This window comes from Staurois parvus, unplaced genomic scaffold (assembly GCF_062004578.1).
Source record: "Staurois parvus isolate SC_StPar_1 unplaced genomic scaffold, SC_StPar_1.0 ptg000648l, whole genome shotgun sequence".
NCBI classification, from domain to species: domain Eukaryota; kingdom Metazoa; phylum Chordata; class Amphibia; order Anura; family Ranidae; genus Staurois; species Staurois parvus.
In genome coordinates this window covers 2159145-2303323 of record NW_028318444.1, presented here as the reverse complement: position 1 = coordinate 2303323, position 144179 = coordinate 2159145, and the positions used below count along the sequence as shown (strand labels likewise).

General features: G+C 41.2%; 1 protein-coding gene and 1 pseudogene across 1 annotated transcript; both read right to left on the bottom strand.

Annotated features, from left to right (window-relative positions):
• Positions 1–22890: 22890 nt before the first annotated feature.
• On the bottom strand, positions 22891–23343 carry LOC149448913 (large ribosomal subunit protein eL28 pseudogene; annotated as a pseudogene).
• Positions 23344–44084: 20741 nt separating this feature from the next.
• Positions 44085–142036, bottom strand: LOC149448912 (organic cation/carnitine transporter 2-like). Its single transcript, XM_089694063.1, has 10 exons — positions 141444–142036; positions 85329–85432; positions 83263–83417; positions 80863–81034; positions 71316–71442; positions 61975–62075; positions 58224–58438; positions 53245–53427; positions 52390–52525; positions 44085–50204 (listed from the first exon to the last, which is right to left on the bottom strand). The coding sequence occupies exons 1-10, from the start codon at positions 141834–141836 to the stop codon at positions 50126–50128; spliced, it is 1665 nt and encodes a 554-aa protein (XP_089550189.1). The 5' UTR covers positions 141837–142036; the 3' UTR covers positions 44085–50125.
• Positions 142037–144179: the final 2143 nt, after the last annotated feature.

Below are 144179 nucleotides of genomic sequence, written 5' to 3'. Positions count from 1 at the left end.
AGTTTAAAACAGAAATGGCATAGCTACAGAACTGACCATGCTGTGCTCTCCTGCCTAGTCTTAATAGAAAAACCTGAGGGACTGGCAAGAACACCAGGGTTTTCACTGGAAAGAAGCAATACAAAGAGAACAGGATACTTTTTCATACAACTACATGGTACAGCATACTTATATAAGGAATATGAAATGTTAGGTTTACATATTCTTTAAAATGTTACTAAACCCACAACAGTAAAATCAGTCTGTATATGCAGTAAAGCATGCTTGTTATACTCACTGTGGAACCTAAGGGGTTAATCCTCTGCATTGTGTAAAAAGGCCATTTGATCCTGTTTTTTCTGCCCCTCCTCTTGTTGAAATGTCCACACCTTATCTCCTGATAAGACAGACTGGACCCGTAGCCATTCTGCACATGCTCAGTTTAGTGCAGGGGTCCTCAAACTTTTTAAACAGGGGGCCAGTTCACTGTCCCTCAGACCGTTGGAGGGCCGGACTATAGTTTAAAAAAAAACTATGAACAAATGCGGACACAGTACAGGAGATGATCAGAGACTGCGGACATAGTACAGGAGATGACCAGAGACTGCGGACACAGTACAGGAGATGACCAGACACTGCGGATGTAGTACAGGAGATGACCAGAGACTGCGGACACAGTACAGGAGATGACCAGAGACTGCGGACACAGTACAGGAGATGACCAGAGACTGCGGACGTAGTACAGGAGATGACCAGAGACTGCGGACACAGTACAGGAGATGACCAGAGACTGCGGACACAGTACAGGAGATGACCAGAGACTGCGGACACAGTACAGGAGATGACCAGAGACTGCGGACGTAGTACAGGAGATGACCAGAGACTGCGGACACAGTACAGGAGATGACCAGAGACTGCGGACACAGTACAGGAGATGACCAGAGACTGCGGACACAGTACAGGAGATGACCAGAGACTGCGGACACAGTACAGGAGATGACCAGAGACTGCGGACACAGTACAGGAGATGACCAGAGACTGCGGACACAGTACAGGAGATGACCAGAGACTGCGGACGTAGTAGAGGAGATGTCCAGAGACTGCGGACGTAGTACAGGAGATGACCAGAGACTGCGGACACAGTACAGGAGATGACCAGAGACTGCGGACACAGTACAGGAGATGACCAGAGACTGCGGACGTAGTACAGGAGATGACCAGAGACTGCGGACATAGTAGAGGAGATGTCCAGAGACTGCGGACATAGTAGAGGAGATGTCCAGAGACTGCGGACATAGTAGAGGAGATGTCCAGAGACTGCGGACATAGTAGAGGAGATGTCCAGAGACTGCGGACATAGTACAGGAGATGACCAGAGACTGCGGACATAGTACAGGAGATGACCAGAGACTGCGGACACAGTACAGGAGATGACCAGAGACTGCGGACATACAACGGCAGTGGGAAAACTGGGCCGGCCGCTCCATAAGACGCACAGACATTTCCCCCCAAGTGTGTCTTATGGAGCGAAATAGTGCCCCATCATTGGTGTCAGTGGGAGGCATTGTGCCCCATCATTGGTGTCAGTGGGAAGAATCGTGCCCCATCATTGGTGTCAGTGGGAGGAATAGTGCCCCATCATTGGTGTCAGTGGGAGGAATAGTGCCCCATCATTGGTGTCAGTGGGAAGAATCGTGCCCCATCATTGGTGTCAGTGGGAAGAATCGTGCCCCATCATTGGTGTCAGTGGGAGGAATAGTGCCCCATTATTGGTGTCAGTGGTATCAGTGTGGGGGGAAGGAATAGTGCCCCATCGTTGGTGTCAGTGTGGGGGGGGGAATAGTGCCCCGTCATTTGTGTCAGTGGGGGAAGGGGATAGTGTCCCAACATTGGTGTCAGTGGGAGGAATAGTGTCCCTTCATTGGTGTCAGTGGGAGGAATAGTGTCCCATCATTGATGTCAGTGGGAAGAATAGTGCCCCAACATTGATGTCAGTGGGTGGAATAGTGTTCCATCGTTGGTGTCAGTGGGGGAAGGAATAGTGTTCCATCATTGGTGTCAGTGGGGGGTGGAATAGTGCCCCGTTGTTGGTGTCAGTGGGGGGGGGGGAGGAATAGTGCCCCATCATTGGTGTCAGTGAGGGGGAGGAATAGTGCCCCATCATTGGTGTCAGTGGGGGGGAGGAATAGTGCCCCATCATTGGTGTCAGTGGGGGGGAGGAATAGTGCCCCATCATTTGTGTCAGTGGGGGGGGAGGAATAGTGCCCCATTGATGGTGTCAGTGGGGGGGGGAATAGTGCCCCGTCGTTGGTGTCAGTGGGGGGGGGGAATAGTGCCCCGTCGTTGGTGTCAGTGGAGGGGGGGAGGAATAGTGTCCTATCATTGGTATCAGTGGGAAGAATAGTGTCCTATCATTGGTGTCAGTGGGAGGAATAGTGCCCCATCATTGGTATCGTGGGAGGAAGAGTGCCCCATCATTAGTATCAGTGACACCAATGATGGGGCACTATTCCTCCCATTGACACCAATGACACGTAACTTGCTGACCTCTGTTCGAGCATGGTGCTGCTGCAGCCAGCATACCTGGTTGCAGCAGCACCATCAGCACGGCACACTTACCTGTCAGCTGTCCTTCTTCACTCCGGCCTCTCCCTCACTTGATGTTCGCGGGGCCGCTCGGCTCTGCCTCCTCGCAGGTGATTGGTCACCTGTGTGCCTTTCCTGAGCTACAGTTCTGGCGCCCAATCACCGGGGAGAAGGCGGAGCCGAGCGGCAGGAGTGAGGGAGTGGCCGGAGTGAATGAAGGAGCAGCGCTTCCTGGACTGGATCATCGTGGGACTGGGACCAGAGCCAGGTAAGGTACAGCAGCCCCCTGCCTACCCCTGTACTTAGTGTCCCTTCCTGTCCCGCCCCTGCCGACGGGCCAGATAAATGGCCTCAGCGGGCCGCATGTGGCCCGCGGGCCGTAGTTTGAGGACCCCTGGTTTAGTGTGTATTGCTAGAGAGGTTTTTCTTTTTCTTGGGAAAGTGCATGTGATCAGTACAGGGCCAATCAGCACTGTCCAGACAGAGATCAGGGGTTTTGCATCCTCCTAGAACAGAAAGAAAACTCCTTCTACAAGCTTAAACCAGCTGGACACTGATAGAAGTCACAAGACAGCTCTAACTACTGATGAGAAAAGGTATTTAGCAGTTTATCTTTACTAAAATAATTGCACTTCCATATTCTGGGAGACCAGATATAGTGAATGCAGGGTCCTGAGTACTGGGATTAGTAACAATTCAACAAATTACGCAATAGGCCAGGCAGGACTTTCATTGTTCTGGGTGGACATCGTATGACATTGTCCTGGAACAGGTCGATGACAGATCACTTTATTGGCCTGGTACTGCTGGTACCATGTGATAGCTGTGACCAATCACAGCAGATCACATGACAATTGTAACAATGAATAGCTTTGATTCATGTCATTCATTGTGTACAATTGTGTTGCTTGCTGTGATTTGGTCACAGTGAACACATGGTACAGACAGGGCCAATCACAGCCCCTCTGCACCATGTGATTAGCTGTGACCAATCACAACAATACATACTGAATGAATCTATTTCATTCAGTAAACATACTTGCTTATAGCAGTGAAATTCACTGCTATAAGCAATCATAATGTGTAAAAAAAAATCTTGATCACTTCCCCAGAGAAGTATAATGTTACTATGGTAACATTATATTGCTATGGTCACAATATATTAAATTGTAAAAATAAAACAATTTGTAAAATTTATATTTTTTCTTTGTGCTGTCACCAGTCAGTGACCAGGGGTCATGCAGCACTGTATCCCTGGTCACTGCTAAACCAGTTATAGGATGATGCTATACTGCACTGGCAAAGGTATGTAAAAAATGTCTGTATGTAAAAAAAAAAAAAAAAATTTTTAAAAATGTTTCCATGTTTCCAAAAATTATGACAAAAAATTACAACTTCAAAAAACTCAACATGCCTTTTTCTAAATACCTTGGACTGTCTACAATCCAAAAAGGGGTCATTTTGGGGGATATCTGTACTGTCCTGACATTTTTGGGCCTCAAGAAATGAGGCTGTCAGTACATCAGGATTGATCGATTTTCAGATATATACTATACCATAGTATGTGGACCAAAGAAAAGTAGCAGAATACATTTTGACCTAAATGTATGAAAAATAATTATTTATTTATAAGAAAAATGTATTTTTTTTTCATTTTCAGCATTTTTTCATTTATTTAACAAAAAATAAAACGCCCAGTGGTGATTAAATACCACTAAACAAAAGCTATATTTGTGTGAAAAAAAATTATAAAAATTTCGTTTGGGCACAGTGCTGCATGACTGCGCAATTGTCATTCAAAACACAACCGTGCTGACAGCTGAAAATTGGACTGGGCAGGAAAGGGGAAAAAGTGCCTGGTAATGAAGTGGTTAAGAGTAAAAGACAACGCAGAATATATATGCCAAAATACAAATCTCACTGCTCACATTTCTCTATCTGCCCATTTCTAACTGCAAAACTATTGTAGGGTGCCCACTGTTGCCTTGTAACACTTTCATGGAAAGGCTGATTTCCAGCGGAAAGAATAAACCTGCATCTCTCTCCATGCTGTCCTAGAAACACTGGCCTGCTGTCGTCCAGTTCACAGCATGGCACTCTCTAGCAATATGCCCCCCGTCTATGGCAACAAACACCTGATGTGACTGAATCTACCATTCTCAGCCACTTGCTTCCACCTCTTAAGCAAAGCTGGCATAGGAATCCCATATATTTCCTCTCTAGGGACCCCCACCTTAAGTAGATCAGTCCACATTTGCCTCCTAGAGACTGTCTTCCTTTTTGTCTGGCTTAACTCAGCCATCTTTATTTTAGTTTATCAGATTCCCAGCTTCCTGTTAATGGGTCGTAACAGTGGCACGTGTCCTACGTACAGGCTTTAAGCCTTTATCCTTTGTGATAGCATCATTCTGTCACTTGTTCATGAGGGTTGCACACCTCTCATTCAAATCTTAAGCTCTGCAAAGAAAAATATATTTGAAATATATTTTAAAAATATTCTTCCCAGATATATTGACATATATTTGAAATACTACAATTGTGGCCATATTCAATATATTTATATATATATATATATATATATATACACATATATATATATATACATACACACACACACTGTATGTTGAAATGTGTTTTTATTACAAAATATATGAAAAATTTTTAAAAATACATTTCAAATATACCGTATGTCTTTAACCACCTCCCGCCCACCATATAGTCCTCCAATTGTAACCGCGCATGTGCGGCTCCGGGGAGCGTGCAGTGCGGCGATCGGCGGTGCGCTGTGTCCCTCGGACAAAGAGGATCACCGATCAACGGAAAGAGCCAAAGATGTCGGCTTGGTCATGTGATCAGCTGTCTCCAATCACAGCTGATCGCATGTAAATAGGGAAATGCTGGTTATCGGCATTTCCCTCCTCACGAGCTGTCATGCTGACAGCTCGAGAGGAGAGGAGAGCCGGTAGTCGGTATCCCTCAGAGGGAACATGTACACTGATCATCAGGGCACTGATGATCAGTGTGCCTTGATGATCTGTGTAGCCCCAGCAGTGCCACCTGTCAGTGTCCATCAGTGCCAGCTGTCAGTGCTCATCCATGCCACCTGCCAGTGCCCATCAGTGCCACATCAAGGCCACATATCAGTGCCTACCAGTGCACATCAATGCCACATAGCTGCCTTTTAGTGTCACCCATCAGTGCCAGTCAGTGCCACCTATCAATGCCAGTCAGTGCCACCTATCAGTTTGCATCAGTGCCACCTATCAGTGCCTGTCAGTGCTGCCTATCATTGCCGCCTAACAGTCGCAGTCTAAGTCGCCTATCAGTGCCATATATAAGTGCTGCCTTTCAGTGCCACCTACCAGTGCCTCATCAGTGCCACCTATCAGTGTCCATCAGTGCAGCCTCATTAGCGCACATCAGTGAAGGAGAAAAATCACTTATTTACAAAATTTTATATCAAAAACGAAGAAAAAACTTTTTTTTTTTCAAAATTTTCAGTGGTTTTTGGTTTTAGAAAAAATAAAAAACACAGAGGTGATTAAACACCACCAAAATAAAGCTCTGTCACAAAAAAATGATAATTTCATATGGGTACAGTGTTGCATGACCGCGCAATTGTCATTCAAAGTGCAACAGCGCTGAAAGCTGGAAATTGGCCTGGGCAGAAAGGGGGTATAAGTGCCCTGTACGCTAGTGGTTAAAAATACAAATTCACGTTTTTGGAATGCATTTACAAATATATGTAAAAATATGTTAAAATGACTTTTTTATGTTAAAAAAATTTGAAGAATATATTTAACAAATATATATTTTAAAAAATATTTTTCATATATTTTGTAATATATAAAAAATGTATTTCAACATGCAGTATATATCAACACCCAGCAGTGCAGCCTCATCTGTCCCAGTATGTCTAAAAAATTATTTTCCTGTGAGGAGGCCTATCAAATCTTAACCATGACCGACGAGAGCAGCGGAGAGCTCTCAGAGTTGGATTCTGATTTGATTTACGAGCCCGTTTTAAGCAGTGGGTCTGCTACAAGAATTGGAGGAGGAGGAAAGTGTGCCCACCAAACGAAGGTGTTCTGGTAAGGAGCAGGCTACCACAAGTAGCACAGTGGCATCCACTGGTAGAGCAGTGGCTTCCACCAGAAATGGAGAACCTCAAGAAAGGCCAGGTACTAGTGGGGTGTCACCTCATCCCCAAAGGGTTAGGACCCATGCCGCTCTTCCATATGCCCTTCAAAACTCCCTATGGCTTTCCCCTAACTCTGGAGCAGCTACCATCCCCCTTTTTACTGCCCAGCCAGGAGTCCAGCTGAACACATAAATTTTGCCCCCATTGATTTCCATATTTAATTTTTACCAATGACTTGCTAAATTCAATTGTGGACCAGTACAACCTCTGTCCAACAATTCATAGCCAGCAACCCAGATTCAAGTTCTGCCTGTCCCTATGAATGGAAGCAGTTAACAGTGGAGGAATTTAGAACCTGTTTGGCCTCACATTTAATATGAGACTCACAAAAAAAAAAATCAAGTACACTACTACTGATCTATCTACCCAATCCATCACATGCCAATTTACTCATCAGTCATGCCTAGAACAAGATATCTAATGGTCATGCAGTTCCTCCATTACAACGATAACACCCAACGCCTTCCCCAAAATGACCCAGCATATGATAAATTGTATAAAATTCGGGCACTCCTTAATTTTTTTCTCTGATACAGTCGCCCAATTATTTGTTCCGGACAAAAATATCTGGGTGGATGATCGCTTATCCCCTTCACTGGCAGGCTGAGCTTCAAGCAGTTTATTCCCAGAAAAAGGGTCCGATATGGGGTTAAACACTATAAATTATGCGACAGAGCCACAGGGTACATGTACGCCTTCCTCGTGTACGAAGGAAAGGACACCCAACTGCATCCCCCTGAATGCCCAGATTACATTGGAGCAAGTGGAAAAGTCATTTGGCAGCTTGTATTTCCACTCCTTGAAAAGAGTTATCATCTATATGTTGATAATTTTTACACCAGCTTGCCTCTTTTCTGCAATCTTCAGCAAAGGAGAACACTAGCATGTGGCACCGTGAGAGCTAGTAGGAAGGGCTTCCTGCAAAGGCTGGTGAACACAAGACTACAGCGAGGGGAGTCAGTGAGTTTGTGGAACGAAGAGATATTGGCTATGAAGTGGAGGGACCAACGAGACACCTACATGCTCTCAGCAATTCATAATGCCCCCCACGTGCAAAATCACCAGAAGAAATGGCACAATCCGAAAACCAGAATGTGTCCATGATTATCATTTGTTCATGGGGCGATTTGACCTCAATGATCAGATGATCCAGCCCTACCTTGCTGTAAGAAGAACCCACCATTGGTACAAAAAAGTCTCCATTTATTTTTTCAATTTGGCCATTTATAATACATATGTGATCTACCAGAAATCCACTGAGACACCCATGTCCTTTCTTCGCTATCAGGAGGAAATTTTCACTGCGCTTTAGTACCCTCGAGGCCCACCAGAAAGTGTTTGCTCAGATGCGGTGAGTAGACTCCACGAACGCCATTTTCCTGAAAGTCTCTCCTGGAGAAAGAGGTCAGAGATGTAAAAAAAAAAAATGTTGGGTGTGCTCCAGAAGAGGAGTTAGATGAAACACCAGTTTTTATTGTCCTCAGTGTCCTTCCCAACCAGGCCTCTGCATAGATGACTGTTTCTGCCGTTACCATACTTCCCTACAATATTAGTGAAGTATGGTAAATGTAATTCTGCATTTCCTGCCATTTACTCCTCATGCCTCTGCCTGCTCCTGAAATTACCCTAGCCTGGTTTTTGAAAATGCCACTGCCTGCTGCCTAAACTGACCATACCGCTGCCTGTTCTGGAACTGACCCTTGCCTGTTTATTAACAATGCCTCTGCTTGCCGTCTGAAGTGTAAACCACGTTTCTGCCTGCCATCTAAATTGACCTCGGCTTGTTAATTGACCACGTTTTTTTGCCCGCCGCTTGGACTGATCTTCTGCCCTGCTACTGTAGTAGTAAGATTCCAAAAAACACAGGGGTCTCACATATATGAGGGGCTTCAGAATAGTTTTTCAGAGTGGAGAAAACTAAGTTTCTGGTTTTATAATTCTATTATTTGGCAAAAGGGACTGTTAGTCCAGAGGCTTCGAAGAGATGGGTGGGACGAAGCCTCTACCCCTGTGCCCAGGTGTTACCTGACCAAGGCCCTAAGCCTGATATTTATGCCTGCTGCTAACTTATTGCCAACATGCCTCTGCCTGCCGCATGAACTGACCACACCGCTGCCTGCTACCTTTACCATGGACCATGTTCCTGCCTACTACCCAGACTGATATTTTGGCTGTGATGACCATGTCTCTGCCTTGACAATTCCTTTGGCTGCTGCTGACCACATCTCTGCCTGCTGCCTGGACCAATGGTTTGGCTGTGATGATAATATCTCTGCCTGCTTCCTATACTGACTATGGACAATAATACTGTCTGCTGCCTGGACAATTGCTTCTGATGTTGCTGACCATGTCCCTGCCTGCTGCACATATTCCAAAAACTTGTGGGAAAAAAACGACATGTTTAAAAGACTCATTATGCCTCATAGAATATATGTTGGTGTGTTTGCTTCTCAAAATGGGGTCATTGTGTGGGTAATTTCATTGTCCTGGTGCTTCAGGGTCTTCAAAAGTGTAATAAGTAGTCAAGATATTAGATGTGTAATTTATGTCCCTAGAACACCTGATAGTGCTCCTTGCATGTTGGGCCTCTACAGTTGTGTTCAAAATAATAGCAGTCAGACATCACTAACCTGATCAATCACTGCTTTTGGTAGAAAGGATATTTCTACATGGCAAATAATATACTAGCAGGTGTAGTAGAGTAATAGAAATCCAACAGACCCAACAGTCATGACATGCATGCTGCTGATTCTGTGTAATTGAATCACTAATTGAAAGGGGCATGTTCAAAATAATAGCAGTGTGGAGTTCTATTAGTGAGGTCATTCATTCTTTGAAAAACAGGTGGCAATTATTGCCCTTATTTAAGGAAGGAAGGCAGCAAATGTTGTACATGCTGGTTACAGTGCATTTCTCTCTGAAATTCTGAGGAAAATGGGTAGTTCCAGACATTGTTAAGAAGAACAGTGTACCTTGATTAAAAAGTTGATTGGAGAGGGGAAAACATAAAGAAGTGCAGAAAATGAAAGGCTGCTCAGCTAAAATGATCGCAAATGCTTTAAAATGGCAACGAAAACCTGAAAGACGTGGAAGAAAGTGAAAAACTACCATTCGAATGGATAGAAGAATAGCCAAAATGGCAAGGACTCAGCTAACAATCAGCTCCAGGAAGATCAAAGAAGGTCTAAAGTTACCTGTGAGTACTGTTACAATTAGAAGACACCTATGTGAAGCCAAGCTATCTGCAAGAAGCCCCCGCAAAGTCCCACTGTTGAAAAAAAAGATGTGCTGAAGAGGTTACAATTTGCCAAAGAGCACATTGACTGGCCTAAAGAGAAATGGCGCAACATTTTGTGGACTGATGAAAGTAAGATTGTTCTTTTTGGGTCTAGTGGCCGGAGACAGTTTGTCAGACGACCCCCAAACACTGAATTCAAGCCACAGTACACTGTGAAGACAGTGAAGCATGGTTGCGCAAGCATCATGATATGGGGATGTTTCTCATACTACGGTGTTGGGCCTATTTATCGCATACCAGGGATCATGGATCAGTTTGAATACATCAGAATACTTGAAGAGGTCATGCTGCCTTATGCTGAAGAGGAAATGCCCTTGAAATGGGTGTTCCAACAAGACAACAACCCCAAACACACCAGTAAACGTGCAACATCTTGGTTCCAGACCAACAAGATTGACGTTATGGAGTGGCCAGCCCAATCCCCGGATCTTAATCCAATAGAAAACTTGTGGGGTGACATCAAAAATGCAGTTTCTGAGGCAAAACCAAGAAATAGAGAAGAACTGTGGAATGTAGTCCAATCATCCTGGGCTGGAATACCTGTTCACAGGTGCCAGAAGTTGGTTGATTCCATGCAACACAGATGTACAGCAGTTCTCAGAAACAGTGCTTATACAACTAAATATTCATTAAGTGATTCAAAGGAAAGCAAAATCTTCAAACATTTTTCAGTTTATATAGGGAATGTTTGAGTTTGTAAAGAAGAATACAAACACTGCTATTTTTTTTTTGAACAGTCTAATATTCACTTTTCTTCAATTTTTTTTTAGAGGAACAACACAAATTTGATATATTTTTCTTTATGTTTTGATTTGTAATAGAATGTGTAATGTTCCCAATGCATTTGTGTGTATGGAAATAAAAGCTATTAGAAGGATTTTGAGCTTTATTCCCTTTTTTCAACACACTGCTATTATTTTGAACACAACTGTATATGTGATCAGGCTGTGGAAAAGTCTCACACATGTGGTATATAACATACTCAGAAGGATTAGCAGAATGTATTTTGGGGTGTATTTTTTGGCATTTACATGTTATGTGTTAGAAATATCTTATAAACGGACAACTTTGTGTAAAAAAAAAATTAAGTTTTCATTTTGTTTCCATATTTTCTGAAAACGTGTGGAAAAAAAAGCCATGTTCAAAAGACTTATTTTGCGTCATAAAACTACATTGGAGTGTTTGCTTTCCAAAACTGGGTCATTTTGTGGGTGTTTCCTCTGTCCTGGTGCTCCAGTGCCTTCAAAAGTGTGATAGGCTGTCAAAAAATTAAATGTGCAATTTTGCCCCAAGAACGCCTAAAGGTGCTACTTGGATGTTGGGCCTCTGTATATGGCCAGGCTGTAGAAAAGTCTCACACATTTGGTATTGCCATACTCAGGAGAGGTAGCAGAATGTATTTTGGGGTGTATTTTGTGGTATTGACATGCTATGTGTTTGAAATATCTTATAAATGGACAACTTTGTGTAAAAAAAAAAAAAAAATTTTCATTTTCTTCCCGCATATTCCGAAAACTTTGGGAAATAATTGACATGTTCAAAAGACTCATCATGTCCCACGGAATATACCTTGGGGTGTTTGCTTCTCAAAATGGGGTCATTTTGTGGGTAATTCTATTGTCCTGGTGCATCAGGGCCTTCAAAAGTGTAATAGGTAGTCAAGATATTAATGTGTAATTTATGTCCTTAGAACACCTGATGGTGCTCCTTGCATGTTGGGACTCTCTATGTGGTCAGACTGTGGAAAAGTCTCACACATTTGTTATCATTACCTTCAGGAGGTGTAGCAGAAAGTATTTTCTGGTGTAGTTGCAAATATGACTGCGCTGTCTGTGACAATTTGTTGGGGGGAAAAAAAATAAAAATCTTATTTTTTCCAAACAATTGTAGGAATAAATTACAACTTCAAAAAACTCACCATGCCTCTAACAATACTTTGGAATATCTACTTTCCAAAGAGCGGTCATTTAGGGGGTATTTGTACTGTCCTGGCTTGGTAGGGCCTCAAAAAATGAGAGAGGACATCGGTACAGCAGGTGTGATCAGGTGTCATCAATTTTCAATGATTGGTACCATAGCTTGTAGACTTTATAGCTTTCACAAAGACCAAATAATATTTGTGTTATTTTTACCAAAGAAATGTAGCAGTATAAATTTTGTTCAACATTTATGAAGAAAAATGTCTTATTTGCAAAATGTTATAACAGAAACTTAAGAAAAACGCATTTTTTTCAAAATTTTCAGTCTTTTTTTGTTTATAGTGCACAAAATAAAAAACCCAGTGGTGATTTAATACCATCAAAAGAAAGCACTATTTGTGTGAAAAAAGGACAAAAATTTTATATGGGTACAGTGTTGCATTACTGAGTAATTGTCATTCAAAGTGTGAAAGCACTGAAAGCTGAAAATTGGCCTGGACAGGTAGGGGATATAAGTGCCCAGTAGGCAACTGGTTAAAGCATAAGCAGATTCCTCCCATATATCACAATGTGCTGTTTTCCTTCTACTTTGCTGAAAGAGTTAATATAATGTCTCCCTCTGCACAGCCTCCTCCTCACATGCCCTGTGATCTCTTATCTAGAACTGGGCACAAGATGAAAAGAGAACAGGACAAGTTGCAGCTGTTTGGAGGCCGAGAGTCCTTCTCCCTGTGCTAGTCCAGTCAGTGCTCAGTGTAGGGCAGCCGATTTCACATTATGGATACTACAGTCTTTGTATAATACAGGTGCAGAGCTAATAAGAAAAACACTAAGCGGAAGGTGCAAAAGAATAAATATGATAAATGCAAATAAAGGTGACTTAATAGTGAATATGCGACAACAAAAAAATGCATAAATTAATAATATAATGAATATAGTGTAGCACTGGAATGGCAGTTCAATAGTGGCAACACAATTGGTGACTGTAGTGAAATTAATCAACAGGGGTGATAAATGAAAACAAATGCAGAGTCCAATGTAAAACAATGAAAATCAGTCCAAATGAAGATCGTGACTTCCTGTGATAAGTGAATCAGTGAAAGTGACTTCTTTACAATGCACTCACCAGAAGCGCATGGAAAATGCGCATATACAGCAAAGGTAGCAACCTCCACACATACAGGTCAAGCTATGTTCCCGTTAGGCACAGACAAACTGAAGCTGAGATGGACCAGAAAAGCAGCTGCATCCAGCACAGCGATCACTCCACGATATGAATAATGGCAAAATCCTGAAGGAACCAGCTCACAAAAGAGCCCAGAAACAGAAACCACTAATAGTGTAGTATTTTATTGCAATATTAAAAGCATCCATGTGGAGCAAGTAAAGAAGGTAAAAATCACTCACAAAGATGGCCGCCGGACCATCATGCAGACGCGATGGTGTGACGTCAGTATGCAGGATGCTTTGACCTGTATGTGGTGGAGGTTGCTACCTTTGCATTTTAAAAAGTAGTGCATGCAGTACTTGTGGTGCGGTGTAATTTCTGTCCATCCAAAATGAATGGGCGCAGATGGCACTGCACAGAACTGCATGTGAATTGCACAGGAACTGCAGAGTATCACTGTGCATATCACATGCAGTTTCTGGTGTGAACCGATACTGAACTAATGGAGTGAGATTAAATGAAGATGAAAAAGTGGGGAGGAGAAAAGGAGAGAAAGAGATGGGGAGAGAGAAAGTAATGGAAAGAGAAAAACAGAGAGATAGGAAAGAGAAAGACGGAAAGAAAGAATGAGATAGAAGTAAAGTTTTAGAATTTAAGAGACAGAGACAGCAAGAGAGAAGGAGTAGAGAGCAAGAAGGAAAGTGAGAGAAGGAAAGAGAATAGGAGAGGAGAAGAGAGAGCGTTTAATGATTTCACTGGGGGGATGGAAATAAAAGGTTGTAATATATTCTTGCAAGTGTTTTTACATTCTACACTGGGGTCTGCGTACAAGTAATAAAAATAATTTGAGAGGTATACCTAAATGTGGACAGCTTCTCCAAAATCTTTTGAATTACCCTCTCAATATGTAAATAAAGATCTGAAATAAGTTTAAGTATGTTGGCATGCGGTGGAAGCGGTGGGCCCCCAAGTCAACTTTTGCATCGGGGCCCACAAGCTTCAAGTTGAGCCTCTGCCCTCATCTACTGACTGGGCAATGAAAGAGCAGCAGCAAACAAATTCTGCCATCACTTTGCTCACTCCCTCTCCTTTGCTATCCAACCAAACTTTTACAGCAATAAATGTAGATCTTTCATCTTCACGTTTGTTACAACACAGATAATCCTTGCTTTAATGAGGTCAAAAAAGGTGTAAGGCTTGTGAGACTGGTCCTTCACATCTTAAAGCTGGAAAAACAAAACAAGCAAGTGAAGAATTTAATGCAAGGCATTTTATGCAAATCTATACATAGTATTTCTAACTGGTGACCTGCATAAAAATGATGTAACAGAATGGCACAGTAGTTAAGAGAACTGTGGCCTTGTGCCTCTGTGATCAAAGGATTTGTGTGGGTTTCCTCAAACTGTTCAAAAAGACAGTGGCAGGTCAGTTTGCCTCTGCTTAAAGTGGAATGTGTAAAAGTTTGTGGCTGTGGAGACTGTGGAAGCAGCAATGTCAAATGTGCAGTATTCTCTGGGAGTTTTTCATCATATAAAGAATATAAAACTACTATGAATAAACAAAATGTACATAGCTAGAAAAAATGTGTAATGTCCAAAAGAACACAATTTCCATTTGTAGCATAACTATATAAAGCAGCTTCCCACATAAAGACAGCAAATTTCAGTTTCCTAACAGACAGAAAAAACAAAGTTAGCCTTCACAATCCCCATGGGGCTCCTAAATTACAATTTCCAGATGTGTCTCTGGCTGGCTTACTGCAATGTAGAAACATGGTATGGGACCACATTAAATGTCAACTGGCAAAGGATTCCTAGGCATTGAAAGAAGCGTGAAGCTTTGCTTACATATGCCCAGGAGCATGGAACAGTACCATATTTGTCAGGGTTTTGGAATAAAATGTATTTGTACAGCTATATGTCTCAATACAATCTATTATAAGAGTAAAATATACAATGCAAAGGGAAATAAAAAAAAAAAAAGACCATAGTAAGACATTTTTTAGATATACATTCTGTTACATGTTTTTAAAAAGTACACACTGACATGCAACACATATGTTTTGCAGTGTGCCTGTATTAAGATCGTTGGGGTTTACCGTGTATACCTCAGCATGCAATTCAAGGTATGCCACTAGTATTTACTGTATACACATTGGATACGTTCTATACAATTACCTGAGCTGCACAGGAAAATGAACCAAAGAGTAACAAGAAATTATTATTATTATACAGGATTTATATAGCGCCAACAGTTTGCTCAGTGCTTTACAATATAACGGGAGACAATACAGCAACTATACAGTTCAATACAAGAGGGATAGGAGGGCCCTGCTCCTTGGATCTTACAATCTAGGAGGTAAATTTAGTGTGTAATCACACAGACAAAAACTCATTTAGAACTACTGTATCACTATGCAGCCAGATAATTGAACACGATCTTCAAGAAGTCTGCATTCTGGGTATTCGTCTCTCCTTGGGTGTTTAGTTCCCTAAATGTTAGTACCACCCGGTGCATCCTCCTGCCATGTACAGCCACAGCAGCTTTCAGCCACTCAGAGGTTTACAGGCGGCTGGTTGATCCACCTGTGTGAGCTGCCCATTCAAAAACACCGAAATCACATGCACAGGGGCTAAACACCAAAATTCCCCTAAACACTGTGAGGTAAACCACAGCCTTCCTAAGCAAAAGATATTTTTATTACATCATCCATTTCATTACAGATATGATTTAGGCCTGGTTCACACTTGTGCAATTTCAGATGAGACTTGAGTCACACAAAATCGCTTGACAAGGTAAATCACGTTTCCCATGGTGTCCATTCACATCAATGTGACTAGGCCCAGAGTGATTTTGGAAAAGGTTCCTGTACTACTTTCGTGTTAATCACAGTACAGTTTTGGCCCCACAGAATATGAAAACCACATCCAAGAAGAGTCCAAGTAGCACTACATAATGGTACTGAAAGGTAGATCAAAATCAATTCTCAGCAGTATGAACCTAGCCTTAAATTGTGGGTTTTTTTTCATTTTGTATAGAATGTGGAAAGGTTAGAACCTCAGTCAGGTTTTTGTATCTGTCTGTGTTCCCAGTAGTTCATCCTCACTAGTTGTCCTACTGACCATTGTAAACTAGAATGGAGAGAGAAATTAAAGTATTAAGTTGATGCAAAACCAGGGACTCAGATGAAATCTTCCAAATGGGAAGATCTACCACTGGGGAGATCTCCCTTTATTTCCAATTTGGGGGCAGAGACAATAATAAAAACATATAAAAACACCAAAAATGCAGCGCTTGAGCATGTAGTGAGAAGAAATTAGCGTATGCACATCCGGATTAAAAGAAATACATTAAAGGTATAACATGCACCAACTTAAACGCACAAATTAATGCAAACAATGGACGGGTAAGTATTAATGATTCATCCGACCAAAACAAAGTGCATATAGTGATAGGGATGTTAGAGTCATTAGAAGTGCATCCGTGTATCAATCAAATTCGTGACTTCCGTGATAGGAGAATAGCTGCAAAACGCACTAACCAGATAGCGCAAGAAAAAGCGCATTGGAGTATAATGACCTACTCCCGGTCACAGCCCAAAGATCATCAGCGAAGGGACCTCAGGAACAACTTTGCATCAATCATGCCGTCTCCTACCACCAGGGGGGGGTACGCCTCCTTACAGTTACACGAATTTGCCTTATATCATCTTTCGCCAGGGGTGGTGTGCTTTCGTATCAGGAGATCACCTTAGGGACTCAGCAATAAGACCCAAAAGAGAGAAATCTTGATAGTGTAGTAATTTTTATTCAAAAGGTTGCTAAAGAACAAGTAGCACACTTACATAATGATATCCAGAAAAGCTGATTAACAGAATCCAAAAAGATGGCCGACCGTCAGATGCATGGACCATGTGGGTAACAAGTAGTATGAGAGGTATCCTTATCCCTAACGCGTTTCGTGGCAAGAGCACATTATCAAAGGGAATGTGCCTCTCATTCTGGTCCCTTATTTATAAGGAGGACCCCTAGTTAGTGAAGAGACGCATTACCGCGTCATTTTACCGCTACTGCGCATGCGCGAGGCCGGGACGCCCGCGCATGCGCAGTGTGAAGCTGCCGCGTCATCGCGGTTAACCCGCGCATGCGCAGATCGCATTCAGCGGCCATTTTGTTAAAGTCCAGATAAGAAGTGCAGAGAAACGATCCTCAGCACAGAAGAAGAGGGATTTGGATAGGAAAAACCCATCCATAAATAACAAATATGTTAAAACCATACCTGCACACCAGCATTCATTAAAGAACGGTAGTGTGACAATAGGCAAAAAAGGAAAAATAAATAAAAAACCACTTAAGGTACTCCGAGTTGCCAATATATATTGGTGTAGTGGAACTACATGTACCAGCCCCCTATGTCCATGCAAAACTGCCAGGGGCCATCAATACACGTTTAATAAGAACAATGGTCATGCTGCATAAACACAAATGAGACAATTAAGAAAACAATAGATGTCTGACACCAATGTAAAACATAAAGTATAAATGATCATAGAGATAAAATATCATGAAGAAATAACAATAAATCATAAAAGTATTTAACATAGAACATTAATCATTAATCATAAAGATATGGGTACTGTAAATGGTAGTCTTAAAAATGATTTAAAAAATGATTTAAAAAACCAAACTAGCAACACTACACATGTTAAATGTTAAAAAGTGCGAAATGAACGACTAATGTGGAGAAATAAATGAGTTGATGCTAAATCAACTGGAGCCTAAAAAAAGGAAAGAGGGGGGGGGGGGTAAAGAGGGGAAACCCCAAGGTAAGTACATAATGACCATAATCCCCCGAGAGAACCACTACTAATCCGTCAATGTGGATCCTCATTTAAAACCATTAATAGAGCATACCCACTGGGTGGTAACTAACTTGGGACAAAGAAAACACAAACAGATTTAACTGGTGTCTAGAAAACAATTAATGTCCACATCAATATTTAACCCATGAGGGGCGAGTGTTCTTAATAAAAAAATCCATTTTGTTTCAAGTTTCGAAACCGCTCTTAACTTGTGTATTCCTCTCCAGTGTCTGTGTATTGTGTCAATCCCTATAAACCTCAGACAATGTGGGTTCTTGTTATGCACTTGGCGAAAGTGCCAAGAGAGGGAATGCTCCTTGAACCCCTTTTTTATATTCTTCAGATGTTCCCGCAGTCTATCCCGAAGCCTCCTAATAGTCCTTCCCACGTATTGCTTTCCACATACGCACTCCAACAAGTATACAACATGGGTACTATTACACGTGATGGTGGACTGAATTTCATATGTTTTCCCAGTTGTGTTGGAACTAAAAGAGGTTACCGGGTACTTGTGGATTCCATTATTAGTGCATAGCATGCATCTATTACAGGGGAAAAAACCTTTGCGGTTGAAAAAGAAGGAAGGTTGTTTTGGTGGATTAACGATGTTAGGGGCCAAAGTGTTCCTCAAAGGTGGAGCCTTGCGATAAGTAATTTCAGGAACTTCCGGTAAGTGGCTCCCTAAAACAGGATCATTTTTTAGGATTTTCCAATTCTTCCTGATGATACTAGCTACGTCCCTGAATTGAGTGGAAAAGTCAGTGATAAAGGGACAGTATCTCTCAGTGGTGGTTTTATGTTTAGTAATGATAAGACTATCCCTATTGGAGTCACCCACCCTCTTCCTCTCTGCCTCAAGAGTATTAGCGTCATAGCCTTTTTCGATGAATCTCCGCTTAAGAATCTCAGATTGGAGTACATAATCATCTTTTTTGTCACAGTTTCTATAGATCCGGAGAAACTGTCCCCTAGGTATATTATTCAGCCACTTTGGATGGTGGCAGCTGTCTTTAGGGATAAAGCTATTGCGGTCTGAAGATTTGAAGTAACTCCTAGACAGTATTCTAGGGCCTTCAATATACAATGTCAAATCAAGAAAATTAATTTCCTGATTACTGTGCTGAAAGGTAAGTTTGATATTAATATCGTTGTAATTGAGTGTAGTGAAGAAGTTATTCAGGGTGAATTCATCACCTTCCCATAGGAGCAGGATATCGTCGATATATCGACGATAAAAGAGCAATTGTGGCCACTCTCTGGAGTAGATAAGATCCTCCTCCCATCTTGCCATAAATAAATTGGCAAGACTCGGAGCATACTTAGCGCCCATGGCAACCCCAGTGATTTGCAGGTAATACTTATTACTGAACCAAAAGTAATTGTGGTTCATGGTATATTCAAGGAGTTCCAATATGAATGCCTTTTTAGGCTCCAGTTGATTTAGCATCAACTCATTTATTTCTCCACATTAGTCGTTCATTTCGCACTTTTTAACATTTAACATGTGTAGTGTTGCTAGTTTGGTTTTTTAAATCATTTTTTAAATCATTTTTAAGACTACCATTTACAGTACCCATATCTTTATGATTAATGATTAATGTTCTATGTTAAATACTTTTATGATTTATTGTTATTTCTTCATGATATTTTATCTCTATGATCATTTATACTTTATGTTTTACATTGGTGTCAGACATCTATTGTTTTCTTAATTGTCTCATTTGTGTTTATGCAGCATGACCATTGTTCTTATTAAACGTGTATTGATGGCCCCTGGCAGTTTTGCATGGACATAGGGGGCTGGTACATGTAGTTCCACTACACCAATATATATTGGCAACTCGGAGTACCTTAAGTGGTTTTTTATTTATTTTTCCTTTTTTGCCTATTGTCACACTACCGTTCTTTAATGAATGCTGGTGTGCAGGTATGGTTTTAACATATTTGTTATTTATGGATGGGTTTTTCCTATCCAAATCCCTCTTCTTCTGTGCTGAGGATCGTTTCTCTGCACTTCTTATCTGGACTTTAACAAAATGGCCGCTGAATGCGATCTGCGCATGCGCGGGTTAACCGCGATGACGCGGCAGCTTCACACTGCGCATGCGCGGGCGTCCCGGCCTCGCGCATGCGCAGTAGCGGTAAAATGACGCGGTAATGCGTCTCTTCACTAACTAGGGGTCCTCCTTATAAATAAGGGACCAGAATGAGAGGCACATTCCCTTTGATAATGTGCTCTTGCCACGAAACGCGTTAGGGATAAGGATACCTCTCATACTACTTGTTACCCACATGGTCCATGCATCTGACGGTCGGCCATCTTTTTGGATTCTGTTAATCAGCTTTTCTGGATATCATTATGTAAGTGTGCTACTTGTTCTTTAGCAACCTTTTGAATAAAAATTACTACACTATCAAGATTTCTCTCTTTTGGGTCTTATTGCTGAGTCCCTAAGGTGATCTCCTGATACGAAAGCACACCACCCCTGGCGAAAGATGATATAAGGCAAATTCGTGTAACTGTAAGGAGGCGTACCCCCCCCTGGTGGTAGGAGACGGCATGATTGATGCAAAGTTGTTCCTGAGGTCCCTTCGCTGATGATCTTTGGGCTGTGACCGGGAGTAGGTCATTATACTCCAATGCGCTTTTTCTTGCGCTATCTGGTTAGTGCGTTTTGCAGCTATTCTCCTATCACGGAAGTCACGAATTTGATTGATACACGGATGCACTTCTAATGACTCTAACATCCCTATCACTATATGCACTTTGTTTTGGTCGGATGAATCATTAATACTTACCCGTCCATTGTTTGCATTAATTTGTGCGTTTAAGTTGGTGCATGTTATACCTTTAATGTATTTCTTTTAATCCGGATGTGCATACGCTAATTTCTTCTCACTACATGCTCAAGCGCTGCATTTTTGGTGTTTTTATTTGTCTATGAGGAGGTTATACGAGGTTTACCTTCATGCTAGCAGCTTGAATCTTTGAGACCAAGCGCTCGTCTTTTATCCCATTTTACAATAATAAAAACACATTTTTGTCTGTAAAAATAATGAAGATCTTCTGCACTACTATTACGTGATAAATTAGGTAAGTGGGAGCTGCTAGCACCTAACCATATACCATGTGGAAAAAACACTAACGAAACCAAAATGATGCAGTGCTAACCTAATAATAAAATGATACAATATGGCAAAAACAAGCAAAGTGACATAAATATATATATATGTGACAAAAAATCAGTGGATTGATCCTCTCTGGGGATCTCAGTATAAAGTGACAAAATATATATACGTGCCAATAAGTCAGTGGATTGATCCTCTCTGGGATCTCAAGTGAAAAAGTGATCACACCTGGTATAAAAAACCAGGAACCAATACCCCCACTATCCAAAATAGGATCATACACAAAATAAAATAAAACACAAATAAGCATGAATCCCTAAATAGGGATCAATAAATTCATGTAAATGATGGTGAAAATGAGAACGTGAACTCCTAACAGGGATCAACAAGATCATGCAGATCGTAACAAATAATGGCTAAATTAAGCCAAAAAGTAAATAGTGACATAAAATGGATCCCTAAATATAGGATCAATTAAATACAATAGTGCCAAAAAACACTGTGTATTTTTCTTTGTACTCCTCACATTTGCAACCCATGCAGTTTTGAAGACATCAGTTCCAAAAACATTTATCTTGGTCTCATCACTCCAGAGTGCAGATTCCCAGTAGTCTTCTTCTTTTTGAGCATGGGCCTAGGCAAATTCTAAGCAGGCTTTTTTGTGCACAGGCTTTAGGAGAGGCTTCCTTGGTGGAGGACCCCCATGCATGCCATTCCTCTGCAGTGTATTCCATATTGTGTTATGGAAAACAATTAGCTTTCTACTTCTTTAGCTAACTGCAGTGAAATTGTATGACTATTTTCTTCAACCCTTCTCATCAGAAGACGCTTCTGTCGAGGTGTTAACTTCCATGGACGGGCTGGACGTCTCTGTGACATGGTTGCAGTTCCATCTTTGTTAAATTTTTATATCACTTTTGCTAAAGTATTCTGACTGATAAGTAAAGTTTTGCTGATTTGAATAGATTAACTTGTAAGGAATATGTGATAACAGTATTGTTATGGGAAGAAGTATCTGAAAGCAGCAGGTTTTCACTGGCTGAAATATGTGTCTGGTTACACTCCAGAGCACAGTAACTTGAATCTCCACTCTTTGGCCCCCACCATCTGCAGCGACAGGTTAAACAAAAGTATATCCATCTTTGCCTAAAAGAGAGGATGATTTGTTTTCTCCTCAGACCTTCAAGGACAGACAGACCATCACAATCTCCCTTACCCTAGGTTCACATCTGTGCGGGTGGTGCTGCTGTGGATCCGCATGAAAATCTGTGCAGCTGCACCACCCACACAGAGAAATGCGGACCCGCGGGCAGGTGCCTTTAGTTCTAATGGCACGCCACCTGCACTGGAAAATGCAACCATACTGGGAACCGAGGTTCCCGTGCGGGCTGTGTTTTCGGAAGAAGTGCAGTGACTTCTTTCCCTGCGTGTCACGGACACGGGAGTCCATTCAAATGAATGGGCTCTCGTGCCCCTGCAAAACGCGGCCTGCACCGCCGCATAGATGTGAACCGGGGGTTAGTTCAGGCAGAAAAACACAGAGTCCTGATAGTACAGAAAGGGAGAAGGGAGGGGTAGAGAAAGGAGGAGAGGAGAGCCATACAAGACCGACAGTGTTCACAGCAGAACATGAAATTAATAATTGACAGAATTTTGGGATATGACAACAAAGGTATCTACAATATATGTTCTAGTTGATCCTGGAAGCCTGGCAGCCACTCATCTATGGCTGAAGAAAGACATTTACAGTTTTTTTTTTTTGGTTTGAAAATTTTATTTCTGATATTCCTAGAAAGTTAAGCAGTCTTGGCAGCCCAAGTGTGCTTCTTTTTCACCACAACTGGCTTCTGACTTCAGGATAGCACTGGCATGACGAAGAGCCGCCATATGAAGATCCCTCCTGTAGTTATCCTTGCGGATAATGTGGCGCAAGCTGCTGAGGGTGGCACAGGAGATTTTGTTAATTATGATCTTCTCATACGATGAAGCAGGTTTGCGAAGACCAGCACACTTTTCATGAGCAGCAGGCTCAACACCAACTGTTTTCTTGTGAATCAGACCATTGTAGCGAAATGAGTTCCTGGCCTTCAGATTGTTTGGCTCTGTCCTGTACACCTGCTTGTTTTATTTTTTTGATCAGGAAATTGGAGCAGTTCCTGTTGACCATCCACTGCAAATGAGCAGACATTTTCGGCACCTCACTCTGCTCAGCCTGGAAAAGGAAAAAGGATTCACAGAGGGCCATGGAATATACAGCCAGAAAACTCGCGTAGCTTTAGGGCAATCTGGCCAAGGTTAACTGTTTGTTGGCCAGAGTAAAACGTAACAGCAGTTGTGTCTCTACGTTAACTTGGACAGAATAAAAAAAACTTTGCTTAAATAGATCACAGTATAATGCTGTGTATCATGTGGAATGGAGGTAATCAATGAAGGCACATCTGGGACGATGGGTGCAATTGGAACAATGAGATTGTTAATGGCCCTGAGATCTTGCACTAAACGGTAAGTACCATCAATCTCCTTGTGACAAAGGATACTGCTTTTGATATACTGGACCAACTCCATGTTTGAGTCTGGCCTTGTAAGGTATACAGAGATATACCCTACATCTAACTTACTGTTGGCACAGACTTCAGACTTTACTTTGTCTAAATCTTTCATGCTCACAAAACAGTGAGGTAACTCCAGGTGCACCCCTCCCTTCTCACTTATTCTGACTGTGGCCTTGAATTTTCCCAACAGATTTCTGACTAGCAAATTCACAGGGCATCCTGATATGATTTTGAAAGAATGTTTCACTATGGAACCTTTCCCGTGAGAGTCTGAAATACTCAAAGGGGGGTGTTTCCCAGGTTTTGGCACATGTCCCAATGATACCATCTGAAGGTTCACATTCTACTCTTGTTACCTCTTTCTGTTGCTACCTCTTTCTCTAGGATTATAACTATGTTGTAACCCCTGAAAATGTGCTTTATTGGTAGATTTGGAGACCTCAAAACATCCAGCGGCGTCTTTTTCCATCACTTGTTTTTCAAACGTACCCGCATCCATCTCTGTCCAGTTTGAAATAAGCTGTCTTATTGACAGCAAAATCTCAGGTCTTTATCTTACCATCAAGGTTTTGATATATAGTGCACATTTCTGCACTAATCATATCCATCCCAGCTTCTTCCTTCCAAACTTTTCTAAGTCTTTTCACATACTCTGTCACTGTCTCTTTTGTTCCTTGCTTACAAACAACAGCAGTTGCTAATGAATCCTACTCTAGTCTAAGAAAACAAGGGAGAAATTACAAAACCGAAACTAACTGTTCACACGTCTAGAAATGGAGGCATTCTACAAAATGGATGCCAGTTAATGACATATTTCCTTACAATCTTCTTGTAGCCTTCACCTTTCTTTTGTAAATAATTTTTTTTTCTCAGGCCATGTGACATTTCTCTTCCATGTGGTGCCATTGTTGACAGCATAAAATAGGAAGGGGTTTTCTTTGTTAAGTAACGCCCTTTCATAATTAACTGTCTGCTGGATACCTGTTTAATGAATAATTAGACTCACCTGTAGTTGAATTCTTGTTAATTAGGTTTTTTTGGCTAAAATGTAGCTTTGCTCCTAAGACATTGATTGGGGTGTATTCAATTTGGCAACATGGTCTTGAACAAATTTTTTAGGAAAAATACTTTTTTTGTGTGTGCAAAATAACAAATCTTGTTTGCAATCAAAGGTCTGCATTTGTGGAAGTATATTGTAGTATAATCTCCCACAGAAAAATGTTGATTCTAAAAGGAAAGGAAAGATTTTCTGACAAATCTGTTGGGGTGTACTCATTTATGCTGAGCACTGTACATAGTTATACTGCTCCAAGCTGGACCAATGTAACTATATACAATATAGCCATGCCTGGAACTATTAATTGGATATTTAAAATCACACAGTTTGGCCCATTTGATTTGAACAGGTCTGCCTGACTTCTCCACTCTATTAAAAACTAAAAATTACACGTTTTTGCTGGAGGGCAAAGCAATTGGTTCACTTATCTACTCTGTCCTCCCAGCAGCTCTTACTCACCTTCCATATAACACACCTTTCCATTTGGCCCCTTGAAGACAAAGGTAAGCACTGGGTACTTCTAAGTATGGGGAATATGTGAGAGCACCATTTTATTGTTTTTAACCACACTTCATAGAAAACATTCTGCGCGTGCACACAGCGCCCTAGTCTGTGTTGACGGCAGATCATACACCCATCAGCGCAGCTTCATCGTTTAATACTACGCTGAATGCTCACAGCTTGTTTCAGCGAATCAAAGACTGTCACTGCTCTTCTTATCATCACAGCTGCCAGTGTAACAGCAACTGGTTGCATGAACACTTATTCTCCTGCAAAGGGCTGTCAACCTTACCCAGCTCCTTCCCAGATCACGCTTTGCGCATGCCTGCAAGGCCGCACTGTGGCGAGATCTGTCACCAGCTGTGTACCTCGGACACAACCTATGACAGATCTATGTACTGGCCCTGTTGCCAGTACCATGTGACCTGCTGTGACCAATCACAGCAGGTCACATGACAGTTGTAAACAATGGATGGCTTCCTTTCATGCCATCCATTGTATACAAGTGTGTCTAGCTGTGAATGGTCACAGTGATCACATGCACAGGCTGGGCCAATCACAGCCCACCTGTGTCATGTGATTAGCCGTGGCCAATCACAGCTAATCACAAAAAAAAAAAAAACCTGAATGCATCGATTTCATTCAGTTAAATGCTGGCTTATAGTAAAGAAATTCTTTGCTATAAGCAATCAAATTGTGTTAAAAAAAAATACTGATCGCTTCCCCAAAGTAGTTCAATGTTACTATAGTAACATTATACTTCTTTGGTCATAGTGTAATATGAAAAAAAAATCTTAAAAAAAAATAAAAAAACAGTAATAAAAAATAATTAAAAAATAAAAAAAATTATACATTTTTTTTTTCGTACGGTCACAAGTGTCCCTGATTACCGCCAAACCAGTTATATGATGACGCTGTACTGCACTGCATAATTTTTTTCAATTCTTCATTTTCCGATAAATTATGACAACAAAATTACAACTTCAAAAATCTCGCCATGCCTCTTATGAAATATGTCGGACTGTTTACTTGGCAAAAAGGGGTCATTTGGGGGAAATCTGTACTGTTCTGACATTTTTGGGCCTCAAGAAATTAGATTGGCTGTCAGTACTTCAGGATTGATCGATTGTCAAGGTCCTACCTTTCTTCAGAGCTTGTGCATCTCCATGAGCTGGCATCCATCTTGGTTTTCTGCAAAGCATGGTGGGAACCTTTATGCCTTCAGGCTTCTGCGACTCCTCCTCAGAAGGGTGTGGTTGAGCACATTTAAACCTGCTGTCTGCAAGTGTGCTCTGCATTTGTGTCCTGTATGTTCCCCTGTTGCAAGCTCTTATGTTGTTCCCATTGCTCTCCTGGTAACCGACTCGGCTTTGACAAGACTATTCTCTGTGTTAACCCTTTACCTGACCTCCCATTGCTGAACCCGGCCCGTGACCTGAGTATTCTTTGCCTACCGTCTAGTACTGTCTGCTCCGTTGTTATTGACCCGGCTTGTCTGACTACTCTACTCGTGTTCCCATCTAGCTCCCACCAGCTGTACGCCATTGGCGGCAGTCGTTATCGCAGCTGGGGTCACTCGGGGGCCGCGACCTGGTCTCAGGCTGCGTCAAGTCCATCCCCACCATCAGGGGCCCTGGTGAAGGGTAGCCTGGGGCTTAGACTCCGCGCCCTGAGGGACTCCGGTCTGTGGGTAGTGGCTATCGTCAGTCGCAGCGTGACCATACCATAGGCCTGCCTGCCCGTTCCAGCGTTCCTGCCCTGACATCAATTTTCAGATATATCCCATAGTTTGTGAACTCCATGATTTCCTACAGACTAAATAATAAATACTAATATGGGTTATTTTCACCAAAGACATGTAGCAGAATACATCTTGGTCTAAATTTATGAAGAACAATTATTTATTTGCAAACTTTTATAACAGAAACAAAGAAATGTGTTTTTTTTTTTTCAAAATTGATACATGTTCACGCAGCAAACGATTCATATCCTGTTATAGTAAATATGTAGTATATTTACTACAATGCCCTTGCCAGAAACAATATGTGGGCAGGACAACAAGACGTTTACGCGACCGGCTGCGTGAACATGTATCAAACATCAAAAAAGGATTTAGGGAACATTCGTTGTCCAACCACTATCGTGGAGTATACTCCACGACAGGAGTATACTATTCCATTAATTCCCTGGGGTCTGTGGCTGACTACCTTACAGCTACTAGGATGGGAAAGCGGAGGAATCTCCTAACCCTCTCTATACTATTTACAATATCGCGGATCCACGGCAAAATGGCGTTTCCGTTTACGCGCATGCGCACTGCGGGCTCTACGGGAAGATGGCTGCGGCTAATTGCGCATGCGCCGTCTTTCTCTATATAATGCATTGACATCAGTCACGCCTCTGTACAGCCTCCCCTCTGATGATGTGCCTGTAGCACCAAAGGCCTAAGAAGGAGCTGTGCAGAGCGTGATGTCATTTTCACCGCCGGAGCCACGAGGAGGCCCGGCGGCCATCTTTATTGGGGTCAGTACTGCTGTCTTTCACTTCTTAATCTATGTTGTGATGTGCATACTGCCCTGTTGTGCTGTTGACCAATAAAATTTATCAAAGAACATACTACACTATCTCTGGCAACTGTTTCTTGGGGCTCCTTTGTGGAGCTATTACCCCCACAGAAAAGGTGCCTATACCATCCAGAGGAGGGATCATTACTACCAGTGTGGATTACCTGACTAACCTTAAGGGGACCTCTGGACCTGTTTTGGAGTCTTTGATGACCCACCGGGAGAGGGATGCCCACCACTTGGTCTTCGATGGATCTGACATCTGGGATGATTATTCCTACATGCGCCTAATCCATGCGTTTCTGGTGAGTGCGCATTGCTATTATTTGAAGCAGTAAATATTCTGGAAGTTTTTCATCAAATCCAGACAACACCGTGGATATCGCATAGACTTTATACTGCCTTTAATTCATTTTGAGCGCTGCACTGTTATTATTTACATTTTTCTTCCTCCAAGCATGGCGAGTCAAGTTAATGCCAAAGAGCTAAATTTTGGTTTCATCTAACCACAGCACTTTCTCCCAGTCCTTCTCTGAATCATTTAGATGGTCATTGGCAAACTTCAGATGAGCCTGTACATGTGCCTTCTTGAGGAAGGGGACCTTGCGGGCGCTGCATGATTTCAATCCATGGTGGCGTATTGTGTTACCAATGGTTTGTTTGGTGACTGTCGTCCCAGCTGCCTGGAGATCATTCACAAGCTCCTCCTGTGTAGTTCTGGGGTGATCCCTCACTTTTCCCATGATCATCCTTACCTTATTAGGTGAAATCTAGCATGTAGCTCCAGACCAAGGGCAAAGGATGGTTATTTTGTATTTCTTCCATTTGCAAATAATTGCTCCAACAGTTGTCTCCTTCTCACCAAGCATCTTGCTGATCGTCTTGTCCCTGATATCCTTTGGCAGCACTTTGGTCTTGCCTTTGGTGGTGCCCAAGAAAGAGATTCCGTGGACAGGTGTCTTTTATACACATAACGAGTTGTTGTTAGGAGCAACATCTTAACCACTTGCCCTCCAGAAGAATTAACCCCTTCCTGACCAGGCCATTTGTTACTGTTCGGCACTGCGCTATTTCAGCTGGTAATTGTGCGGTTGTGCAATGCTGTACCCAAATGAAATATATGTCCTTTTTTTTCCACATAAATAGAGCTTTCTTTTGGTGGTATTTGATCACCTCTGCAGTTTTCAATTTTTGCACTATTAAAAAAAAAAAAAAAAAAAAAAAAAAAAATCGCAAATTTTGGAAAAAAAATATATTTTCCACTTTTGGTTATAAAAAATATCCAATAACCTCAAAGTTAGTCATAAATTTAGGCTAAAATGTATTCTGCTACACATCTTTGGTAAAATAAAATCTCAATGCATGTATATTAATTGGTTTGTGTGAAAGTTACAGTGTCTACAAACTATGGTGTATATATATAGGAATTTACGTAGCTTTTACTTTCTGACTGCCTATCGCATTTCTTGAGGTGATAAAGTGCAAGGGCAGTACAACACCCCCCCCCCCCTCAAATGACCCCTTTTTTGGAAGGTAGACATCCCAAGGATTTTTCAGAGAGGCATGTTGAGTCCATGAAACATTTTACTTTTTGCCAGAAAGTTTTTTAATATGGCAATTTTTTTTTTTACACAGTTGTCACTTTAATGATATATTGCTCATGCATGCCATGGGTATATGTGGAATAACACCCCAAAACACATTCTCCTACTTCTTCTGAGTATGGGGATATCACATATGAGAGGCTTTTTGGCAGTCTAGCTATATACAAGCCCCCAAATCCAATGACCACCTCCAGGCTTTCAAAGGGCATATTTCCTCATTTTACAGATATAATTTTTGTCACAAGGTTTTGAAAAAGAAAAAAAAATATTTTTGTTTTCTTTCTTCGTTTTTCAAAAACATGTGGCAACAAATGAGATATGCAAAACACTCACCATGCCTCTTAGCAAATACCTTGAAGTGTCTATTTTCCAAATAGGGGTCATTTGGAGGGGTTTCTTCTACTACCCTGGCATTTCAGGGACAAAATTAGAAGCTTATGCCACACATCACACACTCTTGAAGACCAAGCCTTTTCTGATGCTTTTTGTTCACATGAAAAAAGTTTTTTTTCTCGAAAATTACTTTGAACCCCCAAACATTATAATTTTTTTTTAAAGCAGAGGCCCTAGAGAATAAAACAGCGGGTGTTGAAATTTTTTACGTCACACAGTATTTGCGCAGCAATTTTTCAAACGCAAATCTCTTGGGAAAAATACACTTTTTACAATTTTAATGCACAATAACACAAACTATTGCCCAATTGTTTGATAAAATATGATGTGTTGCTGAGTAAATAGATACCAAGCATGACATGCTTTAAAATGCAGCTTGCCTGTGCAATGGCAACAAAGTACATACATTTTTATTATCGATAGGCGACATTTTAAAAACCTATACAAGTCACCAAATTATATTTACACAGGAGGTGTCAGGAAACTGGCTATGACCAGAGACGTGTGGACTAACACAGGGAACACCAGGTTTCAGGAGTAATGAAAATACCATTTATTGTGAGACACAGTAACAATGCACAGTGCAAACAACAACTCAATAAAAACTCTACACCCAATACAAACACAAACAGCAACAAGAGTAGTCAGGCCAGCCAGGGTCATACACGGGAGATCAACCGTGGGAAGCAGGGGAAGCCGGGACACAGAGCAGGTAGCAGGTTTAGCAGGAAGCAGGTAACAGGGGCACAAGGAAAACACCAAGGCACTGATCGCAGGCCTGGTTGCGGTTTAAATACACCTCCTGCAATCAGCCTCAGGTGATAGCTTGTTTGCAGGAGGTGAGATCCTGGCTGCTGAACGGCACTCCCTGGTAGAAGCTGGTACTGCAGCCCACAGAGCAGGTGAGCCACAGCACCACCAGTGGTGAGCCCTTTCCTGACAGTACCCCCCCTTTAAGGAGCGGCCTCAGGACGCTCCAAACAGTCCTCAACGGGCAAAATGTTCCACCGCCCGGGCCAGGCAACTGGCTAGACATCCCACTGCCGGAGCCAAGCGACTGGCTGGGTTTCCCGCTGGCAGACCCATCTCCATGCATGAGAACACAGGAAGGCAGGCTGCAGGACAGAGGATCTCCAGAAGCAGGCTAGGAATCAGGTATCGACCAGCTTAGTTGGACATCAGGGGCTGGCAAATCAGGCTGGGCAGCGGGCACTGGGTCATCTGCCAGGACAGCGGGCACTGGGTCATCTGCCAGGACAGCGGGCACCGGGTCATCTGGCAGGATAGTGGGCACCAGGTCATCTGGCAGGACAGCGGGTACCGGGTCATCTGGCAGGATAGGATCATCAGGCTGGATAGCGGGCACCGGGTCATCAGGCACCGGGTCATCAGGCTGGACAGCAGGCACCGGGTCATCAGGCTGGATAGAGAGCACTGGGTCATCAGGCTGGGCAGCGGGCACCGGGTCATCAGGCTGGGCAGCGGGCACCGGGTCATCAGGCTGGGCAGCGGGCACCGGGTCATCAGGCTGGATAGAAAGCACCGGGTCATCAGGCTGGACAGCAGGCACCGGGTCATCAGGCTGGACAGCAGGCATCGGGTCATCAGGCTGGATAACAGGCATCAGGTCATCAGGCGGGATAACAGGCATCAGGTCATCAGGCGGGATAACAGGCATCAGGTCATCAGGCTGGATAACAGGCATCGGGTCATCAGGCGGGATAACAGAAGGTGGGTTCTCAGACACCAGGTTGGCCGATTTGGATATTGACTTCTCCATCAAGATCAATAACACAATCATCAGTCCCTTCCCTCATGCCAGGGTATTAGGTGTAATCCTAGACTCCCATCTGTCCTTTCAGCCCCAAATCCAATCACTTTCAAATCTTGTAGACTTCACCTCCGCAACATCTCCAAGATACGCCTGTTCCTAACCTCGGAAACCACTAAGCAACTTATCTACTCCCTTGTTATATCTCGCCTTGACTATTGTAACTCCCTCCTCATTGGCCTACCTCATCGCAGGCTATCCCCTCTTCAGTCTATCATGAATGCTGCTGCCAGAATCATCCACCTTACTAACCGTTCTGTATCTGCCAATCCCTCCACTGGCTTCCTGTTGCCCAACGGATAAAATTCAAAACACCAACAACATATAAAGCCATTTATAACTCTGCCCCAAATTACATCACCGATCTTGTCTCTAAATATCACCCAAACCGTACTCTCCGCTCCTCGCACGACCTCCTGCTCTCTAGCTCCCTTGTCTCCTCCTCCCATGTTTGTCTCCAGGACTTCTCCAGTGCTTCCCCCATCCTCTGGAACTCTCTACCCCAATTTATAAGACTATCGCCTACTCTGCTCACTTTTAGGTGATCTCTGAAAACCTATCTCTTCAGGGAAGCCTATCCTGCCCTCAGCAAATACTGGAATCTTCTACTCTTCCAACCAGTCCATCCCCCATAGTTACTACCTTTTGTACCACTAGCACCTCCCTCCTAGATTGTAAGCTCCAAAGAGCAGGGCCCTCAAATCCCTCTTGTATTGTTGCTGTATTGTCTCCCATTATATTGTAAAGTGCTGAGCAAACTGTTGGAGCTATATAAGTCCTGTATAATAATAATAATAATAATAGTTATTTTGATTTTTTAATTATTTTTTGCACTGTCCCTTTCTTTTTTTTTTTTTTTATCACTTTTAATGCTATCACAAGGAATGCAAATATCCCCTATAACTTCAATGGGTATTGTCATATATTCTTTGTTAAGAAATCTGGGGTCAATCAGACTCTAGATATCTCCTCTGCCCTTACATTATCTAATCAAACCAAGATCGGTGTGATCAGATGCTTTCCCAATTTACAAATGGCGCTGTTTATATCCTGCGAAACTGAAGTGATGAAATGCTCGTAGCTTCCGGACTCAGACTATAGAGATGATTGGAGCCATTCTGGTCTCTGATCAGCCAGAGGAACTGTTGGCTGCATTCTCGGATTTCCCTGTGGGACAGGAGAGCCCAAGAAAACTGTGGAAGGCAGCAGGAGGGGGGATGTCCCTTCCCACTGCTTGTAAAAACAATTCAGCAGCTAATCGGCCACTAGGATTGCTTTTCCATAAAAGCCGGCCATCAGCTGAAAAAACGATACCAGGATGATGCCTGTAACTGCATGCATTATCCCAGTATAACCACTCAAGTCCAGCGACGTACCAGTATATTGCTGGTCCATGTTGGGCATACTGTATGTATGGGAAACAACTTGATATACCTTCATGTTCAACATGTGTACTCGCTCAGAGGTTAGTGTCAATACTGCTTGTCAAACCTGCTCTTCAGTTCAATTGTGTCCTGGCATGGTAACCACCACGATTAGCTCCAGTCAGCCATTTTACTCCTTGTACCCTTCAGCGGCTGCAACAAGATCCACGTTGACTGTCTCTGGCTCCTTGTCTAGGGTGCCTGCATTCTGAACAGAGATATATTGAATGAGCCCCCACATGAAGGGGGAGCTGCTTGATAGCCTAGGTTCTCTGTTCTTTACCTTGACTTTGTAGGCAACCTCAGCCCTGCCAAGACCCAGGTCTATTGCAATGGTACCCCTTACTATAAGCAGTAAGTCCTTGTAAAGCAGCTTATCTAAAGAGACAGTTCTTTTCCCTACTTTTTCTGCAGGATAGTGTTGGGGCCAAGTCTTTATGGTCATGCACATACAGTAAATACAGTCCCAGTGAAGTCTAAATTCAGTGGAAAGGCTGCTAGCCAAATGTCCATTCCCTAAGTGCTCAGTCTCTACAGGTAAAAGGCAGCAATGTCCTCTCACCAGTCCCAGCAATACAGCTGCAATGGTCATGCAGTTCAAACGCCCTGTGGATCTGCCTGCAATGGCTCCAGTCCTCAGTCCACAAGTTTACAACACTCCAGTCTTATTTGTGTTAAAGACATATAGTGATTTAATAAAAAAAAAAAGTTTAACCACATAGATATAAGATTTATTACATCAAATTAATGTGTTAATATCTTATCAACTTTATTAAATATGTATCTATTTATAATTATATATGTGCTTTTGGGGCAGCCATATTGGCCCATTACATACGCAGGCTCTGCTTCTTGTTTTGAAGTGCTGCACAGCATTGTTTTCCTGCTAATTCTTACAATGCAAGTCTATGAGACAGCCAACTAATTAAGAACATATTTTTCTCTATGGAACCACTTTATTTCAAAAGGTGCTATGTAAGAAATGGACGCATTATAGACCTCCTTTTAGTAACTAAACTACAAATCTTTTCATTTATTACAAAAACAAAACTTGAAAACAAAATCGTGTAAAAGTTTTATAACCCAACTCACGACAGAATTAACTTTACAAATTTAAAGCAAGCAAACATTTTGCTTTCTCAAGAGGACCTCACTATCATGCAGACATACAGTTGTGTTCAAAATAATAGCAGTGTGTTGAAAAAAGTGAATAAAGCTCAAAATCCTTCTAATAGCTTTTATTTCCATACACACAAATGCATTGGGAACACTACACATTCTATTCCAAATCAAAACACGAAGAAAAATATATCAAATTTGTGTTGTTCCTCTAAAAAAATTGTAGAAAAGTGAATATTAGACTGTTCAAAAAAATAGCAATGTTTGTATTCTTCTTTACAAACTCAAACATTCACTATATAAACTGAAAAATGTTTGAAGATTTTGCTTTCCTTTGAATCACTTAATTAATATTTAGTTGTATGACCACTGTTTCTGAGAACTGCTGTACATCTGTGTTGCATGGAGTCAACCAACTTCTGGCACCTGTGAACAGGTATTCCAGCCCAGGGTGATTGGACTTCATTCCACAGTTCTTCTCTATTTCTTGGTTTTGCCTCAAACTGCATTTTTGATGTCACCCCACAAGTATTCTATTGGATTAAGATCCGGGGATTGGGCTGGCCACTCCATAACATCAATCTTGTTGGTCTGGAACCAAGATGTTGCACGTTTACTGGTGTGTTTGGGGTCGTTATCTTGTTGGAACACCCATTTCAAGGGCATTTCCTCTTCAGCATAAGGCAGCATGATCTCTTCAAGTATTCAAACTGATCCATGATCCCTGGTATGCGATAAATAGGCCCAACACCGTAGTATGAGAAACATCTCCATATCATGATGCTTGCGCAACCATGCTTCACTGTTTTCACAGTGTACTGTGGCTTGAATTCAGTGTTTGGGGGTCGTCTGACAAACTGTCTCCGGCCACTAGACCCAAAAAGAACAATCTTACTTTCATCAGTCTACAAAATGTTGCGCCATTTCTCTTTAAGCCAGTCAATGTGCTCTTTGGCAATTTGTAACCTCTTCGGCACACGTCTTTTTTTTAACACTGGGACATTGCGGGGGCTTCTTGCAGATAGCTTGGCTTCACATAGGCGTCTTCTAATTGTAACAGTACTCACAGGTAACTTTAGACCTTCTTTGATCTTCCTGGAGCTGATTTTTGGCTGAGTCCTTGCCATTTTGGCTATTCTTCTATCCATTTGAATCTTAGTTTTTCGCTTTCTTCCATGTCTTTCAGGTTTTGGTTGCCATTCTAAAGCATTTGCGATCATTTTAGCTGAGCAGCCTATCATTTTCTGCACTTCTTTATATGTTTTCAACACTCCAATCAACTTTTTAATCAAGGTACACGGTTCTTCTGAACAATGTCTGGAACTACCCATTTTCCTCAGAATTTCAGAGAGAAATGCACTGTACCCAGCATGTACAACATTTGCTGCCTTCCTTCCTTAAATAAGGGGAATAATTGCCACCTGTTTTTCAAATAATGAATGACCACAGTAATAGAACTCAACACTATTATTTTGAACATGCCCCTTTCAATTAGTGATTCAATTACACAGAATCAGCAGCATGCATGTCATGACTGTTGGGTCTGTTGGATTTCTATTACTCTACTACACCTGCTAGTAAATTATTTGCCATGTAGAAATATCATTTCTATCAAAAACAGTGATTGATCAGGTTAGTGATGTCTGACTGCTATTATTTTGAACACAACTGTATGTCTAAGTCCTGCAAATCATCTGGCTTATATGGTGGAGGAAGTGCAGCTCCTGCTGTACTTCCTGACTACCCTGGCGGTAAGTGATGCAGGTCTCTTAGACCCTAAAGCAATGTAGTCTCATCTCCAGCCATTTCTACTCCTTAACATTCACAAAATACATGGGTTCTGGCTCCATTCTGTCAGGTAATAAATGGAAATCTCTAAAATGGAACACAGACAGCAAAAAAGACAGAAATTTAACTATTCAACCATTCCTTATTTTGCTAAAAAATAAAAAAGTTATAGCTTTCAATACTCTTTAAGTAATCAATTGATGGTTTGTGCATTATCTGAAAGTTGACTCATATACAGAACAGGTTAATATTATGTAAGTAGGAAATTCCTTACAAACATCTAAGAACCAAAGATGAACGTCAACACTTATCATTAACTTTGAAGTTATACAAAAACTATAATTACCTTTATTTTATGACAGAGGACTTTGTTCTATAATGCATTTTAATCCATTTTTAGGGAGCCTAAGTTGTTCAGATAAACAGAATGTTCCTATACAGCTTTGTTGCTGAATTGAGTTCTGCCAGTACAAAGATCAGATTCTTCTTATATCCTGATATGACCATCATAAATATAACACTAGCAAATAATATTTATTTTCCATTCTGAAAAACAGGAATTCTTCAACAGGTAGGTTATACTGCTGCCTATAGGAGGTTGAGCTACTGGCAAACAATAAATGTTTAAGCCAGCCCCCATAAAACTTTGCATCTAATGGTCATGCCTTTTTATAATGCTAGTCTTTTTAATTTTCTTTGCTAACTTCAATCAACGTACACTGTAGATTTTTTTTATCGATAATTTTAGTCTAGACTTCAAAATCCATGCGTTAGCTAGCCTCTACACTAGTGTTTCTCAACCGGGGTTATGCAGAACCCTAGGGTTCTGTGAGAAATCCACATGGGTTCTGTTGCAATATACCCATAAATCACAAGCAGCTGACAGGTGGATCTCATCCCCAAACTCTCCTGTCATTTCCGCCAGCATGCAGAGGGGCACAGAGAAGCAACGAGTAAATCTACTGTTCTCCGCTGAACTCTCCTCCCCCCTGTCCATTCTTGTATGTGACATCACATGGGATGGAAGAGAGAGGAGTGCTAGTGGGGAACAGTGCACCAGCACAGGAATCATGGCAGCTTCCCTGCACTGCTCTGTATGAGAAGGAAACCACTATATTACTATAATGTGCCACTGCAATGCTGTCCCCTGTAATGCACTCATCCCATGTGATGTGACGATACAATGCTGCCATATGTAATGTGCCCTGCTGCCCTCACCTAAAGCAATGTACCTTGCTGTTGCCCCCATGAAATGTGCTCTGTTGACATCATGTAATGTGCCCTGCTGCAGCCCAATGTAATGTGCTTTCCTGCTGACACCATGTAATGTGCCCTACAATGTAAACATATAACTTATAATAAAGTGCAAATCAATAATGTGTGTCAGTGTGTCAAACAATATTTGTCACTATGCGTGCATAGAATGCATGAAAGTAAAAAAAAGTCAACCTTTACAACCACTTTAACCACCTCCCGCCCTCCATATAGTCCAATGACGGGCGCAAGGTGGTTCTCCCGTTCTGGGAGGACGTCATGTGACGTCCTCCTATTCTCACTGCACACGCGCGGCCCCGGGAGCGCGCGACGATTGGCGGTGCGCTGTGTGCCTTGGACATAGCGGATCACCGATCTACGGAAAGAGCCGAAGATGTCGGCTCGGTCATGTGATCAGCTGTGTCCAATCACAGCTGATGACATGTAAACAGGGAAATGCTGGTTATCGGCATTTCTCTCCTCACAAGCTGTCACGCTGACAGCTCAAGAGGAGAGGAGAGCCGGTAATCGGCATTCCGCGGAGGGGACATGTGCACTGATGATCAGTGTGCCCTGATGATCAGTGTGGTCCCAGAAGTGCCACCTGTCAATGTCCATCAGTGCCAGCTGTCAGTGCTGAACAGTGCCACGTGCCATTGCCCATCAGTGCCACATCAATGCCACATATCAGTGCCCATCTGAGCTGCCTTCAGTGTCACCCGTCAGTGCCACCTATCAATGCCAATCAGTGCCACCTATCAGTGCCAGTCAGTGCCGCCTGTCAGTGCCTCCTAACAGTGCCCGTCAGTGCCGCCTAACAGTGCCGCCTGTCAATGCCCATCAGTGCCTCCTCATCAGTGCCACCTATCAGTGTCCATCAGTGCAGCCTATCAGTGCCCATCACTGCAGCCTCATTAGCGCAGATCAGTGAAGGAGAAAAATCACTTATTTACAAAATTTTACAACAAAAACTAAGAAAAAACTTTTTTTTTTTAAATTTTCAGTGGTTTTTGGCTTGTTTAAGAAATAAAAAATGAATATCAAGTGCAGCTGAAAAGAATGACCATTTTATTGAAATGTAAAACATAAAAGGATTGCACCTCACCATAAAATCCCATTGTTGAAGTTCATAAAAGGACACAGGAACAGCAGAATTCAGGAACTTTGTGTGCCTTGATTAACAAGAAAGTGAGTACAAAAATCCTGTTATCTTAAGAGTGTAACTGATTTATTTTAGTTTTACATATTGTGGAGAATAAGGAAAACACCGGTCGGGTTTTCATCGCTGTCTGTGTTCCCATTAGGGAGATTTTCACTGAAAGTGAAAGAAAATGCCAAATTTTTAGTGGCCACCAGAACAGCAAATCTTCTAGCTGGTTCACTAGTTTTGGTTGCTACCAAGAATTTACTCTCACTATGGGACAGGAAGTGAAGAGAAATATCCACAACGGGACACAGGTGGCATAAAAAATGCCAGGGGTTATAGCTCTCCCTTACTATATCCAAAATGAAAAAAAAAATAAAAAGTTTTGCCTTAAGTTCTACTTTAATTATTCACCAGGGGACACAGGAACAATGTAATTCAGGAACACTGGGGCTTCTGAAAGTAGTTGAACTGAGGGATTGCAACACAACCACACAATGCCAACAGCCCAAGAAAAAAACAACAGTGAAACCACCACCGTGGCGCTTGCAGTTTTAAAAGATATCCCCTGGCCTGTCCCACACTACTGGATGCGACAGAAAAAGTCACAGCCAGTGTTTCTGGATTACATATGGGACCAGAACGCATTCAGCACATTAGGCATTTTGATTTTAAATTTCTCTCAGCTGGGTAGATAGTGGATGCTAGGGGCAAGACTCATCCAGCTTTTCGCCCTCCCGGTCAGCATACCTTCTAAGGATACTTCAGAAACAAGGTGACACCAGTGAGTAGTGCTCCTACTCTGTAAAGTACCCTGCAGCCAATGTGTTGCATTGCCTAAGTGAGTGCCTAATGCAGAATACATATAGTGCTAACAGCAATATTACAGGTCGGCTCCACATCTTCATTCAGGAGGGGTCTAGGTACAGTCTACTAAAGCTCAACAAACCCATCTAGAAAGCTGCCAAGTGGAAGCCACAGTGGCTGTAAGTATCTTGAAAACATGACAGAAGAATCAGGATGCAAATAGCAAAGAGAAAATAAAATGAACATTTTCTTCTTTCAAACGAGAAGGTGTATGTATACTTAAAGCGGAGTTCCAGCTGAAAAAAAAAAGCCAGCTACAAAAACTGTAGCTGCTGACTTTTTAAATACAGCCACTTACCTATCCCTTGATCCAGCGGTGTCCTCACCACCGCTGGTTTCACCGGTCGTCTTCTCTCTCTGGTGCCAGCATCTTTAGTGTGGGCACCTAGCTGTGACAGCTTGTGGCTTCACTGTCGGGTGCCCACTGCGCATGTGCAAGAAGCGATGCGTTTTGTGAATGGCCCTGTAGTCTTCTGGGACCTGTCACGTGTCCCAGAAGACTACAGGGAGGGAGGGAGGACAACTTCTGCTTCCGATCGCCCCCTCCGCTCCTCAAAGGTGCCAATCCTTGGTAGGAGTGAGAGGGGTTAACAAGGGCTGCCATTACAGCTTTGCTTGCCGGTGTCCAATCATCTGAAGGTAGCTTCATAACCCAATAATCCAAGAATAGGATCTTGTACAATAAAAAAATGTGTATTTAAACTAATGCAGGCTATAGACGGTTCGTTTATCGGCCGATTTTTCATCCGAAAGAATAATCGGCCAATTTTCGCACTGTTAGTGGGGCAATGGCATCGGCCGATTTTCGGGGTTCCTCCTCATTTCTTTTATCGGTCATGCTAGAAAATTTGTGAAAAATGGGCGATTTTCGCAATCATTGTTGGCAACAGAACGACCGTTTTTTTGTTTCTTTTTTTGGATGAAAAATCGTCCAATAAACGAACTGTCTATGGCTTGCATAAGGATAAGCAGCTTGCCTGGAGTCCTGCCATGAATTTCAGCTTTGCCCCTCCTTGTATAAACCATGTACATTGCACATATACAGTTTGGAATCAATATTTTCATTAAAAAAATAAAAATAAATAATATATATATATATATATATATATATATACACACACACACATACAGTTGCAAGAAAAAGTATGTGAACCCCTTGGGATTACGTGGAGTTTTGCATGAATTGGGCATAAAATGTGCTCTGAACGTCATCTAAGTCACAACAATAGAAGAACACAGTCTGCTGAACATAATACTACACAAACATTAGATGTTGCCATGGTTTAATTGCACATAACATGTAAACATTCACAGTGCAGGGAGGAAAAAGTATGTGAACCTTTGGACTTAACTGATTGACCCTCCTTTGGCAGCAATAACCTCAACCAAACGTTTCCTGTAGCTGCAGATCAGACCTGCACAACGATCTGGAGTAATTTTGGACCACTCCTCTTCACAAAACTGTTTCAGTGTAGCAATATTCTTGGGATATCTGGTGTGAATCGCTCTCTTAAGGTCATGCCACAGCATTTCAATCGGGTTGAGGTCAGGACTCTGACTGGGCCACTCCAGAAGGCGTATTCTGTGCTGTTGCAGCCATTGTTTTGTTGAATTACTTGTATGCTTTGGGTCATTGTCCTGTTACATCACCCATCCTCTGCGGAGCTTCAGTTGGCGGACAGATGGTCGTACATTTTCCTGCAAAATGTCTTGATAAACTCTGGAATTCATTTTCCCATCAATGACAACAATCCGTCCAGGCCCTGAGGCAGCAAAGCAGCCCCAAACCATGATGCTCTCTCAGCCATGTTTTACAGTGGGGATGAGGTTTTGATGTTGGTGTGCTGTGCCTTTTTTTCTCCACACATAGTGTTGTGTGTTCTTCCCAAACAACTCAATCTTGGTTTCATCTGTCCACAGTATATTTTGCCAGTAGTGCTGTGGAACATCCAGGTGCTCTTTTGCAAACTTCAAATGTGCTGCAATATTCTTTTTGGACAGCAATGGCTTCCTCCGTGGTGTCCTCCCATGTACTCCATTCTTGTTTAATGTTTTCCTTATTGTAGATGTGTCAACAAAAATGTTAGCATGTGCCAGAGATTTCTGTAGGTCTTTAGCTGACACTCTGGGATTCTTCTTTACCTCATGCAGCATTCTGCGCTGTGCTCTTGCAGTCATTTTTACAGGACGACCACGCCTAGGGAGAGTAGCAACAGTGCTAAACTTTCTCCATTTGTAGACAGTCTGTCTTACCGTGGACACGTGAACATCAAGGCTTTTGGAGACACTTTTGTAACCCTTTCCAGCTTCATGCAAGTCAACAATTCTTGATCGTAGGTCTTCTGAGAGCTGTTTTCTGCGAGGCATGGTTCACATCAGACAGTGCTTCTTGAAACCAGTAAACCCAAAACAGGTGTGTGTTTTTTAAGGGCAGGACAGCTGTCAGCAACACATCCAATATCATCACACTGATTGGAGTCAAGGTTGGCTCACTCTGTTATGATCCGCCAGGTGGTGCCCCTGGCTGCCCACTTGACAGACCTACCCAAAGCGTGGAGTCTAAGTACCGGTCTGTGCTTTCACCAGGGCCCCTGATGGTGGGGATGGACTTGAAACAGACCGGGACCAGGTCACGACCTCCGAGCAGGCCCACCAGTGGCAGGGGGAACCTCCGGGGATGTATTGGTACCGGGAGAGCCAGATGTGAGGAGGACGGCAGGACCTAGCAGGATAGATCACGAGCAGGGGTCCCGTGGGGTTGGCGAGGTACAGAATCGGCAGGCGGAGAATCGTCAGGTCACACGCAGGGTCAGCAGGATAAGTCAGTCCGTAGAGAGGTCAAAACAAGCCAGGGGTCAGGATAGGAGAAGGCAGAGTAGTCAGGACAATCCGGGTCAACACAGGAGTAGGCAGCGTAGTCAGGGTCAATCAGGGTCAAAAACACAGGTACAGGACTCAGGAACTCAGATAGACCTTGCGGCGATTACTGACAGTGCAGGGCATCTTTAAATATTGCGCCCTGCACTGTCATTGGCCGCCCGAGGCGCGCCCGCGGGTCCCACTGCGTCCCGACGTGAGCCGTCGCCAGCGCGCATGCGCCGGCCGGCAGGACGCCGCGATCCCTGACACACTCCTGGCTCCAATTAGCTCTGGGAGAAGTCATTAAGCTAGGGCCTCACATACTTTTTCCTCCCTGCACTGTGAATGTTTACATGTTATGTGCAATGAAACCATGGCAACATCTAATGTTTGTGTAGTATTAGATGACGTTCAGAGCACATTTTATGCCCAATTCATGCAAAGCTCCACGTAATCCCAAGGGGTTCACATACTTTTTCTTGCAACTGTATGTATGTATATATATATATATATATATATATATATATATATATATATTTTTTTTTTTTTTTTATGTAAGCAAATAGCCCCCCTTCCCCTTTCCACAAAATTGACAATTCTTTGTTCTGAAAGGAATATCATTTATTAGATTTTTTCCATTAAAAAATCTGCTACATGGCTGTAGTAGTTAAACTTTTAAAAAGTAGGTATAGAACATATATTTTGCATTGATGTGCTTACATACAATCTTCAAGTATTAAAAAAAGTGCTACAGAACATTAAAAATAAATACAAAGCAAATCAGTGGAAATTGCAGGCCTAAAAATCACTTTTAGTGATTTACAAACATAAATGGCAATTACTATGTGTATACATAACTGTACAAGATGATTTAGACTTAAAGTCTAGCTAAAACAATAAAAAAAAAAAAGTCTTTGCCGTGAGAAACTGGAGGAAAATAATTTAACTGATCAAAAACTGATCTTAAAGTACAACTAAAGGCAAACTGTTTTTTGAGTTTTGGATAGAGTGATGAGGTATTACAACATTTGCAGTTTTTACTGCTGTCTGTGCCCGTTAGGGAGGTTCATCCTCTCTATGTGTCCATTTACCGTTATCATTGAACGTGAAAAGTAAAAGAAAATCCCACATTTTGGGTTGTCCCTAAAAATTAACAGAGGGGAAAACCACCAAATGGGGACAATAGTTCTGGTGACATGCCGCCCCCCCAGGGATTTCCTTTAATTTACTGTTTTGGCTACGGGACAGGAAGTGAAGGGAAATCTCCCCAATGGGATACAGATGGACAAAAAGAATGAAAAGGGTTATAATCCTCCCTTACTCTATCCAAAAAAAAAGTTATGCCTATAATTCCACTTGAAAACAACATCACACCCATTATTTCTCTACTGTGATGAACCAGTTAGAGATAATTCTGAGTTAGTGTGGCCTAATTTCTAAACACCTTGTCATTATTGTTCCAGAGCTGGAAACAGTTGTCTACTTTTCCTTTCACATTTCAGCCTTATAGAAAACCGGACCTATTTTGTATAGAATATGTGGACTAAAATAGATTCTCGGTTCACACGTTTTGTGACTAAAAACCATTAACTTTTTTCTTTCTGTGGAAATAAACAGACCTGTATATAAAAGGATGTATGTCCATGTACACTCCTGCTCGCTCGTAGACCTATATTGTGGTTCAGTCTGGATCTGTCTGAAAACAGATGGATCCAGACTGAAGACCTGTGTGAAAGAGCCTTCCTTTGTCAGGAGGTGTAGTTTTACACATATGCATTATAAACAGGTGAACATTAGTGTTCAGGAAAAATGCGTTTTGACTAATTGCTCCATCAGCCTGGGGGGTGCAGGGAAAGAGAAGGATTTCTATAGACATACAAATGTTCCCTGATCTGTACATTATTTGCGAGATGGAGTGAATATGTCCTTAAAAAAATGATTACATTCTAAGAACTGGATTCAAATAAGAGACAAACGAAAGGCAAGCTCCTTCATTATAATATATTTGGCAAGACAGGAAAATCTCCTAGAAAGAAGCAGTTTGAGAAGTAAAAGAATGAATGCCTAGGCATGAACTGATCCCAAGTATTCTTTTGACTGAAGGAAAAGTGTATATGTTAGGCCGTTCCTGAATGTTGGACTTCATCTGGAATTATGGAAAAACCCCGCACACTGTGTTCTATAAGGTCCCCTAGATATAAATTTTAATACATCAAAAGAAATGTATTGTTTTTAAGGATGGTTTAGTTTGGAACAATGCCAACAAACTGCACAAATTATTTCAGGAACAAAAAGTAAAAGCGTACCTGTAATGAGGTTAATAAACCAAGAGCACGCTGAAACTCAGGCCACTATTACACACCTACCCTCCCCATGCCTCATTTTCAGGATATTAGTGTGATGGGCAGCTGATAGTAGTATGCTTTGGGAAACAGTGCGCTTAAAGTGGTTCTAAAGGTATGATATTTTTTACCTTGATGCATTTCCTGCATTAAAGTAAAAAATGCCTCAGTAGTTGTATTAACCCCCCCCCCAAATACTTAAAGTGGAGTTCCACTCACCTGTCAAAAAAATAAAAGTCAGTAGCTACAAAAACTGTAGCTGCTGACTTTTAAAAAACAGCCACTTACCTGTCCCTCGGTCCCGTGGTGTGTCCCCCGCAGCCCGTTTCACGGGCCGTCATGGATTCCAGAAGGCCGGCATCTTCAGTGTGGGCACCCGGCTGTGATAGCTTGCGGCTAAACAGCTGGGTACCCACTGAGCATGCGCGAGTAGCGCTGCGCTTCATGAATGGTCCTGTAGTCTTCTGAGACCTGTTACGTGTCCCAAAAGTCTACAGGAAGGGAGGGAGGACATTTTCCGTTTCCAATCGCCTCAGCGATCACACCAGAAATGGGAGCAGATACCTGCCAAATTCAGGTACCCACTCACCCCCCCACCCCCCAAAGGTGCCAATCCTTAATGGGGAGCAGTCTTTAAAGGGGAACTTCCCCTTTCGGGTGGAGCTCCGCTTTAAGCCTTTTTCTTGATCCAGTTCTGTGGCCATTGGCAGCGGTCCTCTCCCCTCTCCCAGGACATAGAGACAGCAGGAACCATTGGCTCCTGCTGCTGTCAATCAAATCCTTAGAGCAGAGAGTGGGGCTGAGCCTGTAATGTCTATGGCCACACACAGCCAGCTCAGGAGTGCGCCCGCATAACTGGCTCCTTACCAGAGGCACTCATAGAAGAGGAGTGAAGAGAGCCGGTGGGGGACCCCATTGCACAAAGGAGGCAAGTATAACTTGTTTATTATTTTAGGAGAAAAACTAGCCTTTATAACCACTTTAAGTGCCACCTTTCTAGCTGAAGTCAGTATTTGTATAATAAAGCTCTGCAGGTATAAGTGCTCCTTAGGTGCTCTAATAGAAAGGCTAAGTGAAGGCCTCCACAATGTGATATATTAGCATCGCCACAGGTTTACTTCAACATTTTTAGCACCACAATTTCATTGAATTATGCAATATTCATGCTGGACAGTTAATATATTGTACATATATACAACAAAGTAAAAAACACACATGCCGAATATTTACATTACACTTGGAAAAACAGATAATACATAAAATAAAGAAAAAACAATTTGTATATTAAAATTGTTATTGGTTCTGCCAAACATAAGCTTTAATATAAGTTATAATTAACATTCTTTATGCTGCCAAGTTCATAAATTAAATTAGGAAAAATGTTTTGCTGTACTTCTCAAGGTTAATGAAGGAAGATTCTAAAAGGAATTCTTACAGCAAAGTGCACATTACAAACTAATACCTCCTTCAAAGCAAACTCTTTTTAATTATGAGCTGCAATTGCTGCGCTTTCATGCTGATCTAATGGTTTTAATACTCGGTCAATGATCCTGAAGAACTATGCCACATTACGCACCATACAGTAGAGCAAGATCTTCTGTCTCCTCTTTTATCCAAACAGTATATTTAATACATAAGAAGATATCTATTGTATGTATACATTTCCTAGGCCAAATATAAGACAACATGAAATCACATATTCTGAAAACCTTTACCTACAGTTTCAATATTGTTTTCATATAAAAAGAAAAGGAATCCATTTAAAATTAGGTAGTATTAATTATGGGAAATGTAATATGACAATAAATTAAAATAAAATATTATGTGAAATAAGTTCTGCAATATTGTCCAGTGCAGTCAGAAAATCCACGTGTACTACTCACAAAGTTTATTTAAAGCTGAAATATGGGCAAAACAAATAATGAAGAGAGATGTGTATTCTTGCTTGGGCGCAGTGTGATTTGTATGCACATTTTATATGCGGTTTTACACTTCCATCACATTGGGTGCAAGTTCGCGTGCGATTTGCAAATTGTTTGGCAAGTCACACCCTACTGTCCGCTATTAGAGAGGTCATATCGGTGCGGTTCTGACTTGGTCAGAGCCACACCGATTTCTAAAGTAGTGCATGCACTACTTTTGTTGTGATTTGCATAGACATCTGTGTCAGATGTCTTGCAAATTGCAACTGAAATTGCAGGTCACCCAATTTTGAAATCGTGCGACTTCACTGTAGGTTGCATTATTTCAAAATCGGCTTTGATGTGACTGAGGGCTAAGGGGTGTTCCCACTGACTTCTATTAACCCCTTGACGCTGATCGCACGCAATATGCGGCCTCTCGGCGTCTAGGCCTTGACGCCGAGCAGCCGCATATTTGCGTGCAATTAGAAAATACATATGTGCTGAGAGCGTACGCCCTGCGTGCTCCCAGCACATATGTCCGCAACTCCCGGAAAGGTCCCCAATCTCCCCTTTTCCGATCATGTGACAGCGAATCACGGCGGTCACATGACCCTAAAACCCCGCCCCACCTCCCGGCTTCTGAAACTCTTAAAGGGCTGGGAGGCGCCGGCACGAAGAGGTTAAGCTGTGAGGTTTCTGAAAGCGCATCAAAGATACAGCTTACAGGACTCTGATGCATCTTCATAAAAATGCGCGGTCTAAATAGAAGTCAATGGGAGTGCATCTAAAACCGCACTGGTGTGAACCCAGTCTCAGGCAAATGTTTAGGGCAGTATGCACCCAGGGATGAATGCCTGGAACACAGACTTCTTGCGTTATGGGTATTCATCTCTGTGTGCATACATCTCTAAAAATTAGTACCGCTAAGGGCACCCATCCTGCCCCAACAGCCGTCAGACTCTCACCGAGTTTGACAGGTTGCCAGCAGCAGAGCTGAACGGGACACCTGTGACCTTCACCTGCTACATGTTGGAGTCCTATACACCGGGGCTTACTTGAATCTTGGGGTCCTTTGTGTATTTCTTCTGGATCAATGCATTAATAACCTGTTGACATTTCACCTCCTTTTATAATATGGTGTCCAGTGCTTAAAGTGAAACTAAACAGGTCCCTAGGTTCCCATGCCTTTCTTGTCCTCAGGAAAAGTTCTGAGGGAGGAATTTCTAGTACTTGTGGAAGAGATGGCACCAGTATGCACTATGCAAAGAAGGCAAGCCAGCGGAAGCAGGATGATGCATGGGCAATGTTGTGCTGGGAAACCTTGGATCCTGCCATTCATGTGGATGTTACTTTGGAGTTCATGGCTTGATGGGTCAGGGATGTTTTGGCTGCAAAATGGAGAACCTACTCAATAGAAGTTGGGTGGTGATAATGTTATGGCTTATTGGTGTGTATGTATACACACAGAGTGTATGTATAAATAAATTATATATATATATATTTATTACACACGCATACACACACACACACACACACACTTCATTACGTTAAAAATACAAATTCCTACATGCTTATAAAACAAGTATTTCCTCCTCTTCTCTGCCACGCTACAAAGCGTTCTCAGGCAGTGGTTTATGCTAGTTCTACCAAGAGTGCCAAGTTATTATCATGTACAGCAAGACTGGAGGTGCCATATTCTTGCTGACTCAAATGGCAAATACTGCAAAAAGTTGAAAATATCATTATGCAAAAATATTTGATCTTATAAGTACTACATAAGCTCCTCATAGATAATTAAGGGAAATGTGTTCTGTCCCCAACAATATATAAATATATATTTATTACATAAATATTTTACTCAAAGTCTAAACATTTTTCACCATCTAGAAACCACCTGTCTTCACTATACTAAACCCTGATAAACAGACTAATGTTATTTGTTAATAGGTGAAAATCTTATTTTAATATCCAGTTTTTATTAAACTTTTAGGGTAAGAAGTGATTGTATAATTTAAATAGGATTTAGAAAAATGTGGTGTGATCAACACTTTGTTACACTAGTACAGATGGTATAAAGGCTTCACTAACTAACTGCATTCTCTTAACTAGAAAGTGAATAGGTTAATATAAATTATACATTTCTTGTAATTCAATATCCAGTGCAAACAGTAATGTCCTGAAACGCTGTTGTCACGTTGCTACTTTTTTATTATGTCACTACTCTCTGTATTCCAAGTGTCTTTTATTAAAATAATAAAAAATTCTTTTTTTGCAGTGTGTTTGCACTAGAAGAGATGCAACATCACAAGTGGCGTCACAATACTTCCTTCTCGTATGATGGCTTTGACAGAGCTGAAACACCCCTTTGCATGCCTCTCCCTGCAGCAGTAGATCACTTCCATTGTAGTCTATGATTGCTCTGTTCTGCACAGATGAATGAGGGACTCGGTCAGTTCTGGTGAGATCTAATTCAGATTAATCCCCAGGTTCCAACAATCATGTTGGACTATCTGGAGAACTCTGCTGTGTACTGCACAAGTGTCAAATGCTCATGTACTGTAAGTGAACACAATGCCATTTAGATTTTTAGCAAGCACAAACCAGTGAAAAAGATGTCACCATGCTAATGTGTCCTTCCCAATCCAACTTGATCTTATCTTAACAAAATGCTAACCATTTAACAAAGCCAATTTTTTTTGGGTGTTGCAATGTACCACTGAAAAGGGAATAAAGCTCTCCTAAAGTAAAAGGCAAATGTTTACTTTGGTTTTTACCAGTCCGTTGCATTATATATGATGTGATATTTTAATCAGCAAACTCTTTTTTTATGTTAAGATAAATATCTGCAGATATGCCAAAAATATGGAAAAAAAGAGTCAGGAAAAAAGTATTTTCACATTTTTCATCATTTCTTTTGAATAAAAGGAAATAAAATATATACATCTAAAACTGCTGTCAAATTAAAGTTCTATTTGTCTCCAAAAAAAGTTATACAATGCAGTAGACTACACATGCTTAAAGGTATAAGGTGTAGAACCAAGACATTTCTGAATGAAGAAAATACTCTTTAGGGATTTAGGGTAAAAAAGACCCTGGGACTCGTGTTTATGCCAGATGGTTTAACTGGTTTAATTGGTCAACCAGTTTCCTTACAGATCGAGCACTGCTTGAAATCACCAGTACAAGCTGTCCAATCAGTTACAAACACAGAAATCAAACATCCAGGTGGATGCTTATTCCTGCTAAAAATCCCAGATACCCACACTGAAACCAGTGTAACGATAAGTTATTGGCGTGTACAAACCCCACCACACATAATAATGATAAAATAAAAATACTTTCCAACACAATGAAAATGTAGCTATTGAAATACATTCATTGTACATTCATCAGTTTCAGTCATCTCCTGTTAATTACATAAATTATGTTGCTCATGGTTGACTGTGTGGACCTACTTTTTCAAGTTCCAATAGGAACACAATAGTCATTACTGAACTTATCATCGAAGTATAACTACTGATAGCTTAGCCCCTAGCAGCTTTTCATTTATATTCTTAATGCCAAGATAGGCAAATAAATAACAGGTCCAAATCTTGACTTTTATAATGGACTTATGAAAACAATCCAATCCATGAACCTTCTGGAAGAGTTGAAGGCACTGTCAGTAGCATTGGCTTCTTACAGTTTTTGGATAACAGTCAACAGAAAGCTGTGCAGATCCATACAGAAACTCATCAAATAAATAATCCCATACATGTAGTAAGGAAGACTGATTATAGTCTTATAATGCAGTGTTCGAAAGGACTTTCATATTCCCATTATGCTGCTTTGAAATAGGAATTCCTCTTTTGTACTTAAACCTGAAAATTAAAAAGAAAAAATATTTTGTTGACAAACATGATGTTGTACCTTTTGTCAATATTCCACAGTATTTATTGCCTATCTCATAAAACTGCACTGAATTGTAAAGCGGCTTTGCCCTAAAGAAAAGTTAACATTTTGTACACACACACAGTATATCTTTAAGCAGCTCAAGATCACATACTCACTGTTCTAAAAGAGAACTTATTAAGACCCCGTTCACACTATTGCAATTTCTCCCTTGTCACTTGCCTTTGTGCTCCAAAGCACAGCAATGGAAACCCTGTTATTCTCTATGGTGCTCATTCACATCAGTGCAACATGGTGCAGTGTGATTTTTGACAAGGTACAGGTGCTTCTTTTAGTACTGCTTTGTTTGTTTTTCCATCTATAATCGTCAATGGTAGAGCATGAAAACTGCAAATACATGAATTTTTAGCAGGGTTTTGTGTTTAATAACCAGTCTCCTTAAGAGAAGAACACACGGAGCATGAAATCATGCACAAAAACACGATGGAAAAAAGGCAATGAAAAATGCATGATTATACAGCAGCATTAGTGTGAACCTAGGCTTAATTAACATATTGTAGAGCTAAGATTTGTCTGTTTTACTTCCTTGGATACCTTGTAGAGGAGCAAGTTTTTACATTCATCTTCGTAAACTGGCTTCGGTCAGTACCATTCTGACTGTTGAACTATAGACATTGGTGTTTTTTGCCTGTTCCCAACTTTTGAATCACGGCATATCTATGCCAATCAGAAGCGGAGGACAGATTATTGGGACACCGCTGAGCTTTTAATCTAGAGAGTATAATGAATATTTAAAGTGGTAGTAAACTCAGTACTGAATAATCCTGTTAAATGCAGATTTGCACTACAATCCACATTACGATCTAACCAGATATATCACAGCACCATTAGAGTGTCCTTACTTTGCATCTGATGTTTTACATCTTCCAAATGCTTCTGATGCTGGTGCCATCTTTAGGAAAACCTCCTGATACCAATCCCACCTACTTTTACCCATCAATCATCCCCGCTAGCTGTCAAAAACCTGAACAGCAGTTGCATGTAAAAGGAAGTGCTGTTTGGCTGACAATTTTCCACCTGGCTCTTTACTTTTCAATCCAAGGATGTTTGGAGGGAGGTGACCAACAGAGTCGCACATTAAATTAATTTTGACTGCATCTTTTGGAACTGTCTGAAATCAAACAATGTAGGGCCAACATTAGTCTGGAAATAGATGGATCGAAACTTAGCCAGTTCATCTAGAACTGGCCAAATTGCGACCCATATATGGACATCCCTGTTTGACAGAAATCGATCAGTAGATCCACTTTTGTTGAATGGGAATGTTGGAAAACTTTTTCGATCAGTGGCTGCAGTCAATTGTGTGCAGGCATTGATGAGTGTATTCTGACAGCAGAGATTCCTGCTATCAGAATGTGATGCCTCAGTGGGGGAGATCCTTTCATCGACCTCGCTTTTGATGATAAAGGAATCTGTTAATTTTTTCCATTCAGCCTGTTGGCTGATGACACATATGTGGCCATCTTTAAGAAAGCAGCCTTCACTGACTGACCATGGGGGCTGCGCAGTTATGCAGTACAAGTAGTAAGAGGTGGGGTGAGTGTAAAGGACAATCATAATCCAAAGGTAAGACAGCTAAAAGTAGAGTAGAGTGAGAACCTATACATCACAGGGCACTCCTGTACTAATAACAGTATTTATAAAATACTGATAACTGCTAAAATCCTAATACTCTACTACAGTATAGTTAGACAGAAATATAACTACAATTTATAAAAATAACCAATTGCCATGTCTAACAAATACAAAATTGTCACATACAGTATAGTGGAGTGTCAACTATACTGGAATAATTGATCAGACTAGATATCATTACCTTGTACTAACCATAATCATGTGCTTGTAAAATAAAGGGAAATATATATCTGACAGATAAAAACAAAGTGGTGAACACACATATTATAATAAGCAGGATTGTATGAAGGGTAGTAACATTTTAACTTTATTATAAGTTACATATTTCACTTTGTTCATATAGAAAATTAGAAACACTTTTGAACATATGCAATTTCATTTTATTTGTAAGTCAACTACACACAAAGCATAGGTATTTGGGGCTAAATGTGCCACAGTCATGCAAAGAAACAGACATACCCTTTCACTCTGAGCATCTCCTCAATAGTATCTGGCAAAGGCATGCCATTTGTCTCTGGGAGGAAGAGGGAAAAAATCCCCACAAGAACTGTTAGACTGCCCATCAATACAAAAGGAAGATGTCTGTCATAGGCACCTAGGAAAGTAAAGAAAAAGAATCAAACAAATGTTGTATTATCTTGCAAAAACATAGATCAGACATGTCACAATCTCTCATTACTACATTTGGCTGGGCTTGACACTTTTATAATTTGACTGAAAAAGACCTTCTAGATCCCATAAATCTAGAATTTCAAACATAATTTACAGCTACATTTTTCACAAATTTCTTTTTGCACCTTTATATACTAAAAGTGACACGAGGTGCAATTGGATTTAGTCACATAACAATGTGCTTCTGTTTCCCTTATAAACTGGGGAACCATTCCCCACCCCCAACAGCTTCCATTCACACCTTGCTCATACCAGCACCCCAGCTCCCAGAGATCAGTGTAGTCACACATCTAATTATATATTTGTATGGACAGGGGTAGGGTCAAATTGTCCGACCATGCTGCTCAGCAACCACAGGATGGATCAGAATGGGACCAAGTGCTGCATGCACTTGGTTCCCTAGGGGATTTAATGAAAATTTTATATTTTTTGTGATACTTCTACTTTTAACAGCAAAGTGAATTAGTATTTTTCTTTTTAATTAGGGAGGTGCCGTCCATGTTACTTTACTCATTAATGCCTGCTGTTTGAAGCAAGTTAGACATTCATTGTATGGTTACATACACAGATACACGACTGATTAGGCGGACAAAGACAAATGTCAAGTTAGCAGCTAAAAGTATTTAGTGGAGCAAATCTTACCAAGGTATACAAAATAAGGGGATAGAATGCTGCCCAATCTGGATGCCATAGAACTGGCCCCAACTCCCATGTTCCTTACTACTGTAGGGTAGAGCTCAGCAGTGTACACGTATACCATGGAGAAGGCTGATGTAATACCAAATTTCCCAAGCATGACCAGTACTATGGACAAGATGTTCAACTCTGGAATAAAACATACAGTTTAGGATTAACCTTCATTCTCACAAAACAGAGCTCAAATAACAGGAAAGTGTAGGAAATTTTCTACCCTGAAAGCAAATAATTATGACATCATCTTCCTTCCTCCTGTGCACTAAAATCCAAGTTCTGTTTGGTTAGTATGAATAAAATAAACAGTTACCAGAAATGTATATTCGTCAGGCTCACGATACCTATAGTATATAGCCAAGTAGAAATGAACTTTACTGAAGTCAGGTCAGTGATGAATACATTTACATTGTTGCTATTGGTTACTGAACTTACAAATTAGCTTTAAAAATGGCTTGCTCTGAAATATATCTAAAGTAACAATGCCAAAGTGTCTGAAAGTACCTGTGTTGGTCTTCAAATAAATCCCTGTGCCCTCATTAGCTGAATGACAGGGACATGGGTTAATCTTGATTGGGGAAGAATCAATGATTGCAGGAAAAAAAGAGCGACTGAGCTAAATGGGAGAGAGTGGTATACACTGCAAATGGTACTGTCACATGCTTTATTTTCCTCTGCACTAAAGAAAGCAGAATCTTACAAATCAATCGATCTGGCTACACACTTACTGTACATGAGGTCTCTGTTCTTAGAGAAGGAAGAGAGACCTGCAAAACATTATATTATATGGCCTGAAAGACTGAATGTGAAGCAGTACACTAACCTTCAACTGCAAATTCAACTTCTATATAAAAGTTTCTAGAAAGGAGTACGGTGTAAATACACAGTGATATTCTGCTTATATTTCTATACTTTTTTTTATATGTGCATTACATTGCATATGATTTTCTGTGGTACTGGAACAACCCATAAATATGATTTTGATCTGTGAGTGACAAACTTGCATTGGAGTGGTATATTCAGCAGACTTGGGTAATGTTACATTATTTTTATTAGATGAAAGCAAATTTTATACTGTAGATAAAAATACTCCTGAGAAGTGATTGCTGGGGAATAGTTGCTTTTTGTGTTATTTGCTATTTTAGGCATGTGTTGAGAAGGTGTCACAACTGAGCAACCCTCATCAGTAGGGGTGAGTGCTGTGAAATTTCTGCCATTTATTTTGAGCCTATAAAAATAGCTAAGAACAGAGGAAAAACCCGAAGAACAATACATTTTGCACCATTCTCACAACAGCTGGTACTCCCACTGCCTTGGCATTGTCTGACTACACCCTGACTGGGTGTCCTTGAAGAAGGGGGGTCCAGTAGTACAGAGAGAGTTTTATTGCTCTGAGCTTCAAAATGTTGATGGGGAGCTTTACTTCAGTGTGTGACCAGGTTTCTTGTGAGGCTGGCATGTTATGTGTGAGTGTGGAAGAAATTACTTTCTCAACAAGTATAAAAGGCTAAAAATCAAACCTATGTGGCTTACGGCCAAAGTTAAAAAAGCTATAGATAATAAGAAAATAGCTTTTTATTAACTATAAAAATGAAGGAACGCCATCATTGTTTAAACATTCCAAAGAATATAACAGAAAATGCAAAAAATAAATAAAGGCCGCAAAAATTGAAAATAAACGACAGATTGCAAAAGATAGCACCAACCCCCAAAAATCATTCAAATATATTAATAGTAAAAAGATCCAGTCCGAGCATGTAGGCCCTTTACAAAATATATAAAATCACACTTGTGATATTGTGCAAATACTCATTGGTATTTTAGATAAACCAATCAAGCAAATTACTAGACCAATGTGGACTGTTTTTGTGTATATTTTTTCATATATATTTGAAGCACTTGTCACTTTATTGTGGATTGATTATTATATGTATTTTTTATATTTTTATATATTTTAGCACCTGTCACTTTTGTGTGAATAGATTAAGTGACACATCACTGTATATTTCACTTTATTGGTCTAGTCATTTGCTAGATTGGTTTATCTAAAATACCAATGAGTATTTGCACAATATCACAAGTGTGATTTTAGAACACGTAATCACTGTATATTCATTATTTTATTTGCATTATTTAATCATTTTTACTGCACTTATATATAATTTATTCAAGTTTACATACATTTATTTGTAGTTTTTGGCACATAGCTCATAGGGTTGTTAGAAGTCTAACAGACTGTCAGACCTGGTCTCAGACACGGAGGACCTGGGAAATAAATTGTTCAAGGACCTGTCTGGATACACGAGTCGCTCACATGTAGAAATGGGGGGCAAACATTCATGCAGAATTCCAGCCTGTGGTTTTGAGCCCTATAAGCTGAGCAAGTCTCCAAAACCCTGAGATTTACTGCTGCAAAAGTTATGAAGAAGAGAGGTGTGACTCCTTCAATTCTACCAAAAACCTACGCTGAGACAGGAATGTACACTGGCCACCTGGGATGTTGCTGCTCATGGTTTCTAAGTGAGAGCCACACAGAACATAAAGGCTAGACAATTCGCTGTGCATCTGTGTAGACATCAGTCCCATGCAAGAAACAAGTTTAGAAACTTACAATAAGCCATCACAACTGAAGCATAGGTCTCAAGAGATATTGTACATTCGTACTTGGAAACAAACAAAGGTGAAGGTGGTGGAGGAATCACTTCTGAAGGAATCCACCCATTGTGACATGGCCTGATAGAGGGCAAACCCAGCCAATTCAAACTGGGATTTAAGGAGCGATTCCGAATTCGAATGCCAAAAGGTGAGCAGTATCTTAAATTTCCTTGCAAAGGGTAAAAGTTCAAGCACACTCTCATGTGGAGCCCAGGGCCCTTCAGGGTTATTCCATTCCATATAGAGGAAAGTATCAAACAGTGGGTGTAGTGGAAAGGTAATTTGCAGCTGTAGGCTGTATAATCCTGGAAAGCCTGAATAATCCTGGAAATCTGAAACTGAGTCAGAGATACTAACAAGGGCTTTAAGGGGCTTAGGAGGGTCAGCAGGCAGAATGTCCCAATATCTGAGTACAGTCAGTTCTAAAGTCCTGAGTGGGAACAGATGTCCTTGTGGACATGGACTTGGCCTCACATACCACAGCTGAGGAAGACTCCGATGGTGACAATCCTAGCACAATAAGGGACTCTAGATTACATGCAATAATTCCTTCCTTGGGATAATAAGTAAATGCCCCTAGAACCACTACAAAAGCATGAGCTGCGGTCACCTGTCATAACAGGACTGTCCCCTCTAAGTGTCTTACTGACACAATGTGAGGCAAAGCTTCATGCACTCATAAACCTAGGCAGCTGGTGGATGCAGTTGGTGCTTAAGGAGCAGGAGCAGTAGCAGCAGCAGGGCAATACTTCATCTAAGCAGAACGGCATAGATAGCAGGAAGCGCACATTGCTCCATCCAGTGTATTATACCTCAGTGTTCAGTCCCTCAGCCTTATTCCTTACCACAGTGAACCAACTGTAGTGGGTAATTTAAAAAGGTGACCAATGGTGTAACAAGGAAGTAGCTCCCTGTGTTTCAGTCCAAGCAGCCTTACTTTTAAAGTGAGTCTTCAAAGACAGGGTCACACCTAGGGCTGTATCGCAGCACTGAAACTGGAAAGTACTCTGCACAAAACACAGTACATTCAAGTCTGGAACGTGCCACAATACAGAGCCCAGCCCAGTGCTCAAAGGTCACACTCCAGGTCTAGTCTAGTACATCCAGTCCAGCAGGGACAGGGTACAGCATCCAAAGCTAGTACTGAGGATCCAATCCAGATAGGTGCTATAAACCAGCTCAAGTAACTGTGTTGTGAAGAATATTGAGGTCTTGAAGTCCTGTATGAAACATTTTCACAAAGAAAAAGAAATTAGGCAAGAAGAGCTGAGGAAAATGAATTCACCTCCATAGGGCACTAGCAAAAAACTGAGGCATGCTCGGTAGCAGATATGGGAGCAAGCTTACAATGTTTGACAGTGTCAAAACCTCATTTAGGCTTCAAAATTTGAATTCCCATGTCCTACAATGAATGATAAAGAAAATACAGATAATGATCCATAAATACAAAGTTACAGTAATTTGTGTCTTCTACATCTGCCAGATCAGCTTTAAAGTAAAAGTCCAGGCTAGAACTAAGCTTAAAATGGCTCCCAATCACCTAACTCTTATACTGCATGCCCTGTACAAGGAAAATGTTTATACTTGCCTATTCTCAGAGAACTCAGGTCTGGTCACGTGGTCTCCCCAGCGGCTGGCTTCATGGAATGGGAGAGCACCGGAAATGGATGGGCTGTGACATTACCCACTTACTATGGGGCATCCAATGTCGGCTGTCCCACCTCTCCTCTGACATTGGTTGTTGAGGGCTGATCACATAACCGGACTGAAGAGCACTAAGAATAGGTAAGTATAGTATCTTCCTTTTACAAGGTAGTTCGGTTAGAAAGTGGGTGGGAGCTGTTTTAAGCTTAGTTGGTTGTAGCCCGGACTTCCACTTTAAATTTACGTTTCTTTCCAGGGTAGGCTCCAGCACAACCCTGCATGCTTTATTATGCAGACCCTGTGTAATCACACTGTGGTAGACTGTTTCTCATCCTCTTTGCCTCACTGTTGGTGAATGCGACCATCTATCACAGTCACTGAGTAAAGTGGTCACTGCAGGACCAACGAGCCAGTTCTTGAAAGAGCATAGAGGTGAAATAGATGAACACATCACCTTGCCATATTAGCCTTGAGTTCTCATTTAACCTAAAGAGGTCTTTTAGAAATCGGTCTTAAACAGGGCTTCTTTGATGTAGAAGTATTAATGATTTAAAAAAAGTAATTGCTGCATTTAAAAAAAGATTAAAATATTGGCAAATAATCTAAATTGTAAATGCTAAAGCACATCTCACCTTGAGGCACAAGTTGGATTAACAGAAGAACAGCACCCCCAAGGAACAGTGTGCTTGATGTAGAGTATCTGCGAGAAAAGCTTCGAAGCAGCACCCATGCTATGATGTATGCAGGGACTTCAATGATAGCAGATAGAAAACAATTCAAGTAAGGATCACCATGCAAATTAGGAGTGTTTAGTGATAATCCAAAGTATCCTACAGATATAATCATCCTGCAAAAGATATATTTTGAAAGGTGACACAAAGGTAAAATTTCTTCCGTAACTCAATGCAAGTTAAAGCCCAACTCCTATAAAACTATATAATCCCCTTGCGCTCCACTAGTATGAACAAACACAACCCCAAATATATGCAAGCTGCTACCACCTATTCCCAATACCACAGGATGTATGACATAAAAAAAAAAAACAATACTGGTGAAGCGCTTCACATGAAAAACTAAATAGGTAGGTGGAATGATATAACAATACATATAAAGTGACCACACTGTATTGAAAGGTATTGATAACTAATGCTAAATAATCCCCCCAAAAAATATATAAGTGCTGAAAGAGGAGGAGGAGGAGGAGGAGGAGAAGGAGAAGGAGAAGGAGAAGAGGAAGCAGAGGAGGAAGAGGAAGCAGAGGAGGAAGAGGAAGAAGAGGAGGAGGAGGAGGAGGAGCAGGAGGAGGAGGAGCAGGAGGAGGAAGAGGAAGTAGAAGAAGAGGATGAAGAAGAGGAGGATGAAGAAGAAGAAGAAGAGGATGAAGAAGAAGATGAAGAGGAGGAAGAAGATGAAGAGGAGGAAGAAGATGAAGAGGAGGAAGAAGATGAAGAGGAGGAAGAAGAAGAGGAGGATGAAGAAGAAGAGGAGGAAGAGGAGGAAGAAGAGGAAGAAGAAGAAGAGGAAGAAGAAGAAGAGGAAGAAGAAGAAGAAGAGGAAGAAGAAGAAGAAGAGGAAGAAGAGGAAGAGGAAGAAGAGGAAGAGGAAGAGGAAGAAGAGGAAGAGGAAGAAGAGGAAGAGGAAGAGGAAGAAGAGGAAGAGGAAGAAGAGGAAGAGGAAGAAGTAGAAGAGGAAGAAGAGGAAGAGGAAGAAAAAGAAGAGGAAGAAGAAGATGAAGAAGAGGAATAAGAAGATGAAGAAGAGGAAGATGAAGAAGAAGAGGATGAAGAAGAGGAGGATGAAGAGGAAGAGGATGAAGAGGATGAAGAAGAAGAGGATGAAGAAGAAGAGGATGAAAAAGAAGAAGAAGAGGATGAAGAAGGGAAGAAGAGGATGAAGAAGGCGAAGAAGAGGATGAAGAAGGAGAAGAAGAGGATGAAGAAGGAGAAGAAGAGGATGAAGAAGGAGAAGAAGAGGATGAAGAAGGAGAAGAAGAGGATGAAGAAGGAGAAGAAGAGGATGAAGAAGGAGAAGAAGAGGATGAAGAAGGAGAAGAAGTAGAAGAGGATGAAGAAGAAGATGAAGAGGATGAAAAAGAAGAGGATGAAGAAGAAGAAGAGGATGACGATGAAGAAGAAGAGGATGAAGAAGAGGAAGAAGAGGATGAAGAAGAAGAGGATGAAGAAGAAGAGGATGAAGAAGAAGAGGAATTCCAGTCCGGCAAAAAGTGTCCCTGCAGAGAGCTCCGCTATTTCTTCTGGCAGTTCCTTGACATTTATAGCGGTTGCAACAATGTATTTATTTGTTTCCGAATAAAAACATCTGTATCCTAAATGGCTACAAATAGATACATTGTTGCAACCGCAATAAATGTCAAGGAACTGTCAAAGAAATAGCGGAGCTCTCTGCAGGGACACTTTTTGCCGGCTGTAGACGGGATGAAAATCGGCCGATTTTTTTTACCGTTGCTGGTAACATCGGCCGCTTGAAAGACCGATTTTTCGTTTTTTTTAAAGAAAAATTGGCCGATTTTCGACCCGTCTATGGCCTGCATTACTCTCAGGAGCTCGGGGAATTCAAGCATGGTACCATGATAGGTTGCCACCTGTGCAATAAGTCCATCCGTGAAATTTCCTTGCTACTAAATATTCCACGGTCAACTGTTAGTGGTATTATACAAAGTGGAAGCAACTAAGCCAGGAAGTGGTAGTCCATGTAAAAATGACAGAGCGGGGTCAGCGCATGCTGAAGCGCACAGTGAGCAGAGGTTGCCAACTGTCTACAGAGTCAGTAGCTAAAGACCTACAAACTTCGTGTGTCCTTCAGATTAGCACAACTACAGTGCGTAGAGAGCTTCATAGAATGGGTTTCCATGGCCAAGCAGCTGCATCCAAGCCTTACATCACCAAGTGCTATGCAAAGCGTCGGATGCAGTGGTGTAAAGCACGCTGCCACTGGACTCTAGAGCAATGGAGACATGTTCTCTGGAGTAACCAATTGCGCTTCCCTGTCTGGCAAACCGATGGATGGGTTTGGCGGTTGCCAGGAGAACGGTACTTGCCTGACTGCATTGTGCCAAGTGTAAAATTTGGTGAAAGGGGGATTACGGTGTGGGATTGTTTTTTTTAGGGGTTGGGCTTGGCCCCTTAGTTCCAGTGAAGGGAACTCTTCAGGTGTCAGCATACCAAGACATTTTGGACAATTACATGCTCCCAACTTTGTGGGAACAGTTTGGGGATGGCCCCTTCCTGTTCCAACATGACCGCACACCAGTGAACAAAGCAAGGACCAAAAAAAAAAAATGGATGAGCCAGTTTGCGGTGGAGGAACTTGACTGGCCTGCAGTGTCCTGACCTCAACCTGATAGAACACCTTTGGGATGAATTAGAGCGGAGACTTCGAGCCAGGCATTCTTGTCAGACATCAGTGCCTGACCTCACAAATGCGCTTCTGGATGAATGATCAAACATTCCCATAGACACAGTCCTAAACCTTGTGGGCAGCCTTCCCAGAAGAGTTGAAGCTGTTATAGCTGTAAAGGGTGGGCCAACTCCATATTGAACCCTACGGACTAAGACTGGGATACCATTAAAGTTCATGTGAGTGTAAAGACAGGCGTCCCAAAACTTTTGGCAATATAGTGTATACATTAACTAGTAGTAGGTAGTCACATTCAACTGAAAGTTCTATACTGTTGAATTTTGTGCATATCCAAGTAGCTCTTTCCTTTCTGTACCAAAGAAGCTGCTCTGGTAATCAGCAAAATGTCTTAAACATTATAAAATAAATCTACTAAGCTATATCAATGCAATAAATAGCTTGCATGAAAATACTGTGGCTATTTTTGGTTTTGGAAAAAAATTTAAATAAACAAAAATGAATTCAACAAAAAGGTGAATCAAATTGTAGAAGTAATTGAACGCAATGATGCACAAACTAAACATCTGCTAATATCTCCTTCACAACACAATATAATCATAACCTCTATATTTTCTAATGATTAATTCAATCCAGCTATCAACATCTCTATTTTGTATGTTAGTTATATTATGGAACTTGGGTAACTACCCAATATTTTCAAGCTTAACTCAACGTAATTAGCTAAATACACAGTTGAAATACTGTGAATTGTCTGAACTCTTAAAAGATTTGTAAATTGTTTAGTTCTCAGATCCAGTAGGTGCAGGAATCTCCTTCTTAACAGCATTGCCAAATTGGTGACAAAAACATCTCGGTCACTGACTCGGCCCACTCTGCTGAATGGGCAATGAAAAAGCAGCAGCAAACAGATGAAGTCATCACTTTGCTCACTCCTAAATCCTTTGCTAACATTTTTACAGTGGTAAATGCAGATTCTTCATCATGACATGCAAGTTTGCTACCCACCAGAGTAAAATTGATAGAAATGTCACAATACGGATATTTGTCGTTTTAATTAGGTCATAAAAGGTGTAAGGCTTGTGAGACTGGTCCTTCACATCTTGCAACTGAAAAAACAAAACAAGAAAGTGAAGAATTAAATGCAAGGCATCTAGATATTTAAGCAAGTCTTTACATAGTGTTTCTAACTGGGGACCTATATAACAATTATGTAACAGAATAGAAAAACTGTGACCTTGTGGCACTGTGATCATGATCATAGGATATCACAGAAAGCACTCTGCCTTCATATAGTTTCTACGTTTCCTCCATGTTCATGTTGTTTTTCTCAAACAGTCAAAAAAAAAAAACAGTAGTAGGACAATTTGCTTCTTTTTTTATTAAAACAAAACAAAAAAACCAAACAAAAAATAATTATATATATATATATATATATATATATATATATATATACACACACATACACTGTATATATATATAATCACATACAATTTCAATACAAGACATATTGTAGTTTAATGTTATTAAAAGTTAACTAACCTTTTTCTATCTCAATGTTTTATCACCTGCCCATCACAGGTTCCAAATACCAGGAGGCGGACACGGGCATTCCAATCATGTGACCACTGTGATTGGCAGTCACATGATCGGAAAGCTCCCAATCGCAAGTATGTATCGGGAGCTTTACGGTATCCACTCTTTACTGTGCTAAGAGCGCTGAATAATAGTCAAAAAGTCACTCCCATTTAGATCCACTTTACACACAAAAAACAGCTTTTTCTTCAGAACAGATAAAGGTAGGACTCTGCAATAATGTTTGTTAAAATCAACTAGCTTTGTTTGCTGATGAATAATTCAATGTACATTGATCAACCAGTAAGGATTGTTCTTTTTCTCAACAAAAGTAGAGTTACTCTTTAAAGTGGCCTTCTTATATGCATAGGTTTTTTGCTGTGTAGATTGCAGAGGTAGTGGTTTTAAATGATACACATAATAAAACTGGATACTAACAATTATAGGTAAAGTTGATCCAGGGATATTTGATTGCCTCTCGGGGGATCAGGAAGGAATTTTTTCCCATGCAGGAGCAAATTGGATCATGCTTTACTGGGTTATTTTTGCCTTCCTCTGGATCAACTGTGGGTATAGAATTACAGTATAACATTTTCTTTATGGTTGAACTGGATGGACTTTTTTCAGCCAAACTATGTAACTATGTAAATGTGCAATATTCTCTGGGAGTTTTTAGTCATATAAAGAATATATAACTTTAACTACAAATAAACAAATAAAGCATAAACTAGAAAAAATGTGTAATGTCTGAAAGCACACACTTTACTTTCCGTATGTAATATACCGTAACTATATAAAGCCACATTCCATATAAAAAGACTGCAAATTTCAGCATTTCCTAACAAATGGAAAAAACAAACAGCCTTCACAATCCCAATGGGGCTGTGGTGGAATACTGCAATGTAAAAACATGGTATGGAACCACAATAAATGTCAGCTGCCAAAAGATTCCTAGGTATTGAAACAAATTTGAAGTCTTACTTATGTATGCCAAGAGACATGGAACACTACCATATTTGTCAGGGTTTTGAAATAAAATATATTTGTACAACTATGTCTGAATACAGTCTCTTATAACCAAGAAAATATGCAATGCAAGCAAAGGTCCTTTTATTGGTATAAATTAAGTTAAAGGTTTTGTAAAAAAGTAGTCACCAGCATGCTTTTCAAAGTATGCCACACTAGTATTTACTGTATACACATTAGATAAGCCCAATTAACTGAGCTGATTTCACAGAAAAGTAACCAGAAGAGTGATGAGAAAATGGATTTAGTGTGTAATCACACAGGCAGCTACTTTAGAACCATTGCTATGCAGCCAGATGAACAATGCACAGGTTCTGCAGTAGTGTGTAAGAAGTCTGCGTTGCGGACATTAGTCCCTGGGTGCATACTGCCCTAGACGTTACTACCACTTGGTGCACCATTCAGCCACAGCAGCCTCTCAGAGTTTTACAGGCTACCAGCAGCAGGGCTGAACGAAGTACCTGTGCCTTCTGCCAGCATGAAAATACGAGTATCTAAAGCCCAGTTTGCATTAAATCTTATTGTGAGAGGGTTAAGGGCTGAGAGGCTTTTAACACTGTGAAGTCAAGCATGTTGCTACTTACATAGGTTTACTGTACAGATTTTACTATACTTCGTTTAAAGTGCTTGTAAAGGCTCAAGGTTTTTTAACTTCATGGATGAAGGTAAAAAAACTTTGGTAAGAAGTAGCCTCCCCAGCCCCCCGAATACTTACTCGAGACTCCCCGCGATCCAGTGATGAGCATGAAAGTCTCGACTCTCCGGGCACTCTCCCTCCTCATTGGCCGAGACAGCAGCAGGAGCAATTGGCTCCCGCAGCTGTTAATCACAGCCAGTGAGCCACTTAAAAAAAGAGGGGACAGAGCCGAGCTATGGCTCTGTGTGTGAATGAACACGCAGAGCAGCGGTTCGGGAGCGAGCCTGCTTGGCTGCACCCATAGCAAGCTGCTTGTTCTAGGGGAATTGGACAGGAGGGAGGGGCCACCAGCACGGGATTAGAGAAGAGGAGGGTTGGGGTTGCTCTGTGCAAAACCACTGCACAGAGCAGGTAAGTTTAACACGTTTGTTATTTTTTTTTAAAATTGCCTTTAACCACTTGCCGACCACAGATAGCCAAATAATGGCTTCACTGTGGCTGGCCAGTTCTGGGAGGGTGTCATATGATGTCCTCCCAGAACACGCTCTCCAGGGGCACGCACCCGGTGATCTTCATTATCTCCATGTCCTACAGACACAGCTGATCACATAATATGGTAAAAGGCCAATCACAGCGGCCTTTTACCATGTGTTCAGCTGTGTCCAATGACACACTGATCACCAGGAAATGCAAGTGCCGGTTATCGGCTGCACTTTCCTCATGCTGTCACAGTGTGAGGAAAGTACTGCCGAGAACCGTCAGTTGTCAGAGAAGGGATCGGCAGCAATCATCAGGGCACTGATGATCAGTGCCCTGATGATCGGTGCCCAGCAGTGCCACCCACCAGTGCAGCCCACAAGTGCCCAGCAGCGCCGTCCACAAGTGCCCATCAGTGCAGCTCAGCAGTGCCATCAGCCAGTGCCGCCAGTCAGTACCCAGCAGTGCCGCCAATCAGTGCCCAGCAGTGCCGCCAGTCAGTGCAGCCTCATCAACGTACATCAGTGAAGGAGAAAAATTACCTGTTAGCAAAAAATATGCAAAAAAAAAAGTTTTTCTATGTTTCTGTTGTAAAATGTTGCACTTTTTTTGTTTATAGCGCAAAAAAATAAAAATACCACCAAAAGAAAGCTCTATTTGTGTGAAAAAAAAGGATAAAAATGTCATATGGGTACAATGTTGCATGACCACGCAATTGTCATTCAAAGTGCGACAGCTCTGAAAGCTGAAAATTTACCTGGTAAGAAAGGGGGTATAAGTGTCCGGTAGGCAACTGGTTAATATCACATTAAGCCAAAACTTGCCCCCTAACAACTTAACCAGTATGGCACAGCAATGCCTGTGACAGGTTATTGACAATGCTTTGACATAGACACTTTGGTATGTCACTCCAAATGGAGATCTTTCCAGGAACAAAAAGGACCTTTACACCAGGTTTGGTTTTACAGGAGGTTTCAGCATCATACCAGGACAAACAATATGTCAGCCTCCTGGATAATTGGTGTGTTTCATCTCAGACTGAAAGCTTTCCTCTCAGGAGTCAGCCTGTTCAAGCACCATCTCTCTCTATGCAATACATTGGCCCACTCATCTTTCATCCAACATCAGTCCGATCAAGGCACCTGTGTATAAGGCCAGGACACTCACACCCTTGTGTGTCTGCACTTACATACTACCCTCCGCAGCAACGGCTCACTGGTGGTATAGCCCGATTCCCTTTTGTGGGACTACTCCCACCTGACAATTAGTCTCACACCTGTTCAGAGACCCTCTACAGAATGAACCATGCTCTATCCAATCATGTGCACCTCTACACAATGACAGAGTGTGTCACAACAAGCTACTTTGAATTTTAGTCCATCAAAGTTCCATATTAAAAAGGAAGATTATATTACCATGCATGTGATGAAGGAACCAGCAATACTGAACAGTGGTGTCACCACTCTTCAATACTGTGTAGCACAAGTGTGTGAATCACAAAATTACAAATATTTTGTCACGTAAAACAGTTCAAATGCATGTGTATTGTGCTGGATGTCTACTTCCAATCACCACAATGTGGATCCATGTTTGATGCTCAGCAGCAGATTAGATGGCATCAAATACTACCTGCAGCATGAAATGGAGTATGCAAACCCAACATTTCATATTCCTGATATGTGCCTGCTGTACCTTGCACTTCTAGGAAAAAGTATCCTGTTCTCTTTGTATTGCTTTCTTTGTGTGAAATTCCTGGTGTTCCTGCCAGCCCCTCTGCTTTCCTATTAAAAACTCACACTAAGCAGGAGAACACACCATGGTCAGTTCTCTAGCTATGCTGGGATATCAGCTTGCTTTCCTCTAATGATCAGACTTGTCCTGACACCCCACCTTGCACAGCCATTCACTGGGAAGATTAGTGTACTGATGTTGCTCTTCCCCTTAAAGGGGGAAGCGGTATATATAATGTTTTTTTATATATATACACACACAATTGTTTTACCTTTCGTTTCTATTTTAAACTGAATGCGTTGTTTTACAAGGTGAGGGTTTACAATCACTTTAAGGTTTTATACTACATCTGGATCACAGTGTCTTTTTTTTTTGTGTTAAACTTAAGCTTATTGCTTGTTTACACAACCTATTTAACCGCTTGACCTCTGGAAGGTTTTACCCCCTACATGACCAGGACATTTTTTACTATTCAGCACTGTGCTACTTTAAATGACAATTGCTAGGTCATTCAGCATTGTAACCAAATAAAATCTATATAATTTGTTTCAGACAAATAGGGCTTTCTTTTGGAGGTATTTACCACCTCCTGCCTGCCATATAGTACAATGACGGGTGCAAGGCGGTTCTCTCGTTCCGGGAGGACATCATAAGACGTCCTCCAATTCTAACCGCACATGCGCGACTCCGGGAGAGCACGGCGATCGGCGGTGCGCTGTATCCCTCGGACACAGCGGATCGCCGATGCACGGAAAGAGCTGAAGATGTCAGCTCGGTCATGTGATCAGCTGTGTCCAATCACAGCTGATCACATGTAAGCAAGGAAATGCCGGTTATCTGCATTTCTCTCCTCACGAGCTGTCACGCTGACAGCTCGAGAGGAGAGGAGATCCGGTAATTGGCATTCTTCGGAGGGGACATGTACACAGATCATCAGAGCACTGATGATCAGTGTAGCCCCAGAAGTGCCACCTGCCAGTGTCCATCAGTGCCAGCTGTCAGTGCCCATTCATGCCACCTGCCAGTGTCCATCAGTGCCACATTTCAGTACCTACCAGTGCACATCAATGCCACATATCAGTGCCCATCTAAGCTGCCTTTCAGTGTCACCCATCAGTGCCACCTATCAATGTCAGTCAGTGCCACCTATCAGTGCTGCCAATCAGAGCCACCTATCAGTGCCAGTCAGTGCCGCCTATCAGTGTGCATCAGTGTCGCCTATCAGTGCCACCTAACAGTGCCAGCCAGTGCTGCCTATCAGTGCCATATATGAGTGCTGCCTTTCAGTGCCCATCAGTGATGCCTGTCAATGCCCATCAGTGCCACCTATCAGTGTCCATCAGTGCAGCCTATCAGTGTCCATCAGTGCAGCCTATCAGTGCCCATCACTGCAGCATCATTAGCACACATCAGTGAAGGAGAAAAATCACTCGTTTACAAAATCTTATAACAAAAACTAAGAAAAAAAAATTTTTTTTTTCAAAATTTTCAGTGGTTTTTGGTTTAAGAAAAAATAAAAAACCCAGAGGTGATTAAATATCACCAAAATAAAGCTCTGTCACAAAAAAATAATAAAAATTTCATATGGGTACAGTGTTGCATAACCGCGCAATTGTCATTCAAAGTGCAACAACGCTGAAAGCTGGAAATTGGCCTGGGCAGGAAGGGGGGTATAAGTGCCCTGTAGGCTAGTGGTTAATCATCGCTGAGTATTTCATAGTTTGCTTTATAAACAAACAAAAAAATATATTGAAAAGGTAGAAAAAAAAATTCAAATCTCTATATATATATATACAGTGGGGATCGAAAGTTTGGGCACCCCAGCTGAAAATTTGTATTAATGTGCATAAAGAAGCCAAGGAAAGATGGAAAAATCTCCAAAAGGCATCAAATTACAGATTAGACATTCTTATAATATGTCAACAAAAGTTAGATTTTATTTCCATCATTTACACTTTCAAAATAACAGAAAACAAAAAAATGGTGTCTGAAAAAGTTTGGGCACCCTGCAGAATTTATAGCATGCACTGCCCCCTTTGCAAAGCTGAGACCTGCCAGTGTCATGGATTGTTCTCAATCATCGTCTGGGAAGACCAGGTTATGTCAATCTCAAAGGTTTTAAATGCCCAGACTCATCTGACCTTGCCCCAACAATCAGCACCATGGGTTCTTCTAAGCAGTTGTCTAGAAAACTGAAACTGAAAATAGTTGATGCTCACAAAGCTGGAGAAGGCTATAAGAAGATAGCAAAGCGTTTTCAGATGTCAATATCCTCTGTCGGAATGTAATTAAGAAATGGCAGTCATCAGGAACAGTGGAAGTTAAAGCAACATCTGGAAGACCAAGAAAAATATCAGACAGAACAGCTCGCAGGATTGTGAGAAAAACAATTCAAAACCCACGTTTGACTGCACCATTCCTCTAGAAAGATCTGTCAGACACTGGAGTTGTGGTACACTATTCCACTATAAAGAGATACTTGTACAAATATGGTCTTCATGGAAGAGTCATCAGAAGAAAACTTCTTTTACGTCCTCACCACAAAAATCATCGTTTAACTTTGCAAATGAACATATAGACAAGCCTGATGCATTTTGGAAACAAGTTCTGTGGACCGATGAGGTTAAAATTGAACTTTTTGGCTGGAATGAGCAAAGGTACGTTTGGAGAAGAAGGGGCACAGAATTTAATGAAAAGAACCTCTTTCCAACTGTTAAGCATGGGGTTGGATCAATCATGCTTTGGGGTTGTGTTGCAGCCTGTGGCACAGGGAACATCTCACGAGTAGAAGGAAAAATGGATTCAATAAAATTTCAGCAAATTTTGGATGGTAACTTGATGCCATCTGTGAAAAAGCTGAAGTTAAAGAGAGGATGGCTTCTACAAATGGATAATGATCCTAAACACACCTAGAAATCCACGGGGGATTACATCAAGAGGCATAAATTGAAGGTTTTGCCATGGCCTTCACAATCTCCTGACCTCAACATAATTGAAAATCTATGGATAGACCTTAAAAGAGCAGTGCGTGACAGACAGCCCAGAAATCTCAAAGAACTGGAAGACTTTTGTAAGGAAGAATGGGCAAAGATACCTCAAACAAGAATTGAAAGACTCTTGGCTGGCTACAAAAAGCGTTTACAAGCTGTGATACTTGCCAAAGGGGGCAGTACAAGATATTAACTCTGCAGGGTGCCCAAACTTTTGCAGACGCCATTTTTTTGTATTCTGTTATTTTGAAAGTGTAAATGATGGAAATAAAATCTAACTTTTGTTGACATATTATAAGAATGTCTAATCTGTAATTTGATGCCTTTTGGAGATTTTTCCATCTTTCCTTGGCTTCTTTATGCACATTAATACAAATTTTTAGCTGGGGTGCCCAAACTTTCGATCCCCACTGTATATATGAAAATTGATAATTCATGATGTTCTAATTTCTTGAGGCACTAAAATGTCTGAACAGTACAAATACTCCCCAAATGCCAAGTTTTTGGAAAGTAGAAGCTCCAAGGTATTTAGTAAGAGGCATGGAGAGTTTTTTGACGTTGTAATTTTTTGGTCACAGTATTTTGCAAGAATGAAATTAAATAAAATTAGTTTTTTTCACTTTTTTTGTTTACATACTGTTAACAGTGCAGTACAGCGTCATCATATGTCTGGTGTGGCCATGATCAGGGAAACTGCCTGGTGACAGCATGTAAACAAAAAAAAAAAAAAAAAATTGTTTGATTTTCGCTTATAACAGTATACTATGCTACTCTGGGGGGGAGGGGGGGGGGTGTTATTGCTTATAACAGTGATGATTGCTTTTATAAGCAATATAACTGTCACAAATGGCTTTCATTCATGACAATTTGCTTACTATTGTGATGCTGTGATTGGCTACAGCTAATCACATGGTACAGGTTGCCAGGTACTATTGTCAGGGCAGGGCTGTGGAACGGACAGGTAGGCCTAGTGGCAGGGTAACGCACTGGCTGACGACAACCACCACCAACAGACCGAAGTCCCTCAGGGCGCGGAGTCTAAGTCCCAGGCTGCCCTTCTCCAGGGCCCCTGATGGTGGGGATGGACTTGACGCAGCCAGGAACCAGGTCGCGGCCCCCGAGACACCCCGGCTGCGGTAATGGCCACCGCCAATAGCGTGTAGCTGGTGAGAATGACAATAGCGTAGTCAGGCAAGCCGGGTCGACAACAACGGGACAAAACGGTACAGAACAGTAGACAGAGAATAACAGGTCACGGGCCGGGTTCAGCAATGGAGGGTCAGATCGAAGGAAAACACAGAGAATGGTCAGGTCACAAGCCGAGTCAAATACCAGAAGAGTCACGAGCGTATACACAGAGCTGTACCAAGACCAAGACACAAGTGCAAAGAGCATGTGCGGGCCACAGGCTTATATGTTATCAGCCACACCCCTCTGGGGGATGGACCTCAGAGACCTGAAGGCATAAAAGGATTCCCACCATGCACAGCAGAATCCAAGATGGACGCCAGCACATGGAGTAACATAACCTCAGGGAAAAGGTAGGACCTTGACAACTATGTGATAGCTGTTGGCCAATCATAGCATCAGAATAGTATACAAGCTGCCATGAATGGAAGCTTTTCATGACAGTTTTGCTTACACTGCAATCATGTGATCGTTATGATTGGTCATTGCGATCAAAAGATACCCCAGCAGCTCCCAGTACCAAGCGATGTGATCCACTATGTCCACTCTGACTGTGACACAGCGGGATCGGGGTATGCCAGTGAGCATGTGCCAAGCAAAGTACGGATACATTGTGGTGCCTGTAGCTGCTGCCTACAGTAAATGCACACTACATAAAAAGAAAAGATAACAGGCTAACACAATGGCATATATTATACAATATGGTGTACAGTCATGGAGGATACCTCAGATACACTGAATATTATTTCTGGAGCTGTTATGCCATTTTTCTTGGCTGCTTTCCTAATTATATCTTCAGCTTCTGTAATTCTGCCTTGGGATAGCAGCCATCGTGGTGACTCTGGGATAATCCTGCAACAAAATGTTAAATGAGGTGAAGCAAACATCAGCAAGAGAAAATGTTATGTAAAATCACTGAAAGTACTTCATAAAATCAATGCTGAGGGTCACAACCCATGCAGAAGCCTGCAAGTAAGTTGTGAACGTTCAAAGTTGTACTACAAAAGGAAGAAAGTCGTTTTAGTGGTTTAGTGGTTAGGATTTACAAACCATCACAGATATCTCCCTGCCAAATTTTACCAAATCAATTCTTACCCACCTGGTAGTCTGGGATTTACCCTCATACTTTTGTATGTTCCAGACCCTGCTCAGTCTCCACTAAAAAAAAAAAAAAAAAACCAAAACAAAAAAACAAAAAAACACACTAAAAATCCCAGGAACTCAAGGGCAGAACTCTCATTAATATCATTTCTGAGATATGAAGGAATGAGGAGATGAGGAATTACCAGGTGGCTTAACACTAATAGAGACAAAAATGCCAGCTTTAGGTACACTGGCTCCAAGCAAGCTGCTGTCCCAGAGATCAACTAGCAAGGAGTTTCAGCTTCACGGAAACTGGTTGTCAGTGCATGATTCTTAATTCATATATCTTGTACATGAGTTCTGCAACACGATTTTAAGAGCTCCAACATTACTACTCAGGGCTAAAGGACAACCATGAACTTGAAGCTGCTATCCTGTCCTCAACACCTTCAGTTGTTCATCTTGGTAATGGTAGTACGACTGGACAATGATCTCCGCATCTATGATTGCTGGAGATACCTTTTCCAAACATTTACATGAAGAAAAGTCGTATACGCTGGCTGGACTTCACCATCCAATGGTGTGAGTAGAAAACAGAAACACTTTTGTATGCCAGTTCTATAGGTGATTGTCCCATATATATGCCTTTTTGTTTTTACAATAACAGGCTACCAATTTACAAATTATGATTTTATGGATTCTGATTCTATCATCTTCACACAAAAACGGGATATCAGAACAAAGAGATGAATGAGACTGAAATAGTAGTTTGTTATTTATACTAAACAGTATTTTGTTTTGATCATTTTTTATTTTATATTTAATTTAATAATGTTCTCATCACATCCAGCTATTTGGAAGCAGATAATATGGCCTGTGACTGCTGTTACAGCAGCGCCATCTTGAGGGTAAAAATAATAATTGTCTACATTTCCTGAAGTTGCCATTCATGAGATCAGCAACTTAAAATCCCCAAAATAACTTTTAATGGATAGTGTTTGTGTGCCATTTGTTTCTTACATATATAATAAATTATTTAACACAGAAAAAACATGCTATTTCAATACATCACTGTTTAACCCTACAAAACTGATGTGTATTAGAATTTGGAGAATTATTAAAAGCTAATGACCCAGGCATGGTAAATGGTGAACCATGAGCGATATACTATTGTAGCTAGACAAGCAGAAAATAACTCCACCCAAATGTGGCAAGGAAGGAATGTGCTTACAGGTAGGTTGGGGAGTCAAAAACACCGAGTATGCTGTTATTTATGCACAAGTTCATAGGCCATGTATATAAAGGGTCTTGGATCCAAATGGTTAAAACCTGGCATTTTTTTCAGGCAGTTTCCAGCTTTTCAGTTAAAATGATCTCAGTGGCTTTACACTTTTACTACATTGAGAAGGTGCCACAACTTACTCCATGCCACTCATGTTCCTTTGGGGGACCACAGTATTATTTTCATAATACAGGATTTATATAGCACCAACAGTTTTCGCAGCACTTTACAACATAAGGGCAGACAGTACAATTACAAGTTAATACAGTAGGAAACAGAGGGCCCTGCTCATTAGCACTTTCAATCTAAAAAAAAAGTTAGTTCAGTTCTATCAGCTACAGTGAATGGACAATGCAATGGATGGTATTGTTTCACACTGCACTCAAAAAAGTACTGCTGCAGTACTTTTTTCAGCACATACCATCACATCATGGTGGTGTGAGCTAAACTAATAGGAAAAAGTCCATTTGCCTTGTCTATTTGATTGGACTGCACTTGGCAAGCCTGATTAGCAAAGTCCAAAAGCACTTGATGTAAATGAGCCTTCAAACTCCTTGGCTGAAATAGCAGATCACACACAGTCCTGTGGTTGAATGACTAGAGTAGGAGTCAGGGGAGACATCTGGGGTCTAATAGACCCCTGATGTCTTTAAATCGAAAACCTATACCTACTCATGCAATCACATAGGAGGCTTGTTAGTCCCCTTGTGATAATAATAAAGTTAGAAGGAATACAAATTAAAATTGTTTAAAAAATAAAATTATGATAAAATAAATTAAAAACATTTGAATGCAACCTCATCACCCCGCACACATTTGCCACTTGCGAATGCAATCACCGTGAATGTTAGATTGAGAATATATCTAGGGCCATAGTTAATGATGAACTCTAAACTGTAATCTTGCAAAAGCTTTTAAAGGGTCACTTAAAGACAAATTTTGGGTACTGTAGTTTTCTGCTATTTCACAAGCATATGCAATTTTAAGGCTCAACAGGTTTACGCAACCTCATTTTTGATATTTTATAAATGAGTATTATGTTGTGTTTTTGTGCAATAACATTCATTTAGGTGTCATTTTTCCTAAAATATTAATTTAATAAACATTTAATCTACAGGGTCCTTGCTTTCAGAAAATATATAATTGTTTAGGGGGTTTATGTTCTTTTCTAGGAAAAAATACAGATTTTAACACGTGTTTGAAAAAGAAAACAGTTATGCTACATACCTCAAGGGTATGCATTACCTAACTAGGCAAAAAAAGTTTCCAACACAAGTACGCATATGAAGTGGATTTCTTCTGATATTGGAGGGGCAGGGATATCACTATCACTGGTGTTAAAGGCATTCAGCTACATAGTCACTGACCTAACATGTCATCTCCAGCTGAAATCAGACATATTTAAAATGTGCAGAGCTAGTACTACATGTGTGCACTAAATTAACTAAAAAAAACGCAATATACTGTAACCTAAAGGCTTATCTAAAAGTGTAATATGTAATCCACTCATTAACAATGGTAACTCCACCTAAAATAAAATGTGAAAGATTTTGTGATTGAATGAATGTCCACTTTTCCTTAATGTGAAAAAAAATATGGATGTGAACCTCTTGCTTATTGCTAATATGGTAAAGTTTATCCACAAAGAATCTCTGCCAACAGTTGGATATTCATAATAAAACAACGTAAACTGCAGTCTATTCTATACTCTCACCCTGCTTCTAGAATCTTCTAGGACCACTTCCATTGGTGACATCAAAATGCCCCTGACGTCAGTCCCAAGAGTCACTGAGCGGAGAAAGACACAGCAAGCAGAGATAGCCACAGTAGTGGAGGAAGCGCCAGGAGCTGTACCTTTTTTTTCTCTGAGAATAGTTTTGTTCTTTTTCTTAATAAATATCATTGCTAAGAAAGAACAATTTTGTTTTTTGTGATTTGCTTTGTGATAGGTTGTTTTGGGAAATTGGAGGAAATAGGCATCATTGAGTGGAGACCAGTGAAGCCCTGAATGTGGTGTTTACATGTGTTACAGAACTACAAGACAGCTGAGGTCCAATTCTTAAAAGTGAGAGTGCACGCTGCAAAACTAGGATTATAAGAATGAATGGCATTTCAAGAGATGGATCGCATTTACTATTGGATGAGAATTAGTTCATATTGGACTTACAGAATGAAGTGGGTCTCACATTAGAGGGTAAACGTACATGTACAGAAAGCACTAGGATATTTTTGTTATTACTTATTTCGGAGCATAGCCTGCCTGGAATGGCGGAACATTGTTGACCTGAGAGCTGGGAGGATGTCCATCTAATAGAGAGACTGCATCTGAACGATATACAGTTGTGTTCAAAATAATAGCAGTGTGTTGAAAAAAATGAATAAAGCTCAAAATCCTTCTAACAGCTTTCATTTCCATACACACACATGCATTGGGAACACTACACATTCTATTCCAAATCAAAACATGAAGAAAAATATATCAAATTTGTGTTGTTCCTCTAAAAAAAATTGAAGAAAAGTGAATATTAGACTGTTCAAAAAAATAGCAGTGTTTGTATTCTTTACAAACTCAAACATTCACTATATAAACTGAAAAATGTTTGAAGATTTTGCTTTCCTTTGAATCACTTAATTAATATTTAGTTGTATAAGCACTGTTTCTGAGAACTGCTGTACATCTGTGTTGCATGGAGTCAACCAACTTCTGGCACCTGTGAACAGGTATTCCAGCCCAGGATGATTGGACTACATTCCACAGTTCTTCTCTATTTCTTGGTTTTGCCTCAGAAACTGCATTTTTGATGTCACCCCACAAGTTTTCTATTGGATTAAGATCCGGGGATTGGGCTGGCCACTCCATAACGTCAATCTTGTTGGTCTGGAACCAAGATGTTGCACGTTTACTGGTGTGTTTGAGGTCGTTGTCTTGTTGGAACACCCATTTCAAGGGCATTTCCTCTTCAGCATAAGGCAGCATTACCTCAAGTATTCTGATGTATTCAAACTGATCCATGATCCCTGGTATGCGATAAATAGGCCCAACACCGTAGTATGAGAAACATCCCCATATCATGATGCTTGCGCAACCATGCTTCACTGTCTTCACAGTGTACTGTGGCTTGAATTCAGTGTTCGGGGGTCGTCTGACAAACGGTCTCCGGCCACTAGACCCAAAAAGAACAATCTTACTTTCATCAGTCCACAAAATGTTGCACCATTTCTCTTTAGGCCAGTCAATGTGCTCTTTGGCAAATTGTAACCTCTTTAGCACGTCTTTTTTTCAACAGTGGGACTTTGCGGGGGCTTCTTGCAGATAGCTTGGCTTCACATAGGCGTCTTCTAATTGTAACAGTACTCACAGGTAACTTTAGACCTTCTTTGATCTTCCTGGAGCTGATTGTTGGCTGAGTCCTTGCCATTTTGGCTATTCTTCTATCCATTCGAATGGTAGTTTTTCGCTTTCTTCCACGTCTTTCAGGTTTTGGTTGCCATTTTAAAGCATTTGCGAACATTTTAGCTGAGCAGCCTATCATTTTCTGCACTTCTTTATACGTTTTCCCCTCTCCAATCAACTTTTTAATCAAGGTACGCTGTTCTTCTGAACAATGTTTGGAATGACCCATTTTCCTCAGAATTTCAGAGAGAAATGCACTGTAACCAGCATGTGCAACATTTGCTGCCTTCCTTCCTTAAATAAGGGCAATAATTGCCACCTGTTTTTCAAAGAATGAATGACCTCACTAATAGAACTCCACACTGCTATTATTTTGAACATGCCCCTTTCAATTAGTGATTCAATTACACAGAATCAGCAGCATGCATGTCATGACTGTTGGGTCTGTTGGATTTCTATTACTCTACTACACCTGCTAGTAAATTATTTGCCATGTAGAAATATCATTTCTACCAAAAACAGTGATTGATCAGGTTAGTGATGTCTGACTGCTATTATTTTGAACACAACTGTATATTAAAAGGGCTATTTTGGACCTGAGTAGTATTAGATCCAAGAAGCAAAGTGGGAGTACATTTGATTTTTGAAGAGACTGCAATTTTTTGTTTTTTTTAACAATATGGCGTTTTATGTGAATACTCTATGGGTGGAGATCTGTTGTGGATAAACTTTGCCCCATAAGAATTCAGGTGGAGTTGCTGTTATTATTCAGTGGATTACACATAAGGCTAAGTTCACACTAGCTTTGTTAGCAGGCGTTAGACAGGTATTTGGGAAGCGTTTTTAATGCTCCTAAAATGCCTATGAAAATTCTACACATGGCAGCACACAGTGCTGTTCACACTGAAGCGTTAGCATCGCATTGAGGCAAAACTGACACCTCATGTCAAGTCAGAAGGAGTTGAAGCCTCCCATTCAAGTCTATGGTGATGCTCCCCAAACGCCTGGCGGGCATTTGTGGGGCATTTGAGAAGCATTAATACCATTAAACTGCATTATAGGCATTTGTGGTGTGGTTTTAACACTTGGCAAACACCTATCAAATGCCTCAAAAATGCACATAGGGCGTTTGGGGAGCGTTAAAACCGATTCCCAAATGCCTGTCAAACACTATAGGGGCGTATGGCAAGAGTGAACGAGCCCTTAGACACTTAGATTTTAGGTTATATTGGAGTTCTCTGTTAATTTAGTGCATTCATGTAGCATTAGTGCCGCACATTCAAAAAACTGCCTATTAGTAATTCAGATTTTACCAATCAAATGCTGACTAGCTTTTCATTCCCAACTGAATAAAGATTGCAGCATAGGAGATAAATTGATCGAATCTTAGCACACAGTACCTGCTGCAGGGAATTTGCAGCCTTTATATAGGAAAAGAGGTGTAAACAGGGAGTGAGTCAGAACAGAGCATACAGCACAGTAGATGCCGTGTGGTGTTGAGGCATGCAACATGATTGGTTATTTTTATAAGAAATGTCTTCATTTAAAAATTAGAAAGGTTTTGTGTCAATTTTATATTCTATTTTTGTACAGGTTATACATTTTGTGATGTCTTGCTGTTTTGTATACTTGCACTTACAAAACGTTTAATACATGACAAATTATTTCTGGAGCACTACATGTTCTCCAAAGACACACCACAGCACTGGAGGCTTTCATAGTCTAACTGAAACTTTAGTCAGAGCCATGATATAAGGGACGAAATACTGCTGTGCAAATTGGCAATGAGGCACAACATTAGTGAGAGAGACAGAGGAAATGTAAAAGGTAGACAAGATATCCAGTCTGCTGGCTGGATAAAATATTCAAATTAGTCATAAAATATTTCATAATTACCCAATTAAAAAAAAAAAACATTTTAAAACTTTTTTTTGTCCCGATTCTATTAACGGAAATCTGTAGAAAACCACAAATCTGTTTAATCTTCAACTGTTTTAGTTCTGGTAATGTGGGGAAGAGTTAATACCTTTGTTAGGTTTTTTTTTATTATCCTCTCAGCTTCCAGGGAGATTATCCCCGTGGCAGACACAAATACAACTTCAATTCCAAAAAAGTTGGGACACTGTGTAAAATCTACATAACTGCAGAATGCAATGATTTGTAAGTATCATAAGCATATCTTTTATTCACAATAGAAAACAGAAAACATATCAAATGTTTAAAGTGAGAAAAGGTACCATTTTAAGGAAAAAAAAAATGTACTTTTGAAATTGACTTCAGCAACACATCTCAAAAAATGTTAAGGGCCATGTTTACCACTGTATAAAATCCCTTCTGTGTTAACACTCTGTAAACATCTGGGAACTGAGGAGACCAGTTGCTGGAGTTTTAGGAGAGGAATGGTTTACCGTTCTTGCCCAATATTGGATTCTAACTGCTCTACAGTCCTGGGTCTTATCGTATTTTTCTATACGATGATGCGCCAAATATTTTCAGTTGGTGAAAGGTCTGTACTGCAAGCAGGCCAATTAAGCACCTGAACGCTTCTAATACAAAGCCATGCTATTGTCTTAGATGCAGTATGCGATTTAGCTTTGTCCTGCTGAAATATGCAAAGCCTTCCCTGAAAAAGACGTTATCTAGATGGGAGCATATGCTGCTCTAATACCTAGGTATATTCAATATTGCGTTTTGGCCTTGTGCCTTGCGCACAGAGATTTCTCCATATTCTTGGAATCTTTTGCTGATATTATGTACTGTAGATGATTATTTTAGTATTTGCAGTTTTACATTGAGGAACACTTATCTAAAATTGTTCGACAATTTTTAGACACAGCTTTTCACAGATTTGTTAACCTCTGCCCATCTTTATTTCTGAGACACTCTGACTCTCTGAGATGCCCTTTTTACACCCAGTCAGATTACTGACATGTTGCTAATTAACCCATGTAGTTGAAAAATGTTCTTCTAGCTCTTCCTTGCTAGTACCACATACTTTACCAGCTATTTGTTGCTCTGTCCCAGCGTTTTTGATACATTGCTTCCATCAATTTCAGAATTGCCTTATTTTTTCCTAAAATGGTACATTTTCTCAGTTTAGACATTTGATATGTTTTCTATTGTGAATAAAATATTGGTTTATGATAATTGCAAATCAATGCATTCCTGTTTTTATGTAGATTTACATAGCGTCTCAACTTTTAGGGAATTGGAGTTGTAATTTATTCAAGTCTTCTGTGTGCCTCGGTTTGATCTTAGTAGTAGTAAGAAGGTATACCGTTTTAACATTAACTGACATATTTTGTATTCCAGGGACAAAAAGGCCTCATTTAAAGGTCAATGCAGCACTATTTGAACATGTAGAGTAGGCCTCTTGAAAAATGTGTTGCCCTATGTAATTTCCAGGTGCATTATGCTTGCATGCTACAACCTACAAATTTCTTTAAAAACATAAGTCTCCTTTTGCAAACATTTGCAAATATATGCAAAGGTTATCCAGTAGATTCAATGCACTTCTGTATAGCGTACACCTGGAAGCTACCCTTTCACTTCTTAAAGTGTAATGTCAATGATATATTTTACCAGTATTTTAACAAATTGCATTGCAGAGTTTAACCTGCTGCTGTTCTGTTTAAATGAACACATGCATGTCAATCACTTCATACTTCCTGGGTGCTCACTGGAAGAATATGCCTGTTGCTGCCATCAATTTCAAAATGACATTTTTTTCTTAAAATGGTACATTTTCTGAGTTTAAACATTTGATATGTTTTCTGTTTTCTACTGTGAATAAAATATGGGTTTAGCAGATTTACAAATAGTTCCATTCTGTTTTTATATAGATTTTACACAGTGTCCCAACTTTTTTAGATTTGGGGTTGTGGTAATAAGTAGTCAGAATAAGGAATAATTTGACTCTGTCAGATTCTCCTTACTGTACCTTTGCTGAGATTTCCTCTCATTTTCTGTCCCAATAAAAAACCTGTGTGTCAGGGTATCACTGACAGAGAAAGTGAGGGGAAATCTTTACATCTTTACAAAGTGGACCAAGAAAGTAATAAAAACATGGCAGATTCTAATCCTGCTCTACTCAAAAACATCTACAGTTGAGCCTTAATACTACCTCTTATGAAGTTTTTTTTTTTTTTTTTAAATAAAATGTAAAGGATCAATTATTTGAACAAAGAATGATTCATCTGGTGGACATGTCTTATGATGTCTTATAACAGTTTTAAATAATATCTAAGCAATACTGTGCTGCACTGAAAACATGCGACACTGTATAATTATAACAAAAATTGCCTCATTTAGAAAATGATTGTATATTTCAATATTAAAAATAATAAGTATGAAGAATGTTGATAACATTAAAATCAGATGTAAAGTCTAGCTTAAAAAACCCCCCAAAAAAACAATAATGCTGGCTACACACTGATATAACCAAAAGAAATCCAAATGCCGATAATGAGCAAATATCACTTATACAAAAATGGCCAGCAAGGGCTAAACTTACCACCACAGAGGAATGCAGAACAATCCAGGAATAGTGAGGGCCAGCAGAAGCATTCGCCAATCTCTAATGAAGAACGCTATCAGTGGCAGCAGCATGTATCCGATAGCATAGAATATGCACACTCCCAGAGTGGAGAATATGATGCGAACTGACTTGCCTAGTATTTCTGCACCTAGTTAAACGATGTCCAGAAAGTTGTTAGTACAAAGGACTATGATAGCATCTTAAGGTATGCTACAATACAAACATCCCTTTAGGAGAGGATTTCTGAAATGAAATTAAAATGCAAAACTGCAATCTTTTATCCAGCAACTAATAATGTGCTCAATATAACAATTAGCAGACAAAAACCACAGTTATTTTTTTTAAGTAACTATTAATAGTTGAAGTTTACCTAAGACAAAAAAATAAAATATCACAAGGGATATCGCATGCCTTCAGTGAGATGTGCCTCTTGTGCACAGTCTCATTTGTGCACCCCCCCCCCACTGCTGTAATCTTCTGGTGGGACAGGGGTTAACAGGACTAAGCGGTTCTCAGCAAGAGTACCCCACTATGCCCACCTGTTCCACCCAGCTGCACTATTCATAGAAGTCATGCTACAGTTTTCTCAAGCGGCCAGTGCATATAAGGCATCAAGTATTATAAATATCAATCATTTTGAAATGGCCAATTCTCTAATTAAAAGTATATGCTCACAACCTGGCAAGGAGTGATGCAACGTGATGAAGAGTCCTTTCTTATAATGAAGTATTAAAGCCCCTTGTAAGGAATCAGTAGTTAATGTCATCAGTACCATCTGACTGGTTTATATATATATATATATATATATATATATATATATACACACACACACACATATATATATACATATACACACACAGTATGCGCCTTATATTCATTGACCGCTTGAGACTTATAAGACTTATACCCTGCTTTACTATTGAACCCTTTTGTCATGTCAACTTAAGGGAGCTGTAACCTTCAAAACTGGCCACAGCATATGGGATGTGATTAGTAGCTCCCACGACTTTGTGTACCTACGTTGTATTGTCTATCACATGGTTCTCTGGAGGTAACTTGATAGTGGAGGCCTCCTTATCTTGGATATACTTCTCATAATTATAGCGACTTGGACCAGAGATACATGAAGCCTTAAAAATATGTGACTGGAATGTCTAATCACTTTATTTAAGCACATTACATAAAGTGGATATGGACATTTCAGTTTTTTAGAGTATAAACAATGACATACATGCCTAAGACATTCGCTTGTGGGATAATGGTGCGTTATTACAATATAATGGCATATATGTGGAAAATTTCTCTTTGAATAATAATTAATGCCATGGACAGCTTCACAGTACACAGTGATTTAGTAAAGAAGATTTCTTACACCACTTTCATCAACATTACATATTGGTTATCATAACCTTTTATGAAGAAGGAGGACCCTTCGTCTTATGTCATTTTGGAGATCTGTGATGATTTTGAATACTGAGGTTTACACTATGCATGATGGGCATTGATATCAGTGGTTCATAAACGAGTAGCCTTATTTTACAGTTATATACAGTATATATATTTCAATATTCATTTTTTACATTCCATTACAATTTTTTCTAAGGACACTACATACTTCTTCAATGTTTCTCTGCAGTTGGACATGTGGATATGTATATACACCTAATAATTGGTATCATGATGCATACTGAATATGCCTTTGACAGCGTTGGCTCGCCGTTCTTTATAGTTCTTTCCAATTTTTTCCTAAAACTTGTGTATTTACATGCAATCACATTCATGTATTTTCTATCCTTATAGTGGTATCCTTCAGTACTAAAAATTCCTGTAAATCTCCTGAAGAAACCATGAATGGCGAAACATGTTGAGAGAATGGAAAAACAATCATGAAACATATGGATACCTAGATTTGTTTTTAATTTTTGTACTATATTGCTGCTTTTCTTGCCATATCAATAAATGTTTATTTTAATATACATTGGTTTATATTAGTTTTACTTAAAACCACCTTAAAAATCCCTTATTTTTGGTATTGTCAAACTGCATGAACATGTGCTGACAAAAAACACAATAATAGCAGGAGAGAGCAGAGAGATGGCCTCCGTTTGAATCCTAAGCAGGACACATGCCCTCCCTGTTCTCTCCTCCAGGTACTCTGGTTTCCTCTCACATCCAAAGACATGCAGGAAGGTAAACCGGATCCGGTCTAAAATGGACCTTAGTATACGTATGTGTGCATGTGAGATAGGAACCTTCGATTGTTAGCTCCTTGAAGGCAAAAACTGATGTGAATGCATATAAATTATCAGTAATAAATTTTTAAATAGAACAAAAACTACAGTAAGCATTTGAATAAGACACATACTGCATCCTTACCGAGTATAAAAGCTGCCACATAATTGGATATCTGTCCCATGCCAACAATGAGGAATAGCACTGCAAACATTTCCCAATTGATGGAGAAGACTTGTACTATGCTGAATCCAGTCTGAACAGCCATGGTAGCAAACAAGATCTTTTTCCTGCCAAACCTTTAGAAATAAGTGAGCAAAAATTTTATAACGAGCACATTTCATCATCCTTATGGTCCATTTAACATGTCTATGTGGCATGTGGAGAAGTTAATGTGGCATGCAAAAATTGTTTATTTCCTTTTCAACACATAAAAATGTTGTTTATGCCACACCACTCCAAAAGGTAATGTGGATACCACACTGTGCATTTTGTTTGTTTGTGTGTGTGTTTTTTTTTTTAATACAACATGTAGTGGTGGAAAAAACTCAAGTAACTGAAAAATGAACTGCCACCACATACTTTCTCTATTCCATGCTTCCATTGAAGTAATAAGAGAATGTAAGGGCATATGGGAAACAGAAAACGTCCCTTGCTTAAAGAGAAACTTAAAGTGGAGTTCTCGCCTACCCCCCAAAAAATAAATGTCAGCAGCTACAAATACTGTATCAGTTGACTTTTATTATAAGAACACTAACCTGTCCTGTGGTCCAACGTTGTCGTCACCCAAGCTAGTTCTTTCCTAGCCTCTGGGTTCCCGGTGTCAGTATTGCAAGTAAAAGAAACCAGAAGTGAAGCCTTGCAGCCTCACAGCCAGTTTCCTACTGCACATGCAAGCACTTTGCTTTGTGATTGGTCCCGTAGTCTTCTGGGACCTGTGAAGGGTTCCAGAAGACTATGGGGGGAAGTAGGGGGGTCGAACTGTCAAAACCAGGTACCCGCTCACCCTTCCCCCTAAAAAGTGCCAAATGTGGCAGTGGAGGAGGAAGGGTGCAAAAAAGTGGACCTTCCTCTTTCGGGTGGAGCTCTGCTTTAAGTTTCTTTTTAAGAAATAAAAGTCAGCAGCTACAAATACTTTAGCTAGTGACTTTTAACAAAAGGCACTTACCAGTCCAGGAGTCCAGTGCTGTCAGCACCCAGACCACTTCCTCATAATTCCTAGATGCTATGGATTCCCACACCACCGATCACCACTAAACAATACTTCCACCCTCTTTAGCCAATTTTAAAACATAATCTAAAAGGCAAAAATACTTACCCAAATCTCTGGACACAAGGGGCACTGGGTCCCAAGTCTGCTCTCTTCTGGACTGCAGAGTGGGGGGGGGGGGGTCTTTCTTTGGGTGCCCATGTCAATGCCTGGTGATGTGGACCCTTCTAATTAGGTCCATCAGTGAAGTCCTTACAAACTTCCTAAAGTCTCCAGTGGAGGAATATTAATGTCATCACAAGGGGAGGGTGGAGAGAGAAAAATTGGTCAGTGGCGGACCCAGACTGCAGCAATGGATCACCCTTTCTTTTACTACTTGGAAGGCACCCCTGAATATTAAGGTCAGTAAGAAAAAGGCTTCGGAAGGGTTTAAAAAAATATATAATATTGGGTGGGAAGGTTTTAAGTGTACCCAAAGTTTGGCTTAAGATTTGAAATAAAAATAATACAAACACAAGGCCTAAGCTAGCTGTCAGAATCTTTGCTATGTGGTTTCAGAGTCTTATTGGTAAAAATGCGAGACTGCATAATCTATAAACCAGTTTAAGTGCCAGCTCATATATATGTGGATTGGATGCCGTCAGAACCGCATTCAATCCACGACTTGCAAAAAAACATTACTTCCTATGATGCCTGTTCACATATGTCTGGTGCACTGGCGGTGCGGATTTAGTGCGGTTTGAAAAAGAGTCATGTACGATTTCTGAGCAGTGCCTTCAGTTTCAGGTGAGGATTACATGGTATTGACTTCTATGGGAACCATTTCTAAACCACATATGTGTGAACAGGATAAAATCCTGAGCTAATCCTGTCCTGAACCCAATGTAAACCTGACACGAACCGCTGAACAACTACTGTATTAATTAGCAGTGAAACCTGAGCTTCAATCAGCACCACACGTGTGAATCAGCTCTAAGGAAGAGTATTGCAGTGAATTTACCTGTCCGACATCTGTCCTGACACAAATGAGCCAATGAGCACTCCCAAAAAGAAAAGTGAGGTAGTTAATGGTCCTTTCCAGTCATTGTCACAGATCAAGTCCCACTGCAAGAAAACAGAGTAAAAATTAGCATTTGCCCTTTTCCCATTAAAGGAAACCTGTCTCTGAAGATCTGATGACATCAACAGTTTCTGAGCCTGGCTCTCATGATAATCCAGTGACTTCAATACTTTCTGAGCCACCTCCCCCTACCAAGCATGCAGATTAGGAGATCTGATTTCACTCTGACTCTGCTAACTGCGTAATTTTTCAGGGCAATGACTAAAATGATTGAAGCTGTAGTTTAACCTATATGTGATATATCTGATATATTGTACAGCATGTCGCCATCAGTACGTGGGCTGTATATTACAATGTTTAAGAACTTGTATTGGAGAATATTTTTGCGACTCGATGAATTCACAAGCTAAACAAATATCAAGTGTTTCACGACATTTTAGAGAGGTGCATGGGAGGGATCCTTTTTTTTGTTTGTGGCATAGAAAGGGTGCTTGTATTGCAAAGAGGAGGACATAGACACCACAGATTATTGCAGAGAGAGGCTTGGTGGATTCGATTGCAGACCAGGTCACCTCTGGGTTTGAACCTCAGGTGGGACCTTGATTTGCATTTGAGTTAACTTTTGTTCCACCTCTGCCATCAGTGGTTTGTGTTTTCTACTCTCCTCTATTCTTATACTCTTTATATTTTTTATATATATTATATGTTGAAAAGGTTTGATATGTCCCCACAATATTTTTGTACTTTTATAGGATTGGTTATGGCTGTGTATCTGTTCTTACGGCAGCTGATTAGCCATCCACCTACCTCCCTGTGTTTGCAAGTGGAAATAATTATTTGAATTATAGGAGGTGAGTGGTATATATGTATCTTCAGCTTGTTGTAACCAGGCTATGAATAAGGTCTTTTCTGGACTAAAACGTGTTAGCGTGGGTTGTGCTATGGAGCAGTTTCCTCCTCATTTTCAATAAAGAAGATTTATTTACTTTTCACCTTGTTGCCAACATTTGTTCACAAGTATCTATTGGGAAGCAGATGAAGTAAAGCACCATACCATAGCCTGGGAGAGAGTTAATTGGGTTGCAGCACCTCACTTGTGTGGAAAGTGTATGTGGATGTTCTCCAATTGGGTGGTCCCCGATCAGAGGCAGATGGCTTATCGTGTATGGTGAGATCTTTTAATGGAGTTGGTTCCTGAGAGCAAAAGACAATCACAATTGTAGTCGCAAGCAGTGGATTTATATAATGCAGCATGTAGAGAAAGAGTCAACAGATTTTCCACTCATGACACCAGTAATATCCCGGAGGACTTGGCATGCAATCAGGAATATCATGAGATTTTTTTAAGCTAAGAAATCTGAGGTGACAGCTTGGTGGGATTTGACAGGTCCTAAATAATACCTGTCTGAACAGATGATACCACAAGGTTTGCAGATAAGAATTTGTAACCTGGTGGAATGCAATTCTGCATAAGTGCTCTTTTGAATTAATGCATTTCCTTGTGGAACAGGAAGAAATGAATATTGATACAGTGATAAAAAGTCATTTAAAGGATTGTTCCCTAAGTTTGAACATTTGCCTCAGTTTCCAGATTTGGATAAGAATTTACAGGATACTGTTACTAAATTAGAGAATGAATTTATGGAGGTTAAAAGAGCCAATTTCTCCTTTACTGCTCTAAAATTAATAAAACCTTAACATATATTTTGAAATTATGAGTAACATATTTTTAAAGTTTTTCCTTAGGCATTTAAAAACAGCTTGGAATGATGATAACTGACTTTTACTGAAAGAATAGACATTACCATCTGCTACTTTAATCACAGCATAATTCTGGTCTACCTGTATACTGCACATAGCCTTATTATTGCATTTAGTGCAAGTCCTAACGTGACATGGGTGGCTGGCTAGAAATAGCAAACGCCACCTGCATCCATGCTGTGATTTCGGAGGGCTAATATTTGTGATTGAGCAGGGGTGAAGGGTATCTGGCCATAGCGACAAGAAGTGCTGATGGTATGGGTAACACAGTGAATGGCAGCACAACTATTAAAGTCAGTAATTGACATGTAGACTGCCACAAAGCCATGTATTTCAGGTTGCAGTATATATCAGCTCTAGCAATGAATGTTTCTTATTTTCACCATTTTGATCTGTTAAAGTAGAACTAAAGGCAAAACATTTTCTTTTAGTTTTGGATATAGTGGAGATGTCAGATTATTATTGCCCTCTGTGCCCGTTAGGGAGATTCATCCTCCCTATTTGTCTTGTTTACCATTATCATTGTAAGTAAATAAATCCCCAAATTTTGGGTTGTCACCAAAACAGGAATAGAGGGGAAATTGTCCAGTGGGTTCACTAGCTCTGGTGACCCCTGTGACAAATTGCAAAAAAAGAAATTTTTTTTTCTATCCAAAATGAAAAAAGCTATGTCTATAGTTCAACTTTAAAGTGATACTAAAGTCTTGTTATGGGGGCACCCAAGCAGCCGTGTCCATTCACACAGAGTAGCAGCTCAGCCCCGCCCCTCCCTCTTCTAATTGGCTCACTGGCGGAGATTGACTCCAATGGCTCCCGCTGCTGCCTCAGCCAATCAGTAGTGAGTCCCCGGAGAACCAAGGCTCTTGTGGACATCGCTGGTTCGGGATGGGGCTCAGGTAAGTGTTAGGGGGGCTGCTAAACCAAAGGTTTTTTACCTCCCTGCATACAATGCATGAAGGTAAAAAACCTCGAGCCTTTAGAACCACTTTAAATATACCATTAAAAATGTTATATCTGTTTGGTAAGTGCAAACGAATACCTGTTAAATCTGCCAAAAATGCAGTCGACTGATAACTTCCTGTACACTTGGGCTTTGCTACCCTGTTATCAATTAGCATCGTTCCCAGTTCTCTTTATGTATGACAGAACTCCTCCCCCCTTTTGTTATGGAGATGGGGAGGAGGGTATTTTATAGTCCTAACAAATTTCCGGCCCTAGGGTTAACAACACTGCACCTCCATCAATAAGAGTACGAATAGTAGGGATGCCCTCCCAACACAGGACATTTGTTACTGCTAGACTGCCCAGGTGAAAGAAAAGGAAATAAATGCCCCCCCAAAAAGAGAACTAATCCAAAAACGACTGTAAGCTACAATATATTACATTTTTCTTGTGATTAGATACACTTTAAACTGCACAGAGAGCTTGCATATGATGCAGCGTATAGAAACAGAAAATTATGAACATTTCATTATAGTTCCTAATATAACTCAATCGGAGACACTTTATATGCTCAATGATGCATCATAACATTGGTGTACACATATGCAATGGTAAACCCTTTGGTCTTCCTTAACAAAATGCAAAGACCAGTGCTGCAGTAAATTGGGGTTCTCAAAAAATTTCACTAGTTCAATAATGTATGCTAAGTGTGACAAGAGGGTAGACCTTATTTGTTGCGGCTCTGGTCGAATGCTAGGGGTATGCAACCTCATGGACCATCCGTTTGTTATCCTATAAAGTAGGCACATTGAACATGGAAGAAAAAAACATCAGGGCCTCATGGCTGTGATGGATATACCATATTTTTTGCTCCATAAGACACACTTTTTTCCCCCCCAAAAAAGGGGGAAAATGTCTGTGTATCTTCTGGAGCGAATATGAAACGGCCAGCCCGGTATTCCCGCCACCGCCATTTTAGAATACCGGGCTAGCCGCTCGGCTATTCTGTGCAGCAGAACCTGCTCCTCAGTCCTACCTGTTCCTCGGTCCAGCGGTGTCCTCACTGTCATCTCTCCCAGGCCCCGGCATCTTTAGTGTGGGCACCCAGCTGTGGCAGCTTGCGGCTTCACAGCCGGGTGCCCACTGTGCATGCGCAAGAAGCGCTGTGCTTTGTGACAAGTCCGGCAGTCTTCTGGGAGCTGTTACGTGCCCCAGAAGACGGGGGGAGTGGGGAGAGAGGACAACTCCGCGGAAGTGGGAGCAGGTATCTGTCAAATTCGGGTACCCGCCCCCCCTTCCACTCCCCAAAGGTCTGCAGTCTCTGGTCATCTCCTGTACTGTGTCCGCAGTCTCTGGTCATCTCCTGTACTGTGTCCGCAGTCTCTGGTCATCTCCTGTACTGTGTCCGCAGTCTCTGGTCATCTCCTGTACTGTGTCCGCAGTCTCTGGTCATCTCCTGTACTGTGTCCGCAGTCTCTAGTCATCTCCTGTAATATGTCCGCAGTCTCTGGTCATCTCCTGTACTGTGTCCGCAGTCTCTGGTCATCTCCTGTACTGTATCCGCAGTCTCTGGTCATCTCCTGTACTATGTCTGCAGTCTCTGGTCATCTCCTGTACTGTGTCCGCAGTCTCTGGTCATCTCCTGTACTATGTCCGCAGTCTCTGGTCATCTCCTGTACCGTGTCCGCAGTCTCTGGTCATCTCCTGTACTGTGTCCGCAGTCTCTGGTCATCTCCTGTACTGTGTCCACAGTCTCTGGTCATCTCCTCTACTGTGTCCACAGTCTCTGGTCATCTCCTCTACTGTGTCCACAGTCTCTGGTCATTTCCTGTACTATGTCTGCAGTCCATTGGTTCTGAATATTTTTTTTCTTGTTTTACTTCTCTGAAACCTAGGTGTGTCTTATGGTCAGGTGAGTCTTATGGAGCGAAAAATACGGTAAATACTCTCAGAATCAAAAAAAGGTGGAATGTATATTCCCTTGCATTGGCATAGGATTTCTTTATTATTTTGTCATAGGCCTGCTTTGAGAAGGGCAGATAAGATAGGGTAAGGTTCAGAAATAACTTTTCAGATTTGTCCTTCCTCCATTTCTGGCACTTTAACTTCCTGCAGTAGACAACATTTCCTGACAAAACCATTTGTTCCATACGCATACAAGTGTTTATTTGAACCTAAATCATCTGACAATCTCTTCATCTACATGGTAGGCTTCAGTCATATGTCTAACATTTACACTTCCGTTTTACAGTCCTATTAGTTTGTGTGTGTGGGTGCCTGTAAAACGTTGGAAACAGAACCTTAAGGATTTCATATCTAACTAAAAAAAAAAGAACTATTACTGTATAGCTTTTTATCAGTGTTGTGTTTGCTTTACATTAGTCAGACATAATAAGGCAAAGTACAAAAAATAAATTAATCAACTGGCACAAGCTGTGGTTTGTAAATATATCACGATTACAGTGCACTTTAGCCTCAGGAAAGCCGATTAAATGGAAAAGTTGAATGTAGGTGAAAGTGCGCAAAGCTTTTACTTAAAGGAATATTAAAAGATTTAAAAGCAAAAAAAACAACAAACGTGTCATACTTGCCTGCTCTGTGCAGTGGTTTTGCACAGAGCAGTCCCTATCCTACTCTTCTCGGGTCCCCTGCTGGTACTCCTGGCCCATCCCACCTGCCGAGAGCCCCCACAGCAAGCAGCTTGCTAAGGGGGCACCAGCTCCCTGCTCTCTCTGGCTGTGACTGACAGAAGCAAAAGCCAATGGATCTGCTGTTGTCTCAACCAATGAGAAGTGAGAGATCCAGCAGAGACACTGCTCTCGTACACATTGCTGGAACAAGAAAATGCATAATAGAATGACAGAATGCATGAAGGTAAAAAACCATCAGCCTTTATAACCAGTTTAATATTGCTACCTATCAACATAAGGACACAAAGATGATTGCAATGGAAACCATTGTCAATCATATCTAGGTAAAAAACACATATGCACATCAGGTCATTACAACAGCACAAATGATTGGCTACTAATGAATAACAAAAGAAAGAAAGTTATAACATGTGTAAGGTAGATGCAAAAATATACAAGTTGGGTGAACAACTTCACCCAAAAGCTCAACTTGCGATACTAATTATCAGCCTGTCTGTTCTACTCTACCTGAACATGTATTACTTTAGCTTGGTTTCCTGCCAGCAACACAAACCCAAAACTCATGATCTCGAAATATCTCAAAATGAAGTTCACCCCCACCTTGCAGGGTTCTTTGGTGAAAACTAGGAACTGCCTAGACTGTGCAATTTTGGAGGCCACAAGTCTTAAGGGATGACACAGTAATTTTAACCATACCTTGGTGGAAGCTAGAAGAATACACAAAGTGACACTGGGGTTGATTTACTAAAGGCAAATAGACTGGGAACTTTGCATGTGCAGTTGCACTCTGCAAGATGATTATTCTCAGAGCTTAGTAAATGATGGAAAGCTCTGCTGAATTCCTTCATCCAAGCAAAAATGCTTTTGTTTCCCTTAACTTCCTTTTGTGCTATGTGCTCCTCACTACCTGCCCCAGAAAAAATCAAGGAGGTTAGGTCTATGGTACACAATGAGCATAGCCAGTCTGCATCCAACATTGGGAGGTGGCTAAAAGCGGGATGAATAAATAGAACACTGCACACATACGCCACAGTTCTTCTACCCACAAAATACTATTTAATTACTATGCCACAAGTAACAGACTCCTATAAACCTCAGGTTAAAGGATCATTTTTAAACCCTGATTAAAATGAGAATTATAATATTTAGAAATCTACACAGGGCGGATTCAGTTTTGATCAGAAGGGGATCTGTTCACAGATCAGAGTAGAATGATGGCAGATGAGCCATCTGTGTACGCTCAGTTACTGCAGAGCAGGTATGGATGGATGCCACCTGCACGTTTACACTCGACTGCCCTCTGATCCAAACCGCCTTGGTGGAGGACAACGGATCCCCTTTTGTTTATTTTTTTTTAGTGGATCGCGTTGAACCGGAGGTAGGTAGGTGTAAATGGACACAAGTCCATGAATGGACGGTTCAATCAGGTCCATCTGAAAAACGACAGGTGGACATGCGGATACCCTTTGTGTGAAAGAAGCCTACCTGGTAGCTATCAACATCACATCATATCAGACAGAAGATGGAAAATTCCAAGGACATGTTAATCATTAAATAACCACTTCTAATGAGTAATGACATCAAGTTATCTTCACTGAACTCTCACATTCTCATCAGCTAGTTATAGTTTGTTACAGACTGTCAGCAGCCAATCTGAAATTGGTAACTGGTATGATTGTAGTGCCTACCTTGTTTGTGCTTTTAATGGCAGGCAAAACCGATGCTGAAACTGTGCAGTGCAAATGCTCAAATGGAAAATTATGGCTCACATATATAAAATGTGCTGCTCTTTTGCAAATGCATGGGGGTGCCATTAAATCTTAATAGCACCCTCTACGCATCAGAAAAAGCGGCGCATTTATGGGTATGTGAAACCACATGGTGCCACTGCACCATCCAAATAGAGCTTTCATTTGGTGGCATTTGATCACCTGTGCTCTTTTTATTTTTTGCGCTATAAACAAAAAAAAATAAAAACAAAAAAAACAAAAAACAGTATTTTTTACTTTGGCTATAAAAAAAAAAATATATAGTAAACTCAAAGTTAGTCATAAATTTAGGCCGAAATTTATTCTGCTACATGTTTCTAGTAAAAAAAATCCCAATAAGTGTACATTGATTGCTTTGTGTGAAAGTTATAGCATCTAGGAACTATGGTATAGATACTGCATATTACGCTTTTTTTTTGCAATACAACGCTGCACTAGTTTAACTGACAATTGCGCGGTCATACAATACTGTACATAAATGAAATTTACATCCTTTTTTTCACACAAATAGAGCTTTCTTTCAGTGGTATTTTTTTCACCTATGCGCTTTTTATTTTTTGTGCTATAAACAAAAAAAGACCGATAATTATGAAAAAAACCCCAATATTTTCTCATTTCTGTCATAAAAAATAACCAAAAAACTACAATTTTGTTAAATTTAGGCCAAAATGTATTCTGCTAGATGTTTTTGTTAAAAAAAAAAAATCCACATAAATGTATACTCATTGTTTTGTGTGAAAGTCGTAGCATCTTCAAACGATGGTATAGATAATGGAATTTACACAGCTTTTACTGACTGCCCATCACATTTCTTGAGGTGCTAAAATACCAGGACAGTACAAACACCCCCAAATTACCCCTTTTCGGAAAGTAGACACCCTACACTATCTGCTGAAAGGCATGTTGAGTCCATGGAAGATTTATTTTTTTCTACAAGTTTTGTAAAATGACAAAACATTTTTTTTTTTTTTTTTACACAAAGTTGTCTGCTACTTCTACCGAGTATGGGGATACCACATGTATGAGACAAATGACCCCTTTTTAGAAAGTAGACACCCAAAGGAATTCAAAAAGAGGCATGGTGAGTATTTTGCAGATCTCATTTTTTCTCACAAGGTTTTTAAATATAAAAAAAAAAGAAAAGAAAAAATATGTTTTTGTTTTCTTTCTTCATTTTCCAAAACTTGTGGCAACAAATGAGATCTGCAAAATACCATGCTTCTTATCAAATTCCATGGGGTGTCTATTTTCCAATAAGGGGTCATTTGGGGGAGTTTGGTGCTATCCTGGCATTTCAGGGCCTCCAAAACTGTGATAGGTAGTCAGGAAATGTAATGAGGAAATAAAGCCCTTTAAAAGCCTGAAGGTGCTTATTGGATTTTGGGGTCCTGTACTTGACTGTACATGTGGTATCCCCATACTCGAGAGAAGTAGCCAAATGTATTTTGGGGAGTAATTCCACATATACCCATGGCATGTGTGAGCAATAAATCATTTAAGTGACAATTTTGGGTAAACATTTTTTATTTTTTTGTCATTTTCCAAAAACTTGTGATAAAATAATAAAATTCTTCTATTGACTCAACATGCCTCTCAGCAAATAGTTTGGGGTGTCTACTTTCCAAAAATGGGTCATTTTGGGGGGTGGGGGCATTTGATGACCATCATTAGAAGTTTATGCCACACATCACTCACTCTTCTAACTGAAGACCAAGCCTTTCCTGACACTTTTTGTTCACGAAAAAAAAAAAAAGTATTTTTTGCTAGGAAACCCCCAAACATTATATATATTTTTTAAAGCAAACACCCTAGTGAATAAAATGGTTGGTGCTGCAATTTTTTACATCACATAGTACTCGCACAGCGATTTTTCAAACACAAATTTTTTTGAAAAAAATACACTTTTTTTACTTTTAATGCACACAAAACACCATTGGGCAATTATTTGGTAGAGTATAAAAGATGATGGTATGCCAAGTAAATAGATACCAATGCAATGGCGACAAACTATCCATAGGCAATGCTTTAAAACCCTTTACAAGTTACCATGTTAGAGTTAATTTAAATTATTTTGATTTTTTAAATTAATTTTACACTGTCCCTTTCATTTTTTTTTTTATCACTTTTAATGCTATTACAGGGAATGCAAATATACCCTATAACTTCAATGGGCATTGTCATATACTCTAGTTTGAGAAATCTGGGGTCTATCAGACACACTTGCTGGGGAGAAATTGTTTGAATGCAAGGTGGCCAGAAAAATGAGGGACTCATCAATGCAGAGGTTTTGTTGGGGAGTATAGACATCTGCAAATTTCTGGTTAAGGTGATTTACAAGGCGCCAAATTTTGTGGAGCCGGTCAAATTCAGGGTCACCCCAAGGACAACAGAGTGTGTTGTCATTGAAATTCATAAAACACATTATACTCTCATATCTACATCTGGCCATGGCAGCAGAGAACACGGCATATGATGAAACCCTATTGGGTTTCAATGCGAATGGTCTGGCAAGGTTTGAATTTGGGTTGGCGGAGATAAACTGTTGTGCATATAAATTGCTTTGATCCACAATCAATGCATACAGATCTTCCATGAAAAACAGCTCCAAAAAATCAAGGGGAATATTTAAATTTGCTGTTTCCACCTGAATTCCGGGTTGAGCAGTGAATGGAGGAAGTTCAGGTGTTGCAGAATTTGTGGGCTGCCAATCGGGATTTGCAAGCACATCCGGAAGGATACTAGGGGCACTACGGGCCTGTGTGCAAATTCTTGGTGGCTGCGGCACACAACTTGTGCTCGCCACCGCACCAGCTTGTGCATCACTTATGGGACTCGCTACATCACCAAGTGGTACTGCAGTGCTGGTATGTGAAAGACCAGGATGTACTAGGCTGCTGGTGCTCGCCAGTTCACTAAAAAGGTAGAACGGCACTAGTACTGGCAGTCTGCTGCATATGAGAGGAGTCATGCGATTGTAACATCTCAGCAACCTGGGATCAGGTATGCCTGATCTTAGCAGGGACCTCTTCTCCATCGTCTGAGCTATCTGTCAGGGTGCCGCTGCTGTCTACAGGTTCGTATTCTGAGGCTGATTGTGTCAGTGAGTCTTCCCCTTCGTTCTCATCTGACATGCTCATAATCCTGTAGGCCTCTTCACTAGAGTACCTTTCCATTGACGTTTTGGTCACTAAATTTATAGGTACCTAGTGCGACTCACAGGAAAAAAGAGCACCTGCATGTCAGGGACTGCTTGAACCGCTACAAAAAAAAAGTATCGGCAAATGCCAAGAGAGATCAGGCCTGATTCTGGGAATGCTGCGGTTTTGTGTGTAATGTACTAAATAACAGTGACCTAAATGACACTGCACTTGCTGGGGGGGGGGGGGGAGTGTAGGGGCTAAACGCAGGTGCCGGGGATGATCCTGCTAACGCTGTGTTTTTGGGGACACTATACTAATGTGAATGCTGGCATAGTGCTGATCTGATCAAAGATATTGATTCATTCTGACGCTATCTGGGAGGGGCAAGAAAAAAAGTGGGTGCATGAATCATGTATATATACAGTCAGGTTCATAAATATTGGGACATCGACACACTTCTAACATTTTTGGCTCTATACACCACCATAATGGATTTGAAATGAAACGAACAAGATGTGCTTTAACTGCAGACTGTCAGCTTTAAGTTGAGGGTATTTACAGTCATGGCCGAAATTGTTGGCACCCTTGATATTTTTCCTGAAAATCAAGTATTTCACACAAAAAAGGTATTGCATTAACACATGTTTTGCTATACACATGTTTATTCCCTTTGTATGTATTGGAACAAATATAAAACAGAGGCAGAAAAGCAAATATGACATAATGTCACACAAAACCCCAAAAATGGGCTGGACAAAAGTATTGGCACCCTTAACTTAATATTTGGTTGCACACCCTTTGGAAAACATAACTGAAATCAGTCGCTTCCTATAACCATCAATAAGCTTCTGACACCTCTCACCCGGAATTTTGGACCACTCTTCCTTTGCAAACAGCTCCAGGTCTCTCTTATTGGAAGGACACCTTTTCCCAACAGCAATTTTAAGATCTCTCCACAGGTGTTCAATGGGATTTAGATCTGGGCTCATTGCTGGCCACTTCAGAACTCTCCAGCGCTTCTTTGCCATCCATTTCTGAGTGCTTTTTGACGTATGTTTGGGGTCATTGTCCTGCTGGAAGACCCAGGATCTTGGACGCAAACCCAGCTTTCTGACACTGGGCCCTACAGTGCGACCCAAAATCCTTTGGTAATCCTCAGATTTCATGATGCCTTGCACACAGTCAAGGCACCCAGTGCCAGAGGCAGCAAAACAACCCCAAAACATCATTGAACCTCCACCATATTTTACCGTAGGTACTGTGTTTTGTTCTTTGTAGGCCTCATTCCGTTTTCGGTAAACAGTAGAATGATGTGCTTTACCGAAAAGCTCTATCTTGGTCTCATCTGTCCACAAGACGTTTTCCCAGAAGGCTTTTGGCTTACTCAAGTACATTTTGGCAAACTGTAGTCTTGCTTTTTTATGTCTCTGTGTCAGCAGTGGGGTCCTCCTGGGTCTCCTGCCATAGCGTTTCATTTCATTTAAATGTCGACGGATAGTTCGCGCTGACACTGATGCTCCCTGAGCCTGCAGGACAGCTTGAATGTCTTTGGAACATGTTTGGGGCTGCTTATCCACCATCCGGACTATTCTGCGTTGCAATCTTTCATCAATTTTCCTCATCCGTCCACGACCAGGGAGATTAGCTACAGTGCCATGGGTTGCAAACTTCTTGATAATGTTGCGCACTGTGGACAAAGGCAAATCTAGTTCTCTGGAGATGGACTTGTAACCTTGAGATTGTTGATATTTTGCCACAATTTTGGTTCTCAGGTCCTCAGACAGTTCTCGTCTCCTCTTTCTGTTGTCCATGCTTAGTGTGGCACAGACAGACACACAATGCAAAGGTTAAGTGAACGTCTCTCCTTTTTATCTGCTTTCAGGTGTGATTTCTATATTGCCCACACCTGTTACTTGCCCCAGGTGAGTTTACAGGAGCATCACATGCTTGTAACATTCTTATTTATCCGCAGTTGTGAAAGGGTGCCAATACTTTTGTCCAGCCCATTTTTGGAGGTTTGTGTGACATTATGTCGAATTTGCTTTCTTTCCTCCCTTTTTTTGTTTTGTCCCAATACACACAAAGGGAATAAACATGTGTATAGCAAAACATGTGTTAATGCAATACGTTTCGTGAGAAATACATGATTTCCTGGAGAAATATCAAGGGTGCCAACAATTTCGGCCATGACTGTACATCCAAATCAGGTGAACGGTGTAGGAATTACAACAGTTTTCATATGTGCCTCCCACTTGTTAAGGGACCAAAAGTAATGGGACAATTGGCTTATCAGCTGTTCCATGGCCAGGTGTGTGTTATTCCCTCATTATCCCAATTACAATGAGCAGATAAAAGGTCCAGAGTTCATTTCAAGTGTGCTATTTGCATTTGGAATCTGTTGCTGTCAACTCTCAAGATGAGATCCAAAGAGCTGTCACTATCAGTGAAGCAAGCCATCATTAGGCTGAAAAAACAAAACAAACCCATCAAAGAGATAGCAAAAACATTAGGCGTGGCCAAAACAACTGTTAGGAACATTCTTAAAAAGAAGGAACGCATCGGTGAGCTCAGCAACACCAAAAGACCCGGAAGACCAATGGAAAACAACTGTGGTGGATGACCGAATAATTCTTTCCCTGGTGAAGAAAACACCCTTGACAACAGTTGGCCAGATCAAGAACACTCTCCAGGAGGTAGGTGTATGTGTGTCAAAGTCAACAATCAAGAGAAGACTTCACCAGAGTGAATATAGAGGGTTCACCACAATATGTAAACCATTGGTGAGCCTCAAAAACAGGAAGGCCAGATTAGAGTTTGCCAAACGACATCTAAAAAAGCCTTCACAGTTCTGGAACAACATCCTATGAACAGATGAGACCAAGATCAACTTGTACTAGAGTGATGGGAAGAGAAGAGTATGGAGAAGGAAAGGAACTGCTCATGATCCTAAGCATACCACCTCATCAGTGAAGCATGGTGGTGGTAGTGTCATGGCGTGGGCATGTATGGCTGCCAATGGAACTGGTTCTCTTGTATTTATTGATGATGTGACTGCTGACAAAAGCAGCAGGATGAATTCTGAAGTGTTTCGGGCAATATTATCTACTCATATTCAGCCAAATGCTTCAGAACTCATTGGACGCCGCTTCACAGTGCAGATGGACAATGACCCAAAGCATACTGCAAAAGCAACCAAAGAGTTTTTTAAGGGAAAGAAGTGGAATATTCTGGAATGGCCAAGTCAATCACCTGACCTGAATCCGATTGAGCATGCATTTCACTTGCTGAAGACTAAACTGAAGGGAAAATGCCCCAAGAACAAGCAGGAACTGAAGACAGTTGCAGTAGAGACCTGGCAGAGCATCACCAGGGATGAAACCCAGCGTCTGGTGATGTCTATGAGTTCCAGACTTCAGGCTGCAATTGACTGCAAAGGATTTGCAACCAAGTATTAAAAAGTGAAAGTTTGATTTATGATTATTATTCTGTCCCATTACTTTTGGTCCCTTAACAAGTGGGAGGCACATATGCAAACTGTTGTAATTCCTACACCGTTCACCTGATTTGGATGTAAATACCCTCAAATTAAAGCTGACAGTCTGCAGTTAAAGCACATCTTGTTCATTTCATTTCAAATCCATTGTGGTGGTGTATAGAGCCAAAAATGTTAGAATTGTGTCCATGTCCCAATATTTATGGACCTGACTGTATATATGCAGTATTTCTACTATAGGGCGGCGCGGAAGCGGTTAAACATGTCCAGTAAAAAATAAAATTTTGTCATAAATTTAGGCCAAAATGTATTCTGCAACATGTCTTTGCTGAAAAAAATCCCAATACAAGTAAATGAATTGGTTTACGTGAAAGTTATAGCGTTTACAAATGGCGGTATAGATACTGGAATTTTTTCTTTTTTTTTTACTAATAATGGTGGCGATCAGTGACTTATAGTGGGACTGCGGCAGGCATTCTGACACTGGGGGGAACTGACTTGGTGTCACTGACATCCCCATTGACACCAATACAGTGATCAGTGCTAAAAAAAAAAAAAAGCACTGACACTGTACTAATGGCACAGGGCAAGAAGGGGTTAACATGAGGGGCGATCAAAGGGTTAACTTTGTGCTGGGAGTGTTTTACTAGGGGCCGGGGGTTGTGTGCTTCACTGTAAGCACACTGCTTTGGATGGCTGTGTACAGCCCTCTTCCCCGTCAGTGATTGTCGGTAATCACCGGGCACTGGTGGGTAATCACCGGACAGGACCCAGTGATTGACAGCTGCAGCCGCGTATATACATGCACCCGTGCCGCCCTGTAGCAGTATTTCTGCTATAGTGCGGTCGGAAATTGGATAAAAAAGGATCAGGTCCCCTATTCTCTGCGTTTCTCGCAGATACTGCAGCCAATTCAAATGAATGGGCTGCTGTGCCTGTGCAAATGAGGCAACCAGGATCTACTACAGTGTGAATTTAGCGCTAAAGAACAACTAAAAGCAAAACTTTTTTTTTTAGTTTTGTATAGGATGGAGAGATATTAGAACACCAATTAGGTTTTTGTTGATGCCTGTGCCCCCGTTCAGTAGATTTATCTTCTCTATTAGTCCTGTTTACCATTATCAGTGAAAGCAAAAGAAAATTCCAAAATTTTGGCTTGTCCCCAGATAAGTAAAAGAGGAGAAATCTTTCAACGGGGACACTGATTTTGGAGACATGGGGGAAGGGGGGGCAACAAAGTATTCTGTACACTTGGAGGGATTTCCTCACTTCATTTTTGTTCATGGGACAGGAAGTAAGGAAAATCTCCCCAATGTAACACTGATGGCAAAAAAACAAACAAACAAAAAAAACCTGACCAGGTATAAACATTATTTACCAAAAGGAAAAAAAAAAAAAAGAAAAACCACAAAACATTTTACCTATGTTCTACTTCAAGGTGGAAATCCACTTTACTTGAATAGTGAAAGCATCACCTGCAAGCAAGCAGTGTTCAAGCTGTAGAACTCAAAATCCCTTTATTTTCTCACTGCTGTATACTACTTTTTAACAGTGCAATACACTGTTTAGGTATCTACATTCAGTACTTCCAAGGTATACTACAAACACAAGCTATGACTAAGCAGCAGAAAGAAGGTCATACTAAAAATAGATTACACAATATGAACACTGGTTAGTTTACATAGTAGTACAAGGTTAATGAAAAGTTAAATCAATGCCAACTATGTTATTAGATGATCTGCAAATGATTGCAACAACCCTTATGTCCATCATCTTTCTTTTTAGTTAGTTAATATGTTTGCTTGTTGCTAAAAGGTATGTCATATTAAAGTTTGTTTGTTTTAAAGTTTGCATTTCTAAACACAGATAGTATTGCAGATTTTTCTTAAAAAAAAAAAAAAAAAGAAGTATGGCCACAGCTTTTTTGGCTGTACTTTTCCAGTGGGTCACAAGAGTACTTTTACTTTAGTCGTCCAGTGACCCAGAGTTTGCCCACTATCAGCTGGCCGGGCAGAGCAGCACCGGGCTCAGGAAGGATCCCAACATTACAGTACATTTACAGCAGGCGAGCGGCAGCTACAAGCTAAGCGACATACTGGTATGTTGCTCAAAATATGCACAGTGGTGTGACCCCTGAACACAGCGGATCATGGTGATCGGAACCCGGTCTCTGCTAGCAGTCAGGGTATCATGGGATCGCTATGACCAATCATAGCGTTCACATAATTATATGCAAGCAAAGCTGTCATGAACGCCTAGCATTCAGAACAGCTTACTTACTATTGTGATGCTGTGATTGGTCCACAGCTATCACCTGGTACCTGACACCCTGTACCATGTGATGTGTTGTAGTCAATAATAGCATCACAATAGTAAGCAAGCTGTCATGAATGAAAGTCATTTATGACAGTTAAAATTATTGCTTATAACCGTGATCAGCTCTGTTATAAGCAATAACAGCGTAAAAAAAAAACCCTGATCACCCCTTTCAGAGTAATACAGTGTCACTATGGTGATACTGAACTATTCTGATGACAGTATGTATTTGTATTTTTTTTTACATACAGTCACCAGTTAGTATCCCTGATAACCGCTGTGACAAAGCAAGTCGTGACAAAAAATTACAACTTCAAACACTCGCCATGCCTCTGAATAAATACCTTGGGCTGTCTTTGTTCCAAAAGGGGGTCATTTGGAGAGTATTTATACAGTCCTGACATTTTAGGGCATCAAGAGATGAGATAGGCAGTCATTATAAACTGCAGAGAAGACTTATGGTGCTGCTCCAAGCTGGAAAGGAAGAGAGAGTAACCCATCAGTATATGGAAAGAGGGAGCAGAATCCCACGATGCTTCCAGTAGCTCTGATACAATGTAGGGATGGATGCTGTTCAGACCAACCCAGAGAGTCCGATGTAAGTGATGGCCTCAGCCACCGCCCTGTCCATGCCCTATTTTCAATTATACTGTATATATAGTTTGTGGACTCTTAACTTTCACACAAACTAAATATACACTGATGTGGGATATTTTTACCAAAGAAATGTAGAGGACTACATTTTTGCCTACATTTATGAAGAAAGAGTATTTGCTTGCAAAATTGTTTAACAGAAATTAAGAAAAATGTGTTTTCTAAACTTTCAGTATTTTTCGTTTATATACAGTAGCAAAAAATTAAAAACCCAGTGGCGAATAAATATGACCATAAGAAAGCTCTAGTTGTGTGAAAAACAAAAGGATGAAATTTCATTTGGGTACAGTGTTGCATGACCGAGCAATTACTAGTTAAAGTACAATGCAGAATAGCAAGAAATGTCCTGGTCATAAAAGAGGTAAAATCTTCCGCAGGTCAAGTGGTTAAAGCAGTATTAAAGCAGTAAGGAACTCAATAAAAAAAAAAACATCACTTTCTGAAAGACTTGCGCACTGTCACAACTAACAGGGATTCCATCTTCACCTGGTCTTCCTTCTGGGTTAACGGGCTCCGGCTGTTTGAAAGGCCAAGCCGCGAAGACATCACTTCCATGCATGCGCACAGGAGTATCAGCCAGAGCATAGAGCTCTGAAGGGACGGCAAGTATGCCATCCCTTCAAAGCGCATGCGCTGGTGACGTCACTGGCTGAAGAAACAGCGAATATCTCCTAAACGGTGCATGTTAAGGAGACATCCCTTGCACCTACAGGTAAGGTACAAGTGTCCAAGTGGTGTTTACTACAACTTTAAACCCAAAAACAAACATTTATCATATTGCAGCTTACCGGTTCTTAGATGTCATGGCTGCATTAGTTTTATTTTTTAGGCTCTCTTTCCTTTATTTTCATATGGGGTTCCAGCCAGTAAGTCTGTTTGTCAAAAGAACAAGCTCTCTTGCAAGATGTAGCCGCTATAAGGATGAGACAAACCATTTACCACTGAAAGGGGTGCTTAAAATGATGAGGTTTTAATAATTTATGTAAAGCCTTTATCCTTAAAGAAACAAACAATTGTTGCTGTAACTGCTTGTGTAACAGCAGTGTGCGCTGGAATTTGGCTTCAATTTGTCAGTGCATCTAAATCTAGTACATCTAACACTCCCCTGCCCCAAGACTGACAATGCTGCTGTCCAAATCTGCCCCCTGTGCGCCTTCATCCAGAGTGGGGGTACTCTGATACAGGAGGAGTGTTACTGGCTAGATCACCAGGTATAAACAGAGGGGGAAAAGCCTAAAAAGATAACTAATGCAGCCACCACATCTAATGATAGGTAAGCTGCAATATATTAAATTTGGGGTTTTGGATTTAAATACCACTTTAAGATCCACCCCTCTGCCTGATTTACAGCTGGCTGTGCCTTTCAGGGAGTGGCTGAGAGCTAAAGCTAGCTACCCCTGTCCCTCAACAGCTTGGCACTCCAGTGAGCACTGGAGGAGCAGAGTGGTGAATGCTTTCTTCTCGTAGCAGACCACGAACTGAACAATCAGCAGTCATGTGATCACTCCTTTCTTGGTCTTAGTTTAGTGCCGACATGGAACAGCTGCAGCATAGAGGTAAGTATATATGTTTGTTTGGTTGGTTTTTTTTTAAAGCCCATACTTTTCCATTAAAGGTAAAGTGTAATAGTTTTGTTTTGGGGGGGGGGGGTTGCATCTACAAATTTATAAACATATTTTTAAATACAGTACTATTCAGAGGGCGAAGCAAAAAGATAATTCAATGTCCTTAATGAAATTAACTAAAAGGAGTTCTGTGGTCACAGCATTCATTTTCATTTTATAACATCAGCTTTGTAATAGCAAAGCAATATTTTTTTTTTTTGGGCGGGGGGGGTTTACAATTCCAAAATAAACTTACTTTAAAAAGTGCCTGTTGTGTGGTGAGTTCTCTATCCACTGGCCATCTCTTTTCACAACCTCCTGGATTCCCTGCATGCTTTGCAGCCTCTCCTCTGCTGTTTACTTTTAACTTTAAAGGACTACATATCCCATGGTACCTTGCTTCCTGCAAACAGTGATTCCTGTACTGACCCAACATCTTGAAACTCCTTCTCTCAGCAACTTTCTAGTTCAGAAGGCAGGCTCCATGAATTCTGTGACACAGCAGTGCCTACTCAAAGGGTATAGAGAATATGTGTCAAAGAAGAAAGGTATTAATGAACCACTTTTCAATTAAAGGATGTGGGATCTTTGTAGGCATATTGCCCAGGGCTTACAAACAGGTGTAATGTGTCTACTGAGCAAATATGGTTAACCCCTTCCCACCACCACCTCCTGGCCCTTTAAGAGCTTTTAAATGCCGGGAGGTGGAAGTGGGCATTTGGGTCTTGTGAGCGCTGTGATTGGCTGTCACAGCGGTCACATGATCAGAAAGCTCCTGATCGCTAGTATGCTTTGAGAGCTTTCCGGTACTCGCTGGTGTCTGTGCTGACAGTGCGCACTCTCAGCACAGAGAGTTGTTTATATTAGGCCGCATATATGTGGCCTCTCGTCTTTAAAGTCCACCCGCCGAGAAGCCACATATATGCACCAGGTCAGTGGGAAGAGGTTAATGGAAACAGAATAGCTGTATAAGGGGAATAAAACTGGGCAGGGAACAACCAGACTAAAAAGGTGAGATCACTGTAGGTGTGGAAAATCTTGCACCATGAGAAGAGAAAAAAGTAGCAACAAGACACAAAAGTGGTCACCTTGCACCATCAAGTATCTTTCTACTCCTCACCTCACCCTTTCAATCTCCTCTCACATTACTATCCTACTAAGTGACATATCAGCATGGATGTCACTCCACTTCCTCAAACAAAATCTTTCCAAAACTGAGCTCTTAGTATTCCCTCCAGCCCGTGCCCCCTCCCCTGACTTCTCCATCAAGATCAATAATACAACCATCAGTCCCTCCCCTCATGCCAGGGTACTAGGTGTAATTTTAGACTCCCATCTGTCCCTTTCAGTCCCAAATTCAATCACTGTCAAAATCTTGCAGACTTCACCTCTGTAACATCTCCAAGATACGCCCGTTCTTAACCTCTGAAACCACTAAGCAACTTATTCATTCCCTGGTTATCTTTTGCCTTGACTATTGTAACTCCCTCCTCATTGGCCTACCTAATCGCAGGCTATCACCTCTTCTGTCTGTCATGAATGCTGCTGCCAGACTCATCCACCTTACCAACCATTCCATATCTGCCATCCCTCTCTGTCAATCCCTCCACTAGCTTCCCATTGCCCAACAAATAAAATTCAAAACATTAACAATAACATATAAAGCCATTTATAACTCTGCCCCTAATTACATCACCAATCTTGTCTCCAAATATCACCCAAACCGTACTCTCTGCTCCTCCCACATCCTCATGCTCTCTAGCTCCCTTGAGTCCTCCTCCCATACTTGTGTCCAGGACTTCTCCAGAGCCTTCCCCATCCTCTGGAACTCTCTTCCCCATTCTATCCGACTATCGCCTACTCTGCCCACTTTTAGGCGATCTCTGAAAACCTCTCTCTTCAGGGAAGCCTATCCCGCCTTCAGCTAATAACGGTATCTTCTATTCCTCCAATCAGTTCATCCCCCACAGTTATAACCTTTTGTACCACCAGCCCCTCCCTCTTAGATTGTAAGCTCCAAGGAGCAGGGCCCTCCTAACCCTCTTGTATTGAACTGTATCATTTCTGTATTGTCTCCCTTTAAAGCACTGAGAAAACTGTTGGCGCTATATAAATCCTGAATAATAATAATCATCAAGGTCTCTCTTAAGCTGAAGGTCAATAGGGCCATGCATTCAGCAAATTACATCTGGTTTATCTAAAACCAGCCAAAATTTGAATAGTGTATGGCCAGTAATAGTAATGTAATAGTGTTTCTCCATCAAGCAAAACTATAAAGCAGGAATTTGTTTAGTCCTAACTCCATTCATAGTATGATAATGACCCTAACAGACTGTCAAAAGCTATCAGTAATGATAAGAGGAGTAGATGGTATACAATAGATAGTATGGCCCTAACAGAGCCCTGATGCAACATCAAAACTAGTCGAGGATTACATGCAAAGACAGAAGAAAGAGTCAGCCAAATGCAGGCCATAGACAGGTCGTTTATCGGCTACATTTTCGTCCGCACGAAAAATCGGCTGATATTCACGCCGTTAGTGGGGCCAGTCCGTCGGCTGTTTTTCGCAGATCTCCTCATTTATTTTTATCGGTCATGCTGGAAAATCCACGAAAAATGGCCGTTTTTCGTGGACATTGGTAGCAGCATCGGCAATGGGGCCAACCAATTTTTTGTTTATTGGCCGACAATTCGGCCTGCCAAAGTCTGTGGTTGAACAGAGGCACATTTTCCAGAAAACATGGAACAACTTAGCCATGCATGTAACTTCAGAAAATGCACACAGGTGTGAAAGAGAATTCTAGGGATTTTCAGGGCAAGGGGTATGCATTTAATTTATATTTTTTTTACCATTTACTGCAATATAGAAAGTTTACAAAAATTCTACTATTCAAAGCATTATTTTTAAAGCATTTTATTATTATTATACAGGATTTATATAGCGCCAACAGTTTGTGCAGCACTTTTCAAAATTAAGGTACACATTACAGTTACAATACAATTTGGTACAAGAGGAAACAGAGAGCCCTGCTCGTTACAGCTTACATTTCCACTTTAAAACATTTTTTCCTATGACTTATATATACACAACAGGTAAAATAAGTATTGAACACGTCACCATTTTTCTCAGTAAATATATTTCTAAAGGCACTACTGACATGAAATTTTCACCACATGTTGATAACAACCCATGTCATCCATACATACAAAGAAACCAAGACAAAAAAGTTCAGAAATTAAGTTGTGTTATAAAATGGAATGACACAGGGAAAAAGTATTGCACACATGAAGAAAGGGAGGTGCAAAAAAGGCATAGAAAGTCAAGACACCTGCTGAAATCTCTCAGTAGTTAGAAAGCAATCCTGCCCCTTGTCAGTGCAAATTAATATCAGCTGGTTTAGTCTCAACTGATGGCCTATAAAAATATGTCTCATTACCAAGGTGTCACCTCTCATGATGGGTAAAAGCAAAGAGCTCTCTCAAGATCTTCAAAACCTTATTGTTGCAAAACATACTGATGGCATTGGTATATACAGAAGGATTTCTAAACTTCTGAATGTTCCAGTATGCACTGTTGGGGCCATAATCTGGAAGTGAAAAGACCATCATTTCACCATAAACTGGCCATGACCAGGTGCTCCTCGCAAGATTTCTTACAGATTAGTGAAAAGAATTATCAGAAGAGTTGTCCAAGAGCCAAGGAACACTTGTGGAGAGCTTCAGAAAAACCTGGAATTAGCAGGTACAATTGTTTCAAAGAAAACAATATGTAATGCACTCACCGCCATGGCATGCATACATGGTCACCACGCAAGACTCCATTGCTGAAGAACAAGCATGTTCAAGGCCATTTAAAATTTGCTGCACAACATTTAGACAAGCCTGTGAAATACTGGGAGAATATAGTTTGCTCAGATGAGACCAAAATTGAACTCTTTGGATCCCATAATACACACCATGTTTGGAGGTCAAATGGCACTTCACAACAACCAAAAACACCATACCAACAGTGAAGTTTGGAGGTAGCAACATCATGGTGTGGGGCTGTTTTTCAGCATGCAGTACTGGCAAACTTCATATCATTTAAGGAAGGATGAATGGAAAAATGTACCAAGACATTCTTAGTAAAAATCTGCTTCCATCTACCAGGATGATGAAGATGAAACAAGGGTGGACATTTCAGCAAGACAATGATCCCAAACACAAATCCAAGGAAATTCGCAATTGGTTTCAAAGAAAGAAAATAAAGCTGCTAGAATGGCCCAGCCAATCACCCGACTTGAATCCAATAAAAAAAAAAAATCTATGGAAAGAACTAAAGATAAGAGTTCATAGAACAGGCACAAAGAACCTTCAAGATCTGAAGAATGTTTGTGTGGAAGAATGGACCAGAAATCACACCTGAGCAATGCATAGTTTCTCCATACAGGAGGCATCTTGAAGCTGTCATTACCAACAAAGGATTTTGTACAAAGTATTAAATACATTTCAGTTAGCTTGTTCAATACCTTTTCACTGTATCATTCATTTTTATTATACATGACTTAATTTCTGAACTTATTTGTTTGGGTTTCTTTGCATGTATGGATTGCATGAGTTGCTACTGACATGCGGTGAAAAGTTCATGTCAATAGCACTTTTAGAAATATATTTACTGAGAAAAATGCCCTATACCTGCTATTTAGTATGTCCAATATGAAAACCCAGAACAGTTTGTTCAACTGTCCACTGCTTAAAAATCCAAACCAGTCCTTGTGTACTAAGAGAGAAGTACTGTATATGTCTTCCATTTGGCTTATTGAGTTATGTATGTGTAATCTGAACTCCTGCTATACAAGTCAATTCACAATAGGCTATTTTGGATATTCCTAGCATAGCAGTAAAGTGTCATTAAACCCACATTGTAAAAACTATCATTAATTGCTGTTCATACTCACTCAGTCACTATAGGATTTGTTTTCTTTATTCTGCAAAAAAAAAACCTGGCTGGTCCTGTTCTCTATCTCCCCCTTCTGTCCATTTCCCCAATGCATTGGGGATTTTCAAGAGCAGTGCTGGCAGCTACTGCACATGCTCAGTTTTCAGTGAGTTGCTATGCCGAGCATTTCCTCCCTATCACATCTGAGCAGCCCATGTGACTAAAGAACACGTGGGTGTATACACAATGGTAAAGGATAACCCAGTCCCTCCTTCCATGCCCACTAAACAGCTAAACACAATGGAGGTGGCATTTTGCATCTTGGTTGAAGGAAGCTTCACCTCCCTGCTATTCTAAGACACAGACTGAAGGGGCGTGAAACAGCCTGTGATGGAAACAATCTACCAACACCATGTTATTGCCAAAAAATAATAAAGATTTAATTTCAAATATATATTTGTATGGCAATTTTTAAACATTTTATTGATACTATTTACTTTTACTCTGTACCCCAAAAGCTGTTTTTTTTTTAACATGTGACCAGCAGCAGAAGACTAGAAGTTCCTCCTGCTTATGTTTCCCTGTAGACAGGCTGGGAAAGAGCTGGGACATGTGACAGCTGTATATCAATGAGGAAAAAGGTACTCAAGTGATTTTACAGACAATGGGACAAGGGACAATGTAAATTAAACAGTAGGCGTATCACTTTAACTGCCTCCCGCCCACCATATAGTAATATGACGGATGCAAGGTGGTTCTCTCGTTCTGGGAGGATGTCATATGACGTCCTCCCATTCTAACCGCGCATGCACGGCTCCGGGAGTGCGCAGCGTGGCGATCGGCGGTGCGCTGTGTCCCTCGGACACAGCGGATCACTGATCAATGGAAAGAGCCGAAGATGTCGGCTCGGTCATGGGATCAGCTTTGTCCAATCACAACTGATCGCATGTAAATAGGGAAATGCCGGTTATCGGCATTTCTCTCCTCACGAGCTGTCACGCTGACAGCTCGAGAGGAGAGCCGATAATCGGCATCCCTCAGAGGGGAAATGCACACTGATCATCAGGGCACTGATGATCAGTGTGCCCTGATGATCTGTGTAGCCCCAGCAGTGCCACCTGTCAGTGTCCATCAGTGTCGGTTGTCAGTGCTCATCCTTGCCACCTGCCAGTGCCCATCAATGTCACATTTCAGTGCCTACCAGTCCACATCAATGCCACAAATCAGTGCCCATCTGAGCTGCCTTTCAGTGCCACCTATCAATGCCAGTCAGTGCCACCTATTAGTACTGCCACTCAGTGCAGCCAATCAGTGCCAGTCAGTGCCACCTATCAGCGCTGCCAATCAGTGCCGCCTATCAGTGCCCGTCAGTGCCGCCTCTCAGTGCCATATATGAGTGCTGCCTTTCAGTGCCCAGCAGTGATGCCTGTCAATGCCCATCAGTGCCACCTAATCAGTGTCCATCAGTGCAGTCTATCAGTGCCCATCACTGCAGCCTCATTAGTGCACATCAGTGAAGGAGAAAAATCACTTATTTACAAAATTTTATAACAAAAACTAAGAAAAAACTTTGTTTTCAAAATTTTCAGTGGTTTTTGGTTTAAGAAAAAATAAAAAACCCAGAGGTGATTCAATACCAGCAAAATAAAGCTCTGTCACAAAAAAATGATAAAAATTTCATATGGGTACAGTGTTGCATGACCGTGCAATTGTCATTCAAAGTGAAACAGCGCTGAAAGCTGGAAAATGGCCTGGGCAGGAAGGGGGTATAAGTGTCCTGTAGGCTAGTGGTTAAGCTAGTTTAGTGAATAGCTATAAAATTATCCTTAAGGCTTCATGCACACTGCAGTCTTCTAAATGCTTTTCTCCTACCAGGAAAAAAAGCAGCTGCAAAAACGCTCCTAAACTGCATTTTTTCAAATGCCTTTAGGTAGGTCAAGCGCCTGGGCGTTTTTTTATTTCAATTGTCAAAAAATTAATTCTGGCTATTGAAATGAAAACTTGTTCAAATACTAAAATCACGTTAATGTGTGTTTAGATGACTTTACATGTGTTTAGCCATTTTTTTTTCATTTTTTATAATGTTTTTTACTAAACGCATATAGTGTGCATGGAGGCAAAAAAAAGAAAAAAAATGAAATGCCTGTAAAAGCAGAATTTTTTATCCCAAGTGTGCATGAGGCCTTAACAAGTGCTTTTTTTGTTTGGAAAGGTTAAAATCCTGCACAGGTTATTTTTCTTGCTGTCTTTGTCCTATTAGAGAAAAATGACCTTCATGTCCTGTCCCAGAGATGCAACAGAAGTCTGAGAGTGATGGAAATTCCCCCCCCAAAGTTTTTACAGATATCCAAACATTCCCCACACCATAAAATATGCCTAGGGATACACAAGTGCATGACATGCTGGCTGAGAATAGAAAATTAAAAACCTTCAGATATAGCATTTCAGCATTACCTAGTACAAATGTTGAAATATTTTTGTCCTAAACATAAAGACAATTAAATTGGTTGTAAATCATTACATATGCCCAGTTAAATGACTGGGCTTAGGTGATAAAGATGAAACAAATCATGGTATACGTTGCATCAATTTATCTGCACCATCTTTCCTCTACATCCTTTCAAAGTCCACCTTGTGTGAGCTTTGAGAAAATAAGGGGTGGAGAGAGCTGAAGTTACACTCTGCAGAGCTCAGTGAGGAGAGCTCTGAAAGCTGATTGAAGGGAAGAGACACACCCCCTTCACACAGCACACAGGAACAGAGCTGAGGCTGTCAATAACAGTCTATGTGTTGGATCTCCATCCCTGGTCACCTTTTTTCTCTTGGTTTTAGGTAAATTTGTCATAAGTGATTCATGCTGATAGCAGACACAAATCACACTTAGTGCTCTGGATAGAGACAAGTACACACTATAGAAGGATATGCTTTGTTCACAACCACTTTAAACAAAAATATATAATGCATTCTATTTAAATTCTGTGGTTTAGGGTGGCCATAGTGGTTCCCACTAATACTCAGATTTGTGAAAAAAGTTGGATAATCTCCAATCAAAAAGGCCTAGGACATCATAAAGAACTCATTAGTGTTCTCTTGGGAGGTAATAAAGGCTTACATTTTTGCAAGAAATCCAAATGAACCATTGCTTGCAAAAATGTTTTTTTTATTGCCACTCTATGCTCATTCAAGGTAACCAGAAAGGTATACTGTCTGCTATCTATGGATGCCAATATGAAAGCATAACCTTCTAAGATTTTACAAAGTAATGTTTATAAATCAGAAACCCAACCAACTGAGCCAATATGCTCATAATCATATGTGAATTACATAGCAAGACATAAAATGTATTTTACATGGATAATAATTGTCTAAATGTTTTCCGGTTCACTTGTGTTTTAGTATTCATTCTCTGCAGGTAATACTATTTGTTTACACTGCCTGTTAAAAAGAAACACTGATTTTTGAAAAAAAGATCTATAGTGCTGTCAAGACAGAACTTCTCTGTCTGGGAATTTGTATAAATTTTTGTAGTGGAAACATCAGGGGAAAAAACAAGCTATCAGTTATCAGGTGATGAAGTATTACGAAAGATTGTTTTTTTGTGAAACGAAAGTTGCCATAAACTGCTTTATAAATAAAGAGTAAAAAACTGATTCCTCCATCTACACAAAGTGGGTGGATAAAGGAATTCCGCTTGCCAGGAAATTGCATTCTACAAGTGGAGCTCGCCACTGTCAGAATACAATGATTACCACATGCCGCCCAGCCACTGTAGAAATACGTTGTCAGGGCGGCACGGCTGGGCAAAACCACGTTTTAAAACGTGTGTTTTCAAAACAGGTAGGGGTCACGCGCCACCGCCCTACCTGTCCCACTGATCACGGCCGCGGATGTCAGTCGCTGGGTCACAGCCGGTCGTTACCGGCTGTGTCCTGGCAATTAGCGGCAATCACTGACAGAGAGCACAGCTTTAGTAGCTATGCTTTCTGTCAGTTCCCTCACAGCTTCTGACACGCTGAGCCGAAGAGAAGAGTTTCTCTCTCCCGATCAGCTGTCCCTCCTGCAGTACACACCCCCGCCCCCTAGTAAAACATTCCCCTCACACAGTTAACCCTTTCACTGAATAATAAACTTAACCCTTTCCTCCCCAGTGTCATTAGTACAGTGTCAGTGGTTTTTGTTTGCACTGATCACTGTATTGGTGTCACTGGGGATGTCAGTGACCCCAAGTCAGTCCCCCCCCCCCCCGCAGTGTCAGAATGTCCGCCGCAGTCCCGCCATAAGTCGCTGATCGCCGCCATAAGTTGCTGATCACCGCCATTATTAGTATAAAAAAAAATTTTTAAAATCCCAGTATCTTATCCGCCATTTCTAAACGCTATAACTTTTATAACTTTCACGTAGACCAATTAATTTACACGTATTGGGTTGTTTTTTTTTTAGCAAAGACATGTCGCAGAATGCATTTTGGCAGAAATTAATGACTAAATTTGATTTTTAAATTTTTTTTTTACTGGACATGTTTTATAGCAAAAAGTCCAAAATATTGTTTTTTTTTCCTCAAAATCGTCAGCCGGTTTTTTTATAGCGCAAAAAATAAAAAACCACACAGGCGATCAAATACCACCAAAAGAAAGCTCAATTTGTGGGAAAAAAAAAGGATGTAAATTTCATTTATGTTACGTATTGCATGACCGTGCAACTGTCCGTTAAACTAGCGCAGGGCTGTATAGCAAAAAATGGCGTAAACTGCAGTATCTATACCATAGTTTGTAGACGTTATAATTTTCACACAAAGCAATCAATATACACTTATTGGGATTTTTTTTACCAAAAACATGTAGCAGAATACATTTTGGCCTAAATTTATAACTAACTTTCAGTTTACTATATATTTTTTATAGCTGAAAGTAAAAAATATAGTTCTTTTTTTGTTTATAACGTGAAAAATAAAAAGCGCACAGGTGATCAAATACCACCGAAAGAAAGCTCTATTTGTGTGAAAAAAAGAACGTAAATTTCATTTGGGTGCAGCATTGCATGACCGCGCAATTATCAGTTGAATTAGTGCAGCACCGAGTAGCAAAAAGAGGTCTGGTCATTAAGGGGGGTAAATCTTCAGGAGGGCAAGTGGTTAAAGGCTGCAGTTGCCAATTGTCAAAAGTCCCTTCAATAGAAGTTGATCCCCTCACAACTCCTACAACCTCCTTCCCCCTCCATCCTATGCTCCCTTACCCACATCTTTAATCCCTCCCTCTCCTCCGGCACTTTCCCCTCCCCTCTGAAGCATGCATACATCACCCCCATACTTAAAAAGCCCTCCCTGGACCCCAATGACCCGAACAACCTCAGACCCATCTCCCTGCTCCCATTCACATCCAAACTCCTCGAGCGCCTAGTCTAAACCCGCCTAAGCTCTCACCTCAACGACAACAACCTCCTCGATCCCCTACAGTCCGGCTTCCGTCCCCTACACTCCACTGAAACTGCCTTACTCAAACTCTCCAACGACCTGCTAACCGCCAAAGCTAATAGCCACTATTCAGTGCTCCTACTCCTTGACCTCTCCGCAGCCTTCGACACAGTCGACCACCCCCTCCTCCTCAAAAAACTACACTCCCTCGGCCTCCGAGATTCTGCTCTCTCCTGGCTCTCAATCTACCTGTCACAACGCTCTTTCAGCGTTACCTATAATGCTACCACCTCCCCCTCACTCCCACTCTCTGTTGGGGTCCCTCAAGGCTCCGTCCTTGGGCCCCTTCTCTTCTCCATCTATACCTTCTCCCTTAGCCAACTCATACACTCTCACAGCTTCAACTACCACCTATATGCCAAGGACACACAAATCTATCTCTCAACCTCCCACCTCACCCCCTCAGTCTCCGCCCGAATCACACACCTACTGAGCGACATATCAGACTGGATGTCGCTCCACTTCCTTAAACTGAACCTCTCCAAAACCGAGTTTCTTTTCTTCCCCCCCAGCCCGGACTCCATCCCCCATTGACTTCTCCATCATGTCCAACAACGCCACCATCAAACCTGCCCCGCAGGCCAGAGTACTTGGTGTCAGTGTGGATAAAAATCAATGATTTGTTTGAAAAAAAAAATAAAAAAAAAAAAAAAATCAGATTTTTTTTATTTAAATCGGATTTTTTTAAATAAAATGGTTTTTGAGGAAAATATATTACCATCCAAAGGTTATACCAATATTGAAATAAAGATTAATTTTTTAATTATGTAGATTAAGGCTGTGTATGTTTAATTTTTTTGGTAAATAAATTCCATTAATCCATTCACAATGTCATGCTCTTCCAGAGGTTTTTGTAAGATTATTGGGCAGTTTCTCTGTCTACAAGATATTATCACAGATGCTTGGTTTACTTTTGCAGTTCTCAAAACTGAATTTGACTCAGCGGAGATCACATGCTTCTTCTTCACAGCAAAAATGTTATAACATGAACAGAGTTAAGAAAAAGACCTTCATCCTAATTTCTGCAAACCTATGAATACAGAATCAACCCCTTCAGTGCTACGTTTCAAGAAGTTCAGTGAATAGAATAGAAACAATATTTTTCTGATTGTTTGGAGTGGAATAGATCTGCACAAGAAGAAAGTGAAACTAAGTGTGAGGAGGAAGGGGCTGACAGTCTAAGTTTCTTAAAATATATATATTTTGTTTAGCAAAATTAGTTAACAAACATGGATGTTTGCTTAAGCAAATAACATATGCTGTAATGTTATTGTTTCAGTTGAATAAATCTATTTAAATTGTTATTAAGGTAATTATTTTTCTCCTTCCTAAGTACAACAGAAAAGTTGTCCAAATATGAATGATTAACCTATTAAACTGGGGATAAAAAAACTAATATGAAAAGTTGTTATTCTAAAAATCTTCATCTACTTGCATATTAAAGTTATACCAGCAAGAATTAGTCTTTATGTAGAAAACTAGGATTTAAATCAAGCCTTACTGACTAGTTATTTAAATCGTGATTTAAATCAGTTTGATTTAAATCAAATCCACCCTACTTGGTGTCATTCTGGACTCCAACCTATCCTTCCAGACCCAAGTCCAATCTTTAACAAACTCATGCAGACTCCACCTCCGCAACATCTCCAAAATACGCACGTTCCTAACCCCAGAAACCACTAAACAGCTCATCCACTCCCTCATCATATCACGACTCGATTACTGCAACTCCCTCTTCACTGGCCTGCCTCGCCGCTGGCTATCCCCGCTTCAGTCGATCCTGAATACGGCTGCCAGACTCATTCACCTTTCCAACCGCTCCATCTCCGCCACCCCCCTCAGCCAATCCCTCCACTGGCTTCCGATTGCGCAACGGATCAAATTTAAAATCCTAACACTGACGTACAAAACTGTCCACCATACTGCCCCGTACTACATCACTGACCTAATATCCAAGTACCGCCCAGCACGCACACTCCGCTCCTCACAAGACCTTCTTCTCTCTAGTTCTCTGGTCTCCTCCTCCCATGCCGGCCTCCAGGACTTCTCCAGGGTGCCCCAACCCATCAGATTATCACCTACTCTCCTCTCCTTTAGGCGCACCCTGAAAACCCACCTCTTCAGGGAAGCCTACCCCACCCCCTGCTAACTTGCCGACCTCCACAACTCTTCCTACCACTCCGTCCCCCACAGCTTTCTCCTCCTTTGCCACCATCCCCTCCCTCCTAGATTGTAAGCTCGAAAGAGCAGGGCCCTTGATCCCCTCATGTTTTGCATTGTATTGTATTGTTATTGTTCTGTCCCCCATTGTAATGTACAGCGCTGAGCGAACTATTGGCGCTTTATAAATACTGTATAATAAATAATAATAAAAATGATTCCGCCATTTTGATTCATCACAAAGGTGTTCTGTCGGGTTGAGGTTAGGACTCTATACAGGCCAGTCCAGTTCCTCCATCCCAAACTCGCTCATGCATGTCTTTATGGACCTTGCTTTGTGTACTGGTGCACAGTCATGTTGGAACAGGAAGGGCCATCCCCCAACTGTTCCCACAATTTTGGGAGCAGGAAATTGTCCAGAATGTCTTGGTATACTGACACCTTAAGAGTTCCCTTAACTAAGGGGCCAAGCCTAACTAGTGCTATTCTGACCACGTCTTTCATCATGGACAGCAAGTTAGAATAAAGACCAGATCTGAAATTCTGATACCACCCCATATGTAGAAGGATTTGTTTCATCTCTGTATCACCTGAGGCCAGTCACTTCACTTGGTATAAGTAAGGGTTTAAAACCACTTTAACCCCTTGACGCCGACGTAACACAAATATGCGGCCTCACGGACCTGGGCTTTTTTCCGTGGGGCCGCATATTTGCGTACCTGTCTTTGTGCTGGGAGCGCGCCGCTCGGCGCACTCCCAGCACCAAGACCGCAGTGTCACTGAGAGCCCCGGGTCCCGTTCTAACGATCGGAACCCGGGACTCCCGATTCCGGGTCACGTGATCGCTGTGATAGCCTCTGATTGGCTATCACAGTGATCAATCACTGTGCAGCCCGGCCCCCTTGTTTTCTCTCTCTCTATGAATGGAGAAGAGAGATACATTGTATCTCTCGAACTCCTGACATAGAGAGATAAAAAAAAAGTTTGTAAAAAAAAAAAAAAGATAAATAATTAAAAAAGAAAAGAAAAAATAAAGAAAAATACCTAGATCAAGGTTTGATCTAGTTCAGTACCAGGGTTAGTGTTTGGGTCAAGGTCAGGGTCAAAGGTCAGGGTCAAGGGCAAAGGTCAGGGTCAAAGGTCAGGATTTAAAAAAAAAATTGGTATCAGTGTCAGTGTTAATGTCAATGTCAGTGACAGTGTGTTTTATGTAAAAAAAAAAAGACAAAAACAAAATGCGCACTGTTGTTTCTGGACTGTACTACGGGTACAAACAACAAATAATATACACATATATGGTATCGCTGCGATCGCCAAGAACTGGAGAATGTATTTTGGGTTGTTCTTTGGTGGTAGGTTATGGTCGTAACAAGAAACACACAGTTAAATTTAAAAAAATGATTTTTTTTACTATTTTGGCCCAGTTTTCCTTTAATAATAAAAAAAAAATTAGGAGCTATCCATTACCATTTACCACCAAACAAAAGCCCAATTTGTCCTGAAAAAAACAAGGTATAATCCACCTGGATGTACAAAGTAGTTGTGACGATATGTACGGTTTTACTAACACGTCAACGTTGCAGAATTGTGCTTAGGCATTTAGATTTGTTTTACCCTTAGGCGTGAAGGGGTTAAGCAATAGAAATTGCATGCATACATACAGGGTTAGACAAAAAAAAACACAACATGATTTGCAGGTGTGAAAGTGATGACATGTTTAGCATTGAAAGCAGAAGTGATGCAACATTCTTTTGCTTCCGCTATGTGATGAGACATCTAGCTAACAGGTGGGAAGCCTCACTTTCGCCATTCACTGCATGCGCTGCTAGTAATACAAAGACATGTCAGAACTTACTGACCTTCAAAGAGGGCAAATTGTTGGTGCCCTCTTAGCTGGTGTCTCTGTGACTGAAGTTGCCAATTTGTTTGCCATGTCACGAGGTACAGTATCAAAAAGGTTATGACAGCAAATAGTTTCCAGGAAAACGTTGTCCGATAAGCATAAGCACAGTCAACATGGCCAACTGACCAAAAAAGTCAGTTGAGACAAAGGAAGGAAAGAGACTGAAAGAGAAAAGGACAATGAAAGGAAAACGTCTGCAAAAGTGATTGCAGAACTCAATCTCAGTCTTCGTGGGACTGAGATTTCAAAAATTTTGACAAAAAAACTGAGTTTTACAGAACATTTGATTAGCTCATTACATTTTAGGTTAACAATATAAGGTTAATATAACTTTGATCACAAAATATTCAGTTTTGCTCAAATTAGTTGATGCAAAAATGAATACACCCTACAACAAAAACTACTCCATCTAGTATTTTGTATGACCTCCATGATTTGTAAGGACAGCACCAAGTCTTCTAGGCATTGAATGAACAAGTTGGTGACATATTGCAACAGCTATCTTTTCCCATTCTTCAAGAATGACCTCTTTAAGTGCCTGGATGCTGGATAGAGAGTGATGCTCCACTTGTCTCTTCAGAATTCCCCATAGGTGTTCTTCTGGGTTCAGATCAGGAGACATACTTGGCCACTGAATCACTTTCACCCTGTTCTTCAGAAATGCAACAGTGGCCTTAGACGTATGTTTTGAATCATTGTCATGTTGGAAAAGTGCACAACAACCAAGGGCACGGAGTGATGGTAGCATCTTCTCTTTCAATATAGAGCAGTATATCTATGAATTCATGATACCATCAATGAAATGCAGCTCCCCAACACCAGCAACACTCATGCAGCCCCAGAGAAAGATACTGCCACCAACATGTTTCACTTTAGGCACCATGCATTTTTATTTGTACTCACTTTTGCAACGCCATACAGTTTTGAAGCCATCAGTTCCAAAAACATTTTATTTTGGTTTTATCACTCTAGAGTACAGAGTTCCAGTAGTCGTCTTCTTTTCCAGCATTGGGCCCTAGCAAATTCTAGGTGGGCTTCAGGAGAGGCTTCCTTCGTGGACGACAACTATGCATGCCATTTCTCTGCAGTGTACGCCGTATTGTGTCACGGAAAACATTCACCCCATTTTGGCTTTCTACTACTTTAGCTAACTGCAGTGAACTTGTATGGCGATTTTCTTCAACCTTTCTCATCACAAGACGCTCCTGTCGAGGTGTCAACTTCTGTGGATGGTTGCAGTTCCATCATTGTTAAAATTTTGTATGACTTTTGCTACAGTATTCTGACTGATAATTAAAGCTTTGCTGATCTTCTTGTAGCCTTCACCTTTCTTGTGCAAAGAAATTATTTTCTCTCTCAGGCCTTGAAATTTCTCTTCCATGTGGTGCCATTGCTGACAATGAAATGGGAAGGGTCTTTCTTTGTTAAGTAATGCTCTTTTATAATCAACTGTCTGCTGGACACCTGTTTAATGAATAACTAGACTCACCTGTAGTTGAGTTCTTGTTAATTAGGATTTTATTGCCTAAAATTTAGTTTTGCTCCAATGACTTTCATTAGGGTGTATTCATTTATGCAACATGGTCTTGAATAATTTGTTAGGAAAAATACTTTGTCTGTGCAAATTAACAAATCTTGTTTGTAATCAACGGCCCGATTTGTGGGAGGATATTGTAGTATAGTATCCCATAAAAAAATGTTGATTCTGAAAGGAAAGTAAAGGTTTTCTGACAAATCTGTTGGGGTGTACTCATTTATGCTGAGGTATATATACACACATACACACACACTATATTGCAAAACGTATTGGGACGCCTGCTTTTACATGTACATGAACTTTAATGGCATCCCAATCTTAGTCCATAGGGTTCAACATTGAGTTAGCCCACCGTTGGCAGATATAACAGCTTCAACTCTTCGGGGAAGGCTGTCCACAAGGTTTAGGAGTGTATCTATGGGAATGTTTGCCAATTTTCCTGATGTGCATTTGTGAGGTCAGGCACTGATGACAGACGAGAAGGCCTGGCTTGCAGTCTCCGCTCTAATTCATCACAAAGGTGTTCTATCGGGTTGAGGTCAGGACTCCAACCCAAACTCGCTCATCCATGTTTTTATGGACCTTGCTTTGTGCATTGGTATGCAGTCATGCTGGAACAGGAAGGGGGCATCCCCAAACTGTTTCCACAATTTTGGGAGCATGAAATTGTCCAGAATGTCTTGGTATGCTGACACCTTAAGAATTCCCTTCACTGAAACTAAGGGGCCAAGCCTAACCCCTGCAAAATAACCCCACACCATAATTCCCCCTCCAACAAACTTTACACTTGGCACAATACAGTCAGTCAAGTACCGTTCTTCTGACAACCGGCAAACCCAGACACGTCCATCAGATTGCCAGACAGAGAAGCAAGATTAGTCACTCCAGAGTACACGTCTCCACTGCTCTAGAGTCCAGTGGTGGCGTGCTGTATGGCTTGGATGCAGCTGCTCAGCCATGGAAATCTATTCCATGAAGCTCTCCACGCACTGTTGTGCTAATCTGAAGGTCACACGAAGTTTGGAAGTCTTTAGCTACTGACTCTGAAGACTGTTGGCAACTTCTGTGCTTCAGCATGCGCTGACCCTGCTCTGTCATTTTATGTGGTCTTCCAGTTGATGACTAAGTTGCTGTTGTTCACAGTTGCTTCCACTTTGTTGTAATACCACTAACAGTTGACCGTGGAATATTCAGTAGCAAGGAAATTTCACGGACGTAATTATTGCACAGGTAGCAACCTATCACGGTACCAGGCTTGAATTCACTGAGCTCCTGAGAGTGACCCATTCTTTCACAAAATGTTTCTGGAAGCAGTCTGCATGCCTAGGTGCTCGATTTTATACACATGTGGCCATGGAGGTGATTGGAACACCTGAATCCAATGATGTGGAGGGTGTTGCAATATTTTTGGCAATATAGTGTGTGTATATACACTGCTCAAAAAAAATTAAAGGAACACTTTGAAAACACAACAGATCTCAATCAGGAAAATATCATGCTGGATATCTATACTGATATGGACTGGGTAATGTGTTAGGAACGTAAGGATACCCCATCGCTTGATGGAAATGGTCAACCTACAGAGGACTGAATTCAAAGACACCTGGAAAATCAAAGTGATGCAGCAAGCTAGTCCATTTTGCTGAAATGTAATTGCAGCAACTCAAAATGGTACTCAGTAGTTTGTACGCCCCCCCCCCCCCCCCATGCTTGTATGCATGCCTGCCAACGTCGGGATACGCTCCTAATGAGAGGACGGATGGTGTCCTGGGGTATTTCTTCCCAGATCTGGAATCACTGAGCTCCTGGACAGGCTGAGGTGTAATCTGGCAGCGTCGGATGGACCGAAACACGAAATCCCAGAGGTGTTCTATTGGATTTAGTTCAGGTGATCGTAGCGGCCATTCAATGATATCAATTCCTTCATCCTCCAGAAAATGATCAACCTACAGAGAACTGAATTCACAGACACCCCCTGAAAATCAAAAGTGAAAAAATGATGCAGCAGGTTAGTCCATTTTACTGAAATTTCATTGCAGCAACTCAAAATGGTACTCAGTAGTTTGTATGGTCTTGTGCTTGTATGCATGCCTGACAACGTTGGGGCATGCTCCTAACGAGATGACAGATGGTGTCCTGCTGTATTTTCAGATCTGGACCAGGGTATCACTGAGCTCCTGATCAGTCTGAGGTGCAACCTGACGGCATCAGATGGACCGAAACATGATATCCCAGAGGTGTTTTGATTTAGGTCAGGCGAGCGTAGGGGCCATTCAATGGTATCAATTCCTTCATCCTCAAGGAACTGCTTGCATACTCTCGTCACGAGGCCGGGCATTTTGTGCACCAGGAGGAACCCAGGACCCAGTGCACCAGTGTAGGGTCTGACAATGGGTCGAAGGATTTCACCCCAATACCTAATGGCAGTCAGGGTGCCATTGTCTAGCCTGTAGAGGTCTGTGCGTCCCTCCATGGATATGCCTCCCCAGACTATCACTGACCCACCACCAAAACGGACATGCTGAACGATGTTACAGGCAACATAACATTCTCCACGGTTTCTCCAGACCCTTTTACGTCTGTCACGTGAACCTGCTCTCATCTGTGAAAAGCACAGGGCACCAGTGGCAGACCTGCCATTCTGGTGTTCAATGGCAAATGCCAATCAAGCTCTATGGTGCCGGGAAGTGAGCACAGAGCCCACTAGAAGACATTGGGCCCTCAGGACACCCTCGTGAAGTCCGTTTCTGATTGTTTGGTCAAAGACATTCACACCAGTGACCTGCTGGAGGTAATTTTTTTAGGGATCTGGCAGTACTCGTCCTGTTCTTCCTTGCACAAAGGAGCAGATGCTAGTCCTACTGATGGGTTAAGGACCTTCTACAGCCCTGTCTAGCTCTCCTAGAGTAACTGCCTGTCTCCTGGAATCTCCTCCATGCTCTTGAGACTGTGCTGGGAGACACAGCAAACCTTCTGGCAATGGCACGTATTGATGGGCCATCCTGGAGACGTTGGACTGCCTGTGCAACCTCTGTAGGGTCCAGGTATCGCCTCATGCTACCAGTAGTGACACTGACCCTAGCCAAATGCAAAACTAGTAAAAAACAGAAAAGAGGAGTAGGGAAAAAAATGGCAGTGGCCTCCACCTGTAAAACCATTTCTGTTTTGGGTGATAGTCTCATTGTAGCTCATCTAGTGTACCTGTTAATTTTATTAACACCAAAGCAGCTGAAACTGATTAACAACCCGCTCTGCTACTTAACTGGCCAGATCAATTTCCCAGGAGTGTAACTGACTTGATGCTATACTCTGAATAAAAAGTGTTCTTTTAATTTTTTTGAGCAGTGTGTGCATACACACACACACACACACACACACACACACACACATATATATACATACATACACATACATATACACACACACACACACACAGTGGGGATCGAAAGTTTGGGCACCCCAGCTAAAAATTTGTATTAATGTGCATAAGGAAGCCAAGGAAAGATGGAAAAATCTCCAAAATGCATCAAATTACAGATTAGACATTCCTATAATATGTCAACAAAAGTTAGATTTTATTTCCATCATTTACACTTTCAAAATAACAGAAAACAAAAAAATGGCGTCTGCAAAAGTTTAGGCACCCTGCAGAATTTATAGCATGCACTGCCCCCTTTGCAAAGCTGAGACCTGCCAGTGTCATGGATTGTTCTCAATCATCGTCTGGGAAGACCAGGTGATGTCAATCTCAAAGGTTTTAAATTCCCAGACTCCTCTGGCCTTGCCCCAACAATCAGCACCATGGGTTCTTCTAAGCAGTTGTCTAGAAAACTGAAACTGAAAATAGTTAACGCTCACAAAGCTGGAGAAGGCTATAAGAAGATAGCAAAGCATTTTCAGATGTCAATATCCTCTGTTCGGAATGTCATTAAGAAATGGCAGTCATCAGGAACAGTGGAAGTTAAAGCAAGATCTGGAAGACCAAGAAAAATATCAGACAGAACAGCTCGCAGGATTGTGAGAAAAACAATTCAAAACCCACGTTTGACTGCACGATCCCTCCAGAAAGATCTGGCAGACACTGGAGTTGTGGTACACTATTCCACTATAAAGAGATACTTGTACAAATATGGTCTTCATGGAAGAGTCATCAGAAGAAAACCTCTTCTACGTCCTCACCACAAAAATCATCGTTTGAACTTTGCAAATGAACATATAGACAAGCCTGATGCATTTTGGAAACAAGTTCTGTGGACCGATGAGGTTAAAATTGAACTTTTTGGCTGGAATGAGCAAAGGTACGTTTGGAGAAGAAGGGGCACAGAATTTAATGAAAAGAACCTCTGTCCAACTGTTAAGCATGGGGTTGGATCAATCATGCTTTGGGGTTGTGTTGCAGCCAGTGGCACAGGGAACATCTCACGAGTAGAAGGAAAAATGGATTCAATAAAATTTCAGCAAATTTTGGATGGTAACTTGATGCCATCTGTGAAAAAGCTGAAGTTAAAGAGAGGATGGCTTCTACAAATGGATAATGATCCTAAACACACCTCGAAATCCACGGGGGATTACATCAAGAGGCGTAACTTGAAGGTTTTGCCATGGCCTTCACAATCTCCTGACCTCAACATAATTGAAAATCTATGGATAGACCTTAAAAGAGCAGTGCGTGACAGACAGCCCAGAAATCTCAAAGAACTGGAAGACTTTTGTAAGGAAGAATGGGCAAAGATACCTCAAACAAGAATTGAAAGACTCTTGGCTGGCTTCAAAAAGCGTTTACAAGCTGTGATACTTGCCAAAGGGGGCAGTACAAGATATTAACTCTGCAGGGTGCCCAAACTTTTGCAGACACCTTTTTTTTGTTTTCTGTTATTTTGAAAGTGTAAATGATGGAAATAAAATCTAACTTTTGTTGACATATTATAAGAATGTCTAATCTGTAATTTGATGCCTTTTGGAGATTTTTCCATCTTTCCTTGGCTTCTTTATGCACATTAATACAAATTTTTAGCTGGGGTGCCCAAACTTTTGATCCCCACTATATATATATATACATACATACACACACCACCCTCACTACTACTGCACTCATCACCTCATGCAAATACTGAATCTACATGCTGACCTAGACACCAGGACAGTGAGGTATGTGCACTTAAATATTCTGCTGACATCTTCCTTTCTTCGCCCTCCTCCTCGGTCTAATCTCTGGGGATATTGCCCCTAATATTGGCCCTCTGCTATCTAATTGCAACTCCCACACCTGGCACCCTCCCTCTGGCAACACCCACAATACACCCAGCTTCTGAAAACTATCCCCCTCATCTCATTTGCCCGCACTGTCTGTTACAAGCTCATCTCTGTCCATTACCTTTTTATCCAATTCCTTTAACCCAATTGACGTACTAAAACCTGGCCATAAGAATTTGACTCTGCCTCTTTTGCTGCCCTCTCTCATGGTGCCCCCACTGGATTTACTTACCAGGCCCAGTGGATGGAAGGGAGGTGAATTCTGTTTCCTTCTATCCCCACTGATCACCTTTCAAGTCCTTCCAACATCTCTCTCTCTATGCTTCTCTTGAGACTCACTGTATTTGTTTTCGCCAATATCTCTTGAGATTGCAGTGATTTATCGGCCTCCTGGATGGGTATCACACTTCCTTGAGGACTAATTGAGGACTTCTCTGTCTAGCTACCCTGTTTTCTCCCCACTGAAAAATCAACTGTCAATCCTAGTGACTTTATCATCCCTGTTGATGTTAACAGCCCAGTTACATCTCAATCTGACATTATCTTTTGAACAACATAGTGTAGCGCAACAAATATCTCTTATAAAAATAAAAAACAATAAACTCCCCTGAAAAAGTCTCTTATAACACCACTGTGCAATGTGTATAAAATACCGCCACAGTATACACTCCTCCAACTGACGCTCTCATATAATCAGTATTATGGAAAACAGAAAAGGGGAACCATAGTGCTCTCTATTTCGAAAACAATGTATTACTGCCCAGATTAAAAACACTTACAAAAATGTAAGAAACAAGCCAGCGTAATGTATATTTCGTTACATGGCTCACCACCCCACTCTCCCGGATGATCATCAGTTCAAAACATCTAGGGCTCAGTTCCTTCCACCTATATGTGTTACACCCCAGATTCGGGCTTCCTCAGTAGGGAGGGAGCCAGCAAATGTGGAGCACTTAAATAACCCATGTATCCCTTCTCCCTACCCCCAGAAATTACATCACTTCCTGGTCATCGGAAGTAATGTCACCGGCCATCTTGGATCAACTCCGAACCCAGAAGTGATCGGCCAGCCTCGATCACCTCTGAACCCGTTTTATAAATACAGAGCACTATGATTCCACTTTTCTGTTTTCCAGAATACATATTATATGAGAGCGTCAGTTGAAGGAGTGTACACTCTGGTGGTGCCGGGAGAGGAGCTGGAGGAAGACCACAGAGGGTGTACACAAAAGTGTGTCCATATGTTGAGCGCATAAGTAGCTATTGATGAGGTCAAAGTGAGGTGAGGTTTTTCACCTAATGCTGGTGGCACGGTTGTCACTGAAGAGAGAAGATTTATTTTATACACATTGCACAGTGGGGTTATAAGAGATTTTTTCATGGGACTTTAATTATTGATTTTTATATGAGATATTAGTTTGATGCGCTATACTTTATTGTTATTCATTTTGGTACAAGTGTTGTGAAGTCATAAAAGTGTTTTTGCAGCAACTATTTAGAGCACTATCATATTATTTAGGGTGTGTTGCGCTGATTGAATAGAGTTTTAGATTATCTTTATCTTTGGCCAAGCATAATGGACACAAACGTCTACTCACTCCAGTGGGAACATCATTGACCTGGTATTCTCCCATCTTTGCACTCCTTGCAACCTCTTTCCTCTCTCTGACCACAAGTTCATTAGTTTCACAGCATCCCTTTATTTAACCTTCAATCCCTCTAAGCAGCAAGCAATTACCCAGAGAAACCTTTCACCACCTTAAACTTGCCCTTGTTTATTCTGCTAATGACTACTTCTATGACAAAATCTCATCCCTGTATTGCACTTGCCCCTTCTGCCTAAAATGTTTCACTCTCATTTTCTCCGGACACACTTGCTCCTATACAGCTCTGTCCTGAAATAAAATTCCTGTTTCCATACTGCCAGATTTATTTTTAGCAATCTGATTAACTGACAAATGCACAGTCATGCAACACTGTACACGAATGAAATTTGTATCTTTTTTTCCCACAAATAGAGCTCTCTTTTGGTGGACTATTTGATCAACTCCACACTTATTTTTGCGCTATAAAAAAAAAAAAAAAAAAAAAGGGACTGTCAATTTTGAAAAGAAAAAAAAATATTTTTGAATTTTTGCTATAAAACATATCCAATAAACAAAAAAGAAAAATTAAATTTCATCATAAATTTAGGCCAAAATGTATTCTGCCACATATCTTTGCTATAAAAAAAAAATCCCAATACACGTAAATTAATTGGTTCACGTGAAAGTTATAGCATCTACAAATGATGGTATATATACACTGGGATTTTTATTTATTTATTTTTATACTAGTAATTAGGGAAGAACTGAAATTTCTATATCAAAAAGCTTCGTCCGAAAACACCCGTTGGCCTTTGGCTGATATGAAAAGAAGGACCGATACAGGTACCAAAAATAACCCTGCCCCTGTCGCCCAGTGGTTCTATGCCTTACCTGAGAACCCATCTGTGGATCCCGTTGCTGGGCATAGAAATCAGTGAAGGAAAGACGGCCTCCACTCATCTCAATGCCCACCAGAACCATGTCATTACGTCACTTTCGGTTCCTGCACCTTGTAAACAGCACTAGATCAATGCTTTTTTTTTATCTAATGCTTTAATTTGTAGAGGAGAGATGTGGGGTCTTATTGACAGTGTAAAAAAAAAAAGTAATAAAAAATAAAGTTTAAAGTGTCCCCGTCCCCTCGTGCTCACACGTAGTGGTGAACTCTTACGTAGGCCACGCCCACTCATGTAAATGGTATTCAAATCACAAATGTGACGTATCGTCGCAAACACAAGAGCAATAATTCTAGCACTAGACCTCCTCTGTAACTTTAAACTGGTAACCTGTAGAAATTTTTAAAGTGTCACCCATGGAGATTTTTAAGTACTGAAGTTTGCTGCCATTCCACAAGCGTGCACAATTTTAAAACATTGTTGAGTATCTATTTACGCGGCGTAACATCAGCTTTCATATTTTACAACAAATTGGAGTATATATTGTGTTATTTTTTTTTATCATGAAAAGTGTTTTTTTTGTTGTTTTTTTTTTAAAGCGTTTGAAAAACATAATTTTTAAAAACTGTCCATTTCGCCATTTCGGTTTTCAGCCAAGTGCATCCAGAATTTTTGGTTTTGGCACCAGAATTTTTATTTCGGTGCACCACTGCTAGTAACGGCAGTGATCAGCGACTTATAGCAGGACTGCGGCAGGCATTCTGACACTGGGTGGGAAACTGACATATCCAGTGACACTATTACAGTGATTAATGCTAATAAAAAGCACTGACACTGTACTAATGACACTGAGCAGTAAGGGGTTAACATCTGGGGAGATAAAAGGGCTGTGTTTACACTGTGTGCTGTTTTACTAGGGGGACATGCTGCTTTCTCTCTCTCTGCTGTGCAGAGAGAGAGGAAGCAGCATGTCCATACTGACAGGAGAGAGATCTGTTTACACAAAGATCTCTCCCCACTCAGCTTTAGTGGCAATCACAGACTGCTGGCTGAAAATCGCCGTCCGGGACCCGGTGATTGACATCTGCTGCAACCAATGACAGCGCGGGTAGGGCGGCGCACACGCGCCCCCTACCCGGAACTCCAAATTCATGTATATATACCTGATTTTGCACAGAGCAGCCACCCTGTAGCAGCATATCTGCTATAGGGCGATATGCAAGTGGTTAAAATCTCTCATCCAGCCCTCAGTGGCTCTTCTTTACCTTTAACTCTCTGCTTTGTCCCCCACCACCTTCATCCACTAACTGCCCAGGAGATTGCTAATCACTTCAAAAACATTTTTCAGATATCTTCCCCAACCAAAAAATGCTGTCTAAAACCACATTTAATATTTTTTTCTTTTGACCTTGCTACTGATGAGGTTACCAAACTCTTCAGACGTCTGCCTAACCACCTGTCTCCTGAATCTTGTTCCATTACAACTACTACAGTCACCCTCTTGCTCTATTTCATGCTCTCTCATTCACATCTACATTCTCTCCCCTCTAACCAGGCACTGGTCAGCCCCCCCCCCCCATCTTAAAAAGCCCTCCCTGGACCCAATCAGCCTGAACAACCTTAGGCCTTTCCCCTTGCTCCTAATTACCTATTTCTAGAATGCTTATTCTACAACCGTCAGCTCTGACAACTGTCAGCTCCTACCTCACTGACCCCTTACAGTCTGGATTTCGCTCGCAACACCCATAGAACCTGCCCTATTAATACACACTAATGATTTACTAACTGCTAAAACCAGCAGTCATTACTCCATAATCATACTACTAGATCTATCCGCTGCTTTTGATAAGGTTGATCTCCTCCTCCAAAAAAAAAAAAAATTCTATTTCTTTGGCCTCCAAGGCTCAGCTCTTTCCTAGTTCTCCTCCTGCCAATCACAACATTCCTTCAGTGTTGCCTATAACTTTGTCTCCTCCTCTCCAATCCCTCGTTCTGGAGCGACTCCTAAATGCCAAGCACACATGAGAAAATCAGATGGAGATAAAAAAAAACAAAAAACAAAAAATAACTTTTGAAGCGATCATTCGATAATATGATCGTTAGTACACAGCTTACGAGGGCCAATCATTACAGTTCATGCGAAAACATCTGAAGGGACAAGCACAAAATTTTTCTTATAACAGAACAAACTTTTTTGTGTAATTAGTATAGTATTTTACAAGAAAAGAAAAAAAAAATCGAGTGACCAAGACCATGCATGTTCAGAGATGAAAGAATACATTACAATACTATACAAAACACTGCATCACTTCCAAAGTTGTATTCGGTCTTACGAGAATTTTCATATCTTTAGTAACCTCTTCACTTTTGATATGACACTAGCATGTAAAAAAAAAAAAGACCCGACGATCATTCGTCTGATATTCTCATAGTGTGTATTAACAAGTCCTTGAACCCCTTTTCTTCTCTGTCTCTACCTGCTCCCATGGTCACTTGATTACCTCCCACAGCTTCCAATACCACCTCTATGCTGATGATGCCCAAATTTGTCTCTACTCCTCACCTCATCCCTTCAGTCTTGTCTCACATTACAATGAATGCTGTTGCCAGACTCATCTACCTTACCAACCACTCAGTGTCCGCCATCCCTTATTCCCTCCACTGATTTCTGTTCATCTACCAAACAGCATCATACGAAACCAAAACCATACACAACACTGCCTCAAGCCACATCACAATCTGGTCTCAATATATCATCCAAAACAGTCCTCCCCACTTCTCCCAAGACCTCCTTCTCTTGTGCTCCCTTGTCTCCTCCTCCCATGCTTACCTCCAGAACTTCTCCCGAGTCTGCCCCATCCTCTGGAACTCCTGACGTCAACCTGTCCAACTATCTGCTACTCTATGCACCTTTAGACAATCCTGAAAGCGAACTGCTTCAGGAATGCCTATCCCCCCCTAACCTAACTACTGAACTTTTAATTTTTCCATTAGCTTACCTCCCACATTTTGTAATACTTGCTGCTCCCAATTAGATTGCAAGCGCTCACGAGCAAAGCCCTTCTCACCCTCTTACACTTAATTGTACTGTAGCTATGGAGTCTCCCATATATTGTTCAATGCTGTGAAAACTATTGGTGCTACAAAAATCCTGTATTATAATAAAAATAGTAACAACAATAACAACAACAGGGACCACTGGACATTAGCATTGTAACTACCCCATACCAGTCTTGAAAGAGTTAGGTAATGTATGAATACATGAGTCGTTATCAAGCATAGGCCAAATACATATTGACATATAAAAAAAAAAACAAACAAAACAAAAACACAACAACTTGAAGTGAATTTTTTCTTTCAAACAAAACAAACGAGGTCTTTAACTGCTTCCCGTTCACCCTATAGCAGAAATACTGCTACAGGGTGGCACGGGTGCACAAAATCTCGTATACATACGTGATTTTGCAGTTCTGTGATTTTGCGTTCGCGGCCTCAGCTGTCAATCATCAGGTCCTGGCCGGTGATTATTCGCTGGCATCTAGTGATCGCTGAGTATTAGACAAGAGAGAGAGCTGTATGTAAAACAATACAGCTCTCTCCCCTGTCAGCTACTGCACACTGCTTTGTATGGCTCTGCATACAGTGTGCTACAGTTGAAAGAGCACAAAAACACAGCATACTGTGAACAAGCACACAGTTAACCCTTTTCCCCACATGTTAACTCCTTCCTGCCCAGTGCCATTAGTACAGTATCAGTGTTTTTTTTTTAAAGCACTGATCACTGTATTGGTGTCACTGGGGATGTCAGTGACACCAACTCAGTTCCCCCCAGTGTCAGATTGCCCGCCGCAGTCCCGCTATAAGTCTCTGATTGCTGCCATTGCTAGTACAGAAAAAAAAAAAAAAAAAGGAAATTTCAGTATATATACCGCCTTTTGTAAACGCTATAACTTTCACGTAAACCAAGTAATTTACACGTATTGGGAATTCTTTTCAGCAAAGACATGTAGCAGAATACATTATGCCCTAAATTTATGAAGAAATTTGATTTTTTAAATTTTTTTCATTGGACATGTTTAATCGCAAGAAGTCAAAAATATTTTTTTCTTAAAAATTGTTGGTATTTTTTTGTTTATAGCGCAAGAAAAAAAAAAAAAAAAAAAGGCACAGGTGATGAAATACCACCGAAACAAAGCTCTATTTGTTGGAAAGAAACGTAAATTTCATTTGAGTGCAGCGTTGCATGACTGCGCAATTGTCAATTAAAGTAACGCAGTGCTGTAACGCAAAAAATGGCCAGGAAGGGGGGTAAATCCTTTGGGGGGCAAATGGTTAAAAAAAAAAAAAAGAAAAAGCAAAACATTACATCTGAAAACACACAACAATGTGCATTATTGCAACATAGCAGAAAAAACAAGATAATCCAAGGAAGAAATGCAAAATTACAATACTTTTTTGTAAAGAAAGTATTCATGTATTGCTTTTATGTAGACTATATTTACATTGAAAAAAAATGTACTAACTAAATTACATGGTTAGCCTTTACTTATGATGTTAAGCATTGTAAAATGTAATCTATGTTAAAAACAATGACAGATTATAATGAGCAGGAGAAAGCAGAAGTGCTGAGCACCCAGACAGCAGGGCAGGAGCTCATTAGTCATATCACATGCACATTTTTAAAACGGTTGCTGTGGTTGATTGGTGGATCATGCTTTGTCATTGATAAGAATGCTGACAAGGTGGCATTTCCTTCAAAGGCTGGTTTACGAATGTTGGGTCATCTTAACACAATTTTAGTCTTTACAGACAATTAGCTGATCGCTAGCATTGCAACAATAGACAGCAAAAGTACCCTACTACATGGCTAGCAAAAAACTGTGATAGTTGAGAACAAGGATGTACACCTCAGTTATTCATTGACTGCTATTTGTTTAGCAAGGTACTTTTTTTATACTTAATTTATTTTAATTGTTCTTAACAGCCATAGATGTGTAGTAGTACTTTTTAATCATTTTCCAGGTTAGTGTAATTTTTGCACCAATATCCCCGTGGCAGAAAATTTAGGAAACAACAGACCCAGTACAATGCTGTTTTTTTTATACGTGTAGAGCCATCTGGGTTGCTTTAAAAGCTACTCAGCAGCGCTGACAAGATAAAGAGCTGAAAAGGACCCAACCCTAGTAACAGGAACGAAGGAGACTAGCTGGACAGGCCGGGAAGATGCCGACTGGACAGGCCGGGAAGATGCCGACTGGACAGGCCGGGAAGATGCCGACTGGACAGGCCGGGAAGATGCCGACTGGACAGGCCGGGAAGATGCCGACTGGACAGGCCGGGAAGATGCCGACTGGACAGGCCGGGAAGATGCCGACTGGACAGGCCGGGAAGATGCCGACTGGCCCCTTGTTATATTTAGCCCCACCCACCATTCAGAGAAAGAGCAGGGACCTATGTGGCATACAGAGAGTTTGCTGGGACATGCAGGGGGAACAGAGGAAGTTGCAGGGAGTATGTGAACCCAGACTGTGCTGCGTTTGAGTCCGGAGAAGGAGAGGGGCTCAAGGTTGTTGCTGCTAGACTATGCTGAAAGCCATTATACAAATACAAACTCCCTGGTCAGCTATATATTATAAAGATTTTATATGGCAGGTCCATACAGCTGCAAAGACAGAGCCCAATTGTTTTGGGAACTGAAAGTCCATCACAATAATTCCCAATTTCAACCCTAAAAGAAAGCTGACAAACAATGTTACTAAATATCTCTGACCTGTAACCTACCCTTAATGATCAACCTGGTCTTAATACTTAGAGACTCGGTCAAGTTTCTAAATAACAGACAGCTCTATGCAAAAAGAGAGAAAGTATACTCATCTCAGGTTGCCCATGTTTTGTACCTCCTCCCCATTCCAGCCTCCACCAATGTCTTTACTATTCCACACTTAAGGGAGTGTCGGATGTCTGTGTCTCCTGCTGCATGTCATGTTTTTTTCATCTGAACCCCACATCACTTCTGAGATTTGTAGTGGTGTAGAGGCTGGAGTATGAAACTAAGGCGTGTGGTGGTGGACACATCGAATGCCAAAGACACTGATGGAGGCTGAGGAATTGGATTGGAGAGGAGGCAGGAGACTCAGGCCACAAGTTAGCCTCTCTTTTCTTGGACAGGGTCTCTTTAAACTATTTGAACCCTAACACTTAAAAATTAAGGAATACACTAGTGTAACCTCCCCACATACAGCCCGTTGACTGGAGAATGAAAGGCAGAAACACTCATTAATCATCAGCTCTGCTCACTTTGCTGTAAACTGACCCATGCAATATGTAGGCCATGTAGGCAGTGTGGCCAGTCAGTGGGGAAAGTGAATAGAATTCTAGGATGCATCACCAGCAGGAGGAAGGAGGTCCTGATTTCCCTATATAGATCTTTAGTGATACCTCATTTAGATTACTGTGTCCAGTTCTGGAGACCTCACTTACAAAAATATACTGATAAGATAGAACAAGTCCAGAGATGGGTAACAAAAATGCTGAAAGGTCTGGGGAATAAAACATATCAAGAGCGACTTCAGGAACTTAACATGTACAGTCTGGAGGAAAGAAGGGAAAGGGGAGACATGATTGAAACCTTTTAATACATCAAGGGGGTGAATAAGGTTCAAGAGAGCAGTATTTTCAACACAAAACCAAAATCAAGAACACGGGACATGACCTTAAACAAACTGGAGAAACATTCCAAACTAATCTCAGACAGTACTTTCACTGAAAGAGTAGTTGATGCGTGGAATAAAAACTTCCAGCAGAGGTAGTGAGCCAGTCAGTAGCAAATAGCTTCAAACATGCTTGGGACAAGCATAGATCTATACTCAGACACAAAAAAAGTTAACTAAGTCAATAAAAAAAAATAAAATTATATTATAATATATATATATATATATATATATATATATATACACACATATACATACACACAGTCAGGTCCATAAATATTGGGACATCAACACAATTCTAACATTTTTGGCTTTATACACCACCACAATGGATTTGAAATGAAACAAACAAGATGTGCTTTAACTGCAGACTGTCAGCTTTAATTTGAGGGTATTTACATCCAAATTAGGTGAACGGTGTAGGAATTACAACAGTTTGCATATGTGCCTCTCACTTTTTAAGGGACCAAAAGTAATGGGACAATTGGCTTATCAGCTGTTCCATGGCCAGGTGTGTGTTATTCCCTCATTATCCCAATTACAATGAGCAGATAAAAGGTCCAGAGTTCATTTCAAGTGTGCTATTTGCATTTGGAATCTGTTGCTGTCAACTCTCAAGATGAGATCCAAAGAGCTGTCACTATCAGTGAAGCAAGCCATCATTAGGCTGAAAAAACAAAACAAACCCATCAGAGAGATAGCAAAAACATTAGGCATGGCCAAAACAACTGTTTGGAACATTCTTAAAAAGAAGGAACGCACCGGTGAGCTCAGCAACACCAAAAACCTGGAAGACCACGGAAAACAACTGTGGTGGATGACCAAAGAATTCTTTCCCTGGTGAAGAAAACACCCTTCACAACAGTTGGCTAGATCAAGAACACTCTCCAGGAGGTAGGTGTATATGTGTCAAAGTCAACAATCAAGAGAAGACTTCACCAGAGTGAATACAGAGGGTTCACCACAAGATGGAAACCATTGGTGAGCCTCAAAAACAGGAAGGCCAGATTAGAGTTTGCCAAACGACATGTAAAAAAGCCTTCACAGTTCTGGAACAACATCCTATGGACAGATGAGACCAAGATCAACTTGTACCAGAGTGATGGGAAGAGAAGAGTATGGAGAAGGAAAGGAACTGCTCATGATCCTAAGCATACCACCTCATCAGTGAAGCATGGAGGTGGTAGTGTCATGGCGTGGGCATGTATGGCTGCCAATGGGACTGGTTCTCTTGTATTTATTGATGATGTGACTGCTGACAAAAGCAGCAGGATGAATTCTGAAGTGTTTCGGGTAATATTATCTGCTCATATTCAGCCAAATGCTTCACAACTCATTGGACGCTTCACAGTGCAGATGGACAATGACCCAAAGCAGACTGCAAAAGCAACCAAAGAGTTTTTTAAGGGAAAGAAGTGGAATGTTATGCAATGGCCAAGTCAATCACCTGACCTGAATCCGATTGAGCATGCATTTCACTTGCTGAAGACAAAACTGAAGGGAAAATGCCCCAAGAACAAGCAGGAACTGAAGACAGTTGCAGTAGAGGCCTGGCAGAGCATCACCAGGGATGAAACCCAGCGTCTGGTGATGTCTATGCGTTCCACACTTCAGGCTGTAATTGACTGCAAAGGATTTGCAACCAGGTAATAAAAAGTGAAAGTTTGATTTATGATTATTATTCTGTCCCATTACTTTTGGTCCCTTGTCAAGTGGGAGGCACATATGCAAAGTGTTGTCATTCCTACACTGTTCACCTGATTTGGATGTTTAATACTGGCGAATAAACGAATACTCCCTCAAATATGAACCCCCCCAAATTCTACCTAGAGGGCGTTATTCGCCAATGTTTTACAAAGAATGTAGGATCGGTCCCCTAGGCTGCTATATTATGGAACGCTCACAAAATGATATTTCATGTGCAATGCATTAGTGTCAACACATAAATGTGATACAGCGCACCAGAACACCCTTCCACAACTAAATTGCACCAGTTAGGCTGCTTTCACACTCATGTGTTTTTCTTCTGCTTTTGAGTACAAAAAAAAAAGCAGAAGAAAAAAAACGTAAGACCATGTAATCCTATTACACTCTTTATACTGATCCATTGCGGGTCCTGTGCGTTTTTTAAAAATCCTGCTTGCTGCATTTTTGGTGCAGGTTTGGTGTGGTTAAAAAAAAAAACACACTACAAATACACCAGAAACGCACCTCCACATTGAAATGAATGGAAAATCTTGCAAAAACGCACCGGCGTTGCATTTTTTGTGCGGTTTTTGAATCATGTCCTGTAAAAAAAAAAAAGCACCGCAAACATGGTAAAAACAAGGTAAAAAGGGATATGCCTTTTTTCTACGGATCAGCATGAAAGTAGCTTTAGGAAATAAATTGGCCTGCCATCCCTCAACCCCTAAAAATAGTGATCATAAGAACTCCAAATAAGTAGATACAGTGTATCAGCAACATTGAAAAAGCTTTGCTCCACAACAAACAATATTTTTATGATAGGCAACAAGGACAGCACTTTCTTTGCTCATGAGTTACAAGAAAAATGAGATTCTTCTTCAGCCATTAGAGACAATAATGGTACACTAACATGTGCCTCCCCAAGCCTTAGGAGATATTTCTGGTGATTACTATAGCCATTTAAATAGCACAGTTGCTGAGGATCAAGAAAAGCAAGATTAGACACTAAAAACATACATAAAATGATTACTAAGATACCATTAACGTTCTCAAATTAACTAAAGAATGGACAGAATCTCCTAACCACTCTACAGACATGGGAGAACTTATCACTAGGTCATCAGAAATCTCCCAAACCAAAGTCTCAGGACCTGGCAGACTGCCCTATGAATATTAGAAGACATACTCACACATCCTTACACTGTCTCTTGTAGTCTGCTTACCATTGACAAAGTTTTCCTTCACTTCCCGTCCTTGAAATGCAACAAGAAGGTTAGTGGGAATCTTCAAAGCAGGCCATACATTAAGCAACCATTGGTTACGGAAACAAACATTGCTTGATTCCCCCATGAACAAAGTCAGTGTTGATGGGGGAATACCTCCCGCTGAGCTATTGTATTCTGACAGGTTTCCCTGCTGACAGCTATAGCCACCAGCAGTAAGACTCAGTTCACACCTATGCAGTTTGCTTTTTGTCCGTTTTGCAGTGCTTTAGCAGATCGTTTTGGGTTTTTGTACACACGTTTTTGATGAATTTTTTACGCGTTTTTACTGCGTTTTGTTCAGTTCTTTTTTTTTGTTAAAGTGGAATTTTTTTTTGCTGGGCAGAATAAAAACACAAACACTGCAAAAATGCACTACCATGCATTTCAGCATCTTCTCCATTGAACTCTATTGTAGCAAAAATGCTGCTTTTTGGTTTTAAAAAAGTCCCTGACCCTTTCCAAAAATGCAGCAGCTCAAAAAAGTATAGATGTGAGCATGTTCCATAGGAAACCATGTTAAATGGACTGTAGTGCGGTTCTGAAAAAAAAGCACTAAAATGCATTGGTGTGAACGGAACCTAATCGAATGCGGAAAAAAAAAAAAAAAAAAAAAAAACACACACTGGTTGTACTGAAGTTGATCGAGCATTCGACTTCTGTACAACCAGCCTGCTCATACATGGATCGAAATTTAGCTGGTTTCTGCTAAACTCACTGAATTTTGATCCGTCTATAGCTGACTGTAGGGTCCTTTCACACAGTGTTTAGCAGATCCGCTTGCTCAGCGGGGGATCTCTTCACTGATCCCCCCTGAGCAAGCCGATGACAGCTCTGTATCTGCTCCGCTGCTGCAGAGCAGACACAGCTGCTTGCTCTCAGCAATGGGCAGTCGGATGAAAATGGACCGTCTGTCCGTTTTCATCTGACCCAATCCGATGGACGGAAAGGGAATAGGATCCCCACCCTTCCCTTATTGGTGGATCAGATCGGATGTCAGCGGGTGTAAACGGACACGTCCATTTACATCCGCCGCTCCATATAGGAGAATAGATGTTCCGATTGGGTCCACCTGAAAAACAGGCAAGCGGAGGAGATTGGAACTTCTGTGTGAAAGAGCCCTTAGACAGCTGTGTCTAACAGGCAATTTTCCCTTTCCTCCTGTTTTGGAAACTACTCTAAAAATTTGGATTTTCCCTTTTTTTGGTCATAAATGTCACCAAGAAAAAAAAAAAAAAAAAAGGAGTCAATGTTCCCAATGGGGACACAGACATAAATAAAATCTTGACAGAGGGTATAACCCTTCCCCATTTTAAACAAAACTTAAAAAAAATGTTTTTTTGCCTAACTAACATTTTCTGTGGGGCATTACCAGACAATACAAAATTATTACACTGGGCACATCCCCTTTAGACAAGCGGGGGACAACACTAAGCATACTGTAGACCTCATTGATATCCTCAACAAATGAAACAAAGTTTTAAGCCTGGATGCCGATAAGGTATTTGATCACCTCAGCTGGCCTTCTATGCTATGAAAACGAGAAGCGCACCAACCTTGCGCATTACCTCAGTAACCAAAATGTATTAATTATAAAAATATACTCACAAACAGCGAATAAAATCAGGCATGTAAGTCCTCAAAGGGACTTGAAGATAGCGCGAATCCCATCGAGGGGATGGATATTCAGTACAGCTGACGTGTTTCAAAGGGTGTCCCTTCTTCATCAGAGCTACCGATCTAGCTACAGAGCTATCGGTAGCTGTGATGAAGAAGGGACACCCTTCGAAACGCGTCAGCTGTACTGAATATCCATCCCCTCGATGGGATTCGCGCTCAGTACAGCTGACGCGTTTCGAAGGGTGTCCCTTCTTCATCAGAGCTACCGATAGCTCTGTAGCTAGATCGGTAGCTCTGATGAAGAAGGGACACCCTTTGAAACACGTCAGCTGTATTGAATATCCATCCCCTCGATGGGATTTGCGCTATCTTCAAGTCCTTTTGAGGGCTTACATGCCTGATTTTATTCGCTGTTTGTGAGTATATTTTTATAATTAATAAATTTTGGTTACGGAGGTAATGCGCAAGGTTGGTGCGTTTCTCGTTTTCATTTCGTTCTGCAGTATTGGTCGGGCTTCCCCAGCATTGTTTGGAGCCGCACAACCCTATATGCATTGGTGGATGATTTTTCCAGGTCTGGTTCCATCTATTCGCCACCCGTCTGGGTCCTAGAGTGCAGGAGAATTCATCTTTGATCTTCTACGCTATGGACCCATGGAGCAACAAAAATCCATTGACCTTTTCTTAATGCCATACAATTACTTTACCTAAACCCTTTGGCTTTCATTAACATTTCTCATTTCACATACATACATTTCTGACATTGGACATACAGGACAAAGATGTGTCTACTCTTTGCCCTATCTATAAACACCTTAGCAGCCCAGTCTCATAATACAAATACATGGCAAATTATTTATTTCCTTGTTTGTGGCTGGTGTCCTAACGTGGAGTTCCAGCTGGGGAAAAAAAAAAAAAACTGTAGCTGCTGATTTTTAAAATAAAGCCACTTACCTGTCCCTTGGTCCAGCGGTGTCCTCACCACAGCTGGTTTCACCAGCCGTCTTCTCTCCCTGGCGCCGGCATCTTCAGTGTGGGCACCCGGCTGTGACAGCGTGCGACTTCACAGCTGGGTGCCTACTGCGCATGAGCGAGAAGAGCTTCACTTTGTGAATGGCCCTGTAGTCTTCTAGGACCTGTAATGTGTCCCAGAAGACTACATGGGGAGAGGAAAGAGGACAACTTCTGCTTCCTATTGCCTAGGCAATCGCAGTGGAAGTGTGAGCGGGTAGCTGTAAAATTAAGGCACCCCAGCTCCCCAAAAGTGCCAATCTTTAATGGGGAGCGGGGAAAAGGGCTTAAAGCAGAACTTCCCCTTTTGGGTGGAGCTCCACTTTAACTAACCCGACCACTGACTCCTTACACAACCTTCATAAAGATCTTAAGATCTAAGGAAAAAAATGGGATGGTGTCCTAAGGAGAGAGAGTTGCCATGGGAGCCCTGTAAGACCATTTGTAATCAAGGTAATGAAAAGTTCATCATATCATATACAAAGCAATTGCCTACAAAATTCTCTTCCGTTGGTATCATACTACTGATAAATTAATCCACAGCTATCTGGATACTTATGGTAGAAGCTGGAGAAATAAAAACACACAGAAGACCCTTGGCACACATCTTAGCACAGACTCAGACTCCTTTCTGGTGAAAGGTCAATGACCTCCTCGCACATCTTCTGCACTAGCCCATGAGTGGCATCTCTTCCCCACTAAAGAAATGTCTCTGATGTGTTGACAGCAACTTAAAGTCTAGTAGCTTTGAGATTGAAACGAACAACCCCCAGCTATGAATGACCTTATCATCATATAGGAGATGCATGACCAGGCCATAGATGGCTTGAATCTCGGCAGGTTCAGCAGGCAGCAGCTGAGATTCTAACCACCTATGGGCAGGCTGATGGTATCCAAGTTGCCTGTTTTAGGAGAACACAATACCTCTGTGGGAGGGATTCCTGCATCAACACTGACTGTGTTGTTAGGGAAATCAAAGTGACTTTGTTTCCTGATTCTGCAGATGGTCACCAAAATATTGACTATTGGTGGCATCCACCCATTATCGTGGCAGTTCTGCTGAGATGAAATGTACTTTGTCCTGTGACGCACACATCACCTTATCAACCATTCTATATTCCGTCTGGTCACTGCCTATTGTAAAGCATATCCTCAGACTGGGACAATTGACTTTGTTCTTTATTAGAAGGAAGTCACTGAAGGATATTACTGGGTTCCATTCTGTATTCTGTGCTTGAAGCGCGTTATGATGCCTTCATGTGTGTTTTGACACCTTCATGTGTATTAGGATGCTTGATGTGCCTTACAATGTCTATCCTAACACACCTGTTGATGCATTTCCATTCATTTCAATGGAAGACTCACCAACCATCAATGAAAAGGTGTGAACGCATTAATGGAACGTGTGTCAATGGACAAACATGGATTACCAGAAATGAATTCCCGCCTATGTATGAAGGGGCTCTTGAGGTTTCTATACCATTCATTTTCCCTTCAACATCAGGCAAAGCTCAATAGTTGAAGCACACATGAAAGATGTGATTGTAAGAGAGAAAAAACTGAGCAAGCTGATGGCCAGGATTTCTCAAGGACAATCTGATCACACCAAAATGTGACATTGTAGACTGAGGAAAGGTTCCACCTGCCCCCCATTGTTCCCTCCCAGACAGGTCCCCTGTACTATACAAGTGTGTCAGTGCCTTCCTCCCTCACCTCGGTGATAACAGTGGAGTGATAGATGTCCTTGTCATACTCCCATCCATCCAGACACTTCTCCTTCTCTATGTCACTGACGTTGACATGTAGCCCAGGAAGGAGCTTCAGATCAGAGTAGTTCCTCAAGGTGTCCAGCTTGTACCTCCAGCACCTGCTCTGTATCAGCGCCCCATCCTTCTCCTCCCAGGGGATGCTGACATTCCTCCAAGCCAGGCTCAGGTTGGCGTGGTCCGGTATACGACATCGGTGCTCGGGGGTGGCTACCAGGAAGACGGCGGAGAGTCCGGTGAAGCCATTGGGAACGATGCTGGCGCTGAGCAGAAAGAAGATGGTTAGCTGGAAAGGACCCCAGTCTCCCAGGAAAGAGGTCGCCTCATCGTAATCGCGCATGGCTGGCGGGAGGGGAGAGGTGGGAGCGGAAGAGGACGAGCCCGGCTGGAGAGCGAGACACACAGGAACCGGGACCGGCCTGACAGGACGGCCATTCAGTGTGCCCGGTGTGTGTACACAGGCCTCACGTGGGAGGAGGAGGAAACATGGGCGGTTCCTGTGGGTGTACAGACCTCTACACACCTCCACCAAGGAGACATTCACCCTGCCATGACATACATGGGGAACGAGCAGTCTGTTCACTCACATTGTCTCTTCCTGTATAGGTGACACCCTGCTCTGTGTTATTGTCTCTTCCTGTATAGGTGACACCCTGCTCTGTGTTATTGTCTCTTCCTCTATAGGTGACACCCTGCTCTGTGTTACTGTCTCTTCCACTATAGGTGACAACCTGCTCTGTGTTATGGTCTCTTCCTCTATAGGTGACACCCTGCTCTGTGTTATTGTCTCTTCCTGTATAGGTGACACCCTGCTCTGTGTTATGGTCTCTTCATGTATAGGTGACACCCTGCTCTGTGTTACGGTCTCTTCCTCTATAGGTGACACCCTGCTCTGTGTTATGGTCTCTTCCTGTATAGGTGACACCCTGCTCTGTGTTATGGTCTCTTCCTGTATAGGTGACACCCTGCTCTGTGTTATGGTCTCTTCCTGTATAGGTGACACCCTACTCTGTGTTACTGTCTCTTCCTCTATAGGTGACACCCTTCTCTGTGTTATGGTCTCTTCCTGTATAGGTGACACCCTGCTCTGTGTTATTGTCTCTTCCTGTATAGGTGACACCCTGCTCTGTGTTACTGTCTCTTCCACTATAGGTGACAACCTGCTCTGTGTTATGGTCTCTTCCTCTATAGGTGACACCCTGCTCTGTGTTATTGTCTCTTCCTGTATAGGTGACACCCTGCTCTGTGTTATGGTCTCTTCATGTATAGGTGACACCCTGCTCTGTGTTACGGTCTCTTCCTCTATAGGTGACACCCTGCTCTGTGTTACGGTCTCTTCCTGTATAGGTGACACCCTGCTCTGTGTTATGGTCTCTTCCTGTATAGGTGACACCCTGCTCTGTGTTATGGTCTCTTCCTGTATAGGTGACACCCTACTCTGTGTTACTGTCTCTTCCTCTATAGGTGACACCCTTCTCTGTGTTATGGTCTCTTCCTGTATAGGTGACACCCTGCTCTGTGTTATTGTCTCTTCCTGTATAGGTGACACCCTGCTCTGTGTTAGTGTCTCTTCCTCTATAGGTGACACCCTGCTCTGTGTTAGTGTCCCTTCCTCTATAGGTGACAACCTGCTCTGTGTTACGGTCTCTTCCTCTATAGGTGACACCCTGCTCTGTGTTATGGTCTCTTCCTCTATAGGTGACACCCTGCTCTGTTATTGTCTCTTCCTGTATAGGAGACACCCTGCTCCGTGTTGGTGTCTTTTCCTCTATAGGTGACACCCTGCTCCGTGTTATTGTCTTTTCCTCTATAGGTGACACCCTGCTCCGTGTTATGGTCTCTTCCTCTATAGGTGACACCCTGCTCCGTGTTATTGTCTCTTCCTCTATAGGTGACACCCTGCTCTGTGTTATGGTCTCTTCCTCTATAGGTGACACCCTGCTCCGTGTTATTGTCTCTTCCTCTATAGGTGACACCCTGCTCCGTGTTATTGTCTCTTCCTGTATAGGTGACACCCTGTTCCGTGTTACTGTCTCTTCCACTATAGGTGACACCCTGCTCTGTGTTATTGTCTCTTCCTCTATAGGTGACACCCTGCTCCGTGTTACTGTCTCTTCCTCTATAGGTGACACCCTGCTCCGTGTTACTGTCTCTTCCTCTATAGGTGACACCCTGCTCCGTGTTATGGTCTCTTCCTGTATAGGTGACACCCTGCTCTGTGTTACTGTCTCTTCCTCTATAGGTGACACCCTGCTCCGTGTTATGGTCTCTTCCTCTATAGGTGACACCCTGCTCCGTGTTATGGTCTCTTCCTGTATAGGTGACACCCTGCTCTGTGTTATGGTCTCTTCCTCTATAGGTGACACCCTGCTCTGTTATTGTCTCTTCCTGTATAGGAGACACCCTGCTCCGTGTTGGTGTCTCTTCCTCTATAGGTGGCACCCTGCTCCGTGTTATTGTCTCTTCCTCTATAGGTGACACCCTGCTCCGTGTTATGGTCTCTTCCTGTATAGGTGACACCCTGCTATGTGTTACTGTCTCTTCCTCTATAGGTGACACCCTGCTCCGTGTTATGGTCTTTTCCTGTATAGGTGACACCCTGCTATGTGTTACTGTCTCTTCCTCTATAGGTGACACCCTGCTCCGTGTTATAGTCTCTTCCTGTATAGGTGACACCCTGCTA

Coding starts and splice junctions, on each gene's coding strand:
- LOC149448912 (XM_089694063.1), bottom strand. CDS start 141,836: ATGCGCGATTACGATGAGGCGACCTCTTTCCTGGGAGACTGGGGTCCT. Junction 83,418..85,328: donor TCAGGACAGATGTCGGACAG/GTAAATTCACTG, acceptor TTATTTCTAAAG/GTTTGGCAGGAAAAAGATCT. Junction 50,205..52,389: donor GAGATGCTCAGAGTGAAAGG/GTATGTCTGTTT, acceptor TTTAATTTTCAG/GTTTAAGTACAAAAGAGGAA.